The sequence below is a fragment of the Nuphar pumila genome, chromosome 6, assembly GCF_984573655.1.
Source record: "Nuphar pumila chromosome 6, dmNupPumi1.hap1.1, whole genome shotgun sequence".
NCBI lineage: Eukaryota > Viridiplantae > Streptophyta > Magnoliopsida > Nymphaeales > Nymphaeaceae > Nuphar > Nuphar pumila.
Genome location: NC_143254.1, coordinates 11,190,764 through 11,334,942, shown reverse-complemented (window position 1 = coordinate 11,334,942; position 144,179 = coordinate 11,190,764). Strand labels below are relative to the sequence as shown.

The following is a 144,179-nucleotide window of genomic DNA, read 5'->3' as shown; positions in this document are numbered from 1 at the left end:
AGAATTGATTTCAATATTTGCAAAAATAGAATCACCACATAAGGTAATTTTTGAGAAGCTAAAAACAAAATTCTCAAAAGTTGACATGTGACAAAATCAAGGAGTTACCTCGAAGATCCATTTGGACCTAAATGGGTCTCAAGAAAATTGGATCTTCTAGGGTATTGTATCTCGAATCGGGTCTGAAGAGTTGGATTCACATCTAACTCTCTGATCATTTGGCTGCTCTACATCACTTACCTATTAAGGCGAGAGCTTTCTTTGTCCACATGTATTGGACAAAATATATATAATCTAATATCTTGAGCCAAGTTTAATTGGGTTTGTCAAGCTTATCTGAGTCAGATTGCATGTTTAAGCTTTGCTTGTTTATGCGTACCTAGCTTAAGCCTTTGTTCAAGCTTGCTTGTAATATCAAAAAATTTCAGAGGCCTTGTTCTGCAAAAAATCAATAAAGCAAAACATTTTCTAAATTTTTTGAGTTTATCAAAAAAGATAAACCATTTTTCTGCAATTTTTAGAAAAGCAAAAGCCTTTAAAAAAAAAATGAAAACAGAAACCTCAAAAGAAAATTTTCTGTGTTAAACAAAAAGATACAACTCTCTTTCTGTAATTTCAAAAAAGATCAGTAGTCGCTCCATAATTATCCAACAAACTATATATTTATATGAAATTTCCTGAGTTTAATAGAAAAAAAGGAATCACTTTTTTGTATTTTCAGAAAAGTCGGTATGCTATTTTTTGTTTTTCAGAAAAACCAACCCTTTTCCCAAATTAACTGGAATTTTTAGGTTTAAACTATTTTTTTTATGTAAAAAGGGCTTATGTGTTAAAACAAGAGGAGAACCCGATTAGGGTTTCCCTTTTTCATTTTTTTTCTTTTGTTATGAGAAAGAGGGGAACCCATCGGAGCAGCGCTGGAGAGGCGTTAGGTTTTTTGGCGCCCAATATTCCGGCAAGGAACAACCACCTCCTTCGGCATGTTTGGCGATGCCCCAACTCCGGTAAGGTTAAGGCCTTGTTTCACTTCTTCTTCTTCCCTTTTGTCTATTTTTTTTATGTTTGTTTGTCTGCCGCTGTAGGCAAAAATCAGGCGACCGGTCTGGCGACAACACGCCGCACTTGACAGTCACCGCACGACCTCAGAAAATGAGATCTTTGTCGGCAAGGGTTTGAAGGCTGGAGATAATTCAGCCTTTGATCGAAAAAAAGGGTGAGCAATTCTGGGCCTCCTTTCTTTTTTCTTTTTTCTTTTTTTTGGCACTATGACCACCGAGAAATCGGGTGGTCCGACGCATAAAGAGAGAGGGTCAGAATGATCGGACCACCACCAGCGTCTAATCACCACCGGTGGTGATTTTCGTTTTCTCTAGCCAAAAAAATCAAAAACCAGAAGAGGGTCGAACCCTCTTCCTATTTTTTTATTTTACGCAAATAAAAAATGCTTAGTTTGCCAATTTGTCTAAATCAAAAAAAATAAACTGACCTCCTATTTTGATTTTTGATTTTTTATTTTTTTATGCACCTTTTTTTGGCAATGAGTCGCTGCCGTCATCGACGTTCGATTTATGCATCGACATGCCCACACGCAAGGCTGCTTTCGACACTGTCAGGGATCTATCAAACCCGCTCTTATACCAATTTAAGGACCTTTATGCATGGATGCAAAATTGTAGCTAGGGTGAAGATGTCACTGTTACGCTCAAAATTGTCAGGGGGGTCCACACTCTCAACCATTTCCCAGTTTGAATGCCTTTAGTAACTGTAAACATCATTTTTCTGTGAATGCTTGTATGATTCCTTGTTATTAATTCATCGTAGCATTTTCATTGCATTTATAGTTGTGAAGAGTTCAAGTTTTGGGGACACACCCCTGAGAAAAATCCCTTCATCCTCAAGAGACAAGTCTTTTGCATTTGATCATTGTGATTATTAGAATGGCCCCTAAGAGCCACCTTATGATCACATGGCCTTACACTTATCGGGGGGAATAAACGGTGCATCAAAAGAGCATCTAGAGAGGTCTAGTGAAAAATGCAGTGAAGTGCTCTCTTGATAGGCTAAAGGCAAGATATACTGGCTTTTTCCTCATCCCCATGCTATCAAGGTAGATCTCTCTCTCTCTCTATGAAATAATTGTCATAAAAGATTGACCTTAGAAAGCCATGTTTAAATCAGGCTTTGTCGATACCTCGCATTCATGTCTGATAAAAGTATATAGAATTTGTCTTTAGATAGGATCATGATGGTGGGGGTTTAAGCATAACATGTAATGGTAATCGAGAAAAAGTAAACCAAGACTTGAATAAACTGCTAATGCTTTACTGAGTTAATAAAGACAAATTTACTCTGATTTTATTTCACGTTAAAAACTCTAAAATCACTAATATCCTTTTGCCTTAGTATTCCAGCTCCTAATCAGGTGTTACAACTGCTTTGATTCAACTGCATGGATATATAATTATCAGTTTAACTGCATTGCTTGACCAAGAAGCTGGACTGGAGATCAGATTGTGATGCGATTCTAATAGTGTGAATCAACTAATTCTTCTGTAATCTAAAGTCTAAATCCAATAATATGGATGAATTGGCGAATTAGATTAGCTCATAATCCAATTTTCTAAACCATTATTTAACTGAGTTGTCTCTCCTACTTGCTATGAGCGGGATAGCCATTGTGGTGTTCCTAGAAGTTCTAAGTTTCAAAATTTCTAGGCTAAAGCTTGCAGGCTTCAATATTTTGTGACATAATTTGTGACTGACAAAAACTGAAGTATTTGTTGGGCTTTTGTTCTTTTCACTTGAGAGGAATGACCTAAATGCAAAGCACGACATACATGTTCCATATGTTTCAAAGTAAGACCCATATCCACATGCTTACACAGTTATAAATTTGATGGTGGTCCATGTTCTTTTAAGATGGATGGTTAGTCTATAAATGTGTTACAATTTGATAGATCGATTTTTGGTACATCCCTCTAGATCATCTTTTTATTAGAGAACATTTTTATCTCACACATAGACGGTTGGTTTCCTAATGATAATGTATTGTGTTCCAAATAATCCATTTAATATGCAGTTTGGAATATGACTATTATCTATGCAATACAACGTTTTCCAATGAGAAGCTTGTCTGTTTAAATGGAGATTTCTTAAAACTTCTATACATATTTAGAGTAAAATATCTTGCCTGCATGTAAGGAAAATTTTCCTAGGATTTTCTGCTTAGGTTTGTGTTTGGATTTAGAGAATTCAGTAGAGATGGAATTCGTTTTTACTAAATTCATATTTGTGGCTGGACAATGGGAAGATTCACTTGACTTTTGTGGAACTGGATTCCGATTCAACTAGATTCCTTGAATCCAAACACACCCTCATGCTTATCAGGTAAGTTCAAACAATTTTGCTTGGCTTGGGCTGCCAAGTAACTAACAACTTGGTTGTGCCGTTTTCAAATCCCAAGTGAAGTGAAATCTGCTTAGTCATGTCAAGCAGCCCTCGAATCTACCAAACTCATCTATGATAGTGAACATAATTTTAGTGCATTTCATCATTATCATCATATAATGCTTCCTAAATGCAAAAACTCTTGCAGATAAAGAAACATGTCCTTGAACTTTCAAGGACAATTGTAGGGTTGATATTGTCATTTAATGATGTGGAGTTTAGAGAAGAATGCACCTCACTTCTTGGAATCCAACCTTACGATGTCGGTAGGGAAGGCAAAGTGGAGTCATGCATTAGGGAGAAGATCATCAGCATCATAGAGATTAACAATAGAATGTAACACCTTGATCCAGGTTCGGTTGGTATTACTTCTCAGAGGGAAAGTACACATAGTTCACATAGAGAAAATATGACTAATTTTTTTTCTTTAATAGACTCAAATTCTTTAAGGTTCATTATTCATAACATACAAAAATAAAGATTACATGAATATTCAATGACAATAAATAAAACTAACAAATATCTCTATCGCATAATCGAAGTAGCTGATCATGTCCTGCCTTCGCTCGTGTACTTGTAACCTACAATTATAATTATTCAGGTAGGTAAGTTTATAACTTAGTAAGAAATATTTATAAGCAATAAATGCTTTTAAGTTACAACTATAGTGGGCATTAAGCCCTTAAGTTGAGTTTAGTTTTTGACACACTATATAAGATTTGTATATTTTAAAATTTTATTTTAACTCTCTTAATCTAATACTCACTCACAACAGACTATAACATTAGGTCGGCTATATCGATTATAGTCGTCTATGACCATAGCAACCCATATAGAACACCTCAATTCTACATTGTTGACTAGATTATGAACCATATGCTCTTAATGATTTTTGGATCACTAAGCAATGCTATAAAACAACAAGGAGGACTCCACCGATAGCTAGCTGGGAGGTCAAGCTCAAACTTGGCATGTGGTTCATGCTACATCCTAACCATAAATGGCTTTTAACCATTCATGGTTGTCTAAAGTCTCAAATATTATGTGAATATAAAATCTTAAATCATATTTTAAGTTCATTATCTTGAACCTTACTCTAAAGCTCATATTTCACTCATTCTTTCACGAGTGCCATCGTAAAATAATCGCGACAAGTTTCATTTTCAATCTCAAAATCGTATTAGGGTTCACACTTTTTATTATACTAAGTATGCAACGAGGTAGAGTCTCTATATCATTAAATCAATGGTGCCTCACTTTTCATGGTGGTTGCACTATGGCCGCGAACCAGATAACCTTTTTCACAGATTGCTACTTTCGAGATTTAAGAGGTTAAGCATGTTTATCTCAATTTGAATTCAACAATAAGACAAAACTCATGAGACTCAAGGTTAATCACAATCTCATCATAATGCATATTATTCAAAGATTATTATAACATAGATATATTATTAAAAGACAATATTTCTTTCTAATATGCATGACATATCCCAATTGGCATGTGCATACAATCATCTCATTGTAATCAACTCATGCATGGTCATTCTATGCATATCATGTTCACATTCAAAAGTTATATTTCTAAACATGTTAATATACAACAACTAATGCTAACATGCAACACAATACAATTTATTCACAACTAAGATTACTTATAATTAATGTCATTTACCTTGAATGTGAATGATGCACTCTGATCGCAATTGAGTCTCAAATGACTCTAACAATATAATATGTTCATCATACAAGCATGTTCATATTAATATACATACATTATTTATATTTTAAAATTTTACCAAAATACCCCTCACAAGGTGATCTGCCATACCTTGATTTTTTTGCCTCCAGTTTGGTCAGGATCATAGGACAAAAAGACTGCTCTCTACGATATGAATCCAACACATGAAGTTATGCATGTTTTACCTCATTAGATATTTGGTACATTTAAGGGTATTTGGTCATTTCAACTTTGTGATATAACCTGACTTATCGTAGGTCAAAACATGTTCAGTTTGAGTTTAGAATACTAGGTTTATTGAACCTAGTCCTAACCCAACTGGGTTTGGGTTCAAACTCAATTGAATTGTCAAAAATCCATAATGGATTCGCTTACTAAAAGGTGTGGATCCATATTCAGTTTGGTGTAACCAGACTGGATGCAATTGTTTCAACTGGGTTCAGTTCTGTCTTAGTCAGAGATATACTAGACTAGTTCAGCTATGTCCCAGTCATGAACAAACTGAACTGGATCAACCTAGATCCATACTAAATTACAAGTTGAATTCAGATCCAGTTCTGATACCGATCTAGACCCAGTTTATTGTTGATCTAAAACTGATCCATTCAGCTATGGGTTGGACCTAGAACCAACTATATATTGGATCCAAAATTGATCTGATTAATCTCAAATTGAAACAAGATCTAGTTTTGATATGGATCCAAGACTAATCCATCTAGCTTCATACTAGATCCAGACTCAATTTTGTTTGGATCTGGTTCAACTTGGATCAGTCCATGTCAACTGAAACTAGACCCAGACTAGGTCTGGTCCAGTTCAATCCAGACCCAAAAGAGAACCGAGACCCTATCAGACCCAACTCGGTTCGGTTGATCAAGTCAGGTTTGAGGCTCATTGATCAGACTCTGTATAGACTGACCCGAACCGAGTCGGTATTGGTCAGACCCGACCCGGTCTGGGTTCACACCTCGACCAGTTTAGTTTGACTGAGTCAGTCTGACTCAGTTTGGTCAGTCGAGACTCCTTTTTTTTGTTGCACCCAGACCGACCCAAGACCTGGTAGACCCGACTCAGTCTGGTTTGCACCCCAAACCGAGTCGATTCTACTGAAATCTTGGTTGGGATTAAAGTGGAAGGAATACAACCCCTTCTAGAGTTCCACCTCCCACCACAGAGGTTGTCGACTCTCTCTCTCTCTCTCTCTATATATATATATATATATATATATATATATATATATATATATATATATATATATATATATATATATATAACAATGCTAGCAGCCATGGATGCCATTTTTTTTTGTTTCTTCAATATGTCAGCAGCCATGGCTGCCGACTTTCTAAAAAAATAAACAAACAGGGGGGAAAGGACGTACCTACCAATAGTGGCTCCTCTCGATGGCATGTTCCTACGACTCCCTCATTGTCACTCTCAATGTATCTCTCTCTCTCATGGGCAGAGAAACTCATCGCGAGAGCTCTTTATAGAGCTCTCACGGTGGGTGAAAATAAGCTTCAGCCTCCCACCCGATGATCATGAGCGGCAAGGTTTATCCTCACTCCCTTCCCACGATGAGTGGAGGAGACGGTTGAGAAACCGTCTTCCCCATTCATTCAGGGTTCCTCTTCTTCTTCTTCTTCTTTTTTTTACTCACCTGTCCCACTTGAATTCTTCGGGTGAGTTTTACATAGAAAGCCAAAGAAGAGAGGTAGGAAGCAAATCTCCTATTTGATGTAAACTAAAAGCATGGAGATTATGAAGCTGGTTGTCTCTATGAGAAAGACCATGATGATGCCAACTCTGAATGAACCAAAAAGTTTGGCAATCAAGTATGTTCCAAGGAAGGATGTTTCTTTAAATAGAGATTGAAATTAAGACATGGATCACACGATACATTACTGATTCTAAGTCTCTGTAAGCGTACATATTTGCTTCTCTCAGGCCAGCCGACCAGGTTTTCAAGCCTAGGTTTCGCTGGGAGTAGAACCCACTCTTTTTTGGGCTTGAGCTCGATTGACCTAATTGATGGGATATCTTGGTACGGGTTTGGGTTGGATATCCAGACTTAAGTTCAATCAATCGGATTTCATAAAATATTTTACATCTAAATACTTATTTGATTTTATATGCCGATCTGATTGGATGCTTATATTATTATAAAGAAGGTTTTCAATCCTTTTTCAAGCAGAAGAGGTATGAAAGTGCCCAATGGACTGTTAAAAAATCCACATTAAACCTTATAAGCTTTGCCCCCAAGGGGTTTGGTGCAGTGAGAAAGCACAAGTCCACTAAGAGACAATACAAAAGCCAACAAAAGAGCAACACAAGAAAATAATAAAAAATATATCTTTATTGATTAAATACTTAAACAAAAAGCATAAACAAATAGGGAAAACACCCCCATTTATACACATAAAAAAGAAAGATAGTGAGGCTCCACATAGAGACATTGGGGAGCCTCAACGTCTCTATAGTCAATTGACCATAAAGCCCCCAAAAGCTTATTGAATCTACAAAGATATAAAAAGTAAAATAAATAAAAAAACAATTGTTTTTAAAACAGTTATTTATTACGTATGTGAATGGTATAAAGCTGAATATATATATATATATATATATATATATATATATATATATATATATATATATATATATATATATATATATATATATATATATTAACACCCTCCCTAAAACTTGTCTAGATTCAAATTTCATGGGCATCACCCCTCATACAAGCTTGGCTGGTGATGGGGTAAGCTCACAGAGTTTTCCGCTGTCAGTACAGCGATAGTAAGTATAGCAGGTGTTTGTTCACAAAAACAGTTTTTCTGTAAAAATATTAAAAAAAAACTTGTGCTTTGGTTTTTAAATGTTACTGGACTGAACATACTCTTGTTTTTTATATTTATATGAAGAATCCACACTTAGCATCAGAGATCTAGCTGCGCTGGCTATACCTGCCCTGCTTATGGTCATTTAAAACTCCGTAATATGAAGTGTATGTTAGTCAATATTAAATACCAAATGCATGGATGAGCCAAAATTTGTAAGATGAGATCAAAACTAAATTGCAGGCGGGTTGGCGGGTCGGGTAAACAGGTTGGCGTGTCGGGTTTGGGTAAACGGGTTGACCCGACCGCCTAACCCATTTATTAAATGGGTTGGCGGGTTGGCATACCCCTAACATGAACCCGACCCGTTTAATAAATGGGTTAGGTGGGTCAACCCGTTTATTAAACAGGTTAGTTTAAGCCAAACCCGAACCCGCCTAAGAGGCGGATTGGGTCATGTTTTGCCACCCCTAGCTAGAATACTAGGCTTCTGAAGTTTTTTTGCCATTTTTTTTTTTAATTTGACCATAGAGACGTGTTCTTCATGCTTGATTTTATAGGAATAGACTATTAGATAGTCCAATTCCGAAATGTGAAGGGTTCTTGTAAGGTTTAAAAATCAGTGGTCTACAATTTTTGTAAATATTCAAACTGAAAAATTCATATTTTTCATTAAAAAACAAAAAACATGATTCAATTGTCAATTGATTTTTACATCAAATTGACCAGGTTCAGATATGTAAAGAAATTGCACAAATACTTATTTGGACCATCAATCATCAGCTTCTACACAGGCATTGAACCAAATGGACGACATCCTTCGAATTTTGTTCCATCTGAAACGCTTGTACGTCATCTTGAAGAGACCGATTCTTTGACATTTCTAGAGAAGGTGATATACGATACATACAAAGGAGAGATCTGGAAGTTATTTCAATAGTTTGAATATGTTTGACATTTCTTACTTTCACACATGTTCTTAGAAGTCATCTCCATGATTAATTGACATACTTATTTGAACGTGAAAATATCAGGTGCATGCTATATGATGGCACAAATATTTGTCCATTAAGCACCTGATCACCCTCAATCTTGGGGACAGGGCCTGTCAGTTGCGTGACTCAAGGCCTGATGGAGGGCAATCAGGTGCTTAATGCACAAATATTTCTGCAATCATATTGCACCCAACCCCTGTTCTCTTTGTAGACAGTATCTTCCTTTGTTCTGTATTTAGAGAGAGAGAGAGAAAGAGAGAGAGAGAGTAAAAATTATAACCTCAAAAATTTTCACAATACTGTAAGATGAGGTTTATTATAAATAGAGAGGTTGTGGAAAGAAAGGAGTTAGGTGAAGATGAAATATCGATCACATATTTATCACACCAACATATATGAAAATTACACTCTTGGAGAGATCAAGCAGCTGAAGGTGCAGGGATGAAGTTAATTGCAGGTTTAGGTATGTCAGCCATGAGGGCAGGCCTGGACAACTTCTCTCCATCTGGGATTGAATCTTCTCCCTTGAAGTCAAGAGACTCGTCATTGTAGATATCCCACCACTTTTTCACTAGCATTTTGATGTCTTTCCTGTCCATGTTGGCTTCTTTGCCTGTATATCTCCAAGGCTTGGAGCCCTACACTCAGAAAAATAACCCAAAAAATAACAAAATCAATAATTGTGTTTGGAGGGTCAATAGAAAAAAGAGAATAATTATACAAAATTGAATAAATAAAAAAATACATAAATATACTTACAGCAGCACAATAGTGAACCACTTTAACTTTGTCAAGCTCAACATTCTCTTGGTGGCGCCATAGCATGGCTAGAACCAAGTTGTAAACTAGAGGGATGGGCTTGTACGTGTGTTGGAAGAACATGTTCAAGAAGTCCTATTCAATCAAAAAAAGATAAATTAGATGGTTATCATTTTGATAATAAAGAGGATTATATATATATATATATATATATATATATATATATATATATATATATATATATATATATATATATATATATATATATATATATATACCACTTTTCCTGTATGAGTAGGTGGCAGCTGCTTACCACATTCTTTACCTACCAGCAGGGGCTTTTTTCACTTTTTTCTCAAGTTTAACTATGAAAATGATTTTATACAAAACCCACTCTTACACGCAACTAGGTTTTATAAGGTTTAAAATTTGACGATTTAAATTTTTTATAAATATTCAAAGTTTAAAAATCATATTTTTATCAAAAAATATGATCTGAGCATCCATTTTTTAAAACATTCGTCATCATGCCGAACACACCTGCAGGATCAGATTTGCGAAAAATGACCTGAATAGACATGTTTGCTTGCAGTAAGCTGACACCAGAAAAGTGAGCTGAAAACTAGGGATGGCAATGGAATGGGGGTGGGGGTGGGGACGGAGGACAAGGTCTTCACCCCCCCGCCCCCATCTCAAAATCCGAACCTTCATCCCCGCCTCCATCCTCGTTTCATGTCTTCCATCCTAGGTACAAACGAGGCGTGGCGGGGCCCGTTTTCCCTCTGTTTATTATCATCCCTTAGAAGGATTGAGGGCCCGTTTTCCCTCTGTCTATTATCAGACTTTTAAAGGGTGGGGTGGGGGGGCAGGGATCGGAACGGGGATGGGGCAGGGAGGTGTCTATTATCAGACTTTTAAAGGGTGGGGTTGGGTGTGGGGGCAGGGATCGGAACGGGGATGGGGCAGGGAGGAGAAAGCATAAGTCCATCCCCGCACGGGGATGGACTTTAACCTTTATCCCGCCTCCATCCTCGTTTCATGCCCTTCATCCCTCTGTCCAAACGAGGCAAGGCGGGGGTGGAGCCCCGTTTTCCCCTGGTCCACTGCCATCCCTACTGAAAACACGTTTGCTTGCAGTAAGCTGATGCCTGGCGGTAAGCCTTTAGGACTATATATATATATATATATATATATATATATATATATATATATATATATATATATATATATATATATATATAGTTGAAGGTGCACCAAAATGAAGAGAGAGCAGCTATAATACCTGCTCGGCAAAAGGGGTAGGAGGTGTGATTTGGAGGGTCTCAATGAGGTTGTCGTAGGTGAGCCTGCTTGGCTCGAAGACAAACATGCCAGCATTGAAGTAGAGGGCCGGGGTTTTGCCCATCTTAGCAGGCCACTTCACCTTGTCTGGGCACTGTTGGCAATACCCAATCGAGAATTGGGGTGAATGACTCCACGTCTTCTCGCAGAAGCAGTCCATCACAGCATAGAAGTAACCATCTAGTAAATCAAACAGATGATCAATGTTCTCGTACACTTGGATGTCTGCGTCCAAGTACACCATCTTGCTGTATTCCTCAAACTGCACCCTTAGTCACACAAAGACCTGCATCAAAATATTGTTGTGGGTTCCTTCATATATATATATATATATATAATTGATAGTTGCTCGCACGTTAGGTACGAAGTGAATGTGTTAAATGGGGTTTTAAGTTTTTTTTTTAATTTTTAACCATACTGATGTGATAGATGTGACATATGTAATTGATATGTACTTGATTTTATATGTTATATGGACCAGCTCTTGAAGCGTTCCTTTTAGATACATGGGTGGGATTTTATAAGGTAAAAAAAATCAACGGTTTAAAATCTTTGCCAAATATTATTTTTTTCATAAAAAAAACATGAACCAGGTATGGATTCCTCGTAAATCGATCATGCCAAACTGCAAAAAAAAATAATTGAAAGGCAGAAAAACCCATTTAGCATTTATGATTTAGTACATGTGAGCAGCTACCAATTTTTCTCTATATATATAGTCACTAGAATATGAGCACTAATGGGTGAACCACAAATTTTATGAATTGTTTGTTCTTTTTGAATCTAACCCAACATGCTTGGTTTTATAAGAGCCCCCTCTTGAAGCATTCAATTTTGATGCATAAAGGCTTTAAAATCAATAGCTCATAATCTTTCATAAATATTCAAAATAAATCCAACGGTTGATTCTTAGAAAATTCACCATGCCACGCACATCCACATGGTTGGGTTTGAAAATAAAAAAAGTCTTGAAAATGGCCAAATTTTTAGTTCTCATATTTCAGCGTAATCTAATGACTATATATATATATATATATATATATATATATATATGATAAACATTTTTACATTCATGTGGAATTGACATGAACATTTATAATGGTTATGACTATCACTTGATGCTTATGATGATGATGACATGCTAAGCAGCAAAAGTTGCAGCAACCACCTCCCAAATACGGAGCTTAGAGTAGTTGATCACATAGTAGGGCATGGCGAACTGGACGTGGTTTTCCGGGGGGTATATGGGTTCGATCTGGCGAACAATACAACCTTGTGACTCGAGAAGCTTACGATGATCCTCGGGCACGTCGGGCAACACGGCGACCACCAATGGGTAGGCGGTCTTCACCTTGCGCAACCCCTTTGCCAACCCGACGATCCCTTTGACATAATCACCATTTCCGGCGAGGAATGTGACGTAGGCTCGCTTGGAGTAGCCAGTGTTGAGCGTGGCATCCTTGCCGGTGCCACTGAAGACGTCGCCGGGCACTCCTGGTGTCATGATTCAGCTCGCCGGCGAGTGGTTTATGAGCTTTGGTGACAGGAAAACTAAGATTGAGGATTGATTGGAAGTAGAATGGCAAACTTCTTGTGAAGAAAAAACTTTGCTCACTTAGTCCTGAGCTGGGTGAGGGAACCCCCAACCCCCTTAAATAGACACCAAATGAGACATAAATTCATCCCAAATGACACCAAATGAGACCACAAAAAAAAATCGAGTGACTGTCCATTCATGAAACCATATCTCCAAATACACTGAATAGACTCTGCGCCTTTCCAGAGTCGTTGATATCCTGGATGAACGGCATCTAAGGTTTTCAAAATGAACGGTTTGAAAAAATAGTTTACACATGGTATTTTGGATGCCGTTCATCGCAAATGAGACATAAATTCATTCCAAATGACACCAAATTCAATTCGTATCACTGAGGATATTGGTTCATGAAAAATATCTAAAATACATCGAATGTAGAGACCCAAGGGGTGCGGCGTAGTTGGATGGGGCTTACACACGAGCAGTCTAGGTTCAAATCTCATGGGCGCAAGGTATGGGAGTTTTACACTGACGTGGACAGAGATCGTAGTTCGGCAGGTTCAGCTAGCGCGATTTCTTCAAGTAAAAAAATTACAATTGAATGGATTTTATGCCTTCTAGATGGGTCTCATATTCTTTTTTTCAAAGCCGTTGATGCCTTAGATGGACGGCATCTAAGGCTTTCAAAATGAATGGCTGAAAATATAGTTCCTCCATCGTATATTTGGGTCGCCGTTCATCGCATAGATAATTAACAGCATCAGTCACTCGAAAAGGAAAAGCCCATTGAATTGACAGCGTGGAAGAACGCGGAAGCTTCTTGAGTGATGTGGCGACTTACGTGCCTCATTCTCAAGTGCGAGAGTGCGATGGACGGTGGAAGATTCATCTATCTCAAAGTGTATTCACAAGTTGCAGATCAACACGTACCGCCTGAGCCACGTGGCTTTTCTGAAGAGAGAGGAAAAGGTCTGGACGGCTCTCCTGAGATTGTTCCACGTGTCAGTCGGCAGATGTTCTGATTCAAATTTCACTTAGAAACAAATACTGAGGTATTAAAAAACGAGCAATTGAAAGACTAAACTACCCCCATTCTTTTATAACAATACGTATCGTATGTGCTGAGGTTTTATAATGTTTGCTATCTTCGTGGGTTCTAAACCCTCTATTGAAAAACTCATAATTCGCCGAACTTAAAAAAAAAAAACTCATAATTCTTCTTTTTTTTTCGCACATCTGACCTATCATGCGATCTAATTTCTGATTCAATAGAATCTTACCCATAGATTATGTTTTTCTAATATATAAGACAGTCTTTCTGGTGAAAAGATCAACTTATAATAAATTGAGTTTTAACATCTAAAGTCATATTTTTATACCTATAAATGATTCAAAGATCAATTCTTACTATTTTATCATGGAGTTGCTTGTTTAAGTTGAACAACAGTCAGAGCGTGGGCTTGATCAATTGTTCCATCATGATTCATCAACATTTGAAGTAGGATAGTAGTTGGAAAACTAAGATGGGTATTAGTGCTGTAGTGCGCTATAAGGGTAAATTAGTCATTGCGCAACTTTGTTTTATCTCACTGCATACGAGTTCCGCGAACCTTCTAGCCGTGTAATAAAAAATCGGGCTTTCTACGGTCTTCTTTGGCACGATATTTAAGACAAGATGGACTGTTCAGATTGCCCCCAAAGATACTTTAGAAATAAATCTAAACCGTCCACATGGCATGTCACGTCATAAGTTGCATATCCGGTAAAAATAGAAGAACCTGGAAGAGAGTCCAAACGGGCTGGTGCTCTTGCGAATGTGCACCGCAATACCGCACACTTGCACCAGCGTGACAGCTTTAGCAGTAGAGCTTAGGCTACATGAGCATGTATGGCATGTACCCTGCTTACATAACTTAGGTTTGATAGTGATTTTTGTGACTAGTTGTTGAGTTTGACAAACAAGCCTTTGGGGATGGATCCAACCACGTTCAAGTTTGCCCACAAGAGCTCTGCTCATCCGGTAAGGACGACTTGTGTCAATGTCATGAAGTTAACAATTACAAGTTCAAAACCCATGGGTGTCCCTTCTCCCAAGGTCAAACCTAGGTGAACTATGTGGGTAGAAAGGACATCAAGGGTTTTACCAATCAAAGGACAGCCAATATGTGTTCGGTGATGAGGAGGTTTTTTCCTTGAATTATTCTGAAAAAAAAAATCATGTTTTTAAGTTTCCAAGAGCCCATAGGAGTTGTCAGGCAAAAACTTTGTTTCACAACGAAAGGTCATTCTCAATTGGGTTTTCATTTTTCCAAAAGCTAAGGACCTTTTAAAACCAAGTCACGGACTTTACAAAATGGCGTTCAACCTTTCTCCTATAGCCCTCTGCATACTTTGCTGTCTTGAGCCTCTTTTGATCCAATAAGTCGAGTTTGGTGAGCCGTTCTTCTTGTTTGGACTTCGAGGAGTAAGTCCAATGTTGCAACTATTTTAAAGGTAAGCAGTTGCACGGAGGGAGGACAACCTCCACTCTGTACACCAACTTAACGGTGTGGCATTGGTTGTGGTATGGATCATCGTCTGATATGCTCATAATGTATAGTGCAATTTTTTATGTCAATCGTGGCCAATTTCGATTGTCCACTTCATATGGATGTTTTGTTAGTAGCGTTAACTTGACCGTTTCCTTGAGGATAGTAGGGATCGAAAAAGTGTTGACAAATAAGAAACTTTCTATAAATGTTTTATTTTTAAACGTGTTTTTGTAAAAAAATGGATCTTTTTGAATTCCAAAATGATACACATGCTGCGAGGATATACCTATGACCATTTAAAGTTATAGGGTTTATAGGTCATATGGCATCAAATGTCCACATGAAAAAGGCTATAGAGATGCAATGTTGAATAAATGGGATCCCATGAATTTGACAATCTAGGCATAGCCTAACATAGGTGAGATAATCTAGGCATCACCTTAAATTGGGTTGGAATGTGATTTTGTAACTAGTTATTGAATTTGACAAACAATCCCTTAGGGATGGATCCAACCATGTTTAAGTTTGACCATAAGAGCTTTGCTCATCGGGTAAGGACGACTTGTGAATGTCATCAAGTTGATGGGACGTTACAAGTTTGAAACCCATGGGTGGCATCCCTTCTCACAAGGTCAAAGCTAGGTGAATTCCCTATGGGTAGAAAGGACTTCAACGGTTTTACCAATCAAAGGACAACCAATGTGTGTTCGGTGATGAGGAGGTTTTTTTCTTGAATTATTCTGAAAAAAAAAATCATCAGATAGGAGTTGTCAGGCAAGGCTTGTTTTACAACGAAAGGTCATTCTCAATTGGGTTTTCATTTTCCCAAAAGATGAGGAAGAACATGTTGAATCTCTTTTAAAACTAAGTCATGAACATTGAAAGATCTCTCGATTATGGACTTGACGAAATGTCGTTCAACTGTTCTACTATAGCCTTTTGCATGCTCTGCTGCAATGAGCCTCCCTTGATCCAGCAAGTTGATTTCAACGAGCCCTTCTTGTTGGACTTCGTGGAGTAGCTCTAAATTTACAACTATTCTAAAGGAAAGCAGTTGCAAGTAGGGTGGACAACCTCAACTCTGTACACCAACTTAATGGTGTGGCATTGGTTGGGGGTATGGATCATCGTCTGACATGCCCATAATGCATAGTGCAATTTTTCATGTCAATCACAACCAATCTCGAACGTCCACTTAATAATATGAATGGATGTTTTGTTAGTGGCCTTAACTTGACCATTCCAAGGGAATAGTAGGGATTGGAAAAGTGTTTGGAAATACCAAACTTTCTACAAACTTTTGCAACTTTCTTATTTTTTAGATGTGTCATTGTAAAAAACTAGATCTTTTGGAATTCCAAAATGACACAAGATTTTTTTACAAATGAATGATGCAACTTGCTAGCCTTGCATTTTAGACAACGAGACAACTTCTACTTACACAAGATTTCATATGACATCAAATGTCCACACGCAACAAGGCTATAGAGACTGAATGCAATGCTGATGAAGGTGCATAAATGGGATCCCATGAATTTGACAATCTAGACATCGCCTAACATAGGTGTGATAATCTGACTCTATGGTTTGATGCTAGTATTCTGCTCGAAGGATCCAATTTGCCATTGCGGGAGATCCAACATAATCCCCACAGATTCTATCATGGTACTCTTTTATCAGGGAAATCATTCTTAATTCTTGTTTTGTTCTTTAAGGATAAGTTTGCTAGGTGATCGGCTAGTGCTTGCCCCTTTATTGATTTTTGCGAAACATATTTCATATTGAATTCCATAAGCAACACACCTGCTATTGGGCTATCTTTCTAGTTATGATTGGCTTCCCAAAAAAGTATTTAATTGGATCCAAATGAAATATGGTTTTTACTTGGCATTTCAATATATAATGCCTAAGCAAGCTTTGGAGTCGCCTAACCCAATGCTAGGCATGTTCTCTTCAATTTGGTATACCTTCTTTTATAGTCAACAAATGTATTTTTTATGTAATAAATTGCTTGTTCCATCTTATCTTCCTCATATTGGGCAAGTAAGCCTCTCAAAGCAACTTCATTCTTGAGAGGTGTAACAACGAAGGTTGATGGCTCCAATCTTGATAGGATCTCAATATATTTTTTGTTCACCATGAATCATGAGTTTTCCTGACTCTAGACCAAAGACATACTTTTGTGAGTTCATTATGTTTAGGAAGACAACCAAAAACCTTAATAATGAATTTTGGATTATTGTATTTAGTTTTAGACAACTAAAATATCATCTACATAGACTTCGATACAATCATGAATTTGATCATGAAAAATAAGTTATGGCTCTATGATATGTTGTATTTTTAAGGCCAAAAGACATAATGGTGTAGCAAAAAGTTTCCTAAGGTGTTGTGAAAGTAATTTTGGGTTGGTCTAAAGTAACCAACTTGATTTGGTCTAAAAGAAAACATTTCATATTCAGTGGTGTTATCTATAGGTGGCAATTGTGTTGGGTTGGCGGATCAACATACCTCAACATGAACCCGACCCGTTTATTAAATGGGTCGGTTGTGGCAAACATGAACCCGGCCCATTTATTAAACGGGTAACCCGACACGACACGGTTAACCCGTTTAATAAATGGGTCGGGTCGGGTTCGGCCAAGTGGGTTTAAATACCTATTAAGCACCTTATCCAGATAAATAAAAACCCAGTTTCCCGATCCGCTTATCTCGCATCCCAATTTGTCTCTTTTCCCGCAATTTTGAAAACTTGACTCAGTGGGTGTCAATAGTAATACCACTCATGGAAGTTGCTAGAAGCAATCGAACCCACAGGGGGTGATACAACGTCACGGCAAGAGAGGGCAGCCAATGAAACCAAGCCACCTGGGATCATTGACGAATGGGATCACACCGTTTCTGCTGGGAAGAAAGAAACTGTCGGATAAAAAATGTGGCATCGCGATCCGGTTTCTGGACCGTCGGATCTTCCACGGTGGTACGCCTTTAACACTTCAACACCCCCACCCATCTCACACGTCGAAGCTGCAGGTCCCATTTTAAGCAGCCTCGTGGAGTGGCACCGCGTGACCTCTCGATCGCTCCAAATCTCACCATGTGATTACCTCTGAAGAAGCGGCAACAATGAAGTGGAGGGTTCCCGTCACCCTGTTTCTGCTCTTGCTCCTCTCTCCCCTTCCCGATCAAGGTGCATTTTTCGTCCTTTGTTTCTCTTGTGTTTGATTTTAGTTGGATCTAGCTATTGGATGGACGGGATCTCGTGAGGGATTCACTTTGGTTTTCCGAGTTGATCTTTTTTTTTTTTGCTTTTGTGGCTCCCGATTAAACAGGTAAACGGGTTGGCAGGCGGGTTGGCACACCCCTAACACGAACCCGACCCGTTTAATAAACGGGTTAGGTGGGTCGACTCGTTTACGACACAAAACTGCTTAAACCAAACCCGAACCCGGCTAAGAAGCGGGTTGGCGGGTAGTGTCAGATTTTGCCACCCCTATCTACAAGGATATCTATGTTGGGTAAGCAAAAGTCGTCCGTCTCTAAAATTGATGCAAAGTCTAATTTTGACACTGAATTGTAGAACTACAGTCACAGGTAGATTATTCATGACCCGAGAGACCGAAGCAAAAAAAAAATCTAGCTCAATGGACCTAAGAACCTTGATTTTGTAGAGAATGCCCTCAAGAGCTTTGTCATGTTTTGAAGAATATTTGACTAGGTCTAGAATCGAGATGTGAGCAAAAGTTTTAGACAACTGCTTCTCAATGTCATAACCCTTTCTTTTGGTCTTCAACCGAACCTTACTTGGTGAATTTAAATAGGGTGGAGGAGGAACCCTCTTGTAAAGGTTTTCTGGATGGTAGATTATCCTAGACCTGATTACATGCCCTACCCTTTTAGGCTTTGATCAGACTTATGGGCTGCCATTGGAAGGATTTTGGCAATTGGATTTTGGGGATTGTTTAGCGATGAACCCTTGGTGATTTTTCCAGTGTTTTGGTCTAGGTAAATAACATTGATTCTGGACTTAGACCCTTCTTTAGGTTTCTTAGTGGGTCTAGACCCAACTTTGATGATATGGACTTGGGTTCATTTGGGAATAATTTTTGCTTGGTCCTCTGGGTCAAAAAGGACTCTTGGGATGATTCTAATGTTGTTGGGATAGACATTTTGGCTTGAAGAGGCCTCTTCCTTTTGAAACCACCTCTTTATCTGAGTCTAGCCTTTCCACTTTATTGATGATTGGCTAGGTAATTTGAACCTTTCTTTATGATGGTGGTGGCTCAAATAAAGGTTAAAAATCACATATATATATATATATATATATATATATATATATATATATATATATATATATAGGGTAACTAGAATATGTAAACGAGTATGCAATGATATTTTCATAGGTTTTTTTTTCTAAAATGTTATAGTACGGATGCAATCTAGATGCTTGGTTTTATAGAAACAGACTCTTGAATCATGATGTATAAAAATGATCTTTTAAGGCTTGAAAATCAATAACTCAGAACTTTCATAAATATTCAAGCATACAAAATCATATTTCTTGATCCGATTACGATGATCCAATAGTTGATTTCAAGCAAATGTACTATGCTGATCTGATGGGTTAGATTTGCAAAAAAAACTTATGAAAATCTTGGTTCATACTATTTTACATATTTTTTTGGTTTACATATTTCAGTTTTCCTATATATATATATATATATATATATATATATATATATATATATATATATATATATATATATATATATATATATAATGAGAGACTTGTCCAGTCAAAACAAGGTCTAAAAACAACTAATGATGAAAATTCATTGTTTAAAACATATTTTTACTAAATGAATTATAAACATAAAATATATATTATTTGGTCGATGAAACACTCAATAGTTGAGATCCCGAAAAAGTCATCTCATCATTATTGGTTGTAGATTTTATACAGGACTTTTTCTCTTGATGCTTCCATGAAGCCAAGAGAAGTGGAGCCTGGAATGCATATGCATTAATCCAATGAAGCTTGAGACTTTTATCCATCATCCATAATTACATTTCGACGCACCTTTACTTTTTTAGCCAAGCTCACTTACAAAAACAAAAATTAAAGTTGAAAACAATAGAATTTAAACCCTAATCCTACTAAACCAAGCTCAAACTAGCACATTTTACAAAATAAATAATAGTTTTAAACTTACAAGCAAAAGGATTTGAACTCTAAACTTATTGCTTGCAGGCCAAACACTTCAATCATCTTCAATCTATGATATAAAATATATGTAAAATATATTTATTATTAATAACAAAGGAGCAGATCTCAGACGAACATTGGTTGGTCGAGCTTATTTCATGAGTTTGAACGAGATCTTCACGAGCTAATCATGAGCGAAGCCACGAGCGGCTCATCTAGTTTCCCAGCCCTAGTCCTAACCTCACTTGAGGTGCTGGGGAGTGTTATATTGAGGTCAGTTCTAACCTTCTACCATTCTTCAAAAAGTGGGAAATCACATCTCCACACTAACAGCCGAAGCACTTAGAATTGCACCAAGTGGACTGTACTTCACAGTCCAAAAATATTCTAAAATTTTTCCAAAATTCAATATATCATGATTATCATGTATATATCAGCAAAATACTGGGAAAGAGGCTTTTATTATTTTATTTGGCTTTTTACACATTTTCTAATTTTTACTTTTCATATTTCTGAAATATGCAAATATAATAGTTTTTGCCAAGATTATTACACAGAATATGATAAGTATAAAAATGTTGAAATTTTTCTGGTGTGGCTGACAATTTCGGTTGTAAACTTTTGTCACTATGCTCCAAATCTAATTGGCTCGAGCTGCAGGAACTTCTGCTAAAATGATTAATGAACCAGAATCACAATGCCTTGTGTGCTACCTTCAGGTGCTGGAAAATTCATTGATTCTCGATGGCCTGGAATTACCTAGGCAGCACAGCAATTCTCATCTGATTCCACTCCCTGAGGGTTTTTGTGGTCTTGCAAGGTCAGGTAGGCCTCGAAACATGCATGAGTTTATTTAAATTTGTTTTTTGAAAAGCAAGCTAGGGATAGGAAGAACCCCACCAGTTACTATTCAATGTACCACTGGGTTTTGAACCTGCAACGTCCCACCACAAGGAGACGTGCACTGACAGTTCCTACCAACCACATGGAGCTCGGTTGGTGGCCCAAACATGCATGAGTATTGGATATAGGTAGTAATGCTGGAACCAGGTTGCTCGACCAGATCGGATTCTGGGCCCAGCATTGGTGCATATCCAAGTTCGTTCAATTTGAACCCTGAGAGTGTGGGCAACGTAGGAATGGCTCAACTAACAGGGGCTCCGCTATGAGCCGCTAGTGCAGGTCACCTTGGGACGTCGGCCTAACCTTAGTTTGCCTTTTAAAAAAAAATCTAAAATTAACTATTGTGACCTGCATCCTAACTAATTAACCACTGAACCACTGTAGGCAAGTGCTACGCCCTCAGGAGCATCAATCTCATAATTAGGTACTTTAGGAACTTCTAACTTGTCCCACCAGATCCAACTCCTCTGTCAGCGCACTTAAAGGTTGTGCTCAGGTCATACTTGGTTCCATACAACGTCAGCCCAATGACCAGTGGACTTGTTGCAGGGCAATTCTCCTCGAACGTGCTGCACAATAATATGAAAATTCACTATGAATTATCATCTCTCATAGACTGAGCTTGTTGAGCACCATTGGGTGAAAAATATATTGAATGTAGAAACAAGTGATACACGTTAAACTATTATTAGTAACGTGTGGTGGGTGGTAGCATGTGATGTGATGTGATGGACAATGGTATCGCCATTGGTACAACAATGTGTGGCCATGGATGCCTTTGGAGATTTTGTTAAGTAACTCTACTCAAATAAGATATCTCACATGTAGCATTTAGAATACACGGGTGCATATGGGTTTTGGCTAATTTTCTCATGAATCACATTACATGTTCTCAATGAAGATAGACAATTGGGCGAGTGAATGCCTAGGCATCAATGAGTGATTTAAATAGCATTGCTTACTATGATGTATAACTATCAACTGGCAGCAAGACTTGGAGTCGGAAACCACCTTCCCTCATCCATTGAAATACTTGCAGATCTTCTGAGTAACGCTTTTAGGAGATCTCGTTGTAGCCTTGGAGGTGCGGCATTATTGTTGAATTTGGGTTGTTAGTTTGGAGGAACGTGAGCGTTGTTCCTCCACGAAACTTGAACAATGAATGCTTTTGTACATTCATTGATGAGTACTTTTGTCACGGACCAATTTTTCTCAATGGGCCAGTGTGGCGCGACGGTTCTTCCTTACCGTCGCAAGCCTACTTGTCAGCTCACTTGTCAGTCGTGGAAGCTTATAATCAGAGTGCAAGAGAGCAAGAGAGAATAGAGAGATAAGAATTGTAATCACAAGAAGCAATCACAACGAGGGTGAACAAAAGAAAGCTCAATGCATTTAATTCATTCATATTTTTTGCCTGAGGGCTATTACAGTTCAAGCATACGGGCTGCTCCTTCGGGGTATTGATTCACCTAAACCAGGCACCTTACATTAGACTCAACAAAAGCAAAACAAACTCTAAGCACAACCTTACAATGTAAGTCTCAAGGGAACATACTCTCCCCTTCAAATCATGTGTCGTCCTCGGCACCATCTGTTTCATGGTAAGCCCTGACTTCAGCTGGGTAGCGGTTGTTCATTTAGAATGCAGGCTCCCACGTTGGTTCTGTTGGTTCCTTCCACTGCACTATATATTTCTTCGCTTCGCCCAAGTAGTTGACCTTGTAACAAAGGATCTTACTGGGGCACTTCTCGGCCTGTTGTGTTGTCGGGGCCCTCTGCATGATGGGAGCGCGTTGTGGCACGCCGCGTTCTGGATCTCCATCGTCTGGATGAAACTGCTTAAGGTTGCACACGTGAAACAATGGGTGCACCTTAAAGTCTGGAGGCAACTCCAGCTTATACGCCAGCTTGCCCACCTTCTTTGTGATGGTAAAGGGTTCTTTATACTTTCTAAGCAATCTGCGGTGTCATCTGCAGAAGATACCTGTGCGTCCAGGATATAACTTCACCAACACTTGGTCTCCAACTTGAAACCCAGCGAGCCGACGATGCTTGTCCGCCCACTTCTTCATTCTCTTTGCTGCCTTGTGTAAGAATGCATTTGCCAACTCATTTTTCTCGTGTCAGTCACGAACAAACTGATAGGCGAAGGATGACCATTCCTTTTCTTGTGTGGCAAGAGTGTGCGGGGTTAGTGGTTGTTGCCCCGTGGCTATCTCAAACGGATTGTGGCCTAAAGATTCGCTCTTCTGCAAGTTGTAACAAAATTGTGCCACATCAAGAAGCTTCACCCAATTTTTCTAATTGGCACTAACAAAGTGCCTAAGGTACTGCTCAAGTATCCCGTCAATGCACTCTGTCTGCGGATGAAAGCTTATTGAAAACAATAAATCAAAGCCAAGTAGTCAAAATACTTTACGTTAGAACTTGCCCGTGAAGTAAGCATCGTGATCACTCACAATGCTCTTTGGTATGCCCTAGTGCTTCACCACATACTTTACGAACAACTCTGCACTCTTCTCTACAGGGCACTCCTTAGAAGCTAGGATGAAGGTGACATACTTTGAGAAACGATCCACTATAACCAAAATAGAACTGAGGTCCTCTACCTTTGGAAGACTAACAATGAAGTCCATGAAAATGCTATCCCAATGACGTTCTGGAATTGGCAGATGCTCAAGGAAACCGGCAACCTTCTTGTTTGTCTCCTTATCTTGCTGGCAGATGAGGCATGTCCGCACATATTTCTCAACATCGTCCCTCATCTGCGGCCAATAGTAGCCGCGCTCAAGGAGTACTAAGGTCCGCTCCTGACCAGGATGGTCAGCTTATAGTGTATCATGGAACTCCTTAAGCAGTTCTCGACGGAGGCTTCCCTACTGCGACACGAAGATGCGTCCTCCTTTTGTCATTCGACCTTGTGAAAAATAGATTTCAGAAAAGAGATTTCAAGCCTAGAGGCACTTTCTTAAGATCACTATCTTTAGAACTTCAATCGCCCCACTTCAAGAATTCCGAAGATGCGAAAAAAGGTTTTGTTACGACTAAGTTTCTAGGATACAACTAAGCTTGAACCTCAATAGAGTCACTGCTTCGCAAGAACAGATGACCTCTCCCACACATGAACTCTGCAAGCCAAACTGAGAAGAAAGAAAAGAGAAAACTGGAGAGTCAGAAATTCTAATTCTTCAAAAGACGAAAAAGGAAGAGATTTATAGACTTGTGAGAAAGGCCAAAACGTTTTGAGATAAATGAAATTAATGGCCATAATTCAGACAGTTTGAAAATAGGATGAAAAGGTCCTTGAACGGTCACCCACCTTTGACTGTGTCAATCAAAGGCCTTCAAAACCGTCCAACAATCACAATGTAACATAAACTCAATATAAATGTTATTAAAACCTTTCAAACGGCCAAATATCTCAAAACTGAAAATCCAAAACGGACATTCACACCTCGCACTGTTGTGAGCGTGCGAAGTGCGCCATCAAAACGCCACATTGCACCTCAAGCGCCCTTGCGCGCACGTGCCCGCAATCCACCTAAAAACTCAAGGCTTACCAAAGTAAAGAATAGATAACAAACTCTCTATTTAAACCTCTTGAAAAACTTTTCTCTCTTAGATATGGGACTAAACTTTTTCAAAACACTTTTGGTAGTAAACAAAATCATTAATATTTTAAAACATTCCTAATAGTATGCTCCTAAATGTTTGCATTGAATGACTCATTCTAAGAAATTTGATCGATAAAGTTTTTTTTTATTTAAATCCAAACAACCAAACTTGCCGTGAGAAATAGCAAAGGTCTGACGGAAGCAATTTAGCTGTTGAGAACTCATTAACAATGATATATATATATATATATATATATATATATATATATATATATATATATATATATATATATATATATATATATATATATATATATATATATATATATATGCTCATTCAATCTTTTATATGTGAGAGAGAGAGAGACCTATCAGCAGTACAAGGTCGGTGCCCCTTGTCCAGGGGCAATTCACCACTGTGATACCGACTATTGCATAATGAAACTTTTTCTCAGTTAAGTGCTTTCTCAATCAATATATGAAGCAGCATTTAATTATGAATAGCTTGTAGCTTGTGCTAGAAGATTAGACCCACACCTTATTTCACATCAAAGATTTTCTTCATTTTGTTTATATATACTTTTTTCGATTAATTGCACGAAACATCAAGAAGAGGGGTCACACTGTAAGGGTGCGCTAGTCTATGCGTGCATGGGACAAACATAAAAATGAAGAAAATGATTGATGGGGTCATCTCCTTTTTCATTTTGAGCCAAAAAGGACTAGCATGTGCACAGAGAAGATGTCTTCCATTTATTTATCTAGGATTCAGAAATTGATTTTTTTTCTAATGTAAATCAAATTATTCAAATCAAAATTTAGTATACAAATTGTTAAAATGACGTTTGCATGAAAATCTAGTTTTAGAATATCATTTTATAATTTTTCATTACTCTCGCTCTCTCTCTCCCTCCACCATCATCTTTAAAGAGAATCTATCATCTTCATATCAATATTGTCATAGATCAATCATCATTAACCCATGATAGTCATCTAGTCTTCATTAATATGAACAGTGATAATACAACTATATAATTGGCGTCATTATATAATGATCAAACATCATCAACTTGAGTACACCATTATCATTATCATAATCATCACCTTCTTTTTCACTGTCTTGATGATCGTGATGACCACATTCAATATTATCATTGTCATTATCCTCACAATCATCATCTGTCAACATCATATTTATCACCGCTACATCAAACCAGCATCACCAACATGATCATGGTTTTTAGCAATCATCATGACCATGACTCGGAGAGGTTTTCAATTATACCCAGCAGATGCTTCTTATGCGCTGCAGCTAAAGAATCCACTATTCACCTTTTTTGGGACTGCCCAGTTCTAAAATTCCTATACTCTGAAGCATGGGCTGATCTTCATCTCCTTGGATGGCAATTGCTACACCAAGAGTTCTCTTGAAAGCCGAAGAGTTAAACAGCCTTGGCGACAAATGGAAATTTGTATGAAGATGCTGGATTCTTATTCTTTGGTGCTTTATTTGGCTCCAAAGAAACAACAGAATATTCAAAGATTCATATACTCCAATTCATGTCCTTCAGCAGAAAATAAAAGGACAGTTAAGGGAGCAATTACACCTAAAACGGCCAGGACTAGATTTGAAGTGTGTGGGTGTTAAGCGTGTTGGAACAATGTAGACTTCTAACTATGTTCTTTTTAAGACTATTCATCTCCTCTATTCTGTAATTCACTTTCCTACAGGTGACGCCTCGTTACCTGTAAAATTCTGATTTAATGAATTATCTTTCCCTTCAAAAATGAAAAAGACTCCTACGAGGCTATGACCACTACACGACTAATATAAATCTTATTATGAAACAGCACCATGCACATTGCCACTATCATCATCAACTATGATAACAAGAAAACCCTCATAGCTAGGGACCGAGTCACGTAATGGATCTGTCCCCAATGCCTTATCATCATCAACTTATGATTAACACAAAGAAACCACGATTATCATCATCATCATCATCATCATCATCATCAAATCCTTTTATACTCCCCTCACTTTTTAGCGTTCGTTTGTCAATAGTTAGGGCATAGGGCAGAACGAGGCAAGGAAGATTTAGCACAATAGAGCTACCAATTTTCTGGCCATCCCATGACTAAAAACTTGCTGCAAAAACTGCAAATAGCTCCTACCTCATTTTTGGGTAATTTTTTATGTACCGCCCCAAATTTCAAACTTGTAAACCTTTTCAGAAAAACAAGCAAGAGACTAGAAACATCTCTTTCCTTCAAAGTTTATTCATGAAATCAGCGAAAGATTTTTCTTTTGTTAAATCAGAAGGCAAGCTGACAACTTTGGGCACGTTAGCTAAAAGAACCAAAACTCAAAAAATTCGGGTATCCTAAGAAAAATTTGATACAAACCCATAGCGTCCAGGACGCGAGCTAAGAGCAGGAAGAAGAAGTCTTGAAGTCATCTTGCAATCGCGTCATCGCCCGTAGTGTACCTAATCATCACCTGTACCCATAGAATGAGTTAGTTTCGCGAAAAAACTAGTAGGTGCACAAGAGAGACTACAAGAAACTGAATTAAGTACATTTAATTCAGTATGTTAAGCAGTTTAAAACAGATATGCAGTTAAACAGGTAAGCAGTGCACGACAGGTAAACAGTGCAAATGCGTAAGTAGTACAATCGAGTAAGTAAGCAGTGCAAATAGCAAAACGTAGCAAGACAATTCATTTGATCGTAGGTTGTGAACCACCACGCAACTAGCTTATTCTTGTTCCTAGAACGAGGACTCTGCACTTAATCATTATCAGGACATCGTTTGTCGCTCTCACTATTTCTAACAAACTCTTTGTCCTGAACAACCTTAAACTATTTCCATATCTCAAGGTCTTACGCGGTCACCTGTCACCGGTTATGACTCACTAAGGCGTCATACTTTCTCAGAAAAGCCCACCCTTCCGTAGAAGGTTCAAAACATGATCACTATCTCAAATCGCTAACGACCTGATTCTCACATCTGAGTCATGCATGTAATAATGCTAAAACAGAAAGCCGAAAGTATGAATTCATAGTTGGCTATCACACACAATCTCAGAAGATCATCACAGCTCACCATAACTTTTTATGGTAAGCAAAAACACAAGATCCACGTCGGATCGCTCGGTCCAGGAGATATACGACCTGACAAGGAATTACCACCCTAGAGGGTATACCTGGTCTTGGAGCATACACTTCCTCACAGAAGTTCACCGTCTTCGCGGCTATCCGCTCATGGACAGTGTACATCCTCACAGAGATTTTACCGCTCTAGCCGGATTACCCGATCTGGAAATGTGCAACCTCACAAGAAATTTCTGCCCTAGATGGTATACCTGGTCTTGGACCATACACTTCCTCACAGGGGTTCACCGTCTTTGCGGCGACCCATTCGCGGACAGTGTACATCCTCACAGATATTTTACCACTCTAGCCGGGTCCTCTGGTCTTGATCATACACACCCTCGCAGATAATCCTTTGGAGATCAGGTCCTCAACATATACCATACTCAGTGATACACACATATATACAATTGACCGCTCTTGGGGTCAGTAGCCACAATATGGGCACAAGCATGTATATCAGCATTATGCATCGTATCACTTCACATAGTAAAACAAAACACATGATCACTCATTACTCCAATAAGGTTCCATGAACCCTGAACATATTATTGCATACTTCCAACATTTCATATCACGTGGCATATCAATCACATCATACGGAAGCATATAATACTACACATCGTGTTATTGCCATGAGGAACATTGCAATCCTCAAATAGGACTTCAAAGCATGCGTAACGACACATGAGAACACACAGATATGACAATCCAGTTGATTCTATAGGTGAAGAGTAACTAACTCTGTCTGACAGCCAAACATAACAACTGAATAAGACAAGCACTCATAACAATACTCGTAAAATATACAATTACCATCAAATAGCTCAGTCCATCAACAAGTAATTAAATTAATCATAAGGCATAAACCATTACATCATAAGTCATTCATAAGCAATCATATGGCAGCAGTTATATCACAATATGTAAGCAGCTTATAAGACAAGTGGCCACATCAATCCTAGTTGCCACCAGTTCGTAGATTACGAGCTGTATGCAATCACATCAATCATAAGATATGCAAGCCAACAAGTGTTACGCTACAATAAACACCAAACAGTTCGACCAAGGGATAAAGCAAGTCACATGCTAATATGTTAGGCCATTCTGTAGCTAAAATCACCAAGTCTTTCCTGCCTGCACCAGAGAAACAAGGTGTTGTGCTATCAGATCTTATTGCGTCCCTTCGCGTATGCGACTCAATAATGTGCCCTCCAAATGCACTTTAAAAAAGCTCCGCGTGCGTAGCTGCCAGTTCAGCCTTGCAGCTCAGGGCATCCGCAACAACATTGGTCTTTCCAACCTTGTACTCCAAGGCAAAGTCGAACTCAGTCAAAAACATTTTCCACTGAGCTTGTTTAGGCGTCAACTTCTTCTGTGTCTGAAAGTAGCTCGTTGTCACATTGTCCGTCTTGACGACGAACTCGGCACCTAGAAGGTAGTGCTGCTAGGTCCTGAGGCAATACACTATGGCGGTCATCTCACGTTCATGCACCGTGTAATGCCTCTCTGCATCCTTCAGCTTTCAACTCTCATATGTAATCGGATGACCCTCCTGCATAATAACTCTGCCAATGGCAAAGTCTAAGGCGTTTGTGTGGATCTCAAAGGGTTTTGAGTGATCAGGCAGTCGCAACACTGACTCCCTCACTAAGGCTTTCTTCAAGCCATCAAAAGCATCTTGGCATGCTCCTATCCAGAGCCATACCTGATTCTTCTTTAATAAATTTGTAAGGGGCGCAACAATGAGAGAATAACCTTCGATGAAATGCCAATAATAATTTATCAAATTAAGGAATGATCACAATTTTGGCACTTTACTTGGCGAAACTCATTCCAGGATGACCCTTATCTTCTGCTCATCCATACGCAGCACACCACACCCCACAACATAGTCAAGGAAGCTTATCTCCTCCTGCCCAAAGATACACTTCTCTCGTTTGACACAAAGGTCATTCTCCTTCATCACCTGAAACACTGTTCACAAGTACCCGACATGTTTCTCCATATTGCTGTTATAGATCACGATATCATCCAGGTAGACTACCACGAACTTATCTAAGTAAGGGTAGAAGATCTGATTCATTAAAGTCGTGAACGTGGTTGGAGCATTTGTCAACCTGAATGGCATTACTAAGAATTCGTAAGCACCATAATGAGTAACACAAGTTGTCTTCAGCTCATCACCTTCAGTAATCCTCACCTGCCAGTAACCCGATCACAGATCTAACTTGGAAAAGATACAGGCACTGCCTAGCTGATCGAATAAGTCTGCTATCAATGGCAATGGGTGTTTGTTCTTCACCATGACCTTGTTCAAAGAACGATAATCCATACATAACCATTTGGAGCTGTCATGTTTCATCTGAAAAAGAACTGGGGCGCCAAATATGCCTTTCGATGGACGATCGATGTCTGCGTCCAATATCTCATCTAACTGCTTGTATAGCTCCTTCAACTCAGCTGGCCCCATACAGTATGAAACCATTGCGGGAGACTTCGCTCCTGAGATTAACTCAATCTTATGGTCGACCTCACGTTTTGGTGGAAGATGCGTTGACAATTTCAGAGGCATCACCCCCCAAAACTCCTCCAATAGTAGGGCTAGGGTCGGCGACACTGCTGCTTCTACCTTCTCTTCTTCTGTACGCACAACAACTAAGAATGTCTGCTCCTCATGCTTGACACCATTTTTCAGCTGCATCGTCGATAACACTGAAGACTTGTCGTTTTGCGTAAGATATTGCACTGTGTGGGACATGTTTGGCCTCATAATTGTCAACGTGTTAAACTTTGGCAACATCATAACATTCTGGCTTCGCAAAAACTCCATACCCATAATCATCTTGAAATCGTCTAGGGGCACCACAGAGAAGTTGGCTTTACCGGCCCAACTCTCAACTTGGATATCCACATCTCTTCCACATCTCTTGCTTTACCAAGGATGGGCTTGGTTTCAGAGTTTACTGTTTTGATGGTCCTCTGCTTTGGCCCGGGCTTCAAGCCTAACCGCTTTGCCTCTTCCCGCGAGACAAAGTTGTGTGTGGCCCTGGAGTCTACCATATCTGAAGTAGACTTTTCATTCGTAATGACTTCGAGATACATCAGTTCTTTACTAACCTGCATGTTCTCAACTGCGCAACTTCTAGCTACGTTGATCGACCGCATGACTCCCAACCGCGGTTGCATGGTCTCAGTGTCACTGCATTCAGTATCACTGCATTCTTTCTGCGTTGCATTGGCTTGCTTGTCGTCCTTTACGAGGCGCTTGAGACATTGTCTGATGATATGCCTATCGCCATAGAACCAGCATGTCACAACTGTACCCTTGTTGTTGTTGTTGTTGTTATGCTTTATATAGTTATGTTTCTTGTCGAATTGATAGCGTATTGACGCCTTACCTTTGTTGTCGCATCGCTCATCCTTATTTTCTTTATGGTCAGGCTTCTTCCCGACTTTGGTTGATGGGGTGAAAGGCTTGCGCTAGATGTCAACTAAGTGCTCGGCCGCCACATATGCATCTTCTAAAATACAGGGGTTGCTCCTTTCCACTTCAGATTGTGCCCATGACTGAAGTCCCACAATGAACCAGTTGAGCTTATCCTCTTCTGGCATGTTAGACAACTCCAGCATAAGCTTCTGGAACGTTCTGACATAGTCTTGTAACGAACCAGTATGTTTAAGCTCACGAACCATCTGGTACGCCTGCCTCTGCGCATTCCTCAGCATAAACTAGTTGCACAACTCTATTTTGAAGTTGTCAAAGGTGTTTATCACGCATTGACCCCTCTTCATGTCGTTGCGCTTTCGCCTCCACCAAGCGATAGCATCCTCATCCAATAATGTTGTTGCTGCCTTAATTCAGAGATCTTCAAGCGTCACATTTTGAATATCCAAGTAGTCTTCTACTTGGAACAAAAAGTTCTCAATGGCCTTGTTGTCTCGAGAACCATTGAACTTTGCGGGTCTTGACACATCAATCCTTGATGGGCTCTCACCATTTTTTCCATTTAAGGTCACTGGCCGCTGCAATATACGGTTTTTCAATTGAAGCTCCCCTACTTCAATCTGCAAGTCAACCACTGTTGTCATCAACGAAGTGATTTGCCCCATCTGTAAGTTCACCTGCTCTTGCAGGCTCGCCACCATATCATTCAGTCTACTGAATCATTCAATTGTGTATGAAATCGCTTTCTCATGTGAAATCGCATCTTCCACCAGCTTGTTGACAGTTGCAGCCATCTCTTCTTAGCCCCAAGGTGAACTTATCTCCTCAGCTTCGGCAACTGCCTTGCCCTTAGTGTTGCGCAGATTTTGATAAGGTGCCACGATGTCTTGCTCACAAATCGCACATTGTCGGTGTGTCTGTCGACACCGACTCTGGAGTCCCTTCCCCATCATGAGAAAGGATTCTGGTACCACTTGTCACTGGCCAATTTCCTTCAATAGGCCAGTGCAGCGCGACAGTCCTTCCTTACCGTCGCAAGCCTATTTGTCAATCGCGGAAGCTTATAATCAGAGTGCAAGAGAGCAAGAAAGAATAGAGGGAGAAGCATTGCAATCACAAGAAGCAATCACAACGAGGGTGAATAAAAGAAAGCTCAACACATTTAATTCATTCACAATTTTTGTCTGAGGGCTATTACAGTTCAAGCATACGAGCTGCCTCTTTGGAGTATTGATTCACCTGAACTGGGCAGCTTACATCAGACTCAACAAAAGCAAAACATACTCTAAGCACAACTTTACAATGTAAATCGCAAGGGAACAACTTTAGTGTTGTGTATAAGAAAGATGTGTGGAGCCATGACTTGGACTAGGTCATTGCATATGAGGTGGTGCGTGAGGTCGAACATTAGTTTAAGTAACTGTGTATGGGGTGGTATGCAAGGTCAATGATTGATTTGGCAAACATAAAAGAGTTTGTGCAAGACCTAGGGTTGTTAGGCAGGCCAGATTGGTTGTTTAACATTGCATGGGCTCATAGAAATTTTTTGTTTGTGACAACTGGTATCAGAGCGAAATGATTCATGGTGACATTGCAAATGGTTAAGTGGGACATGACACGCCTCTAAGGAAAAATAAAGCACAGTGGCACATAAGTTGTGTGTCTAAAGCATGGTAGATCGAGCGTAGAAGTGAGTTGTTAGCAGAGTGGTATGAGACATTTTGTCGATGGTAAGCAAATGTGTCAGGCTATTACTCATATGACTAAGGGACACGAGTAAGCCAGTGTGTGTTGGAGTTGGCACTACGACACCATGTTACAAAGAGTACGTGTAAGATTGATTCCTACCAGTTTGTGTGTCAACTCGCAATTGAAGTATGGTATTGCTTTATGCACAATGTAGAGTGCATAATTAGTTATTTAGCTGAAAGGATTTGTACCTTTGGGTGTGAGAGACTCAATCAGACTTATATTTTATCTTTCAAGTATCCAAGCGGGATGATGGAAGCGTGAAGCAAAAACGTCTATGAATAGGATGATGAAGTTGTGGGTTTGAGGAGTGCCCACCTCTCGAGCAAGATGCTCTTTGTTATAGTTTGTTGTGTTTTTGATAATTATTTCTTATTTGGATTGTGTGAGTAGTAAAATGTCATCGTTCTCAGCTCATCAGTTTGGTTCTTATAGGAACGTGTTTGCTAGCTCTAAAAGAGAGTTGCAACATGATGGCTCAATGAGAGAGTTACAATACTAGGCCAAGAGTTGCCCCTGTTGGATGAGTGATCGAAAGATCACTACAAGGTAGTATGTGCATGGACATCCCCCATTTTGAAGATCAGTATGGTCGTAGACCATTAAAAACTGCAGTTTGGTGGCATGTATTTGTAGTCTATTTTCTCTGCAAGATATCAAGGATCACGTTGGGCAAAAAGTGCCTTTGGATAGCCTTAAGGTTCAGGGCATAAGCATGAGAAATCGATAGACTGTTGTCGAAGTGACTTGAGGTGCGTCATAAAATGGGACGCAACATGTTGAAAATTACAACAATGACGGATTGAAGCCCAAGAATGATGGTTGTGCGCAAGAAGAGTGTATGTGCGAAGAGAGCTCCAACATAAAAATGGATGAACTTGAGAGTTACAAGTTGAGAAAGATGAGGTGAAGTGAAACCAAAGATAAGTATGAAGGAAAATTTATAATTAAAAGGGAAGACCTTGTTCTTACCTACACCAACTTGGATGAGGATGTCAAAGGGTTAGGTGGGAGATGCGGCAAACACAATGTTGAGCACAATTGAGTGAAAAATACATCGAATGTAAGAACGAGCAATATGCATTGAGCTATCGGTGATATGCGATGGTAGCATGTCATGAAATGGACAATGGTATCATCATTGGTACGACGATGTGTGGCAGCACTGACATGAAGCATGGAGCCATCGGACCATAGGATAGATGTCTTTGAAAATTTACTTAAGTATCTCTCTACTCAGATAAGATATCCCACACGTAGTGTTTGGTACATACGAGAGTGCGAGTAGGTTAGAACTAATTCTTGCAATAATCACATTAGGTATTTTTAACCATATATAGTGACAATAAGCTAGGCGAGTGAACACCTAGGTGTCGATGAGTAATTTAGGTAGATGTATAACTATCAACCGGATGCAAGGTCGAGAGTCAAAAATAACTTCCCTCATCCGTTGAGATACCTGCAAATCTTTTAAGTGACGCTTTCAAGAGATCGCATCATGACCTTAGGTGCGCAGCGTTGCTGTTGAATTTGGGTTGCAGCTACGCATGGGATGATGGGCAGGGCCAATGATTGATTCAGCAAACGTAAAAAGAGTTTGTGTGAGGCCTATGGCTGTTAGGCTGGTGGTGTCGCATGAGCTCACAGAAAATTTTTGCCCGTGACAATCACAATTCATTTTTTTCTTGTAAATGAAGATGTAATCCTATTGTCTGAAAGAGGACACAAGACTTGTAAAGTTATCCCCACGTGGTTGGGACAAGGATCATAAAATGACCACCATTTCTTGCCACAAACAGACCAATTTCACCATCCCAATGATGTGATTGCCACTGTTTTTTTTATGGAGAAGATAAATAGTGATTTATTCACATGGATATTTCTTCTATGGAGCACCCAGGTGCAAGGAGATTCAAATTACCAGCAATATGTTGTGTGATCCAAAGAAATTACAGATCTGCTTCTGCAATTTCATTTATATTGAATCTTACCATCAGTCCTAGTTTCAGAAGAGCTGATATATAGTCATGATTCAATTCAAGAGAGCCACAACAAAACATGACTAGCACCATCTATGTGAGTGGAAGGATGAAAAAGGTGTTTTGGCAACTTGTTTAAGAAGTGACCATCGTAGACCAGTTCAAGGCGAAGGTTACCCTCTCAGTAGTTTCTTGCCAGGAATTTGGACTTGAAGGGAGACTAGAAAGAAAGGCTACGACGAATTTGAAATGATATTTTCAGGTAGAGACTACTACGTGCGGTTGAAGGCTTTTGATGATTATGACTCTTGAGAGAATCCTCTCTACTGCACTTGGGACTCTGGTAATTCAGTGCAGCCAATGGTCACATGAATCACGATCAGAATTGAACTTGTCTTAATTTGGGCCACGATCTGAACCAGCGCCTACGATTTTCACGCACACACAAGCAAGGATATATTCAATAAAGAGCAAGATTTTCATATTATGCAACAGATAAGGTGCTAATTATGTGTAGTAATAAAAGGTGGCAGATCAACTGTAGTGCCAAGAAGAGCAGTCAAACTTGCACAATATGATACATGCAGAGAACAGCTGGCAGAATTAATAAGCGACCTGCCTTATCACATGAGATCACAAGTGATACTATTGGATATCACCCTGGGTTTTTGCCAAGATTTCTAAGCAGCAACTTTCTCCAGCTCCTCTGTTTCGTTGCCCGACTTCGCCCGCTTTGCCTCATAGTCTTTAACGGCTGCTTTGATTGCATCCTCTGCAAGCATGCTGCAATGAAGCTTCACAGGTGGAAGAGACAGATGTTTTGCAATTTCACTGCACCATAAAAATATTCCATTAAGAGTGAACAAAAAGGTCAACATGGTCTGAGGGAACTTTAACAACAAAAGCAGAGTGAATTGTATTGCAACGATCTCCATATAAGTAATCTGAGTTCTTTGAAAACGTGATCAATGATTATCATCATCATTTGGCATCAAATTCATCTCAAACTTAATCATCTCTATGCATCCACAACTACACTAGTCGCATGAAAATTTTCACTTCATGCAAACATTGAAAATTGAAACAAATTAGCCAGCCTGAAAGCACAATCAAACCAAGTCTGCAGTGTGCATGCGATGACAGTAACCAATATAATGATCAATTACACACATCAAAAATGAGGAAAGGTTCTGACATATATTTAATTCTGCATGGACTCCATAAAATATGTCCTACAAGATGCTATGCTACAGCAGCAAACCAGGAGGTCCAATCTTGAAATAACTGCATGATTATCCTGGAATCATGGAAAATTCAAGCAATGAAAATCATGTTTTTTTTTCTTTCTTCCAGACTCCTTTTTAGCTACGGCTTTCTTCAAAAATTTTGCCACAGAGACGGTTGTCATGTCTCCTCTAGTTGTGAAACTTCATGACTGACCAAGCACACTTAGAACAAAGCTCAATGGAGTCCCAGGGACTCGGCTATCCCAATTCCCACACCACTGCTGACATAACCAATATGGGTTCTGCCAAATAGACTTTGAAAATCAATAACGTTCAAAACATGAGATCATCACAGTGCCATTCAGGCAAATGTTCATCAAGAAAGAAAAACCCATCATGCATTGCAGATGATCACATCAACAGCAAATCGATATACTCCCATCAAATTTGCAGTAGAAAGCTTCCTGTTCAAAGCTGAAGTGAATGTTTACATAATAAACCTGACATACCAAGAACTCAAAGATGGTTTAGAAAGAGTAATTCCAGGAAGTAGCAACAACCAACATACATATACCACACCCCCATATTGATCTTTGAAAGATCCCAGCAACAAAGACATTCTATCACATCTAATACCATGACTCGTTACTTTAAAGAGGTTTGAGCCACTGCCAAAGAGAGATTTAGGAATTCTGAAAGTAACAAGAATCAATTAAGTGACAACATTTACTTGTATAAATCAACCACAAAGACTGTTTGACAGAGCAACTCAAACCCTCAAAATTTAACATCAGGCAAATGTTCAAGAGCATAATAACCCTAAGAATGTCAAGTCGCGTCCCCCCACAGACATCAAATTCCCCACATATTGAATCTTTTGGACAAAAAGAACACAATTTTGGCATCTTGGACAATCATATATTTTAGGCAAAAACTCCAAACAAACCCAATGATGAGTCCCTTTGCTTTCATTCACTTATGAAGGACAACAACAGGGTGCTAGGTATAACAGATTTGTCAGTTCTCATACAAACCTAAAAATCAAGATCTCCTCCACATGCATGGAAAGGGAAGCTGGAAGATCAAATGTTCAGATGCTCAAAGTAAAATCTCTAAAGAGCTGATTTCATTTTCCTCTCCCTTTATCAGTAACTGGAACAGAAACCAGTGTATAAGGTGCCAATAGACTTTCAGATCTGTATGATCCTGTAACTTCTTGATAAAAAAACATATGAGGTTGGACATTTTTCATAAGCACTTTCTTGCAAACACACAAGCGTGCAGAGTTGTGAACGTCACAGATCCAAAGACCTAAAATAAGGTAGACAAAACAAAAATGAGAAGACCAAGAGCATTTGTGAGACCGTGGACATGAAAACAATGAACTCTAATCAGGCTTCCACCAAGCATTCTCTTTTACAAATTTCACCTCACTATTTCCCTTCCCTATGTTAGGCAGACACCAACATGGTACTGAACACGCCATAGAGGCAATTAGACACACTTGGTAGAGCATAGGAGTACTGTTAAATCAAGACACAGGAACATGGATGCACACAATCTGCATGTATCTACAAAATTTAACATGTAAGGAATAAAGCATGTATGCCATTTTAGAAGTGTAACGATCAATAAGGGGAGAACATAACCATGGGGATTTTCTTAAAAAGGAAAATCTTCTAAAGAAACTACAAAGAAGTATCTACTAAAGATTGACATCACTCATCACAAGAGACATTCATCTACATAATAAAGAATCGATCGATCATACAATTGCATCAATGAAGTTATCAACAGTTCTTCTTGAGTCTACCAATAAGTTGGCCTGTGCTCAAAATTGTGCTGGCATGCCTATCCTTGTGTCTGAACAAGTTTGATTTTGCTCAAGAATAGCTGTCATGCCCAGCGTCCTTGTTAGTGTCACATTTTATCAACAAAGGATGTGAAGTCAAGTGACATAATCTTTCTATCCCTTACTTTTCAAAAGTAATAGAAGTTGACTTCCCAAGTATGGACATATCAGAAGTAAAAAATGCATCACCACATCAATTTTTTATGTTAACGCAGGACGAATAGAAAAAATTAACCGGCAGAATTTCAAAGTCAACATCTGGATACATTCCAGCGGCCAGGTGTTCTGTAAGTTTGAATTGCTATTTCGTTGAAACTAGACCACCTGAAAGAGGCTTTATATTTGAAAGATACTGAAATTACTCTTCAGAACTTTAAACTGATGACCACAAGAAAGGAATAACCATGTCGTAAACTGATGCCACTGACACACAACCTGTTGTTGTTGTGTGTGTGCGTTGTTCCATGAATTCGGTGAACACAGTAATTGGAAACCCTACTTAGCAATACAAACAACAGTATCCCAGACGAATCATACATGGAGATACTTGTATGAATTCATGATTAAAGATTGACTTCTAGAAGCCTAGCCACCTCTTCAATTAAAAATGTTCCAATCACTCAAAAATGCATTCAAATTCAAAGAAGGGAAACTTACGCGTTTTTTATGGATAATGCTTCCTCCATCTGCTTCCCTTTTACCCATTCGGTAGCTGAAATTTTTCCAAACATAAAAAAAAGGTCAGCTCTAAAGCCATTAGGACTCAATTTGTTTTACATTTTCCTTTTTCCTTTTTTTAAGGAAACATGCAACAATTTGACCCCTACCGCAGGGCATTAAAAATACATGACACTTCATACAAAACAAGTATAAAACTAGAAGTCAAACAAATAATGCTCCAACACAACCACCGAAAAACAAAGAAATTTAGAAAGAGACAAACGAGTCGCCAGCCATCACCAAGACAGCTGTTTCAATCCATTAAACAAAAAAATTTAGAGAGAAGGGAATCACAAGACACCCTCCAATTCTAAGCACAAACACAATACAAAAGGCAGAACTAAAAATACCATATGAATTTCGAGAAAAACATATCCAAAATGAAGGAGAAAAGAATGAGATCCCAGACATGAGAGAGTATTCCAGAGGGATAAAGAAAATAAAATCCGTAAACAAATTAAGAACCTTTTTTATCTAAATTAAAGATCGATAGAATTCAGAAAGTAATCAATGATAGAGAGACTCAAAGAAATCGTATAAAAACATGAAGCAAGCCCTAATTAACATTGAACAATCTTGCGGTGAAAACATATTCAACTGATAAAACCACAGAAAGACAGCCAATTTCAAGATTAACGAAGAAGAAAAGGGCGGGAAAGAAAAAGAAATCGCAGGAATAGACGGAGAACAAGAGGGATTCGGAACGAACCGAGGGAGGACGAGGCGATGGCGGAGCCGCAGCCGAACGTCTTGAAGCAGGCATCGACGATCTTGCCAGACTGCTCGTCGACCCTGATCTGGAGCTTCATGACGTCGCCACAGGCGGGAGCGCCGACGAGGCCAGTGCCGACGGCGGGGTCATTCTTGTCGAAGGAGCCGACGTTCCGGGGGTTGTTGTAGTGGTCGACCACCCTCTCGTGGTACAGCCTCGCCGGGACGGGCCCCAGAAAGGGAACCCCTCTCCCTCCTCCCGCTAACCCTAGCGCCCTCCTCGCTCCGAAACCTAACATCCTCTCTCTCTCTCTCTCTCTGCGAGTCGGCGAGACGGAAATGTAAAAGGTCTAGAGACTCGCCAGAAACTGGGAGAGGAAGACGAGGCGGCTCGAGAGAGTGGCATACGTGCCACCCTTCGCGAATCAAATAGTGACACGTGTATCACAAAGAGCCGGATGATATTTTGGGATCCATCTCGTAAATCGAGTCAGACGTACAACACTGGATCCAAATTATAAACAGTGGATCCGTTTAGTTATTCGGATCGTACTCATATATATCACACAAACTCTTCCAAGGAGCCTGTTTGCATAGTGAACGGATTTGGTATTTGGATACTATTTGTATCAATGTAACGGTCAATGTTGTCAGAATCGGTATTAAGCATGAATTGACTTACAAAACGATTTGGACCGGAACTGAATCGAACAGAATTAGCGAGTTGATACATCAATAAAATATTAAAATCATATAAAAATTATATTAAACTTTTTTTAAAATATTAAAAATAAGTCAAATCAGCTCGTTGCACATCAACTTTGGACCTATATGACACGAATAAACCAATTCGCACCAATGCTGACAACAATGGTCAGGTCCACCACCCATAATTGTTTTTTTTTTTCTTTTTAAGACAAGTTGAGGTTTGGCGAATCCACACCCGCACAATAACTGCCCCCATGTGTCCTGAGCCTTAAGCTTGACACAAGACCCGCTTACCACATGGGATATCTCCTCGTGGTCACCCGTAATTGGGTATGGAGTAAATGGAAATCATAACAAATAATGCTAATTATGAGATTTAATCATAAATGTACAAAATAAAGATGGCATCTATTAATGAAATGGTCTTTGGGAAGGATGGATTGTTACCCTATACGATACTATTATTTATTAATAAATGTAAAAAATTGTTTAAAATTGATTTTTTAAATATTATTTTAATAAATAGTTTTAACACATCACATTATGATTGACACGAAATATTTTTTAATTATTTTTGAGTCAATTGAGAAGGATTCAATTGATAATCGATATCAGCCAATTAAACTGAATTGTTGGCCAAACCATTCAGGGGCCGGTACCGATACTGACAACATTGGTCTCTAGTACAAATTCAAGATGGCCCAACTGGCTAGGAAAAAAAAAAGATGCAACTAACTCCTTTATACATGTTCGCCGGCCATTGCTTGATGATATAGCTCAATTGATAGAGCTTTATTATTGCAATTGGGTCGTTGCAATTATGAGGCATGGTGATCTTATTGGAATTGGGGGTATCAAGGAAACCGGGGTATTTTCAACTTAGACCATATTCATGATTTATTCATGTACTACAACAAATAAAATTTGCAAGGTGCAAATTCTTCATTTTTGAACTAAAAAATTGTTACAATTTAATCTATAACAATTATCACATTAAACCCATAAATGCCTTTTTGGGACCTTCCAAAAGATAAAGACCCAAAACCTCTTTGTTTAGTTGATTAGGTTGATAGATTAGGGGTAAGGTTTGGAAAGCCCTTAAAAAAGGTAGGGTCTCTGCTTTCAACGATTAGACAGGCTTCTAATTACGTATATAAATAATAAGACCTTCGAATGGGGTTGGCATTCATTTTTTTATGAACAACTTTTCGACTTTCAAAGTAGTTGGAAAGGGAACCATCAAGCGGAAGCTCATCAAAAAACTCGCTCCTACAACTTCGCTCACAATAGGAAATATGAAAGTTACTTATATAGTTGTCAAACTTGGCACCAAAACATAAAGATAACTTATAGAATAGAGAGAAGGGCACTTCCACATCTTCTTGCTACCTTAGAAGTAAAGTTCTTCCTTTCCTTGGCTTACTGTCTTTCCTAGTAGCCCAATGCTAGAAGGTTGGAAGGAGAAGTGTTATAAGCTTTGGATGAAAGCCCTAGTAAATGGACCAAGGATCTATCACGATTGGAAGGAAGGAGTGTTGTCTCGGTGGCCATCAGCGAACGAGATGTGAATCTTTCTTTTGGTTTTCCCTTTCCTCATTATGGAAGAAGAATGAAAGGGTGTGAAGCGAGCGGGTTGTTCTCCTTTGTCAATGCTACTAAAGACCTATAGGTTCACCTACTTGACTTATGAAATAGAAGAAAGGTGGAAGGTACCTCGCTCATTAGTCCATATGATTTGTTTTTTTTTTCACATATAGGTTCCTCTGACTATCAACCTAAGAAGAGGTCCAAGTAAGCTAAGCGCGTATGGCATTGGAGACAGACGCTCATCCTCAAAGCACTCACAAAGCGAAGCATTAGGGTGTTATTGAAATGGTTCAAAGCTTTCCAAAAGGACTTTCCCTTCTCTATGGGGGTCCTTCTCAGCCATGGATGAAGAACTCCTCTTTGGGGAAAAGCTTGATCATAGTTGTTCCTTTTGCTCCTAGTTTAGGACCCAAGTCATTTGCCTTTCAACGTAGTAGGTAGTAGCCCACTCACTATCGGATAGCCCTTGTTATGGTATATTGTTCCTCAGAAGGTTTCAGAGTTTTCTTTCTTTCTCTTTCTCCCTTGTAGTCATCAATCAATAAATGAGAAGTGAAGCAAGGGAAACGGGTCCTGTATGTGGATAAAATGAGACAATACAAGCAAAGCAAAAGTTTCAATTTCCATCTTGGAGCAAGTTGAAGTTGCAGGGTTCCAGTTTCTTATGGTGGGACGTTGTTCCACCTAAACCTGTACTTAAGGTTAGTTGTATCGCTAGATCCGTTGGTAGGTTGTTTTGTTCAATTAGGTTTGATTAGGATTCCTCCATTGTTTCCTTTATTAACAATTCAACTGCATGGTGGAAGGACTAAGCCAGTAAGGCTATGGTATACACAGGTGCCACCCACAATTTCGTTTCGCAAGAGGAGATGCGCTGGAAGCCCTTTGTCTGTAACTCACTAGAGACTTAGGAAATAAAGAGAAGAAGTGTACGAACGAGATACCCAGTGAATTTTTATTTCAACCTCCACTTAAGGGTGAACCCCTCTTTTTCTTTGACAACTTAGTTGGGCCTATTCCTCCTATTTTGCAAGGAATGTTGGGAATCAATCAATGAGCAATTTTAGCTTATCCTCAAAGCACTCACAAAGCAAAGCGTAGTATGCTCCCTTTAATTATTTTATTCTAGACATGGCGGAAAGAGAAAATCCCAATTCATTTCATTCATTAGGTTGTGATCATTACCTTTGAATATGGGAAAGTGAGATCTCATCGTGGTATCTCGTTCACAGAAAGGGATCTTTTTTCTTCCTGCTTGTCTTGGGCGACAAGGACATATCACAAAAACTACTTTCAAAAACTCTAAAGTGAACTAGCAATGTTTTTTTCTATATTAGCTACTGGAACCATAAGCTGCACTATACTATACTTAGTTATGGCAGTGGGGTGGGGCGGGGGACAAGGTCTCCACCCCCGCCCCACCTCAAGATTAGAACCTCCATCCCTGCCTCCATCCCCGCACGGGGATGGATTTTAACCTCCACCCCCGCCTTCATCCCTGTTTCATGTCCTCCATCCCCGGTTCAAATGGGGATGAGGCGGGGCTGGGCTATTGTGGAGAAAAGTGACGGGGACGGGGATGAGGCAGGGATCATGGCGGGGACAGAGCAGGGCAGGGAAAAGTGTATGTCCATCCCCGCCTCCATCCCCGAACGGGGATGGATTTTAACCTTCGTCCCCACCTCCGTCCCTGTTTTGTACCCTTCATCCCCGGTCCAAATGGGGCGAGGCGGGGCAGGGCCCCTTTCCCCCGGTCCACTGCCATCCCTAACTATACATGACTTGGCCAAAGAAGGTGATAGTCCTCTAGATTCTTTCAAGTTGTCCAACTGTCCAAGCCAGTACCTTGACCTTCCTTTTCATAATCTTCTGCAACTAGGACTCACCCAGGGTGGGGTTGCAATGAGCAGAGCCAAAGCAGCAGCAACGGCTAACCGGTTACTAAGCAAGGGAATGTGTGATTGGCTTTGTGTGCTTTCCATTTTTAGGTATAGTGTTGTTAGCAATAGAGGAGTGGATAGAGAAGATTGAGACCCAATGGTTAGAGACGGAGTTTACCCCATAGAGGTTGTAGGAACAAGGGCGGGGGCAATGATGGAGATACTCGCACAACATCTATCCATAGATCAGCACTCGCCTTTCTATAGTTAGATATAAAATTCTTCAACGAGCAACCTAGTGCACCGAGCTAAAGCGCTCACTCAGTTTGACTCAATATGTAGTTTCTATCGGTCAGTCGGTCGAGTCCTTACTCTACAATAACATTCAGTGATCCTAGCTGATCGACCTCAGCGACCGGTTATAGGTAGGTGGTCTCCTTCATGTCGTAAGCTTTGCATCTTCGAACCGCTAGTAGTGGAGAGAAAAAAACCTCTAAAGCGATATGCGAATAAAATGTCCCCAAAAAGGTTCTCTAAGGCCTTTGCATCCCTTGTGATGCAGTTCTCCCAGAATTCTCACACCGCACTACGGCTACAATCGTTGTGCACACAAGCACTAGGCTATTCGGAGCACACAGGCACTCGCAGTGACTTAGCGCACACAGGCGCAGAAAGAGCTCTCACACACAGGGGCAGTTATCTCTTGTGTGCATAGGAGCTTATCAGTTTTGGTGCACGCAGGCGCTTGTCTAAGTATTGTGCATGCAAGAGAAGGTCTCCATCGCACACTAGCATCAATGTGATAGCGCACACAGGTGTGTGCACTGAAGCACGCTCAAGCGCGGTAGTGTTTCATGCTAGCAGGCGCAGGCGCATGTGGTATGGTGCACTCTGACGCTACTGATTGTAGCGCTAGCTGACTTGCATTTATAGGCACCATAGCGAACATGCTTGCTGCAGTGATAGATGGCCTTGGCAGAAAGAGAGCGCTCTGATCCTGCGTGCACACGAGCAAACAACAGTATGCATATAAAGGTTTAAGATATTGTCGGTTGATCTTGCACTTATCTTGATGCAATTGATCGACGCGGTGAGTTGATGGCTCAATAGTCATCAGAGGCTAGATATCTGCGGACTGGAGTTCACTCTTGTCGATTGGCTGCAAAGGCTCCTCGCACAGGCATGCATGCGGTAGTGGAATTGCAGCTGCAAGTCAAACAAGTGTTATGATCTAAGTGATTATATCTAGTGCATCAGTGTGCTCGCACTCATCTGAAAGAGCATGAAAGATGATCATGGGCAAGTTTGCTCATAGATGTGTCTGTCATTATGCACAGTTTGAGCTTGTGCTGCATTCAGCTATAAGGCTGAGATCTGTTGCAGTAAGATGATTCGGTAGTGTGAAGTGTCCGACTGAGTTGAATCGAAATCCAATTACCGAAAGTCTCCTCACAGATCATTGAATCTACAAGCTAATGACTTCGGAAAGTGTAGAAGAAGTGGAAGAGAGAGAATGAAGTGAAGTGAATTCTCTCACCTAGTTCACGGATGAACTAGAGAAAGCCAATCCTCAAATTGAGGCCTTTCTCCAAGTCGCCAAAAAGGAAAATCGAATTTTATTTCTCAAATTCCAAATCTTCCATAATGATCCATTTTTACAAATCTTGCACTATTTATAGTGTTGTCTTTCCCATTTAAGCCAAGGCTTGGACAGCCCATGAATCAAGCCCTGTTGTGGATGAACTTATTCTTTCTGCTGAAACCACGCTATTCCTATCCCATATCGGTGTTGACCACCCTGTTCCACACTTAGGCGCAATCGGCTGGCCGAATGCCTCTACTATGTGCCCATGTTGATCATGCGGTTGCTCCCCTGCACTCATCCTGACTCTGTTGTGATTCTCTGCTGTTCATATCCATTGGACTCGCCTACCTCGGTAGCTGGGTTTTCACTCGGGTCTGCATCAATCACTCCCTCTTGAAAATTTCCTAGTCCTCTCGGAAGAAATCCGCAAAACTTCTTATGGATATTGAAATCTTACTCTCAAGTAGTTGTGGCTTCTCCCTCATTGTCACAGTCAATTAGATGTCTCTTAACTCGTTTATTACATTTCTGCTCCTTTCGAGTTCTTAAAACTCTAGTGGGTTGCCTTGTGACTGTTGTCGTGTTTTCTTCACTAAGGATCGGTTCATGGTAAGCCTTTAGTCGAGATACATGGAAAACCAAATGCACATATACTCCTTGAGGTAACTTTAACCTATAGGCAACCTCCCCAATTCGTGCGATTATTTGATAAGGACCAAATTATCTTGGAGTAAGTTTTGTGATGGGAGCCTTACTAAAAGAAAATTGTCCATGTGTGATACGTTTTAGTCAAACCCAATCTCCAACTTGAAACTTTGTATCCTTTCTTTGCTTATAGATTTGTCTCATTCGAGTTTGGGCACGCTTGATGTTTTGCTTTAGAATTCTTAATATTGCATCTCTTTTTCTCAATTGATTTTCAATTGTAGGGGATTTTGCTTATCCATCTTTATAAAAGAGAGATTGAGGAGGTGTACAACTATACAAGGCCTCATAAGGTGTCATTTTTGTAGAAGAATGGAATGAAGTATTATAACACCACTCAGCCCAAGGAAAAAACTCGACCCATGCCTCTTGCTTTTCACTCATGAAGCATCTCAAGTAGGTCTCAAGTGCTCGATTGACTACCTCGGTTTGCCCATCAGTTTATGCATGGCTAGCCATGCTATAACACATCTTAGTGTTCATTAGCGTGAAGTACTCCTTCCAAAATTTGTTAAGAAAGATTGGATCTCTATCGCATATGATAGTCTTCGGCATATCATACAACGTTGACACATTTTGCAAGAATGATTGTGCCACTAATTGAACCGAATATGTGCTAGGCAATGCGATGAAGTGAGCAAACTTTGTGAGTCTATCCACCACTACAAATATGACTTCTTTCTTTCTAAATGAAATTCAAACTTATATCGGTCCAATCTTGTGAGGGAATAGACAAGAGATGGAGTAATCCGGGAGGTCGAATTCTCTCATACTTGTTTGTTTGACAAACTTGGCATTCTCACATATAATTCCTTATGTCTTTCTTCATTCCGGGCCAATATAACTCAAATTTGATTCTTTTGCATGTTTTGTGCACACCTTCATGCCCTCCCTCTCTCGAATTATGGAAGTGTTCCAAAACATCTTTGAGAAGAGGAGAGTCATTAGGCAACACAAACTTACCTTTGAAATATAACTTGTCTCTCTTCATCGAGTAAGAGGGATGACTATTAGAGTCTTCTAACAACTTTTTGATGATCTTTTGAATTTCCTCACTCTCAACTTGATCTTGGCTCAATCGATCCCCAAATGTGCAAGTGACTTTGGAAATGACTAAGAGAGAGTCATTTTCCATCTTTCGAGATAAGGCATCGGCTACCACATTTTCAACCCCCTTTTTATACTTGATTTCAAAATATCCCATGAGCTTCGTCAACCACTTTTGTTGAAGGGGAGTTGAAACCATTTGTTGCAATATATATTTGAGACTTTGATGATCCATTTGAATAAGGAAATATCTTCCGAGTAAGCATGGTCTCCACTTCTCTAAAGTCAACACAATGACGAGAAGTTTTTTCTCATAAGTAGAAAGGGTTATGCTCTTTCCCGAAAGAGCTTTGCTCTTTCCCGAAAGAGATTTACTTAGGTAAGCTAATGGATGTTACTCTTGCATTAGGACAGCTCATATCCCAATGTTACAAGCATCAGTCTCTAAGACAAAGATTTTGTCAAATTGGGCAAACCAAGAACCAACCCCATGAATTCTTTTTCAATAATGAAGTAAGTGGTTGGACAATAATTTCATAATGTCGAATAAACCGACGATAATACCCCATAAGACTTAAGAAACCTCGCAATGCTTTGATTGTGCACAGAGTAGACCAACTTGTCATAGCCTTTATTTTTTCCAGATTGGCACTCACATCATGGCTTCCCACTATATGGTCCAAAGCTATATTTGTTTTGCTTAGCAAAGAGAGTATGTTCTTTTAGCACATTCAACACAATTTGCACATGCTTGAGGTGATCTTCCCAATTATAACTATAGACCAAGATGTCATCGAAGAATACCAACATGAACTTTCTCAACATAGGTCTAAAGGTGTCATTTATAGTCCTTTAGAAAGTGGTCGGGGCATTGGTCAAACCAAATGGCATAACGAAGAATTCATATTGACTGTCATGAGTGCGAAAAGTGGTCTTAGCTATGTCCTCCTTAGCCATTCGAATTTGGTGATATCCGGCTCTCAAATCAAGCTTAGAAAAATACTTTGTGCCAAACAACTCATCCAATAACTCATCAATTACAGATATTGAATGTTTATCTCTGAATGCCTCCTTGTTCAATACCCTATAATCAATACAAAACCATCAGGTATTATCTTTCTTGTGCACAAGAAGAACCGGCAAAGAATAAGCACTTGAACCTAGTCGAATGATGTCACTTACAAGCATCTCTTGAACTAATTTTTTAATTTCACTCTTTTATGCAGAAGCATACCGATATGGCCTCACACTAACCAGTCTTTGCCCCGAAAGAAGAAAAATGTGATGGTCTTGTGTGCGTGAAGGAGGTAACCCTTTGGGATCTCCAAATATATCCCCATAAGACTCAAGTTAATCACCCATGTCCGGCGAAATGGGGTCTTCTAACTTAGACTCCTCTTTTGGCGCAATACGTTGTGCCACACATAGAGAAGCTATATGAGTAGCTCAAAAAATTTTGATAGTCTCTTGCCCATCAATCACCTCACTATCTTGCATGGAGTTGGCTCTTAGAACCATCGGTCGACCCGCTTTAACAAATGACATATTCATATTTGTGAAGTTCCAAGTGACACTTCCCAAAGATCGGAGCCAACACATTCCCAAGACGATGTAGGCACCATGCATAGGTAGCATAAACAAGTCAAGTTTGAAATGCAGTCCTTGGTGATTGATCTCCACATCCGTGCATAATTTCTCACATTTGAGATGACTTTCATCTCCAACCATGACATCAAACTTTGGATGTTCATGTAGGTAAAACTTGAACTTAGACACAATCCTTTCTCACAAAGTTGTGGGTAGACAGTGTCTATTAAAACCTCTCCTTTCTTGCCAAAGACTCGCATGAAATTAAGAGTGAATTTACTTTCCAAAGCATAGCATTGGCCAATTGATAATTGAATTGCTTCAATTTTCTCTTGGTCCAACTCATCCATGGTCTCTATTTCTTCTTACTCATAGTCATCTTTCATTGTCTATTACTATTAAACACTTTAGAGTTTTGCATTTGTAACCTAACATCTAATTTCTTTTACAATTGAAACATAATCTTTTTTTTTGCAAATGTGCACATCAACTGGACTCTCCTACCTTGGTAGCTGGGTTTTCACTCGGGTCCACATCACTTGTGCCAGTGAACACTTAAGTTCTGGCACTTTGATAAAAGGCATCTTTTTGTGACCTACTTCTTTCTTTATTTATTTAATATAGTGACACCTCATCCATAGAGCTTGCAAGACCTCCATAAAGCCCTTGATGTCCTTTCTAAAGCCTTCCACCTCGACCTTCTTTGTGAGCCCCTCCATCATTGATAGGGCTGCTCCGTTCCCCCACCCACTTCTTTATTGACCTAGCCCGCCAGCGATAAGGAAGGTAGAGGTGGCCACAAGAAGAAGAGAAAAAAACCCTTCTAGGGACGGAAACCCTCAATCGCTTCTTCATCCAAGTTGTCAGAACTTTGATGCATCATCCATGAAAGGTTGGTATGGCATCATCCACAGCGCTCATGTAAGGTCATATTCATTAAGGTGAGAAGGTCTTCAAAAGCGGCTTCACCGTCACTATAAATGGAATAAGTGCTATAAAAGTATTGTTAATCGCGCCCACTTTAGAAGAAGATTACTATATCTAATATGAACGGTCGCTCATGTAAGTTATAATCTTTGTCTTGTCTGCCCTCCTTGTGTAAGGTTTGTCCGTTTCCAGGATGCCTTGAAGTGAGGATTCCCTTTGGCTCTCGTTGAAGAAAGCAACTAGGGGGTTTGGAACTCCAGATAAATGGGTTTGTGAAAAGTTGTCATACTTTAGGGTGCATTTGCAAACCACAGAAACTGAGAGGGCTTCTATGGAAAAGCATGAAGTTCATGTCTTTGTGCATGCCCTATCACAACAACAGAAATGTAGATACCTCTTTTCTTGCAGAAAGATTATGGGTTCTAATTCTCAGTAGAAGGATCTTTATTTAACATTTCTCATTAGATAAGAGAAGCTTAAAAATTCTCAAAAATGGGATCTGTTCGACATACATGTACCAGGGATTCTTACTTCAGCAAAGTGTACCCCTTTCCCAACTTTCTCTTTGTTGACTAATACGTTTCTCTTTGTTGTATTATGGGAAAAAGTAGTAATTTTCTCTTTGTTGTATTACAGGAGAAAGTAGGCATGTTTGCAAGTCCTGGTATTCTTGGATTCTGTGATTGTAGATCACAATCATTGTTTTTGTCACAAGGTTGACACAATTACAACTTCTACTTTCTCACCTGTGACCAAAGCAAACATTACTTTTCTCATTGTTGCTCAAAAGAAAGTTGACTAATCCGCTGCTTCTCTGTTGCATTATGGGAAAAAGTAGGTCTCACATTTGTTTTGAACGAATTTTCCTTATTGGCATAATTTCTTCTGGTAATGAAATAACCCAGGCGTGATGTATAAGGATCTATTTGGTCTGTCGTGGTTCTCGAGTGTTTTGATACTTTCTGTTGTTTAGGAGTATTGGTGTTGCTAAAACATTGCATTGGGAATGGAGTTGGCAGCCCCCACACCACATTTTAACACCATTCACAAAAAAAAAAAAATCGTTTTGGCAACTCCATCCTCAACACAATATTTTGGCAACACATGGAAATGGCATTTCCATCTCAATGCAAGACCCTCAAACAGAGCCTAAAAAATGTTGCCTTTTTTTGCGAGGGTTATTTCGTTGGAATTTTGAGCCATTTTCTTTGGAGATAGTGGTGCAGGATCCGGACAAAGGGGATGTTTCTGCATTTTTTTCTGCAAACACTTTTCTGTGACACACAAACAAGCCCTTAGGTATAAACTAGCATCCGACACCTGCCACGACATTTGTACATCTACTTCTTTCTTCGATAGATGGGCAGAACTTCATTTGGTATTGAATTTATCGTTTCTATTGGTGCAAATCCAATTGTCTTGATTTGAATTTGGGATGAGAAGTTATTCCTTTGAGACTCCAACAGCACATTTGCTTACCAGAAGAGGCATATTTGCATTCTTCTCTGCAGATCAAGCATTGAACCAGCACCATGGATAAGCCATTGTGGAGGGGTTCACCTTCCATGGCAAGTCAAAAAGCTGTTTCATGAGCGCATGAAAAGCACCACTTTTCGATACAAGCAAATGCCTCATTAGGCTCTACTATATGTGGTTTGCTATGCTTAACAGCCTTAATAAAGCACTTTTATTATGTTCAATAAGCTCATCTTAAATGCAATATTGTGTGTGTTCATGGTTTTTAGTCTGGATGTGGCCCAGAGCTCACTTACAAGACCTAGTTGAGATGATTAATATTTGTAAAACTTTTTATTTTTAACCTTTAAAATTAAGCAAAAAATTGAGTAAAATTCAAGTTAAATTCAGGCAAAACTTGGATGCAAAAATCAGGTAAGTATATTGTTAGACGTGTCTTGTAATTCTAAAAACATTGGTATTTCATTTTTCTGAAATTGAATTACGGTTGGCCCAAAAATTGTATTTTTCAAAAATGACCTGCCTCGATTTTTACTTTTTTTAGATTGAATCAAATCGGAGATCTGATCTGTTTGATCCAAGTTGATATGGATATGGACCTAATCTAGGACCCATATTAACTAGGATATGGTTCATGTTAAGATCCATATGAATTTTGGATATAGATTTGGATCTTGAATCTAAATCTAGATCTGAAATCCAAGTATAACTAATTTAAAACTTTAAAATTAAATTAAACATTAAATTGAGTAGAATCCTACTATGAGAGGACTTCCAAAGGGGGGGTGACACCCTCTGAAATATTTTTAAAATAAATTATTTAATAATTAAATAAATTTAATAATTAAATAAATTTAAAATTTATTTATTTATTAGATAAGGTAGAGTTCTACATGAAGTAGAACTCAAACCAAATGGGTTTTCTAGAGGGGGCATCACCCTCTACATAAACCTCTAATTAAATAATAAAAATAAATTAATAAAAAATAAAGGATAGTGGTTAGAGAGGTAGGTAGAACTCTACCCTCTATGAGAGAGGGACCTCTAGAGGGGGCGTCATCCTCTAGAGGAGTCCTCTAGATAAGAGGAGGTAAAATAAAAAAAAAGATTAAGCAAAAAAAATTTAAAATCTAGAAACTAGATAAAAAGGGGGTTGGATTCCCCCTCTCTCTAGAATCATTATTCTAGAGAGAAGAATCATTATTCTAGAGAGAGGGAGGGAGCCCAACTCATGGGAGAGAGAAAAAAGAAAGAAGGAAAAAAAAGAAAAAAAAAGAGAGGAAGGAAGAAGAAGAAAAGAGAAAATCCACCTCCCGTGTCAAACATCCATCATTTTTTCGGTCTCTTTTCACTTCCAAATTAAGGTACAGGTTTCTCTCTAAGCCATACAGGAAGAAAAGGGTGTAAATCGGATTTGATGTATACATATTAAAAGAGAAAGGAAAATTGAGAATTTAATACAATATATATATATATGTGTGTGTGTGTGTGTGTGTGTGTGATGTTGATTTCTTAGTGATAGTCGATTTTCCTGTGTGTGTACAAATCTGAAAATACATGTAAACATATTTTCAGATTTGTTGATACTTATGATTTTATGTTCACATGAGAAAAAGTAAAGGAAGCATGATTATAGATTTTTCGATATTTTGTTCATGCTCATGAGAATATGTATGTAATATATAGTTAGCGAGTGTATTTGTGCTGAATATATATATATATATATATATATATATATATATATATATATATATATATATATATATATATATATATATGTGTGTGTGTGTGTGTGTGTGTGTGTGTGGTGCCTTGTAGATTTTTTAGTCCGGTTTGTATTGGTTGACAGTTATGAAACTCGTTTTTTTTTTTACTGATAATCTGATTTGATATACTTTACCATGGACTGCTATTGAACTTATTTTATTTTTTGGCCGACTGTCATTAAAATTGATGGAGATGTAAATCATAGGATAAAGGTTGGGTGGATGAAATGGAAAAGTGCAACTGGATTGCTATGCGATCGTAGAATGCCATTGCGGTTGAAGGAAAAGTTTTATAGGACGACTATTAGACCCGCTTTACTATATGGTACGGAATGTTGGGCTGCCAAGAGACATCATATTCAAAAAATGAGTGTAGCTGAGATGCGGATGCTTAGATGGATGTGTGGAAACACTATAAAAGATAAGATTCGGAACGAGGAGATACGTAAGAAGGTAGGTGTTGCACCCATTGAAAATAAGATGCGAGAGAATCGTTTACGGTGGTTTGGACATATTCGGCGAAGGCCTAATGATGCTCCCGTTAGAAGGTTGGAGAAATGGGAAAATATATTAGTTAAAAGAGGTCGGGGTAGGCCTAGGAAGACTTGGATGGAGATGATAGGAAAGGATATGAATGCTTTGAACCTCACCGATGACATGGCATTGGATAGAAATGATTGGAGGAAAAGGATTATGTGGAAGACCCAAAATGAATTTCTTTTTTGGTTCATATCGCTGACCCCAATTGTTTTGGGATGAAGGCGTTGTTGTTGTTGTTGTCATTAAAATTGTGTCATGCCATTATGCTGACCAGATTTGAATCATGTGATAGATGTAAACATGTTTGGATGTCATGCATATCAAAACTATTATTAAACTTATTTTATTTTCTGACTAATTGTCGTTAAATCAGTTTCGTGCTATTATGCTGACCAGATTTGAATCATGTGATAGATATAAATATGTTTGGATGTTATGCATATCAAATTGTTATTGAACTTTATTTTCTGACCGACTGTCATTAATATATGTGGCTGTCATCAGTTTGATTTCACTTTATAAAACTATGTTTTGACACTACTATATAGACCATGAATTTTGTATTCTCAAAACCAACCTTATGATGGATGTTAGCACGTTGAGTGTATAATACCTTGATGCTGATATGTCACTAATCATCAATTCGTTTTGGTGGTGTTTGATGATTAACTTCATAATTGTATTGATGCAAAGCTGGTTTTGATGTTATGCATATCAAAACTGTTTTGTTGTTATGCACATCAAAACTGTTGGTTTTTTTATGTTGTTGAACATGTTATCTGCACGTAGTTTCTGTTTGGTGAGCTATTGTGGGCAGCAGTGTTGCACCTTTGTGCACCCACAATACGTTGTTCACAGCACGTTGTTGTGTGTATTCTGCAACATGCTGCTGCTCGGCAACAGCATGCTGCTGTGCACTTTTGGCAGCACAGCATGCTACTGCCAGCATGTTCTTGCTTGTTTTAGCACAGCGGTGACATGCGGCTAACAACATGTCATTTTGCAATTGCAGGATGATATATATATATATATATATATATATATAAGTTTTGACCACTCTTTGCGGGTGTACAAGTTGTCCTAATTTGTGCATTGTTTGTGTACATGCAATCTGATCGAATTTGACATTGATTGCACATGTGTATTCCAATCAAATTTGTCCAATGGTAAAGTTTTATGCAGTCTGATCAGATTTTCATGGTTTGTGGCACATGGATTTTAATCAGATTGGCAGTGTTGGTATGTTATTTTTTTGAACAATGTAGCTATATTCGGATTTGAATCATATGGATTGTAGGGTGCTATATACATGTTTTGGATTTAATTGTGCATGTTATGCATTCAATTTTTATGTTGCAAATGTGCATATCATACACATAAAAATTCTGAATTTATTTTAATGTTTGCATAAATATGATCATGCAAATGTTTGAGAGTTCAGGCATGAATTGGATCATGATAATATGCCTTGCAAGCATCAGTTCGCATGCGTATGCAAATTGGTTTTATATGCATTCTTGTTGTGTGATTGAATGTGCATTGTGGACATGTTTTGAAACGAGTGTGTTGCATGTTCACTGAGATTTTTTAAAAGATGCATAAATCAAATTGAGATGCTTTTGTGGTCAGATGTGAACCACTACAAGCCATGTAAGCCAAGAGCATGCGTTGCTTCGATGTTGTTGACTTAAATTTATACATTGCAAAATTCGTTTCTGAAAATTATTGGTTTTTTAAAATTAATTGTATTGTTAAAAATGTTTTGGGTTAGGGCCCGAGTTGAGTTTTACATGTGAATTTGCAAAAAGGTTCTTGTGTAAAGAACTTAAAATTTTTAAAAATGGTAAAAGAGACCAAACAGTTTAATTAATTTCTTCCTTAATGTCCCTTTCACAGTGTGGAAATCTTAGATAGCGGTCATGAGAGATCGTGAGGATACTAAAACTCCGTGTGTGATTATGTCTTTAAGCCCGATGTGGTAAGTGGTTTACCTTTTGGCCATGATTTTAAGAAGATTTCAGTCACTTTGCCTGAGAGTGGTATTGTTGACATAGCTATAGTTATTGGTATACCAAGAAAGTGGTGTCAATAGTTAAGGATTTTCATTGATGTCTCTGCATTAGATGAGGATTCTTAATATGTCGATGGAAAGTTAAGAACCCTGATATTGATCGAGAAACAAGTGTGGAACGCAGTAATAAAATATAAATTATGTGTTAAGCTACAACTAAAAACCTAACTTGGACTTCGATAATATTGTGCCTATTTTGAGTATCTATGGGCTTAAGAAAAAGTGAAAACTAAAATTATATGCATTTAATAGGGACATGCATACAAAAACAACTTTGATAATAACTTAATAAGTTATTCATGCATGTGCATTTAATCATGCATCTTTACTGTTTTACAGTAACTCATGCATTCATGCTTATTTTGTTTCACATGATATTTGTTATTGCATGATACTTGCTTTAAATGCTTCAATGGTAAGTTGATATTGTAAATTGTGGTTAGATTTCTCTAAAATTATGCATGAATTTGGTTTATGATATTTTCTTTCTATTTAAATTTTTAGAGAAATTCATACAAATGACTTTGGTTCTTACCCCGTCTTTCAAAACTATTTTTCAGGACCGGGAGCTTAGTGATTGGGGTAACTTGCTATATGAAGCATGCGAGTTTTGTGTGGCATGTTCTGGGTTCTTGACAAAGTGGCTCCTTATGATAGACTATTTTATTATTTATGTTTATATAACACTTATTTCATTGATTAATAAAGTTGATTATTTCTTTGTTGATTCAATGAACTATCGCTTGTGGTTTGATATATGTCAAATCTGTGAGACCTCAGATCCTTGGGTTTTGTTTTTACAATTGTTTAAAAAAAAATTACTTTTTACGATGATAAGTTGGGGTCGTTACATTACAAGACCAAACAAACTATTTTCTCAGCATAACCATAATGAAAAGCGAACAACTTTGTTCCTATACCATTTATAGCCTGAAGGACTAACCTGAATGTCAACAATTCAGGAAGCTTGGTTGGGGCCAACTAGATCCATGGCCTCGAATTAATTTGACTTGATATTCATGCAGGCATTCTCATTTTCATAATGTTAAGTGGAGACAAACTAATGGTATGTTATGTAATAAAAGAGTACCTCTACTATTGAAATAACATTTTTACAAGGTTATAAGACCAGCACAGTTATATGAAGTCAAATGTTGGGTAACTAAGAATTGACTAAGATAAAATGTATGTTGTAGGGATGGGCATGCTAAGATGGATGTTTGGGGTTACAAGAAAGGATTAAACTAGACATTTATATATTACAATGTATTTAAAAGTCAAACTAATAAAAGAAAAAAAAAAGTGAATATTGTTTAAGATGGTTTGGATATGTTGCATGAAGATTTCTCAAAGGCTCCTGTGAGAAAGGTTGACATAGTACAGGAACTACGAAAAAAGGAAGACTATTGAAGACTTAGTAGGAAGTTGTTGGAGATGACATGAAGGATCGTAAAGAAACCAAAGTTGTAGCTCTAGATAGACAGGAAGCGAAAAATGGACTCGCAAAGCCAACCCCATGAAGTTGGAATAGGGCTTGATGATGATGATGATTCATGTTGACATTCTCATGCTGAGATTTGTATGGCATGTTTGGACCATCTCTAGGCCCTTTCAACCAATGCTGAAGAGAGTGTTTGAAGCAGCCAGGAGAGTTTGGTCCAAGAGAAATCTAAATCAAAATTGGACCTGAAACAACACTAAGCAGGAAAGATGAAGAGCACTTGGAACACGCAGACAGACAAATATAAGGTGTACCTTTCTATCAAACACAAGCAAACCAATTTGCCTATTCCATCATGTATGGCCCTTTTCCTGTGCCAGCACTTTAGTTTGGATACCCAGTGTACTTGTTTCACCCGAATTGTGGGAGGAAGGCTCATCTGAAACAAGACTTGCTTGAAGTGGTGAGGTGGTGAGGCATGCGTTTTTCATATGAAAACCATGTGTTTGAACAAAAACGGGGTTGCACTCCCCCTCACAGTGTGTGTTTCATACAAATCGCCTTTCCTGTGGGTTTGTGCGTGTAACTCCCTCCGGCGAAGTTGCCGGAGGGGATAAGTATAAACACAAAACAAAAAAAGGAAACAACGGTTTTCTCAAAAGGAAAACCGTGTTTCCAAAGGGGGTGAGGATAAACCTCACCCCCTAAAATCCGCGAGGGTGAGGCTTATCCTCACTAGCCCTCACACAGCCTCCCTCCACCGCACCTCAACGAGCAACAGAGGGAGAGAAAGAGAGAGGGCGACAGAGAGGGTGAGAGAGAAGAGGCAGCTTACCGACGATGGCGATGATGACGACGGCGGCAAGGTGAGAACCCTCCTCTTCTTCTCCTTCTTTACCTTCCTTCTTTTCTTTTTGGTGAGTGAGGGCTGGCAGCCATGGCTGCCGGCGATTTACAGAGAACAGAAAAAAAAAGATATAGGGAGAGTGCGGGAAAGAGAGAGAGAGAGAGGGTCGACCCGACTGCCAACGCTATCGGCCAATCCCTCTGTCATGGTCGGCCAGTGTTGGCGGTCGGCCCGTGCTCAGAAGGGAGAGCAGGGGAGAGGGTCGACCCGGTGGTCGCCCCCTCTCTACAACTGAAAAGGGCTTTGCCCTATCGGTTCCCTTTTAGCAAGGCCCAGTCGATCTGGGTGCGACCCAGACCGAATCGGGTCAGTTTGGGTCGCGCCCAAACCAAGTCGCATTAAAAAAAATGAGTCAGTCTCGGTGTGACCCATACTAAACCGGGTCGGTCTGGGTCGCACCCAGACCGAGATAGATCGAGTTTGAAAAAAAAATGGGGTCTGGTTCAACCTGGGTGCAACCTAGATTGAACTGGGTCGGTCTGGGTCGCACCCAGGCCGAGACAACCTTGTTAAAAAAAACTTTGGTTGAGCCGGTTCAGATCAAACTGGTTCTGATGGAACCGGTTCAAGTGGAATCAATTCAGACCGAATCGGGTCTAAGCTGAACCGGTTTGGATAAACCCGAGTCAGGCCAAACTGGTTTGATCTAACTAGATCTGGGTTTTCAGTTTAGATTCAGTTTGATCTAGACTTGTTCTGGATTCAGACTGAATGTTTTGGATCTGATTGGATCATTCCTAAATCTATATACGAACTGGGTCTAGATCAGACTATTCTGGATCCAGTCAGACAGTTTTGGATCCAGATAGAGTGTATGGATATAGTCAGACTATTTTGGATCCAATCAAGATATCCTGGATCCAGTCAGACTATTCTAGATCGAGTCAAAATATTCTGGATTCAGTCAGACCATTCTGGATCCAGTCAGACTGTTCTGGATCCAGATGAGTAATGGATCTGAATCCAAGCAGACAGGGTTGGATCCAGATCAGAAATTGATCTGGATCGGATCGTAAGATAGTCTCAAATTATACTAAAATCTAAAATGACCATAATACCCTTTTGGGTACCCGAGATTCATTTTGGTAAAATAGACATAACTTTGCACCCCGAACCCAGAATTAAGTGAGGTTTGGTGCGTTTGACTCGTATCAAAGAGAGGAACCTACTTGTCTTTTAGTTATGGTTAAATTAGTGATACAAAAATCAAGGTTTCATGAGTCAATTCAGGAAGAGAGGTGTTTTGGTAATTCTGTAAGTGGTTTTATGCATTAATGCAAGTATGTCTGTGTAATGACCAGAGCACACTATTAGAGCTACTTGAGACTCGATTACGGTGAAAGCACAGTGTTTGCACTTGAGATAAGAGATATTATGAGTAATTTTAGAATTAAATAAACATTTTACGTTTTATGTTATTGTAATGTTATAAATGAATATGATTAGCATGATAATTTGTGAGTGAAATCATGACATGCCTAAAATTTTCATGCTTGACATCATGAGTTGAATTTATATACATGTGTGTTGTGATATGCATGTTAGTTGTGGTTTGTCATGCATGTTAGATAGAAATTAGATTTATGAATGCATGTCTATGTGGTTATTAATATCACGCATTGTGATGAAATTATGTTTAGATTAGAGTATCTTTTTATTCTATTCATGTTGTATCAATGGATATTTTGAGATTAGTATGCAGACCCCTTAAATCCCGAAAGTAACGACCTGTGGTAAGGGCTACCTGGTTCGCGGCCAGAGTGCAACCACCATGGAGAGTGAGTCAACGGTGATTTAACGATGTAGAGACACTATATCATTGTGTGCTTAGTGAGAGATGTGTGTGAATCCTAAGGTCATCATGAGATTTAAGAATGAGATTCGTTGTGATCCGTTCACGACATCACTCGTGAGGGAACGAGTGAATCATGAGTTTGAGAATGTGGTTCAATGTGTTGAATTTAGTCATGACTTAGGATTACACTCGCATTGAGTTTAAGACTCTAGAGAACCATGGATGGTTGATAACCATCATGGTTAGGATGTAGCATGAACCATACCGAGATTGAGAACTTGACCTCCTGACTAGCTACCGGTGGGGTCCCCGTGGTGGTTCACTACATTGCCTAGTGGTCCGAGGACCATTGGAGGTGTATGGTTCATTGTCTGACCAACATGTAAAATTGAAGTGTTCTACGGGATTGCTACGCCCATAGACGGTTATGACCGGTATAGCCGACCTAGTGATAGTTGTTTTGAGAGAGTGTTGAGAGAGTGAATGGGGGTAATTAAAATATACCAACTTGTGTGGTGTGGCGAAAACTAAACTAAGACTAGGGGCTTAGAGCTCACTACAGTTGTAAGTTTAAATGTTTATTTGCTTATAATTATTTTTTACTAGGTTGTAAACTCACCCCTAATGTTTAATTACAACTGTAGGTTTCAGGCATATTAACACAAACAGAATGTGAACAACTTCTTTGTCATCAATAGAGTACTTGATAGATTTCATTTCCTTGTCATTGAATAAAGATGTAATTGCTTTTCTTTTGTTATGAATGATGAACATTGTAAGGAAAAAGTTGATTATGAAAATAAATAAATAAAATTGGCCACATTTTCTATATCTAAATTTTGAACTTTTTCTCTTTAAAAAGTAATATCAACCGAACTCAGACTCCCGAGGTCCCAGATCGGAGTGTTATAAATGGTATCAGAGACAGGTTCACACAAAGAAGTCCGTCATTTATAACAAATTCAATGACATAGAATATGATTTAAATCTATGCTCGATAAGAACATGTTAGTAATTAGATTGTTTATTATTAGAAAATAGCTAGCGAGCGCAACAATCACGAAGACCCTAGAGCACAAAAACATTCGGAGCCACCTATCGTAGGAAGAAAAGAGTTTGTCGTTGCAATGACGATGGTGATTAGAGTCATGACAAGCATGGCTAAAATTGTTAGAGATCTTACACCACGACTCCTGCTGATTTACATCATCACTAAGAAAAGAGATACATACCAACATAACTACATCGACACTACTTACGGACAATAGTCACAGCCCTACGGATGAGGGATTTACCAATCCCGCCATCAGAGAGCTCGGTCAGTACGTGACCGGATGACGAGGGATTGGATGGCGACTCAAGGAGTCGCAAGGAGAGCATCCCTATCACAAATTTTATGTATCGAGGAGGGACTCATATGACTAGTGCAAAGAAACAACATATGTCCCAAGCCATCTAGGCGGCTGCCATGAGTGCAGCCAGTCGAGGAGTTTTAAATCTGACTAAAGAGTTTCTTGCTGAAGAAACTAGGAGAGAAATAATTTAGGTCGTAGACACAGTATGACTTGCTGTATAAGCGAATAGAAGCAGCTCGAGACTAGTTCAGGCACGAGCAACATCAAAATATTCATGGGAGGAAGGCAAAGATGAAGATCCCACTATTGATCCTGCCTCACCTACCTACCCTCTCACTTTATTCTTATATAATATGGGTATCCTCCATATGCCTGAGGATCTCACGATTGATCCTACTTTACTCCTATACGACTTGAATGCTCTTCCTATGACCCACCCTTAGCAAATGCGAATTAGTTTAAGGAGAGAACCAAGTTGTGGATTAATCAAAGAGTAACATAACGATGTATTTAGGAATACTTAGCTTTATTTAGTTTAGTTCAATTATTCTTTGTCTTGCTTTGTTTTCTTCTTGTTTTCTTAGTAATATTTTATTTATGTGTAGTCGAGTAATTAATAAAATAAAATAAGATATTTTGAGTAAATGAGTATCGTAATCGTTAACATGTGATAGAATTTTATACGAGTATAAATGAATCAAATAATGATAAGCCTATTACATGATAATTTTTAATGTAGCACATGAGTTGTTTGACTCTATAGCTACACATAGTTTCACTAGCTCAACTTTTGAGAAACAGTTGCATGTTGCACCTTCACGATTAAGTGTTTCTTACTTAATAAAAACGTTTGTAGGCGAGTTCACTGTGGTGGACACAATATATAATGATTGTATAGTGAAAATAGAAAATTGTGAGTTGCCTATGAACTTACTGCAACTCGATTTTAAGGACATAGACATCATTCTTGGCATGGATTGGTTGTCGGACCATCATGCCACCATTGATTATAGAAAGAAGATTATCAACTTTCAAAATCCCCAGACTCTAACTTTCTCATATCAGACTGTTAGAAAACTACCGAAACCAACGATCATATCTTGTCTAAAGGCCAATAAATATATTCAAAAGAGATGCATGGGATCTTTGGCCTACATGAAGACTGAAGAGATAGAAGACCTCACTATATCAGACGTGTACATAGTTCAGAAATATGCTGATATTTTTCTGGAAGACCTTTCAGGTCTCCCTCCCAATAGAAAGATTGAGTTCCAAATTGATCTAGTTCTGAGAACAACGCCCATTTCGAAGGCTCCCTATCGGATGAGACCCACGGAACTTAAGGAACTTAAGGAGCAACTGCAAGAGTTACTAGAGAAAGATTTTATTTGACCATCAGTATCTCTTTGGGGTGCTCCAATTTTGTTTGTTAAGAAGAAGGATGGATCACTGCGAATGTGCATAGATTATCGACAGATGAACGTAGTGACCATCAAGAATAAATATCCATTGTCACGGATTGATGATTTGTTCGATCAACTTCAAAGAGCTGCATGTTTTTCGAAGTTAAATCTAAGATCGAGTTATCATCAGTTGAAAATTAAGAAAGATGATATGGCCATTGTGAATTCTTGGCCTTGCATTTTGGTCTGACCAATGCACCAGCAACCTTCATTGATATGATGAATAGAGTTTTCAGATCATATTTGGATAAGTTTGTGGTAGTATTTGTTGATGACATCCTCATATATTCTACCACGAGAGAGCAGCACGAAGAACACCTAGGGATAGTCTTACAGACACTTAGAGAACATCAACTCTATGTTAAATTCTCTAAGTATGCCTTTTGGTTGGAACAAATGTCATTTCTTGGACATTGTTTTTAAAGACGAAATTATGGTAGACCCTGCGAAGATTGAAGCAGTCACCAATTGAACTAGACCCAAAAATCCTACCGAGATTCATAGTTTCTTGGGATTGGCTGGATACTATCGGCGATTCGTAGAAGAGTTTTCCCTATTAGCAGCTCCAATGACAAAGCTCACTAAGGACATAAAGTTCGAGTGAAATGACAAGTGTGAGCAGAGTTTTCAGGAGATAAAGAAGTGTTTGACCACTGCACCAGTGTTGGTCTTACCTTCTGGATCCAAAAGATTCACTATTTATAGCGATGTCTCTCATAAGGGATTGGGTTGCGTGCTAATGCAACATGGTAAAGTGATAGCTTATGCATCTCACCAACTCAAAACGTATGAAGTCAATTATCTGACGCATGACTTAGAACTTGCAACAGTCATTTTCACCCTCAAGATATGAAGACACTACTTATATGGTGAACAATTTGAGTTTTTTACCGATCATCAAAGCCTCAAATATTTATTTTTGCAAAGAGACTTGAACTTGAGACAGAGAAGATGGCTGAAATTTTTAAAATATTATGATTTTGAGCTGAAGTATCATCCGGATAAAGCGAATGTAGTCATTGATGCTCTTAGCAGCAAATCAGGAGTATTAGCCAGACTTGCAGATTGGGAATTATTTTCCTCAGTTGCATATCAGAAAGCAGGAGTTCAGTGTTTACTAGGGCAATTATTATTCGTGTAAACCACATTGAGGTTCGAATTATGGGATCAAATTAAGGAAAAGCAACCCTTAGATCCTGAGTTAGCCCAAGTGAGGCAGAAGATTTCTAAAAGTGAGGAGTCAGACTTCAAAGTTGATGATCAAGGACTTCTTAAATTTTGTAATAGAGTGTGCATTCCAAAGGATAATAAGCTTAGACATCAGTTATTAGATGAGGCACATCACTCTAGATATGCCATCCACCCTGACTGCACCAAAATGTATCAGGACTTGAAATATTCATTTTTGTGGAGCGGTATGAAGAGAGACATTGATGAATTTGTAAGCAAGTGTCTGGTGTGCCAGCAAGTGAAGATTGAGCACCAACGACCCAGTGGATTGCTGCAACCACTCTCTATACCTGAATGGAAATGGACAAATATCACGATGGACTTTGTCTCAGGACTTCCAAAAACCAAGAATGGGATGGACTCAGTATGGGTGATTGTAGATAAGCTAACTAAGTCAGTTCATTTTTTGGCTTGTAAGACAACTCACTTTTGTGACTAGTTGGCTCAGTTATTCATCAAAGATATCGCCAGACTCCATGGAGTACCGAATTCGATTGTTTCGAATAGAGACTCAAAGTTCACATCGCGATTCTGACAAAGTTTCAGGAAGTTATGAAGACGCAATTAAAAATGAGTATGGCCTTCACCCCCAGTCTGACGGACAATCAGAATGAATCATTCAGACCCTGGAAGACATGCTATGGGCATGTACCTTAGAGTATAGTGACTCATAGAAGGATATTCTACCTTTGATGGAATTTGCCTACAATAATAGCTTTCAAGCAAGTATAAGCATGGCTCCATTTGAGGCATTGTATGGTCGACAATATCAAACACCATTATGTTGGGATGAGGTCGGAGAAAGAAGATTGTTGAAGCCGAATTTGGTGCAGCGGATCACAGACCAAGTGAGATTTATTCAAGAATGTCTTCTAGCAGCGCAAAGTCGTCAGAAAAGTTATGTAAACCAAAGACGCCACGAGTTAGAATTTGAGCAAGGTGATCATGTATTTTTGAAGATATATCCTTTTAAGGAAGTAATGCATTTTAGTCAAAGGGGAAAATTGAATCCAAGATATATTAGACCCTTAGAGATACTCGCAAGAGTTGATCAGACAGCATACAGACTGACTTTACCACCTTCCTTGTCTCGAATCCACAACGTGTTTCACGTATCTATGTTGTGAAAGTATGTGGTTAATCCTTCCTATATACTGGATTCTGTTGAGTCAGTACTGGAGATAAAAGATGACTTAAGCTTGAGTGAGAAGCCTATAGAGATTCTGGATTCAACAGTTCAAAAACTAAGAAACAAAGAGCTATCACTCGTATTGGTTAGATGAAATCATCACAGCAATAAGGAGGCTACATGGGAGTGTGAAGCGGACATCCGCGAGCAATTTTTATAATTATTTCTAGGTAAGATTCAGAACAAATCTTCTTTTAAGAGAGGTAGAATTGTAACTCCTTCCGGCGAAGTCGTCGGAGGGGATAAGTATAAAACAAAAAATAAAAAAAAAACAACGATTTTCTCAAAAGAAAAACTGTGTTTCCAAAGGGGTGAGGATAAACCTCACCCCCCAAAATCCACGAGGGTGAGGCTTATCCTCACGCAACCTCCCTCCACCGTACCCCAACGAGCAGCAGAGGAAGAGACAGAGAGAGGGCGACAGAGAGGGTGAGAGAGAAGAGGTGTCTTACCGACGATGATGACAGTGGCGGCAAGGTGAGAACCCTCCTCTTCTTCTCCTTCTTCACCTTCTTTTCTTTTCGGTGAGTGAGGGCCGACAGCCATGGCTGCAGACGATTTACAGAGAACAGAAAAAAAAAAGATACAGGGAGAGTGCGGGAAAGAGAGAGAGAGAGGGTCGACCAGACTGCCAACGCCGCCAATCGATCCCTCTGTCACGATCGGCCGATGTTGGCGGTCGGCCCGTGCTCAGAAGAGAGAGTAGGGGAGAGGGTCTCTCCCTCTCTACAACCAAAAAGAGCTTTGCCCTTTCGGTTCCCTTTTAGCAAGGCCTAGTCGGTCTGGGTCGTGCCCAGACCAAGTCGCATTAAAAAAAAATGAGTGACAACCTTGTTTAAAAAAAAAAGAACTTTGGTTGAACCGGTTCAGATCAAACTAATTCTGATGGAGCCGGTTCAAGTGGAATCGGTTCAGACCGAATCGAGTTTGAGCTGAACCGGTTTGGATAAACCTGAGTCAAGCCGAACTGATTTGATCTAACTAAATCTGGGTTCTTAGTTTGAATCCAGTTTGATCTGGACTTGTTCTGGATTTATACTGAATGTTCTGGATCTGATTGGTTCAGTCCTGAATTCATATCAGAACTGGGTCTAGATCAGACTATTTTGGATCCAGTCAGACTGTTCTAGATCCAATCAGAGTGTATGTATTCAGTCAAACTATTCTGGATCCAGTCAAGATGTCATGAATCCAGTCAGACTATTCTGAATCCAGTTAGAATATTCTGGATCCAGTTAGACTGTTCTGGATCCAGATGAGTAATGAATCTGAATCCAAGCAGACAGGGTTAGATCAAGATCAGAAATGGATCCAAATCAGATCGTAAGATAGTCTCAAATTGTATCAAAATTCAAAATAACCATAATACCCTTTTGAGTACCCGAGATCCATTTTAGTAAAATGGACATAACTTTCCCAAACTCGGAATTGAGTGAGGTTTGATGTGTTGGACTCGTATCGAAGAGAGGAACCTACTTGTCTTTTAGTTCTGGTTAAATTAGTGATACAAAAATCAAAGTTTTATAAGTCAATTCAGGAGAGGTATTTTGGTAATTCTATAAGTGGTTTTGTGCATTAATGCAAGCATGTTTGTGTAATGACCAGATCACACTATTAAAGCAACTTGAGACTCGATTGCGGTGAAAGCACACTGTTTGCACTTAAGGTAAGAGATATTATAAGCAATTTTAAAAGTAAATAAATATTTTATGTTGTATGTTATTGTAATGTTATAAATGAATATGATTAGCATGATAATTTGTGAGTGAAATCATGACATGCCTAAAATTTTCATGCTTGACATCATGAGTTGAATTTATATACATGTGTGTTGTGATATGCATGTTAGTTGTGGTTTGTCATGCATGTTAGAAAGAGATTAGATTTGTGAACGGATGTCTATGTGGTTATTAATATCATGCATTGTGATGACATTATATTTAGATTAGTCTCTTTTTATTTTATTCATGTTATATGAATGGATATTTTGAGATTAAAATACTCACCTTTTAAATCCTGAAAGTGGCGACCTGTGGTAAGGGCTACCTGGTTCGCGGCAGGAGTGCAGTCACCATGGAGAGTGAGTCAATTGTGATTTAACGATGTAGAGACTCTACATCATTGTGTGCTTAGTGAGAGATGTGTGTGAGTCCTAAGGTCATCATGAAATTTAAGAATGAGATTCGTTGTAATCCGTTCACGACATCACTCATGAGGAAACGAGTGAATTATGAGTTTGAGAATTTAGTCACGACATCACTCATGAGATTAAAATACTCACCTTTTAAATCCTGAAAGTGGCAACCTGTGGTAAGGGCTACCTGATTCGCGGCAAGAGTGCAGTCACCATGGAGAGTGAGTCAATTGTGATTTAACGATGTAGAGACTCTACATCATTGTGTGCTTAGTGAGAGATGTGTGTGAGTCCTAAGGTCATCATGAAATTTAAGAATGAGATTCGTTGTAATTCGTTCACGACATCACTCATGAGGAAACGAGTGAATTATGAGTTTGAGAATGTGGTTCAATGTGTTGAGATTTCATTTTTTTGTCATTGAATAAAGATGTAATTGCTTTTCTTTTGTTATTAATGATGAACATTGTAAGGAAAAAGTTGATTATAAAAATAAAATAAAAAATTAGCCACGTTTTCTCTGCCTAAACTTTAAACTTTTTCTCTTTGAAAAGTAATATCAACTGAACTCGAACTCCCGAGGTCCCAGATCGGGGTGTTACATTGCATTACAAACGGACCCCAAAGCAAAACTACAAATGGAATAGGAGGCATCCCAGCCATTCATCTTGAACTTTGTTGTGTCCAACATGAGTAGTGAGAAAGTGGTGATTGGCAGGGTGTGTAGGAGACATGATCCACTTGACGGTCCTTTGTGTGTGTGTGTGTGTGTGTGTGTGTGTGTGTGTGTGTGTGACGCAATATACTTGATGTGTGTTTCTTAAGGTGTACACTTTACAAGATGCAAACAAAATCAGATATAACCAAAATATAGAAGAATGCAACGTTGTGTTCGGTTAGCAAGTTCGCACAATGTTTCCATGTAAATGTTGCAGTTGAAACATGCAAATGTTGTTAATCAACAAGTGGTGAGGCTTGGGTTCTTATGAGATAGCTGGATGCTTAGGTTGCACCATCATCAGCATGGGGTCTTGGGTTCAAATCACACGGGTTATACTTAAGCTTACCTTGCAAAAAAAGAAAAAAAATGTGGGGTTGAAGATGGCATAAATAAGCGAAGCAATGACCACCATTCCATTAGTCTTATTCCTCCCTTATATTCTCAATGTTTCTGTCACTGATCAGGTCTTGTTTGAGAGAGAGAGAGGCTTTACAAGCTGGGAGACCTACCCACAAATTGCTATGGTAGCTTTGGAAACCTTGAAAAATCTGGGCGCCTGCGTTGCATGTATGCAGACCTTCCCTCATTTGCCTCATCTGTACCATAGAATATCAAGGTAGCATCGCCAGCTAGACCCTGTTACACAGCTGAATTAGCAACAAACATCTAGACAAAGGATACTGTTCCTGACGCTGACAGCAAGGAATACAATTGACTGGACTACTCAAAAAAAAAATTGGGTGGTGCTGGGGGGGGGGGGGGTTATTACATGGGAAAATCAGTGCCAGGTCGGGAGACTTGCCATGCCCAATGACATGAAGCACCGAAGCCACCCCCCCTCACCAGAGAGTATGCTTGTTTAGCTTTGTGGCAAGGGACGTACACCCACTCACCCAGGTACGAACCTGCAACGTCCTTCAGCTTGAACATCTCAAGCCAGCCCATCTAGCCAGTCATGCAGACTGACTGCTCAAGTTTAAGAAAGAAAATGGAGAAAGAAAAAAAAAATGTTGTGCACAAGCAACGTTGATGTCATATCTTGGATCGAAATCAAATGTCACGAAACGGTATCCCATAAATCGAGTGCAAAGAATAATAATGGAACTAACAACAAAGGATTCATAAGTAATACCTGCAAGCCAGCATGGCCATCATCTACAGCATTAAGAGCAGCTTTACAAACCCGAATAGCCGTAGGACTATTTCTTAGGATCTCGCGGCACCATCTCAATGTTTCTTGTTCTAACTTTTCCAGCTGTTGAAGGAAATACAATATTACTTTTATCAAACAAGATATATTTAGAAATCAACGAGAGTTAAGAGATGGGAGGGAGGGGGAAATGTGAAATTGCTATCAGTGCACAATGGCATTTGATGGTGATCCATCCATCCTTGTTTTCAAGGGTGACGCACCAACCATGCTAAAGGTGCAACATCAGGCATCACAACCAAGCAGATCAAGAATATAGCAGCTGTTCAATTAGAGCATATACCAAACAGAAAAACTTAACTAAGTTCAAAGTTGGTCATCCAGAATTCAAACTGCAATCGCAATATCAATGACGATGATCCTATGTAAACAAACAAAATATGTGAGCACTCACAGGCACCACAACATTGACAAGTCCCATTTTCTCCGCTTCTACAGCATTGTAAAACCGAGATAAAAACCACATTTCACGTGCTCTTTTAGGACCAACCTGAACAAAAAATCAGCCAAATTATGAGACTCAAAAGATCAGCATGCATATGCAATAATGGCTAATAAGGCGCCTGACATAGATTGAACAAAATCCTGTGTGCACTGCAGATATTAAATAATGTATGAACATTGAACCAAGATTTTAGTGAATCATTCCACCAATTTTGAAGGGCATGAGAAAAGAGCAATATAAACAAAGATTCTTGCTTGCTAGCATTGGAAAATGAATTTCCTCTCCAGCTTCCTTTTCTAATCCACAAACACTGATGGATTATTTCCGGTTTGATATTTAACAAGGGAAACCCCGGTTCAGGTGGTGCGGCCCAGAAGAGAATACCGGACGGCCATATGGGCCACCCCAAGTGGTTAAAAGTAAAACCCCTTGACTGCCCCCTCACCCACCAGGTAGCCTGCTGCTTTGGACTTGCAGCAAGGGACACACACCTGGAGTATCGAACTCTACATCCTTCTGCTTGAATGCCTTAAACGGACCCACCTAGACATGTGTGGAGTCCTTGTGGTCTGATGGATGGATTATTTTCTATTACAGGAGTTGAAAGAAAAGTTAAGTACGAAATCACAATAACACAAGAAAATGGCAGAAAATAAATGCTGACCTATGTCACATGGGTGCGGGTGCGGGTGCAATTGCGGGTGCGGGGATTCGGCACTTCCAAAAAACCCGGGTGCAGGGGTGCGGCAGGGGCAAAAATGTAAAATATATATAAGGGGGGTCTGGGGGTTCCCCCCGGTGCGCCCCCCCAAGAATTTTTTTTTAAATTCCGCAGCCCATTTCATAGGGCAAAAAAAATTTAAAAATCAAAAAAATGGACCGAAATGACCCTGGGTGCGGTCAACGCACCCAGGGTCTGGTTGACCGCACCCGAGTCGAGTCGCGTCGACGCGGATGCAGCACCCTGCTAGCCGAATCCCTGTGACATAGATGCTAACAGATTGATTATATGATTCCAACAAGCAAATAGACTATGACAATGACAGAAATGTTTGAAATGATGAATTTTGTGTCATCTTGCTTGGTGGTAGATAATCATGACATGGTTGAAAATAAATGATTACTACATTAAAAAAGGAGATAATTTTCACGTAACATTAATAGTTTAAGACAGCCGATAAAGAAATCCCCTGTTCCTTCAAAAGACGAGCAATTAATTTAACTACCAATCACATATCCAAACTAAACATATTCAGTCAAGCAAAAAAGTCATTTTGGATTTGTTCAAGTGTTATTTCTTTGCTGAACGGCAAATAAATAACACAAGGTATTCCAAGGTTGATAATTTAAAAATTCATTTCTTGTATTGAAAAAACCAACATGGTTTTAGGAATAACCTTCTTAAGTCCTGCCTTGAATCTTTATTGAAGCAAGACACTTGTTTGCATAAAAAGAATATAATGATTACAACTAGAAATGGCACTAGCCCACTGTAACAATAGAAGTAGAGCCCTTCATAAGACCCAAAATAACTTGTAAATAGTTGAAATGGCCACACAGCAAAACAATACAGTAATCAATTTCATAAATTCCTACCAAACGAGACATGATGCTGCATCCATACCCAGCATCAAAACTTCCAACCTGAAACATTAGCAAAATTAGTTGTAATGAAAATTGCAAAATAGAAAGTCATCATCGATTCACAATAAACACAGTAGTATTCATAAAGAAGTATTTCATGCTAATGCTTTCACCTCTAAAAAAAAGTAGAGCATAGAGTAGTCTAGATGGATAAAAATGTGGAAGAAAATAGCATGTAAAATAAGTAGCTTGAAAAAAAATCACTATAGCCTCACACAAGAACAGGAGAAAAAGGTAATTTAATTAAAGCAGCTGAGAGAAATTTCCTTTTTTCTTTTAAAATAGACGAGTTGCCGACTTTCCAAAACTTTTTCTTGCTTTTAGATATTAATAGTGAAAGTTCCACACCATTTGTGTGAATAAACTCCACAACAAACTAACCAACTAGAAGATAGTGAGCTCATTGATGTCCATGAACATGTAAGGAATAAACACTTGATTTTAAACGTATAATTCCTTCATGAGAAACAGAATTTGCAGCGACTGTACAGAGTACTGTAATTTTGAGAAACAGAAGTTGCAGTGACTCTACAGAGTACTCTTTCATATTTTTCTTTTGAGAACTGGACTTCTGACGCATTGTCATCATATCAAACTTTTCATGTCAACTGCATTTTCAACACAGGTTGACCTATTTAGTATCCAATTTATGTTTTCTGAACTAAATTACCTTTATCCAACAGAATGAAAACAAAATCGATTCCATGTATGCAATACTTTTTTTTGGGTATGCACAAAGTTGCCAGATCCTTTGGCAAAAAGGCTGTGGCTATCACTATTCAGCCATCAAATTCACTCACATGATGTGTAATGAAATCTCAAATAAACATACACTCACAATGCTACTAAGAGCATACAAGAAAGTGCTCAAGCACAAGGCCACAAAGACAAAACACTAGCCACCAATCGACAAATACAAGGCCACTAGGGCACACTCACAAGGCACACAAAAGAGCACAAACAATATAAAAATAATAATATTTTATTCACTGTAAAATGTTTAAGAAAAGCATACTAGATATATGGGAGAGATCCCATATATATAGAGAATAGAGGGAGCAAGAGTAGTCGAGATCCCATATATATAGAGAATAGAGGGAGCAAGAGTAGTCAAACGACTAGTTTGACTAGCCGTTGGACTAGACTAACACTAGTTGGGCTAATCCCAATGGCTACATGATGACGGTCCACCTCTATATGCTTTGCTCGTTCATAGGTGTAGTTGTTGGCAACGTAGATAACACTTTTGTTGTCGCAACACATGTTCAAAGGATTGGAGATGACAACTCAGATATCTTTGAAAAGGCTTCTCAACCAAATAATCTTTATAGTTGTCATTGTCATGACACGGTATTCAGCTTCCATTGAAGATAATGGGACATATTGCTTCTTGCACCTCCAAGATATTAAAGAGTCCCCTACAAACACACAAAATCTAGTAATTGAAACTATCATTAGGATTTTCTCTCCAGTTTGCATCAGCATAAACAATTAATTTCAAAGAAAACGAGGATAAGAAAAGCCCTTTAGTTATAGAATTTTTGATATATTTGATTATCCTCAAAACAACACTCATATGCACCGTTGTTGGTGCATGTTGAAACCCACTTGCTGAATGAACAACATGAACAACATGAACTATGTTCGACCTTGTAATTGACAAGTAGGTTAGAGACCCGATCAGTTGTCGATATGGCATTGGATCTGTAATGAGATATTGCGGAAATATAAAGAGTGCATACAAGCACATACAACAATGAATAAAAGAGAAAATATCACAAGTCCACGAAGGGACAATACAAGCACAAGCCTTTAAGAAGGCAACAATATACAAAGCCTCTTATTGAAAAGAGAGAGGAGCTCTCCAAGATAAAAATACACAAGGGGATCACCCCTATTTATACAAGAGAAGGAGGAGGAAAAAGGAGGGCCAAAGGGCCTCAAAAGGAGAGCCAAAAGGGGGCTCCCATAGAGTCGTTGGGAGCCCCCAACGGTCACATTTGTGACCGTTGGGGGCTCCAACGACTTCTATGTTGGAGCCCCTTTTGGTCCTCAAAAATAATAAAAAGAAAAATAATAAAATAAATAATAAAAATTACATTTGATCAAAAAAGGAAAAAATAGTTGTTTTCTAAAACAACTGTGAAATTACAAAAATACCCCTATCGGGTATTGATGTAATAAACAGAATATATATATATATATATAATAGGTACATTTTAACACCCCCCCTCAAACTTTACGGGGGAAGGACGGAAAGTTTGCCGAGAAGAAACATGAACCGAGGAGCTGGAAGAGCTTTGGTGAAGAAGTCTGCCAACTGATATTCTAAAGTGACATATGGTAGAATAATAGTTCCTCGTAAAAATTCGTCACGAACATAGTGGCAATCCATTTCGATATGCTTCGTACGTTCATGAAAAGTATGATTGCTTGCGATATAGATGGCACTCTTATTGTCGCAACACAGCTTGGAGGCTTCAGTAATATCAACTCCCATATCTTTAAGCAAACTGCGAAGCCATACAAGTTCCATTGTTGTGGTTGCCATTGCCCGGTACTCAGCTTCAGTGGATGAGAGTGAAACTTTCTGCTGCTTCTTGCATCGCCAGGCAATCAATGAGTCCCCTAAAAAGACACAAAAACCAGTAGTTGAGACTCGATCATTGGGATTACCTCCCCAATCTGCATCAGTATAAGCAAGAAGATTCAAAGGGGAAGAGGAGGATAGAAATAGCCCTTTATTGATGGTATTCCGAATGTAGCGAATGATTCGGAGAACCGCACTCATATGCACGGTTGTAGAAGCATGCTGAAATTGACTGACTGAGTGAACCGCATGAGTGATATCTGGTCTGGTGATGGTTAAATATGTAAGAGACCCAATGAGTTGTCGGTACGGTGTAGGATCTTCCAGAAGAACCCCATCTTCTAACCGTAACTTGGCATTAATAACTTCGGGAGTCTCTACCTTCTTATCATCCGAAATCCCAGACTTAGAACATATATCTGCAGCAAGCTTCATCTGTGACAAAATATATCCTCTAGGAGAATATGCAACCTCAATTCCAAGAAAATATCTGAGAAAACCTAAATCAGACATATCAAAATTATCTTTTAACATATTTTTAACATTAATAATACTACTTTGATCATTTCCAGTGATAATCATATGATCAACATAAAGCAACAAAATTACGATACTAGAACCTGCATTTTTAACAAAAAGAGCAGTGTCAGTATAACAAGAATGAAATCCTAATTTTATCATGATATCACTAAAACGATCATACCAAGCCTTAGGAGCTTGTTTAAGACCATATAATGCCTTTAAAAGCCGAAGTGTTTGACCTTGCTTAATATTTATTCCGGGTGGTGGATCCATATAAACTTCTTCACTTAAACTTCCATTTAAAAAAGCATTTTTTACGTCAAGTTGATAAATAGGCCATTTTTTGGTTGATGCGACAGCTATTAAGGTTCTGACACTTGTCATACGAGCTACGGGGGCAAATGTTTCTTCGTAATCAATACCATATTCTTGGGAGTATCCCTTAGCAACCAATCTTGCTTTATATCGTTCCAACGAGCCATCGCTTTTAGTTTTAACTTTGAAGACCCAGCGACAACCAATAGATTTTTTGTGTGAGGGTAGATCAACTACTTCCCAAGTATTGGCCTTTTTTAAAGCATTTAGTTCAACTTGCATTGCTTCAACCCAATGAGGTATAGATTTAGCTTGATTATAGTGGGTTGGTTCAAAATAAGAGTGTAGAGTTATCAAACATGCCCGATAGTTGGGAGTTAAAGAGTCATAGGAGACAAACCTATTTGGGGGTATTGATATTCTAGAAGAATGCCTAACTTGTGGTTCCTCAATGGATTCGGAAATTTGAGAGTATTTTTCGAGGGCACTAATAGGTTTTTCTTGATTTCTTCTTGAGTAAACATTTATATTGGCATTGCTATCATGAACATTTGTATTGGCATTATTATCATTTGAGAGTGTTATGTCAAGAGGGGATACCTCGTGAGTGTCATCTATGTTTTCAAGAGAATCTTCTTGTATGTCATCAATAAGATCATATAAGAATACATAATCAATTTCATTTGTCTCTTCTATTTTATCAAAACCGTTTTCGTCTTCGAGAAATGTTACATCTTTTGAAACATATAGTTTATCATTCTTAAAATCATAACATCTATACCCTTTTTGATTTTCACCATATCCAAAAAATACACATTCAATTGCTTTGGGAGATAACTTATCCCTTTTATGTAGTAGGACAAAACATTTGCAACCAAAAATACGAAGTCGATTAAAATCGGGTGAAAACTTAAAAGAGTTTCTCATAGGGAGAAGCATTTTTTAACTTAGAAGAGGGCATTCTATTGATTAGATAGGTTGAGGTAAGAACGGCTTCCGCCCAAAAATTTTTTGGAATATTTCTAGACACAAGCAATGTTCTAGCGGTTTCTATAATGTGCCTATGTTTCCTTTCCGCTAGGCCATTTTGTTGAGGAGTCCTAGGACATGACTTTTGATGACAAATGCCATTTTGGCTTAAATAGTTTTGGAATTCGTGAGATAAGTATTCACCACCGGAATCGGATCTTAAAATAGATATGTTACTTTGAAATTGATTTTGAACCTTTTTATGAAAATCTTTAAAGAAAGTAAATACTTCCGACTTATGACTAAGGAAATAAATCCAAACATACCGAGTAAAGTCATCAACAAACGTAACATAATATGAATAACCCCCTTTAGACATAACCGGAGAAGGACCCCAAACATCCGAATGCACCAATTCAAAAGGCCTTGATGAGAAAAAAGATCTAGTTGGAAAAGGAATAGACTTCATTTTTCCAAAAATGCAATCTTTGCAATTAATTTCTTTTTCCTTACAAAATTTGTTTCCAAAAGGAAAGAGATACATTTTGGAATAACTTGGATGACCAAGTCTTTTATGCCAAGTTTCCATATTTTTTTCTTGGACATAAGAACAAAAAAAGTTTGTAGGGAGATCAAGATGGTCCATATAATAGAGGTCTCCCTTTCTATGGCCTTGCCCAATCCGCTTCCCGGACCGGAGATCCTGCACAAAGCAACCATTAGATGAGAAAGATATTTCACATCCATGGTCGGCAATTTGAGAAACCGAAAAAAGGTTTAAATTTAATTTGGGAACAACTCTTACTTTTGGAACACAAAAATTTTGAGAATCTTTAAAAGAGCCAATACTTGAAATTTTCAAAAAAGTTCCATCGGCCGTTGAGACACAAGAGTCCTTTGAATTGATGCAAACATCACTAAGTGCATTCTCATGAGGGGTCATATGAAAAGAAGCTCCGGAATCAAGGATCCAAGAATACGTACCGGGTGATGATGTCGAAGCAATGGCCGCACCCGATGTGGAGGAAGAAACTTTAAGCATTTGTTGGAGAGCCATAGATATTTGTCCAAGAGTTTCTTTAATGTCATTGTTTTTGCCTTCATCTTCTTTGGAGGTGGTTTCTTCAAGAGAGGCTACTTTAGGCTTGAAGGCTCCCATAAGCTTTGGACAAACGGGTCTAATGTGACCCGGCTCATTGCAATAATGACAAACAATCATTTTTCTTCCTCCATTGTAGTTCCCTTGTTTTCCAAAATGAGGAGGCTTATAGGTTCTAACATTGTTACCCGGTTTGGATACGGCAAGGACTTCATCAACATGCTTACTCATGCCAAGCCTTGTCTCCTCTTGAGTGATTTCGGCAATAGCATCCTCAATAGGAGGAAAAATAGATCTATGGAGAAGTGAGGATCTCACTTGCTCAAATTCGGGGCGTAGCCCAAAAAGAAATTGAAACAATCGCTCTTGTTCCATTTGTTTTTGTCTTAAATCAACATCTTCCATAGAAACCCACTTTGGCTCTAAAAGAGCCAATTCATCCCATAGTGGGTTAAGGGCACTATAGTAGTCTTGAATGCTAGAATCACCTTGCTTGGTGGTTCTAACTTTTTCTTGCAAGAAGTATGCTCTTGCAAGATCCTTTTGGGTATACATACCCCTCATAAAGGACCAAGCCTTATTGGCTCGACGAAATTTAGCTATATTAGCACATACCTTAAGCTCCACATTGTTCATAAACCACGCAAGGATTTTTGCGTGATTGCTTTCCCAATCTTCTACTTCCTTTTGATGATTTTCAATGGCCTTGAGACGAGCATCTCCCTCAAGAGCTTTTTCTTGATCTTCTTCCATTTTTGTGAGCATAAGCTTCGGTTCCGGAACGGTCCCCATGACATAACCCCAAAGCTTCTTTCCTTTGAGATTATTCTCCATTGCCGATGCCCACATCATATAGTTCTTTCCATTGAGTTTGAAAGAAAGATCAATCTTTGTCTCCATGATGTTGCCAAGAAGTGAGAAGATGTCCACCAAAATAAGAGATACACTAACCACACCTTTCCTTCAAGAATCGAGTGGCTCTGATACCATGTAATGAGATATTGCGGAAATATAAAGAGTGCATACAAGCACATACAACAATGAATAAAAGAGAAAATATCACAAGTCCACGAAGGGACAATACAAGCACAAGCCTTTAAGAAGGCAACAATATACAAAGCCTCTTATTGAAAAGAGAGAGGAGCTCTCCAAGATAAAAATACACAAGGGGATCACCCCTATTTATACAAGAGAAGGAGGAGGAAAAAGGAGGGCCAAAGGGCCTCAAAAGGAGAGCCAAAAGGGGGCTCCCATAGAGTCGTTGGGAGCCCCCAACGGTCACATTTGTGACCGTTGGGGGCTCCAACGACTTCTATGTTGGAGCCCCTTTTGGTCCTCAAAAATAATAAAAAGAAAAATAAAAAAATAAATAATAAAAATTACATTTGATCAAAAAAGGAAAAAATAGTTGTTTTCTAAAACAACTGTGAAATTACAAAAATACCCCTATCGGGTATTGATGTAATAAACAGAATATATATATATATATATATATATGTATATATATATATATATATAATAGGTACATTTTAACAGGATCTTCAAGAAGGATTACATCATTTAGTGTGAATTTTACATTGACAACTTTTGACGTATCTACTTTCTTGTCATCGAAAATTCTTGATTTTGATATAATATCATCAGACAGTTTTATTTGAGATAAAATATATTTTCTTAGTAAGTCACTTTTATACCTAAAAAATATTTCAAATAACCAAGGTCAAAAATATCAAAATGTTTTTCAAGAATAATTTTAATTTCTTCAACTCCCTTTTCGTCACTTCCAATAGTAATCATATCATCCACATACAATAGAAGAATGACAATGTTAGAACATGTAGAGCAGTATCTGAAATAACAAGAGCTATAACCTAAATTCAACATAACCTTGCTAAATCTATTGTACCAAGCTTTAAGGGCTTTTCTTAAGCCTATATAAAACTTTTTCCAATAAGAAAACTTTTACCTTCTCGATCTCAAGACCGTAAGAAGGATTCATGTACACTTCCCCATTTAGATCTCTGTTTAAAAATGCATTTTTAACATCTAGTTGGTAGACAAGTCATTTCCTAATGGATGCTAAAGAAATAAGTCCTTACACTAGTAATACGTGCTACGGGTGCAAATGTTTCTTCATAGTCAATATTATACTCTTGAGAGTAACCCTTAGCTACTAATCTAACCTTATATCTTTTTAAAGATCCATTTCTATTAGTCTTAACCAAGGTTGCCAGACTAAGAGGCGAAAGCGGAAAACGATACAGGAAGCGGAAGCAAGAAGCGATGCATTTTAAAATGTATAGGAAGTGGGAAACGAGGAATAAAAAAAGAAATATAATAATTGAATGTGAATCATAATGAAACAAAAATAAAAACTAAAATAAAAGTGACTAATATTAAATTTCATGATTTTTTAGTGTAAAAATTAATTTTTTAACAAAATCTAAAATTGATGATTACCAATTTAGGGAAAGTACATGGAAGTGAGTGAGAAGAGTGAGAGAAAACACATAAAAAACATGAAAAGTTGAGTAAGAGAACATATAAGATGAATAAATGAAGTGTGTGGAAAGCATACGAGCAGCGTGGGAGAATCGAGGTTCTCATCAAGTTTCGGAAGCGAGGAGTATCGCGCTTTCGAAGCAAGTTTCTGGGAAGCGAGCTTCCCACCTATCTAATAAGCTTCTGATAACTCTGGTCTTAACCTTAAAGACCCACTGACATCCTATAATCCTTTTTTTATAGGTAGTGATTGTATCTCCCAACTTTTAACTTTTTCTAAGGCTTCAAATTCTAGGTTCATGGCATCTCTTAAAATGTATTTTGTATAATATATGTATATATATATTGTTGAATATGTATATATATACTTTTGTATATGTAAACTGAAATACCCATCAGGGGTATTTCAGTCATTTCACCTTTGTAATAGGTGTTAGTCCACTAGGAACTGATGACTTGTGTTTTCTTATTTTTAATTTTATTTTTAATATTGTAACAGCATATAGCTGTTAGAGCTGGTCCAACTAGTTGTTGGACCTGTAAGGAAATGAGTTTCACCGAAGTTGTTCACTAAATCATCAAAAGTGGACACTCAAAAGAGTTCAATCAAAATATCAAAATGAACACACAAAAAACCATAAATAAGTTCACTTGCAAACACCCACAAAGGAGGACAAGAACAAAAGATAAAACATAAATATTTTTATTGATCTCAACACATGCAAGAAACATACATTTGTAGTGGGGCTTGGCCCCATATTTATACACAAGTGAAGGAGGCCATAGGGAATCGTTGGGACCCCAACGGCTCCCTATGTTGACTAGTTCAAATGCAACCAAAAAAATATGTATATATATATATATATAAATATATATATATATATGTACATTTATATTTTTTAACACCCCTTCAAACGTACGGTTGGATAATCGAAAGTTTGTCCAAGAAAAAGTGAAATCTAAGAACAGCGAGAGTTTGGTGAAGAAATCCGATAATTAATATTCTCTAATAACATAGGGAAGATCAATAGTGTCGTGTAAGAATTCCTCTCGTAGATAGTGACAATTCATCTCAATGTGTTTGGTTCATTCTTAGAAGGTCCGGTTGTTGGCAATATAGCATAGTCGTGATGCTCATTTACTCTGAACACCCATGTCAACCAGCAATTTCTTTAGCCAGACAACTTCTACAGTGGTTATAATCATGGCTCTGTATTTTGCTTCAGTTGATAAGAGAGGTTTTTTGTTGCTTCTTGCACATCTAAGAAATCAAAGATTCACCTAAAAATATACAAAAACTAGTGGTTAAGTGTCAGTTATTTGGATCGGTCATTTTAAAGTGTGTTTTGAGAAGCATTTTAATATGTTTAACTCCCTGCTTATCACTGCCAGTGATAATCATATCGTCCAAGTAGAGGAGAAGGATAATAATATCTGCATTAGAAATCTTAAAAAATAAAGTTGTGTCAGTCAGAAGATTGAAATCCAATATCAAGCATAACTTGACTAAACATGTCATATCAAGCCTTTGGTGCTTGTTTAAGACCATACAGGGCCTTGTCTAAGCGAAAAGCTTTTTTTTTAGGGATAACTATGTCAAGCGGTGTTTCTATATAAACTTTTTCAGCCAAGCGTCCATTGAGAAAAATATTTTTAACATTCATTTGATATATAGGTTATTTTTTCACAAAGGCAAGAGCTATTAAGGTCTTAACTGTGGTCATTCTAGCAACTGGAGCAAAGGTTTTCTCATAATTTATTTCATACTCTTGAGAATATCCCTTGGCAACTAATTTAACTTTGTACCTTTCAAGAGTTCCATCACTCTTGGTTTTAACCTTATACACCCATCGACAACCTATAGGCTTCTTTCCTGTGGGAATGTCATGAACAGTTCAAGTATTCGCTTTTTCTAAGGCATCTAATTTCACTCTCATGGCTTCTATCCACTCAGGATGTTCGTTTGCTTCTGCATAGTTAGAAGGTTATATATAGGGATGTATTAATACAATGTAGGCTTGATACTTAGGTGAAAATGACTCATAGGACACAAATTTTTCAGAGATTTTTTATACTCTAGATGACCTTTTGGTTTTTATCTCTCTTTATTTTTCATTATTGGTATATTTTTCAAGAACACATGGATGTTCTAAATTAGCACGCTTGGAATATTGTATACAATCTTAATCTTTATGAGATTTTTCTTCACTTATCACATCACTTTTAACTTCTTGGTCTTCATCAATATCACAATCACCAATCTTTGGAATTAAATCCAACAGAAAAGAATACTCATTTATTTTCTTAGTTTTCTCATTTTTCAAAAAAACTTTTTTTTCTAAAAATAATACATTCCTTAAAACATATAGCCTTTTAGTTTTAAAGTTAAAACATTTATAGCCTTTTTTATTATTTGCATATCCTAAAAAAATACAAGAAATAGCATGAGGAGAGAGTTTGTCATTTTTGTCAGTAAAAACAAAACACTTACATCCAAAAACCCTAAACCTAGAGTAATCTGGGATTTGTTTAAAAAGTTTTTCAATAGGAGATACGCTTTTTAAGGAAGAAGATGGCATTATGTTAATAAGATAAACTGCAGTAAATGTGGCTTCAGCCCAAAAATCTTTAGGTACTTGGTTTATAATAAGTAAAGTCTTTGTTGTTTTTATAATATGCCTATGCTTCCTTTCGGCTAAACCATTTTATTGAGGGGTATAAGGACAAGATTTTTAATGTATTATACCGTATAGGTCTAGGTAATTTTTAAAATCTTTTGATAAAAACTCTCTCCCTAAATCAGTGTAAAAGATGAAAATATCATTCTTGAATTGACTTTTGACTAAATTATAAAATATTTAAAAATGTGAGAAAACTTCAAACTTATGTTTAAGGAATAAGTCCAAGTGTGTCTCGTAAAATCATCCACAAAAATTACATAATACATAAAAGCACCCTTTGATATAACAGGTGTAAGTCCCCACACATCCAAATGTATTAACTCAAGTGGTCGAGAAGAAATAAAGGTTCTTTCTTGAAATTCATTTTACCAAGAATACAATTTTCACATGTAAAATTTTCAAAATTACAAAAAACTTTTATCTTTGGAAAAAACTGAATCTTGAATATATTAAGATGGCCAAGTCTCTTATGCCATAGATCCAAATCTGATTTTTGAACACTGCAACAAATGTATTTTTGGGTATTTCCGAAAAATCCATGTAGTACAAGCCTCCTTCTATATGGCCTTCCCTAATCAGCTTTCCTGACTGGCGATCTTGCACTTGACAACCACGAGATAAGAAAACATTATATTCATGCTCAAATAATTGAGAAACAAATAAAAGATTTAAGTTTAGTTTATGAATATATCTAATTTTTGGAATACAAAATCTTTTTGAGTTTTGAGAAATGTTTTCAAAATTTCATATTCCTTTTATCTCAAGAGATGTTCCATTGGCAGTGAAAACATTTGACCCACTTAAGTTATGGCATTCGGATAACATATCACTATTTGGTATCATATAAAAAGAAGCACTTGAGCCAAGAAGCCAAAGAGATCTATTGGGATCGAAGAGACCGCAACTCTAGTGGATGAGGATCCAGTAGATGAGGATGCTCCTTTGAGTAGAGGTTAAAGAGCCTCCACTAATTATGTTAAGGACATGTTTTCAATAGATGGTTCACTTGACTCTTGTGGAGGTCCAACAGAGGCAACCTTATTCTTATAAGGTTTCTTCAATTTATGACAATATATTTTTATATGTCCAGGTTCACGACAATAGTGGCAAATATCTTTTTTCTTTCATACTCATTGCCATGCTTCTCATCATTTTGCCTTCCATATTGTGCGGGTTTGTAGGTACAAACATAGTTTCTCAGTCTAGATACGGCTAGAACTAAGTCATGATCACTCTTAGAGATTCACTTTTTAAGTCTATTTTTCTCCATACTTAATTCTTCTATAGTGTCTTCTATCGAAGGGACTTTCCCTTGATGAAGATGAGCAAATTTGGTGGATTTAAACTCCGATCTCAATCCATTAATAAATTAGTAAAAGTGCTTTGCATCTATTTGATTTTGACAGAGTTCTATGTCTTCCGGACAATGTCACTTTGGTTCAAGAAAAGTCAACTCTTCTCATAGTTCGAACAAACTATTATAGTATTCTCTAATGCTTTTACCCTGTTGAACCATATTTTGTATCTTATCTTATAAGATGCACACATGTGCAATATCTTTAAGAGAATACTTTCTCTTAAGATAATCTCATGCATTATTTACATGTTCGAATTTAGCAAGACTTGAACACTTCTTAATGTCGACGCTATTAATGAGCCAAGACATAATCTTGGCATGTCGCATTCTCCATTTCTTTCACTTTTTCTCATAAGTGGTCATTGACTTATTTTTCTCAACCTCCATAAGAAGTACCCATTTCTCACCTTCTACTTTGGTAAGGATTAGTTTTGATTCCGGATCGGTCTCATCCACTAATCCCCACAACCCTTTTCCCCATGTAAGGTGATTCATAATTTAAGCCCATATTACATAGTTTGAATCATTGAGCTTAATGGGTTTTATAGTGATATTTTCATTGCCATCCATTTTTACAATGGTAAGACAAAAATAAAAGAATAGAGAAAGAAGAGAGAAAAGAATGAGAGTAAAGGTGAAAGTCACGAGCACTCTACCACCAAGCAAATGCTACCAATTACGAGCACTTCAAATAGAAATTGCTAGAGAGCTTCAACACTTTCAAATTTGAAGTGGCACGCTTCTCAATGTACCAAAAACAAATTCAGCTTGATCATCAAGCTCTTATACTATGTAAGGAAATGAGTTCTTCTGAAGATGTTCACTAAATCACCAAAAGTGGATACTCAAAAGAGTTCCACCAAAATATCAAAATGAACACACAAAAAACCACAAATAGGTTCACTTCCAAACACCCACAAAGGGGGACAAGAACAAAAGATAAAAAAATAAATATTTTTATTGATCTCAACACATGCAAGAAGCATACATTTGTATTGGGGCTTGGCCCCATATTTATACACAAGTAAAGGAGACCATAGGGAGTCGTTGGGACCCCAACGGTTCCCTATGTTGACTAGTCAACATGTGTTGACTAGTTCAAATGCAACCAAGAAAAAAGAAAAAAACCTAACGAGAATATTCCTAGTTACATTACATATATATATATATATATATATATATATATATATATATATATATGTGTGTGTGTGTGTGTGTACATTTATATATACATTTTTAACAAGACCATCCCCAACAACTATAAATCTAGCCGTTGGTGTAATATCTCGCAAATTTTTGCCTAATTATAAAATTTAATAAATGTAATTTTTATTAAATAAATATATTTTTATTATTTAAATTAATATAATATATATATATTAGTGGCTGACATTAAATGGATCCTAATATGGATCTTGGACCCTTTAGGCCAAGATCCATTTGTAGTTGGATAGATAAGCTTTTAAAAAATTATTATAATATTAATAAGATAATATATATATATATATATATTATATATATCTTAGAGTTTTATTTCAGATGGACTTTTATTTCCTTATGAAAATAAAAGGCCTATTTTGATAAGGATGTCCCTCTCTAAGAGGAATCCTTTTCATGTTATAAGTTGAGAGTAAGCCCTCTCTCTCAACATCGGTTTTGAGAAAGAGAGAGAGTAGCAGGTTAGAGAAAGAAAAAAAAAGGTTGCAGCTTCAACGTGTTCTTACTCCTTTTCTTCACAAAATAGTAGAGGTACGGGTTTCTCTTTTAGTCTGTTAGATAAGAAGATCGGCATAGGTTGAATCAACCTAGGTTTAAGGGATTAGAAATAAACCAAAACCGATTTTAATAAAAGGGTTTCTTTTTTGTACAACAGGCTAGGCCAACTAAATCTGTATTTGGATTTTGTTTTGATACCCTGACCCGATTATGTGTATGGGGTTGGTAATTGCTGAATCTGTTATGTGGGTGATTTTTGTTTTAGCATAAACAAATTTACGGATGTTGTTGAAAAGAAACATATAATCAGTGTTCATGCTGGATTTGTAAAGCCTTAAAGAAATCGGTTTTCTTTGTTCTCATATGGGTTTCAAAACCATGAAAAAAGAAAAACTACATGGCTTTAAATTTCACGTTGGGTCAGAAGTATGTTTTTCTTATAGTATCCATATGGAGGTTCACGTCATTAAGCATGTGTTTAGTTTCTTTTTATTAACTATGCATGTTTTGATCTATCAAGCTTTGAATTCTTGACTGTTTTGACCCATGCTCATGTTGGATTTTGAATTCAATACAACTGCTATGATAGATGTTCGGAAACCTGTATGGCTTTGGGTTCACACACAGATTTGATATATTCTGTGAACATGTATGCTGTACAGATCTGGTAGATTCTGTGAACATGTATGTTTTACAGATCTGATACATTCTATGAACATGTATGCTGTTTGTTTGTTTTTATTTGTGCAGAGGTGCAGTTTGTCTGTAAAACCCCATTTAAAAAAAAAATAATATCGGTTTGGACCCGGGCCGGGTCGGGTCCGGACCCGACCCGGGCCCCTTTTTATTTTAGGGTTTTAAGTAACCCGACGCAGGGTCCCGAGCGCCGCACCCCCCCCCCCCCTCTTCTTCCCCTTCATTTTCGGGTTGATTGGGGAAACCCACCGAGGTTTCCCCTTTCATCTTTCCCCCCGAGCTCTTTATGAGGAGTGCTGGAGGGCGAGGGGAGGCACGCCTCCCCTCTCGAGCTTCCTCCCCCGCGCCGGTCTCCTTCCCTGCTGCGCCCGCCGCCGACGCCGGGAACCACCACCCCCCAGGTACGCCGTTCTTCTCTTCTCCTCCCTCTTTTCTTCCTCACCCCCCTCCTTGTCACCTCGCCGGGAGGCCGGCAGGCTCACAGCCGCTGCCGCAGGCCTCCCACTGCCTCCCTGTGCCATCGGAGCCCCGATAGGTGGCTTACGCAGCCCCTGTCGTCCCCTTCTCTCGCTGGGGATCGCTGGAGTGCCGGCAGGGGACCTGAGGCCCCTGCGACCCCCCTCCCTGTCACCTCGCCGGGAGGCCGGCAGGTGGCTCACAGCCACTGCCGCGACCTCCCACCGCCTCTCTGTGTCGCCAGGGCCCCGACAGGTGGCCTACGCGGCCCATGTCGTCCCCGTCTCCCTCTGCGATTCGCCGGAGTGCCGGCAGGGGACCGGTGGCCCCTGCGGCACCCCTTTTTGCTGCCACCTCGTGGCTTTCGGCAGGGGCTGGCCCCCTGCCGTCTGGTGTTGTCGGCAGGGGTGGCCCCTTGCCGACCTGTGTTGTCGGCAGGGGCTCAGCCCCAGCCACATCGTGCTGTCGGCAGGGGTTGGCCCCTGCCGACCTGTGCTTTCGGCAGGGGCAGGGGGCCCTGCCGTCTGGTGCTGTCGGCAGGGGCTCAGCCCCTGCCACTTCGTGCTGACGGCAGGGGTTGGCCCCTGCCGACCTGTGCTTTCGGTAGGGGGCTGGCCCCCTGCCATCCATGTGCTTCTGGCAGGGGTTGGCCCCCTGCCATCCTTATGCTTTCGGCAGGGGCTGGCCCCCTGCCATCCATTGCTTCCGGCAGGGGCTGGCCCCCTACCATCCATTGCTTCCGGCAGGGGCTCAGCCCCTGCCACTGTGTGCCGTTGGCAGGGGCTCAGCCCCTGCCACTTGGTGGCTATCGGCAGGGGTTGGCCCCCTGCCGCTATGTTTAGGCAGGGGCTTGTTCCCCCGCCGCTTGTCTGTTTTCGGCCAGCAGGGGCACACCTCTGCTGCCTCTCTTTTCCTATAGGCAGGTTTGTCTTTCTTTTGCTCCGCATGATAATTAACGTAGCACTGTTGCAGACCTCGCATCGGACCCCTCGCTCTGGCTCCGCGGCCCGAGCCTCGTATCATCTACACGCGTAGACGCACGCAGCTGCACGACATCCCGAGGTAGGGGAAAGTCGCATGAATAGTGTGTATGAACAAAATGAAATAAGACTTCTGAGATAGAATAATTATTCTGCATATTTGCGACTCTGAAGAAATATTTGTTGATCCATGTTTTACTCTTTGTGATTCTTTTATTTCATAATATAAATCCTCTAGGTAGACTCATTCTAGAAAGAATCAAGTAGTTTACTTGTCATGCCTGTTTACGTGTACGAGTGCTTAACTCATAATTGTCTATTATGCATGCTTATTCCTTTGAAACTGCATACTTGAGATAGACTTTGTGAAGAGATTCAAAACCACTGCAATTGTCATTATAACCGAACCTTAAGGCAGGTACAATATGAATTTTATGTAAGATCATGAAGGGTATTGAAGGGTGAAATCTATACTTTACCGAATTTAATAATATCGGCCTCTACAAGCCAATTGCTCAGAAAAGCAAAACATGTCATGTAGGAAACAAAAGAATCATAAACCATTATGTTGCCCTCTCATCGTAGTTGTACCCTAGGAAGGTACAATCGTACTTTTGGACAAGTACGTCCCATGTGGGTTACGATGGTGGGATGATGAGGTGGTGGCAACCTCGATGAATGCTATTAGCAAAATGCTGAGATCACATAAAATGGTGACCATTTCGCCTTCACAGGCAAGATGCTCGAGTGGGTCTAATGGACCAGAGCATGTAGGATGGGACGGCGGTTAAGAAACCCCCGTCGTACCCATCCGATCTTCACGGTTCATCAAGGGAGAGGATGGATGGTACAAAAACTCCGATGGACAGGTTGTTAACAACCACCCCACGAGCAAAAGACTCGGTTTTCCCCAGTCATCGGAGTTAGGGGAATTGGGATTACCATAAATTATCCTAGGTGGTAACTCCCAGGCACTTCTGCAGAAGTTGGATGCATCCATGGGCCACGAATGCCTTTGGGGATTTACTCTCTTGGTCACTGACCGTCCCCTTAGGAGCGGACTCAGTCAGCCATCCGGGTTAATGAAAACACCTGACATAATAAACCCCCGGATCGGTCTCGGCTGTTTCTACGTTTCGCGTCTGTGCGTACCCACAGGCCAGTTAATATCAGAACTTAAAGAATATATTCAGGAATAGATATAGATGACTGAGACTTACACTGCTTCTCTTTGCACTTATTACATTTGCTAGAATAGACTACAACTGCTTTAATTGCTTAAATATCATAACTGCTTATCTTATGAATGTCCTGTTTTATTTTTATTCTACTTATCTGTTCGTGCACCTACTGGTTTGTTATGAAGCTGACCCATTTCATGGGCAGGTGAGGAGTAGGACTTCACTGGCGGCCGATGGCGTGGTGCAACGTGGATCAAGATTCATTTTCTTTCTGCTGGCGGCTTGGCTCTGGGATTTTTTGGAGTTTTTTCTTAGATTTATTGAACTTTGGAATAAAAGGCTCATTTTGTAATAAACTGCAGATTTTAATCGATTGCCTTATTTCTTAAATTTCTTTAAGATGTTGTACATGTGAATGATGGTTTTTCAGCTAACGTACCCAGGATTGTTGACTTGTGCTCATTTCTAAATGTCTTCCGCTGTTGTTTTTAAATATTAAACTTTAAATCTTTGAAAGGTTTTTTTTCGATAAGGTTTTCGAAATCACAAGTCGAAATTTTGGGGCGTTACATTGTCTTTTTACTGCGCTTATGTGTTGTCCCTACATGTCTGAATATGCTGTATGTTGGGCTTTCACGTGTAACAGTCCGTATCTATGCTGACTTTAAGTTTATGAGATCTGATCTGAAACAAAAATCTCATGATCAGTCTGCTGATGGTTGTTTGGACCGAGTCCCGGATCTATCCCAAACCCAGATCATGCAGGATTTGTGCTGAAAATAAAAATCAGTGGAATCAGTTGTTTTTGCTAGTTTGGATCAGATTTCTGGACCGAACCCAAAAATCTGATTTGTCTCAATTTCCTGTTATTATTATTATTATTATTATTATTATTATTATTATTATATGTTTGCTGAATATAAAATTTCATTACATGTTTAGGATAGAACTTATACCTACTAAAAATTTGATCATGGTGCATGCACATGCTGATTTCTTTTGTCATGTCATGTCAACCTCTTCCTTTTGGGGCCGTTTTCAGGGTTGAACAGGGACAGATTTATGATATTAAAACTCGCATACGCGAGGAGGGCAGAAGGTCGAAGCATTTCTACCAGCTGACCAAACTTTGATATATATATATATGTGTGTGTGTGTGTGTGTGTGTGTGTGTGTGTGTGTTCTAACCCAGTTCAGCTTAAAGTATAAATCTAAATTTTTGTTTCTTTGTGTCATAAAAAGTTTGGATTTTATGCTAATGTGATAAATCTGATGTGCTTGATAAAGTTTGCATTCGTTCACTAGCCATGAATATGCTTTTGTGTCATATCTTGTTCACTGTGAATACTAAATGTGTTCGTTTATGAATGATTGTTGTTCACCAAAAATTTGCAATGTTATTATATTAAATTATGTAATGATCATATGTAAGAACCACAGCTGGGCCGTAGGAGGCCAGGAGCAAGTATTGCTTGTACAGTAGTAGTTGTAAATGCATTGCAAAATTATGTTGCATTGCTTTTGAATTAAATACACTATTGAATCTGATAGGGCAAGGGCCCGAAATTGTTATTGCATATTGATTTGCATAATTGTTCTTGTGTAAAGAACCCTTCATTGTTTAAGAATAGTAAAAGAGACCAAACTGGGTAATATTTTTTTTTCTTGATGGCTCTATGAAAGGATGGGAACCTTGGAAGGCGATCATGAGTGATTGTGAGGATACTAATCGTTGTATGCATTGTTTTTCCCAAAAACCCGATTTGTAGTTCGTGTTCCCTGACACAGTTGTAGGGAACTCCCGCCACTTTGCCTGGGGGGTGTTAAATTTAATTGCAGTTATTGGTATACCGAGAAAGTGGCATCAATGAATGTTAATTTCATTATCATCCCGACATCAAGTGATGATTTCTAATGTTCTGATTGATGGTGATGATTCCTAACATTGGTCGAGAAACATGTGTAGAACTCAGTACATAAAATACAAATTGTGTATTAAGATATCACTCGGAATTGCCTTGAACCTCAAGAATTTAGCTCATTTTGAGTATCTGCGGGTTTTACATGAGTAAAAATTTAATTATGTGCATTAAGTAAGAACATGTATGCAAAAGCAATACTGATAATTAAAGTTAAAAAGTCATTCATGTATGTTGCTTTGATTCATACATTCTTAAATGTTTAATTTAGCATGAGATTATTGATTATTTTAATTGAACTGCTTATATTACAAGCTTGTTCTAAATATATGATATTTATAGAGCCTTCTTAAACTTATGTTCAGTTTTATTTATGTTAATTTTGTTACTATTAAATTTTGAGAGGGTCTCGTACGAAAACTTTGGTTCTTACCCGTTTTTAAAAATCTTTTTCAGGTACTGAGGCACAGTGACGGAGGGACCAGCTGGTTGGAGGGAGTGAGGGTTATGATACGGTGACTCAGATTACCAGCTGGCTGGGAGCGAGGGTTATGATACGGTGACTCGGATTCTGACTGGGTTGGGAAGCTTTTGTTTTGAGGAAACATGTGAACCCTAAATGGGGAATTATTTATTAAATTCAATTCAATACAAATTCATGATTTGATTTGTTCTATGTTTTGAATAATGGTTGGGTTGTGTATATTAAATCTGTAATGTGCCTCAAATCCCTGGGATATTTTCTACAATGTTTTAAAATTTATTTATTTATAAAAAAAACCTGCATTTTTTTAGGGTCAATTTGAGGTCATTACAGTTGGGGCTAGCCCAATAGCTAGTTGGGTCAACCCCTTATAACTTGGAGTGCTTATTTAAAGGCACACCCTCCCATGTATAAAAAAACAATTTTTGTTATAATGTTCCAAATGTTAATTTAGCTATATGGCATCAAAGATTGGGACATCCTAATTTGTCAAAATTATCTCATGAACCCCATTTAAGCAAATTTTGTAATAAAAATTTTATTGTAAGGATCGTATTATTGGTAAAATGAAAGTTTTTTCTTTCAAAAAAGATCCTTCTTTTCATCTAAACCATTTAAATTAGTGCACTCGGATGTATGGGGACCTTCTCCTATGTTATCTAAAGGTGGTTTCTCTTATTATGTAATATTTGTCGATGACTATACAAGATAGTCATGGATATGCTTCCTTAGGCACAAAAATGAGGTTTTTGAGAACTTTAAAAAATACCATAATTTTATCAAAAACCAAATTGAGACCAAAATTTTTATCTTCCGCTCCGACTCTGGGGGAGAATTTATGTCAAATTATTTCAAAACTTATTTTGAAAATAATGGAATTATTCATCAAAGATCATGTATTTATACTCCTCAACAAAACGGATTAGCTGAGAGAAAACACAGGCACATAATTGAAACTACTATAACTCTTTTAATTGCAAAAGATGTTCCAAAACATTTTTGGGATGAAGCATGTTTGACGGTCATATATCTCATTAATCGACTTCCGTCATCTAAGCTTCAAAACATTTCTCCTTATGAAAAACTTTTTAAAATTTCTCCCAATTATCTTAGATTAAAACCTTTTGGATGCAAGGGATTTGTTCTCACCGACAAAAATGATAAACTCGCTCCCAAAGCCATACTGTGTGTTTTTTTTTTATATGGAGAAACTCACAAAGGGTTTAGAAGTTTTGATTTAAAAATTGACAAACTATATATCCAGGAATGTTCTCTTTTTGGAAAATGAAAGTTTTTTCAAAATGTGCCTGAGAAAGACTTTGAGTATTCCTTTATGCTTGAATTATTGCCTCAAAATAAGGGCGATTCTTCATATGAGAATGGTAGAGATGAAGAGACTCAATCAAAGGATGGTGAAAACATTGAAACTGGAGGACCTAGCATAATTCCATATAAAAGATGTGATAATGATAGTCAACCAAATGCCTTACAAAGGTACTCTACCTTAGAAATCAACAAACTGAAAGAGTCAAAAGATCAGATAGGACTTCTAGACCCCCTGATAGATTTGTCTCATATGAATCCTTTTCACCTCAATATAGGGTTTGTTTAGCTAAAATTTTGGCCTATTTTTAACCTATCACATATAAACAAGCAAAAGAATATCCCGAATAGGTAAAAGCTATGAATGAAGAATTAGGAGCCCTTAAAAAATCTATGACTTGGGAAGTATCTGATTTGCCTAAAGGTAAGAAAACTATAGATTGTAGATGGGTGTATAAAGTCAAAACTAAGAGTGATGAGACCCTAAAAAGAAACAAGGTCAGGTTAGTTGTCAAAGGGTATGCACAGGAATACGAGATAGACTAGACATTTGCACTAGTAGCTATGATGACTTTAGTCAGGACTCTTATTGGTGTTGCTATTAAAAGTTTGCCTATATACTAAATGGATGTAAAAAATGCATTTTTAGATAGAGATTTAAAAGAAGAAATCCATATGGATTTACGTCCTAGATATGAAGTCTCCTCTGGTAAGGTACTTTGATTGAGAAAAGCTCTTTATGATTTAAAACAAGCACCCAAAGTCTGGTATGATCGCTTTAGTTTTGTTATGTTAAAGCAATCTTGTTATACTGACACTGCTATGTTTACTAAAAAATCTAATGCAGTTACAGGTGAAGATAAACAGGGAGTAAAATATCTTAAATGTGTCCTTAAAAAATATTTTAAAATAACTGATCTTGGATTTCTTAGATTTTTTTTTTTGAATTGAGGTTGCTTACTCTCGTAGAGGATACTTGATTTCTCAAACCAAGTTTGCTAATGATATTATTGATAGGTCAGGTATTACTGATGGAAAAAGGGTGGATATACCTAAAGTTATCAATGCCAAGATGAAGATTGATTATGAGACAACTCTGGATGATCCTACTTCATATCGCCAAATGATTTGTGCCCTGACTTATTTAAGTATTACTAGGCCTGATATTGCACATGTAGTTCATACTGCTAACCAATTCCAACATTCTCCCACCACAGTTTACACGAGTACTGTGATGAGAATTGTTAAACATTTACAATCCTCTATCTCTAGAGATCTTTTGTTATCCTCCTCTTCCTCTCTTGAGTTGATTGCTTATTTGACTCAAATTAGGGAGGAGATCCAAATGATCAATGCTCAACTACTGGTTTTTGTGTTTTTTTAAGTGATTCTCAGGTGTCGTAGAAGTGCAAAAAGCAACATAAAGACATGAGTGTCCATCTTCAGACACCTTCCAAACTGTGTTGTGATAACAAGAGTGCAATATACATAGTTAGCAACCATACATTTCATGAAAGGACTAAGAATATCAAAATGGATTATCACTATGTGCGTGAAGAATTTATGAGGCATACCATCACCCTACCTTATGTTACTTTTGAGTATCAACTAGCAGACTTCTTTACCAAGGTGCTTTCGTCACCTCGATTTTATTTTATCACACTGTAAGTTTGAGGAGGGTGTTAAAATGTATTTTGTATAGTATATAAATATATATATATATATAGATTATTGAATATGTATAGATATATATACTTTTGTACATGTAAACTAAAATACCCATCAAGGGTATTTCAGTCATTTTACCTTTGTAATAGGTATCAATCCACTAAGGACTGACGACTTTTGTGTTTTCTTATTTTTTATTTTATTTTTAATATTGTAATAACATATAGTAGTTGGAGCTGGTCCAACTAGCTGTTGGACTAGCCCCAATGGCTATAAATCTAGCCGTTGGGGCTGGCCCAAGACCTAGTTGGGCCAGCCCTTTATGCCTTGGAGAGCCTATTTAAAGGCACTCCATCACTTGTATATTTCTATGCTTGATGCCAAGCATATTTGAATAAAAGCCTTATTAGTTTTATGTATTCTTACTCTCTTTTGAGAGATTATTTGTTGGCCCTTAGTGGCTCTTTGTATTTGGCTCATTAGAGGCTTTTGTACTTGTGAGTGTGCACCTTTGTACCCACTAGTGGCATTGTATTTGTGCACTTGTTGTTTCATTACCGCAAGTCTTTGGCTTCATTGTAGGAAGAGGGTTCATGTAAGGAATTAATGAACACAAGACAAACTCTATACTTAGGTGCAAACGACTCATAGAATACAAATCTATTGAGAGGCTTAGAAATACGATTGGACTTCCTAACACTTGGTTCTTCAGGGGTTTAGTTTTGAGTAAATCTATCAAGTGCACATGGAAGATCTTTAACCGTTCTTAAAGAATAATGTTGCATATCATGAGTCACTACATCAGCATTTAAAGAATCATTAGAGCTATCAACATGCATAATCTCATCATTAACATGCTGAATCTCTAAGTCATAATCATCATTAGGTTTATCATTCTTTGGCAATAAATCAAATAAGAAGGAATTATCGATGTCATCCTTAAGCTTATCCATACAAAAACCATTTTCATTTTCAATAAGTCACATTCCTTGAAACATATAATTTGCTATTTTTCAAATCATAGCATCTATATCTTTTTTTATTTTCCGCATAACCAAGAAACACACATTTTATGGCCTTAGGAGAAAGCTGATCTTTTTTTTAAAAAAGAATAAAGCATTTACATCCAAAAACTCTTAGTCTACTCAAATCGGGAGTGGTTTGATAGAGTTTTCAATTAGAGAAATGTTTTATAAAGAAGACAAAGGTATTTTATTTATAAGATACACTGCAGTAAGTGCTAGACAGGGCAGATATCAGGCATTTGTATTTGTATTTAAGCTTGGATCCGGATCCAAACTACCTTTGTGCAATATGTCCAGCATTTATTGGACATACTTGTAAATACTTGTAACTTATTAGGGTTACTTGTAAAAGACCATGTATTAGGTTTTGTTTTATATATTAAAAAGAAGAGATCATGATTTTTCCATTACGGAAAAACGTGATTAGTTGCAGCCTCATTCTCTTTCCTCTTTGCAGTTTCCTTGTAATAACCCAAAATTTTGAGTAATTTTATACATATTGGGTCCAAGATCCATTACCGGATCCAAAAGAATATATAATCAAAGATTTGGGTAAATGGGGTTTGGATCCATATTGGAGCCAATCAAATCCAATTTATGGATCCATTACCCGAATTCAGGTGGATCCATGTGGATCTGTCAAATGGCTGCCAACTCGGATCCACATTAAAGTGGATCTATAGGCTATTACTGACCCCGACCCGACCGCGTCTTAAAAGATTTAAAGACGAAGAATCGTGCCTAGGGCACGATTCTTGCCCAATACAGGAAGAATGGGGGAGGGCTACAGAGAGGCTGCAACCCATTATCTTCGCCATTCTCGGAGAGGGAGGGGGCCTTCGCTCGATTCAAGGGGAGAAGAGGACCTCGCCCTTCGACAGATCCCCTTTCACCTCTCATTGTTCTCTCGTCTCCCTCTGCTCTCATCTCTCTCTTCCTCTCGTTCGTTTTCGAGCACGCCGGAGGAAGCCCAGACCACTTGCTATCGTCGCCACCGACATCCTCCTTCTTGCAGCAGCGCCGACCATCTCCTGCCGCCAGCAACCATTCTTCTGCCAAGATAGGTAGGATTCTGGCTTTTCTTGATAGCTATGGATTGAATTAGTCTGTGGTTGGGTCGGTCAAGGGGGAACCCGATTCCTTTCACCTGCCGAGCCTTTTAATATGTTCTTCATTACATTTTTGCTTGACAGAAACCCAACGCTGTGGGTTGGGATTTCTTGTAGGGGAGACGATAGAGTTTGGGGGTTTCCTATTTTGGGGTTACGGTATGGATAACAATCGATTTGGGGGTTTATATCAACCCTAGTCCGACAACCCCAAATATACGATTTGGGGGTTTCGGATTTTTGTTTTATAGAGGGGATTTGCATACGGTCATCAAGGGATTTCGAGTGTTACTTCGATCTTGCTGTCATGTGTTTCGGTTTGAACTGTGCCAACAACGAATGATGAAATCTGTGTATGTGTCTTAGTTGATTTTCGTATTTGAAATTTTTGTTTAGAGGGTATTAGTATGATTTCGGCAGACACTGAGTACGAATGTGGATTTTGTTCATTTTTTTCAGAGTTTTCCCTTGCTTTGTAAACCTAATGTTCTATAGTTGGACATATGAGTTATTGGGTGTGCTTTTCTCTTGATGGGATCTTGGTAGTTTGGTGGAAATTATCACTCTATGTAGTTTGAAGCTTGAATAATGAGAGTTCACCGTAGTGGTCCTCACTTTTATGCCTGAAACTGTCTCAAAGGTTCTTTGGGAACTTATGCTGACATATTATCTTTGGAATAAATAAACCGATTGGATGGTGTTTTATATCCTTTTCTAGTTTTTGGTACATGTATGAATCGACATGGATGACTTCATTGTTTTGGTTTAAATTTATCATTAGAGGGTATAATGTGATTGGATGACACTTTCTCATTTATTGTTTTCTTGTCTGTCTGTATGGATTACTTCAGATAATGTGATCATATAGGCTTTCTTGATCCGATTTGTTGTCTTGATCATATTTATTGTCTTGATCAGATTTGTTTTGTGATTATATGGGTTTTCTTGATCCGATTTGTTCCCTGGATCATATTTATATTCTTGAGCAGATTGGTTTTTCTTGATTCCTGCATTGGATTCTATATCATCTACAAAGTTGTGTCTTGGTTCTGTTTTGGGCACCTGATTTCATGTGGAAAAATATATAAGTAAACCATGTCTTAGCATTGTGTGCTTTACTGATTGAGTAACCGAATTTTTCTATTGTTATCTGGTAAACATAATAGGTTTGATGTTACTTCTGAATCTTCTAAACTGTGCCTGAAATGCTATGTGTCTCATGCTTTATTTAGTAATTAGCATGTCTACCTGACTGCAAGATTGCGGTACAGATGAGTCACTTCACTCTTAGATTTGTCTTACAGGATTCAGACCAGTTCACATCCACTGTAGGGCTTGTCATATGCTGAATAGATAACCTGTTTAGCATATCTTATTCTGACTAATGTACCATGTTATATTTTGATTAGACATTGTTAACAATATTCACCACATTGATTTCATTGCAATAATATTATTTGTTTTCACAGCACGGCTAGTATTGCACAGTAATGATCTATTTAAAATAACATGGATTGATTTCATTGTAGCAAGTGAGGGAGGGTTTCACTTGATTACAGCAGCCTTACTATGGGTTTTGCATAAGGTTGTATCAGTTGGTTTGGCTCTGTGCGGTATGATAGTGACAACAAAGTACTTGGGTTATATTTTTCCTGAAAGTGGCTAGCTAGAAATGCTGTGATGGGGTTAGATGTAATACCATGTATGGTACTCTGTGTTGGGTTCATACGTATGCACATGCCGCTAGCTTGTGCTATAGAAATGTTCCTGATATCTAGATACCCATGATCTATATACTTATTATAATGATTCTTGATTTCTTATGAAGCTGCATGCATTCCATATTTCCAAATGTCAAGTTAGTTGCCTGTTATGATGTATATGCCTTATTGTTTCAAATGCATGATAAGCCGTACATTCGGAAGATTAGTTGCAAAGTTTTAATGCTCAAATGCCTATTTAGTTGCATATTCGCTGCAAATGTTCTAATATTCAATGATAGTTTCCAATTCTTATGATAAACTCTCTATCTCTTTTCGTAGAAAAGGAGTGTGACATATCAAGGAGATGTTGTGTATTGACACTATTTGTTGCATATATTTAGATTATGGGAATTGTTTTTCTTTGGTTTATTATGAATTGAAAATATATAATTTGAACTGCTGGTATGCAACCTGGGTTGAGGAATGGGCTATGTCACATGGGTGCGGGTGCGGGTGCGGGTGCGGGTGCAGGTGCGACACGGGTGCGGCGCAATTTCAAAAAATTTGGTCACGGGGACTCGGCTATATATATATTAAAAAAAAATAAAAAATAAAAAAATATATATATATAAGACTCGGTCAAAGTTGTGCCCATTAGGGGACAGGTGATGAGTTGTGAAGGCATTCTGTACACTTTCTTCATACAGGAATAATTCACTTTTGGGCACTTTCTTCATACACTGTAATAATTCACTTTCTTCATACAGGAAAAAACCACAAAAACTTGAGTTGTGCCCATTCTGTACTTAAAACTTGAAAGTGTACAGGTTTTTTAGTTGTGATGGGTTTTTTTCCTTACAGCTGTAGCCCAGAAAATTTAAAAAAAAAAATTCAAAAAAAAAAATTTCCAAAAAATGGACCAAAATGACCCTGGGTGCGTTGACCACACCCAGGGTCGGGTTGACCGAGTCCGAGCCGCACCCGTGTCGGTGCGTGTCGACGCGGGTGCGGCGACCTTGGAGCCGAGTCCGTGTGACATAGGGAATGGGGTTGTTATATTGGTTTCACATATATGATGGTGTATTTAGTGATATATGGATATGTGTTTTGCCTAAGAGGGCAATATATGAATGGGTTACCCGACGTGGGTACTTGAGTTATTGGCTTATGTGCTATGTTAATAAGAGTGATGAAAACTTAATTGTAATTATTGTGTGTTTGACTGGTTTAAAAGCACCGAAGCACTCTGAGTGGGATTAAGAAATCAATGTGGAAAAAGTATATGGATGGTTTATATACCTTGGTAAAGTGACAAAGGTTGGGATCTATTGCTATGGTAGTAGGAGAAAGTTGGGAAATACCCTGAACTTCGAAATAGTAATTAAACAATGAAACCAGTTTTTGAGGCTTACCTTTGAGAGGGTAGGTGGTACAAAACTTCGAGGACTTGTGTTGTGTTCGAGCGTGAAGCGGCTCGTTGGTCCCCGTCCTCGGAGTTAGGGACAAGGACTACATATCTGTCCTAGGTGGTAGTTCCATATTTTCTGCAGAAGTTAGGGATGCATCCTGTTTTTGAATTGAGCCCTTGGGAGATTCTCTCGGCTATTGATCGCTCTCTTGGGGATTCAGTCTCCGTTAGAATGTTCGGGTTAATAAAATACCTGGAATAATATACCCTCGAACGTTCTCTTCTGAAATGGTCACCTCTGTCTGTGTGTACCCACGGGGTAAGATAATTTAAACACAATTTTAGAGCAGTTAGGTATCACAATGAGTGGAAATACTGGAGATGTGTGTTTATGTTCTTTAACATGCTTTATATTCTGAGATTGTGATGATATAAAATTATGAAATGTGTAGATACGAGTTAGTTAAACAATTATCTGAGAGTTGTACATGTTAATGCTATGATTGTTGCAATACACATCTCACTTATTAATGTTACACTCTGTTATTATTATGATTGTTGCATACCATACCTCTCTTGCTTATTAATGTTACACATTATGCTTTACCTGCTCAGTTATGGTTGTTGTATAACTGTTTACATATTCATGTATATGAATGTTGGCTTCTGTTGCATAAACTGCTTACTTGTTTAGACATATATTGAGAATTACCTTTGACACCCACATCACATGCTAGATTCATGACATACTTGCATTAAAAGTTACATTTTTCCTACTTAGACGTGGTAGTCTAATTCCTATAATTTTTACCATTTTCAGGTAAACGAGTAGACTTATGAGCGGTTGCAGGATGAGGCATTAGATCGAGATTGTTGATTTACAGTTTCAGTGATTCCTTGGGTTTATGGTAATTTAAATGTTTATATCATAATGAAATGAAATACCTGTGTTGAGTTCTCTCTCAAATATAATGTTTCAAAATGTTTAACCCTATGTTGGTTCTTCTTTCCGCTGAAAAAAAAATCACATAAATTTGTGTTAAAAAATTTTGGAGCGTGACAGTTGGTATCAGAGTCATGGGAACACTAAATCAAGATCACGGTCGTGCCACTCCCTGCAAGCGCTCTGTGAGTATAATTTGTTTTGTTGTTATTAGTCATGTTACTTATTCTTTTTATTGTGTTGCTCATATTGGTATATAGGGGAATTCACATCTAAAACTGATTAGTTTAACCTACTAGGTGAATGATGTGTCACGCTTGCATAGTTTTATTATAGATGATTGTGTTATGATTGTCTGAAGAAATCTATCATACTTGTGTAGCATCATTGATGTGTGTATCACGAATATCCAACTAAATTTCTTAGTAGACAGGTGTATGTTTCACGTCGAAATAATCGAATGAGATATAATGTCAGAATTATCATTAGTATACATAAAATGAAGGAATGACCTGAAAGTCTTATATGCATGTATGAATTTTATTGAGATTGACTTTTAGTTCCAAAACTTCTCTTAGAAACTCATTGGGTGTTGTCGTGATTCCAATATGTTGGGATATATGTTAGGAGCTCATACACATACATGCATTTTAGTCAATACGAATTACTTTAGACCACGATCTCTACATGAATCCTATAATGGGATTTCGAGGACGAAATTCTTTTTTTAGGGAGGAATGATGTAATAACCCAAAATTTAGAGTAATTTTATGCATATTGGGTCCAAGATCCATTACCGGATCCAAAAGAATATATAATCAAAGATTTGGGTAAATGGGGTTTGGATCCATATTGGAGCCAATCAGATCCAATTTATGGATCCATTACCCGAATTCTGGTGGATCCATGTGGATCTGTCAAATGGCTGCCAACTCAGATCCACATTAGAGTGGATCCATAGGCTATTACTGACTTGGACCCGACCGCGTCTTAAAAGATTTAAAGATAAAGAATCGTGCCTAGGGCACGATTCTGGCCCAATACAGGAAGAATAGGGGAGGGCTACAGAGAGGCTGCAACCAATTTTCTCTGCCATTCTCGGAGAGGGAGGGGGCCTTCGCTCGATTTAAGGGGAGAAGAGGACCTTGCCCTTCGGTAGATCCCCTTTCACCTCTTATTGTTCTCTCGTCTCCCTCTGCTCTCATCTCTCTCTTCATCACGTTCGTTTTCGAGCACGCCGGAGGAAGCCCAGACCACTTGCTGCCGTCACCACCGGCATCCTCCTCCTTGCAGCAGCGCCGACCATCTCCTGCCGCCAGCAACCATTCTTCTGCCAAGAGAGGTAGGATTCTGGCTTTTCTTGATGGCTATGGATTGAATTAGTCTGTGGTTGAGTCAGTCAAGGGGGAACCCGATTCCTTTCACCTGCTGAGCCTTTTAATATGTTCTTCATTACATTCTTGCTTGACAGAAACCCAACGTTGTGGGTTGGGATTTCTTGTAGGGGAGACGATAGAGTTTGGGGGTTTCCTATTTTGGGGTTACGGTATGGATAACAATCGATTTGGGGGTTTATATCAACCCTAGTCCGACAACCCCAAATATACGATTTGGGGGTTTCGGATTTTTGTTTTATAGAGGGGATTTGCATACGGTCATCAAGGGATTTCGAGTGTTACTTCGATCTTGATGTCATGTGTTTCGGTTTGAACTGTGCCAACAACGAATGATGAAATCTGTGTATGTGTCTTAGTTGATTTTCGTATTTGAAATTTCTGTTTAGAGGGTATTAGTATGATTTCGGCAGACACTGAGTATGAATGTGGATTTTGTTCATCTTTTTCTGGGTTTTCCCTTGCTTTGTAAACCTAATGTTCTATAGTTGGACAGATGAGTTATTGGGTGTGCTTTCTCTAGATGGGATCTTGGTAGTTTGGTGGAAATTATCACTCTATGTAGTTTGAAGCTTGAATAATGAGAGTTCACCGTAGTGGTCCCCACTTTTATGCCTGAAACTGTCTCAAAGGTTCTTTGGGAACTTATGCTGGCATATTATCTTTGGAGTAAATAAACCGATTGGATGGTGTTTTATATCCTTTTCTAGTTTTTGGTACATGTATGAATCGACATGGATGACTTCATTGTTTTGGTTTAAATTTATCATTAGAGGGTATAATGTGATTGGATGACACTTTCTCATTTATTGTTTTCTTGTCTGTCTGTATGGATTACTTCAGATAATGTGATCATATAGGCTTTCTTGATCCGATTTGTTGTCTTGATCATATTTATTGTCTTGATCAGATTTGTTTTGTGATTATATGGGTTTTCTTGATCCGATTTGTTCCCTGAATCATATTTATATTCTTGAGCAGATTGGTTTTTCTTGATTCCTGCATTGGATTCTATATCATCTACAAAGTTGTGTCTTGGTTCTGTTTTGGGCACCTGATTTCATGTGGAAAAATATATAAGTAAACCATGTCTTGTGTGCTTTACTGATTGAGTAACCAAATTTTTCTATTGTTATCTGGTAAACATAATAGGTTTGATGTTACTTCTGAATCTTCTAAATTGTGCCTGAAACGCTATGTCTCTCATGCTTTATTTAGTAATTAGCATGTCTGCCTGACTGCAAGATTGTGGTACAGATGAGTCACTTCACTCTTAGATTTGTCTTACAGGATTCAGACCAGTTCACATCCACTGTAGGGCTTGTCATATGCTGAATAGATAACCTGTTTAGCATATCTTATTTTGACTAATGTACCATGTTATATTTTGATTAGACATTGTTAACAATATTCACCACATTGATTTCATTGCAATAATATGATTTGTTTTCACAGCACGGTTAGTATTGCACTATTATGACTGGTTTTCACAGTAATGATCCATTTAAAATAACATGGATTGATTTCATTGTAGCAAGTGAGGGAGGGTTTCACTTGATTACAGCAGCCTTACTATGGGTTTTGTATAAGGTTGTATCAGTTGGTTTGGCTCTGTGCAGTATGATAGTGACAACAAAGTACTTGGGTTATATTTTTCCTGAAAGTGGCTAGCTGGAAATGCTATGATGGGGTTTGATGTAATACCATGTATGGTACTCTGTGTTGGGTTCATACGTATGCACATGCCGCTAGCTTGTGCTATAGAAATGTTCCTGATATGTAGATACCCATGATCTATATACTTATTATAATGATTCTTAATTTCTTATGAAGCTGCATGCATTCCATATTTCCAAATGTCAAGTTAGTTGACTGTTATGATGTATATGCCTTATTGTTTCAAATGCATGATAAGCCGTACATTCGGAAGATTAGTTGCAAAGTTTTAATGCTCAAATGCCTATTTAGTTGCATATTCGCTTCTGCCTGTTAAGCTGCAAATGTTCTAATATTCAATGATAGTTTTCAATTCTTATGATAAACTCTCTATCTCTTTTTGTAGAAAAGGAGTGTGACATATCAAGGAGATGTTGTGTATTGACACTATTTGTTGCATATATTTAGATTATGGGAATTGTTTTTCTTTGGTTCATTATGAATTAAAAATATATAATTTGAACTGCTTGTATGCAACCTGTTACCTGGGTTGAGGAATGGGGTTGTTATATTGGTTTCACACATATGATGGTGTATTTAGTGATATATGGATATGTGTTTTGCCTAAGAGGGCAATATATGAATGGGTTACTCGACATGGGTACTTGAGTTATTGGCTTGCGTGCTATGTTAATAAGAATGATGAAAACTTAATTGTAATTATTGTGTGCTTGACTGGTTTAAAAGCACTGGAGCACTCTGAGTGGGATTAAGAAATCAATGTGGAAAAAGTATATGGATGGTTTATATACCTTGGTAAAGTGACAAAGGTTGGGATCTATTGCTATGGTAGTAGGAGAAAGTTGGGAAATACCCTGAACTTCGGAATAGTAATTAAACAATGAAACCAGTTTTTGAGGCTTACCTTTGAGAGGGTAGGTGGTACAAAACTTCGAGGACTTGTGTTGTGTTCGAGCGTGAAGCGGCTCGTTGGTCCCCGTCCTCGGAGTTAGGGACAAGGACTACATATGTGTCCTAGGTGGTAGTTCCATATTTTCTGCAGAAGTTAGGGATGCATTCTGTTTTTGAGTTGAGCCCTTGGGAGATTCTCTCGGTTATTGATCGCTCTCTTGGGGATTCAGTCTCCGTTAGAATGTTCGGGTTAATAAAATACCTAGAATAATATACCCTCGAACGTTCTCTTCTGAAATGGTCACCTCTGTCCGTGTGTACCCACGGGGTAAGATAATTTAAACACAATTTTAAAGCAGTTAGGTATCACAATGAGTGGAAATACTGGAGATAGGTGTTTATGTTCTTTAACATGCTTTATATTCTGAACTTGTGATGATATAAAATTATGAAATGTGTAGATACGAGTTAGTTAAACAATTATCTGAGAGTTGTACATGTTAATGCTATGATTGTTGCAATACACATCTCACTTATTAATGTTACACTCTGTTATTATTATGATTGTTGCATATCATACCTCTCTTGCTTATTAATGTTACACATTATGCTTTACCTGCTCAGTTATGGTTGTTGTATAACTATTTACATACTCATGTATATGAATGTTGGTTTCTGTTGCATAAACTGCTTACTTGTTTAGACATATATTGAGAATTACCTTTGACACCCACATCACATGCTAGATTCATGACATACTTGCATTAAAAGTTACAGTTTTCCTACTTAGACGTGGTAGTCTAATTCCTATAATTTTTACCATTTTCAGGTAAACGAGTAGACTTATGAGCGGTTGCAGGATGAGACATTGGATCGAGATTGTTGATTTACTGTTTCAGTGATTCCTTGGGTTTATGGTAATTTAAATGTTTATATCATAATGAAATGAAATACCTGTGTTGAGTTCTCTCTCAAATGTAATGTTTCAAAATGTTTAACCCTATGTTGGTTTTTCTTTCCGCTGGAAAAAAAAATTCACATAAATTTGGGTTAAAAAATTTTGGGGCATTACATTCCTGATTATTGATTTTGGAGAAAACTTACATGGTATCAGAGCAAGTCTGATCCGAAGGCTGAAAGTTTTTCCCAGCAGGTGTGTCTCTAAGAGATTTTATTCCCTTTTCTATCTCCTCTCTAATCTTCTACTGTTTTGCGTTTTTTCATTCTGCACCTCATCTTTAATATTCTGTTTTCTATTTCTTCTTCTCTAGATTCTCGTTCTTATTAATCTTTTCATTCAAATCTGATACACAAATTAGATCTGACATCTGACATCTTTCCATTCAGATCTGATACACAGATCAGATCAGACGTCTGACTAGTATTTTTCGGCCATCTGGTTTGCGTCAAATCAGGTTCAGATCTTCCTCTTTTCCTGAAACTGATTTGGGTTTGCGTCAAATCAGTTTCACGACAACCCTTTTTATTCCCAAATCAGTTTCACGACTTTTTGGTATCAGATTTGCGTCAAACTGATTTGGGTCGAGTTCTTTTTTACCCAAACCAGTTTCACGATATTCCTTTTCAGTTTTGGATCAAACTCATTCTCGTTGTTCACCGGATCTGTGTGACAGATCTGACACCTCATGGTATTTCCCAGATCTGTGCATTAAATCTGACGGTTGGTTAGAATCAGTCTGCAATCTCGGTTTCACCTGTTACTCTTCGTATTCATTACTGATGTGTGCAATCTCACATATAAAAAAAATAAAAAATCTTCATATTTGTCACTTCTTTGATGCAATCAAATTAGATCTGTGTATCAGATCTGACTTTTCACATTCACATTGAATACTCGAGCTTTCTCCTTAAAAAAAAGGGAGACGAGTCTTATTTGTTGCATCTTGATCTGTGACAATTTTACATACTGATTGCACACGCCAAAAAAAAAATTAAGTCATGGATTCTTCTTCTCATTCATTTCTCTCATCTAATTTCCTTGGCCAACTCAATTCTGAAAAACTTACCAATTCCAATTTTTTGATCTGGAAAAGACAAATTCTTCCATTCATTAAAAGCCAAGGTCTCTCTGGACATCTAAATGGATCAATTTCAGCTCCTCCAGAATTTATCATACAAGAAACTAAGGATGGAAATGAGACTGGTTTTATACAACAAATTCCAAATCCCCAATACGAGATTTGGATGAAGCGTGATCAAGCTGCAATTGCTTTTATTATTTCTACAATCTCTCAAGAAGTATTGGTGGGAATTCCAGACGAGTGCTCAGCAAAGGAATTGTGGGACAGGCTGGTAAAGACATACTCTCAGATATCAGAGGCTAGAATTTCTTTTCTTCAGCGTGAATTTCAACTCCTGACTAAGGGCTTCATGTCCGTCATGGAGTACTTGAACAAGGTTAAGAGCATTATTGATCAACTAGCCGTTGTAGGGTATGAAGTAACAGATAAAGGCAAAGTCAGGCAAACCTTGAATGGCTTGGGACCGGAATTTCATGTCCTTTCGACTTCACTGCTATGTCTACCCGACTTACCATCATTTGAGGACTTGCAAGCAAAAGTACTTCAATATGAGATGACTTTGAAGGGGATGTCACATGAGACTGGTGGACAGGTTCTTGCTACTGGCATTTCTTTTGGTCAGGAACGTGGGGATAGTAACTTTGGAGGGGGCAGAGAATGAGGACGAGGTACTCCAGGGGGGCATGGGTTACTTCCTACTCTGAATGTTACACCTATTTATAATGTGAAAAATGTACCCACATGTTATCTCTGCAACAAGCGAGGTCACATCAAAGCCAATTTTTGGCACAATCCACAGAACAAAGGAAAGTGCCAAAAGGGTGAGAGCTCGTCAGGACGAAAAGAGAATTCTTCAAAGTTTGGTAGAGATGTGAAAAAGCTTCTCTTGGCCACGTTGTCTGAACTTGATTTGAAGTGCGATGATAAAGGAGTATGGTATATTGATTCAGGGGAAGCTACTCATGTCACAGGTAATGCGGGTAAATTTTCTACTTTAACCCCCTATTTTGGAAAAAGTAACATCGTCACTGGAGATGGATCACACCATCCCATCACTCACATTGAAAATGTTTTTATTCCCTTGTCTAAATCCCCACTTCAGCTTTCTAATGTCCTTCATGCCCTAGATATTAAGAAAAATATAGTTTCTGTTTCTAAGCTTGTTGATCATACCAATTCTTCCGTTGAATTTACTCCGTCTTTTGTTTATGTCAAGGATCTACAAACGAAGGAGACGTTCGCTAGAGGGGAACGCCGGAGAAATATATGTATTCCAAGAGGATCCTTCTACTTGTTTCCGACCTACCTTGAAGTCTCCTCAGTCTATGACGTCAAAGAGTATTCGTGTGTTTAGTTTGCAATCTTCAAATAAATGTAATAAGCATGATTTTTGGCATTCTCGTCTTGGTCATTGTGGTCGAGTCTTTGTTGAACGACTGATATCTAATGGGCTTATTCCTGAATCTAGCTTGATTCCTAGATCAGATGATAAAATGTTTCAAATGTCAACTGTGTAAGAGTCATGTTCTTTTTCATTCAATAAATGAGAGAGCTTCAAGGCCTTTTGAAATCATTTGTTCTGATGTGTGGGGACCGGCCCCTGATTCCTCTAATTATGGCAGCAAATATTATGTTATTTTTATCAATAAATTCTCTCGTTTCACCTGGATATACTTCGTGAAGAATAAATCGGAAGTCTTCTCTATTTTTCGTTGTTTTCATGCGTTTATTAAAACTCATTTTTCTTGTAATATTTTACATTTCCAATGTGATGGTGGGGGGAATACTCCTCTAGGGAATTTATCAATTACCTCCAAGATAGTGGAATAAATCGTAGAGTATCTTGCCCGCATACACCTCAACAGAATGGAGTTGCAGAACGGAAACACTGTTACATTGTGGAGAGCGCTATGAGCATGATGCACGGAAGTCGTGTTCCCATATGATTATGGATAGAGGCTTTTCATTCTGTTGTTCACATTATTAATCGCCTACCCATGAAGATTTTAGAAAATAAATCACCTTATTTCGTTTTATTTGGGAAGCATCCTAATTATGATGAACTAAAAAATTTTGGCTGCATGTGTTATGTTCATATTGACTCTTCTCTGCGAAATAAGTTTTAGGCTAAGGCATCAAAGTGCAGATTTGTTGGATATGCAGATCACCATAAAGGGTACAGATGTTATGATCCTGACAGCAGGCGAATCAAGATATCTAGAAATGTAGTTTTTGATGAAAATGATTTTAGAATGGTTGACAAACCTTTTCAACTTGATTTGACGAACAAATAAGATGCCTAATGAGTGGAGGAAGAGTACTTTGGTGCCTTTATATAAGAATAAGGGTGATATACAAGATTGCACAAACTATCGTGGTATAAAACTCATGAGTCATACTATGAAACTTTGGGAGAAGGTGATTGAGTCTAGGTTGAGGAAGGTTGTCATGATATCGGAGAATCAATTTGGTTTTATGCCTGGAAGATCAACTATGGAAGCTATACATCTTCTTAGACAACTTATTGAAAGATATAGAAAGAGGAACAAAGATTTGCATATGGTTTTTATTGATTTAGAGAAGGCATATGATAGAGTACCTAGGGACGTTCTCTGGTGGACAATGATGAAGAAAGGTGTTTCTCTCAAGTACATTAGTATAATTAAAGATATGTATGAAGGAGTAGTAACCAATGTCCGCACTTGTGGAGGGGTGACAACCAATTTTCCGATAACGGTTGGGTTACATCAAGGATCTGCTTTAAGCCCTTTCCTATTTGCGATAGTGATTGATGAGCTTACGAGATCAATTCAAGAAAATGTACCGTGGTGTATGTTGTTTGTTGATGATATTGTTTTGATTGATGAGTCTAGAGTTGGGGTTAATGCTAAGTTAGAATTATGGAGACAGACATTGGAAGCTAGAGGTTTTAAGTTGAGTAAGAGTAAGACGGAATATATGGAATGTCGGTTTAGTAAGCAACGAAGTAGTGATGGGAGTGTAGTGAAGCTTGGTGAGCAAGAAATACCAGTGAATGATTATTTCAAATATTTGGGATCCATCATTCAAAAGTATGGAGAAATTGATGGAGATGTAAATAATAGGATAAAGGTTGGGTGGATGAAATGGAAAAGTGCAACTGGAGTGATGTGTGATCGTAGAATGCCATTGCGGTTGAAGGGAAAGTTTTATAGGACGACTATTAGACCCGCTTTACTATATGGTACGGAATCTTGGGCTGCCAAGAGACATCATATTCAAAAAATGAGTGTAGCTGAGATGCGGATGCTTAGATGGATGTGTGGAAATACAATAAAAGATAAGATTCGAAACGAGGAGATACGTAAGAAGATAGGTGTTGCACCCATTGAAAATAAGATGCGAGAGAATCGTTTACGGTGGTTTGGACATATTCGGCGAAGGCCTAATGATGCTCCAGTTAGAAGGTTGGAGAAATGGGAAAATATATTAGTTGAAAGAGGTCGGGGTAGGCCTAGGAAGACTTGGATGGAGATGATAGGAAAGGATATGAATGCTTTGAACCTCACCGAGGACATGGCATTGGATAGAAATGATTAGAGGAAAAGGATTCATGTGGAAGACCCAAAATGAATTTCTTTTTTGGTTCATATCGCTGACCCCAATTGTTTTGGGATGAAGGCGTAGTTGTTGTTGTTGTTGTTGTAGAACATGTTTCTGCCCAAACCAATGTGAATGTGCTTTTCTATGATCCATGACTCAGTGCAGAGCTTTTTCCTGAAACAAGCAATGAGTGCTCTTCCTCCTGTGCTCAAGGGATATCCTGTCAAAATGAAAACAGTAGAATACAGGAACTGGAAATAGACAATCCTCTAGAGATTAATAAGTTTGTAGGGCAAGTTTATAGGAGAAGAGAAAGGTCCCTTTTGACCCCGAATGATATTGAACAAGAAACTCTTACGTCTTATTCGCCCAATGACACCACTTCTCCAGTTTCTAATACAGTGGCACTCCCGATCAGATGATCAAAAAGAGCCTGGCATCCTATTGAAAGGTGGGTTAGTTATGAGAATTTCACCATAGATTTTCAGTTATTTTTGTCACAGATTGAGAAAGAGACCGAGCCTAGACATTTTCATCAAGCTATTAACTCAAAAAAATGGATTCAAGCCATGAATAAAGAGATGGAAGCTTTGTACCAATGTCAAACATGGACAGTTGTTCCTCAACCTTCAGATAAGAATGTTGCTAGGTCGCGATGGGTTTACAATATCAAATACAAACTGGATGGGAGTGTTGAGTGATACAAAGCTCGTCTCGTAACAAAGGGATTCACCTAAGAATTTGGACAGGATTATGATGAAACCTTTAGTCCAGTCGTGAAAATGGGCACAATTCGCATTGTTCTTTCATTGGCTGTAGATTATGGTTGGAGAATAAGCCAGCTAAATGTGAAGAATGCTTTTCTTCATGGGGATTTGAAGGAAGAAGTATACATGGAACAACCGCCAGGATATACAGAAGAAGATTCAAAGGAGTATGTCTGCAGATTAAATCGAGCACTCTATGGCCTGAAACAAGCATCTCGATCTTGGTTTGAGAGTTTCTCACTAGAAATTCAAAGACATGGTTTTTATCGATCGCAATTGGATCATTCTCTTTTTATTCATCGAGTTAAGGAGTTTACTACCTTCTTATTGATATATGTAGATGATATAATTATTATCGGAAGTAGTAAGAACCATGTTCAAGAGACTAAAGATCTTCTGAGCCAAAGATTCAAAATGAAGGACCTTGGAAATCTTCGGTACTTTCTTGGAGTAGAGGTGGATAATCAAGAAAATAAGCTTACTTTGACCCAACATAAGTACACCCTGGATCTGTTAGAAAAGGCTGGAATGAAGGACTGTAAACCTCTTGCTACTCCTAGTGTGCTTAACCGAAAATTAAGTACGCAAGACGGAGACTTGTATCATGATCCCACCAAATATCAGAGTTTAGTGGAGATGCTTCAATATCTCACATTTACCAGGCCTGATATCACATGATCATTCAATCAAGTTTCTCAATTCATGCATGAGCCAAGAACGGGATACATGGATGCAGTAAAAAGGATACTGAGATACTTGAAGAGTATTGTTGGAGATGAACTTTTGTACACTAAAAGCATATCCATAAGTACTGCTCATGACATCATTGCTTATTCAGATGCAGACTGGGCCGAAGATCCTGATGATCGAAAGTCAGTTTCAGGATACAGGGTTTTCATTTATGCCAATCTTGTTTCCTGGAGTAGTAGAAAATAGAAGGCAGTGGCTAGATCTAGCACGGAAGCCGAATACAGGGTGATGAATGCTGCTACTGCAGAAGTAACATGGACTAGACATTTATTAACAGAGTTAAAGGAGCCGATCGCTAGTTGCTTTCTCCTTTGTGACAACCAAAGTGCTATTCAAATATCTCTTAATCCTATTCATCACAGCAAGACCAAACACATTGAGATTGATTAGCATTTTATCAGGCAGAAGATTGAGGAAAAAGAGATTAAGCCTCATTATGTTAGAACAGAAGACCAAGTGGCTGATTTGTTCACTAAGGGACTCACAAAGTGTCATTTTTGGTTCCTAAAGAGCAAGTTGTCCATGATTCAAAATCATGCACAACTTGAAGGGGACTGTTACACTGGGCAGATATCGGGCATTTGTATTTGTATTTAAGTTTGGATCCGGATCCAAACTACTTTTATGTAACAGTAAGTACATTTCGGCAACACCTTTGGAAATAAGTAAAGTTCTTATGGTTTCAATGATGTGATTATATTTTCTTTCGACCAAACCATTTTGTTATGTAGCTTTTGGACAAGATCTTTGATAAGTAGTTCCATTTTCTTTCAAATAATTTTTTAAATCATTGGACAAATACTCTCCTCCCGAATCCAATCAAAAAATAATAACATTGGTTTCAAATTGATTTTTCACAAGCTTATAAAATTCTTTAAAACATGAGAACACTTCGGATTTAATCCTAAGAAAGTAAATCCAAGCATATCGAGTATAAACATCAATAAACAACATAATAAGAAAAACATCATTTTGATATAACAAGAGTCAATCACATACATCCAAATGCATAAGTTCAAACAGTTTTTGAGAGACAAAGGCTCTTAAGCCAAAAGGAATGGATTTCATTTTCACAAGAACACAATCATTACACACAAATTCTTTTTCAATACAATAATCCTTCAAAAAAGGAAAGAGAGACAATTTAGATACATTCAGATGGCCCAATCTTGTGTGCCATAAATCAATCTTTTTCCTTTACAAAATTACAAAAAAGGGTTATTTGGGAATTTGAAGATAGTTCATGTAGTAGAGATCTCCCCTCTTATGGCCTTCCCCATTCAGTTTTCGTAATTGGAGATCCTACACCCAACATTTTTTAGATAAAGAGACCTCATACCCATGATCTAAGATTTGTGAAACGGAAAACAAGTTTAAGTTAAGTTTGGAAAAAACTCTAACTTTTAGAACTTGAAATTCTTTTCAAATATTTTTCAAAGTCTTAATGCTTTTAATTTCTAAAGTGGTACCATCCGCGGTTGAAACACAAGAGTTATAAGGAGAGATAGTGCACTAAGATAAAAGAGACTCTAAAGGTGTCATATGAAAGGAAATACCGAAATCAAGCATCCAAGAGCACATACCGGGAGGAGAAGATGTTGACACTGTGGCTCCGAAAGTATTTGTAGAAGACGACTTAAGGAATTGTTGAAGATCCTCCGCAAGTTGGTTGATGGAGATATCCTTACGATCTTTTTTGTTTGTCTTATCGCCCTTCTTAGATGAATCTTCAGTGGTGGTCCTCTTGTTCTTGAGTTTAGAATATTACGGTTTGATATACCCCGGTTCATTGCAAAAATGACATATAATTCTTCTTCCTCCACCATTGTTGTTTCTTCCAAAGTGAGGAGGTTTATATGTTATAATGTTGTTGTCGAGCATTGATAGGGCAAGAACTTTCTCTCCCTCTTTGGACATACAAATTTGAATTTTCGCTTGGTACACCTCGGCTAAAGCTTCGTCAAGAGAACTAGCAATAGGCTTATGTAATATTGAGGACCTAACTTGTACAAATTTGGGTCTTAGCATGAAAAGAAAAGTTAAAAGAGTATTCTCTCTCTAATTGCTTTTACTTTATTTCAATGGTCGGACCTTCCCACTTAGGTTCCCATAAAGGGGAAAAAGTTTCATGGTAACCCTCACAGTCTTGTCTCCTTGTCTCGTAATCTGAATCGCAATCTTAAGTTTCATGTTATTTAGGAACCAAGACCACATTTGGGTATTTTTGGCTTCCTAATGCTCCATCTTGACATGATATTCTTTAAGGGCCTTTTTCGTTCATTATCACCAAGCGTTTTAATTTGATCACCATCTTTCTTTGTGAGTATGAATTGTGGCATACAAGTAGTGTCACTCACATACCCCCAAAGCTTCTTGCCTTTGAGATGATTCTCCATGGTAGCAGCCCGCATAAGATAGTTGGAATCGTTGAGCTTGAATGAAATCACCATCACGGGTTCCTTCTCGATCATCTTTGGAGGAGAAACCTTTAACCAATACTTGAAAAAGTCTTCTTCTTTATCTTATCGCAACCACAAGTCTCAAACAAGTGCAATAGGATCACAAGAGCCTATGGCTTTGATACCATGTAATGAAATCTCAAATAAAAATACACTCACAATGCTACTAAGAGCATAAAAGAAAGTGCTCAAGCACAAGGCCACAAAGGCAAAACACCAGTCACCAATGGGAAAATACAAGGCCACTAGGGCACACTCACAATAGCTCACAATGGCACACAAAAGAGCACAAACAATATAAAAAATTAATATTTTATTCACTATAAAATGCTTAAGAAAAGCATACTAAATATGGGCGAGATCCCATATAGAGAGAGAATAGAGGGAGCAATAGGGCTATCCCAACTAGCCGTTGGGCTAGTCTCGACGGCTAGAACAAATTCAAAAAAAAAGTACAAGAATGCCCCTAATGGGCATGACTTATTACAAATACAATTAAAAATAAAATACATAGGAAACCTAAGAATATATATACATATATATATATATATATATATTAATATGTATATACATTATGTATATTGTTGAGATTAAGAGGTTTTAAGTTTTAAGTTTATTTGATATTGTTGAGAATAGGTGGTTTTAAGTTAAGTCTTTTTATATTAGAGGCCATTTGAAAATATGTTTTCATGATGGGCTAAGATGTAATTATTCTTTTTAGCCTCTCTCTATTTAACATAAAGAGAAGCCCTAATAATTAAGTGAAGTGTTTTTCTCTGTGCAGCCGTCTCTCCCTCTCACTCACTCTCTCTTCTATCTTTCCCTCTATCTCTCTCTCTCTACCTAGGGTTGGGTGCGTCTTTCAACATGGTATCAGAGCGGGTCTCCCTTCTAGGATGACGCTGCTGCTGAGGTTGCTCAAGGATGATGTTGGTAGTGAAGTGTGAAGCAGGAGTGGTGGCGTTGGATCGTGATCAACCTGCAACTTGTGTATCGTGATCTGTTTGTGACCGTGACTATGTTGTGCTGAGGCTGCTGCTCGTGAACCAGTGATATGAAGTTGTGGCTTGGTATCATTGGGTATGTAAACCAAGATTGCAGTCGCCTCTTGGAGTCGATTTGGTAAGTCTGTGTTCAGTTTTGGGTGGTTATAAACTTCCTATTACGGTTGTGGGTTTCAAGCTGCGTGTCGCAAGCTGCGTGTCGCAGCCCTTTTCTTAAATCAGATCTGATCAGCGCCACATAAACCTTGTTGTGATTCCCTGCCGTGATTCTTGCTGAGTTTATCTCTGTCGTGTTGTCGAGTTCTTTATTGTCGTGGTTTCTGTGATTATATGGCTGGGAGTATCGTGGTTCCTGCATTGTATTGTTGCCGAGTGCGTTGAAGTTCTATGTTTCTGCGTGCTTATACTATAGTTGGGTGTGAATCTGAGTGCTGAGTTCGTCTCAGATATTATTTTGTTGTTCGAGTTCAGAAGATGAATATTAGCTGGCGTGATTCCCTGCTGTGTCGTGATTTGTTTGGCTAGAAAGTGTGTGCTGTGAAAGCAGCATGTTAATTTATTACAGAAATATCTTTGGAACGTGTGTGCTGTGAAAGCAGCATGTTACTTTTTTTTTGGCAGCAGGCGTGATTCCCTGCAGTGTGGGAAAATATTTTGTTTGTGGGAATTTTTTTTTGTCGAGGGATTCTGTGTTGAGTACTGCTACTGGTTGTCTTAGTGGCTGATGCATGGTGATAACACACGCTATTCCCTATGTCGCTTGAAGCCTGTCCAGATTTTATCTCTGGTATGAAAACTGTGTAGTCGCGGAAATCTGATGTGTGATAGTCTGAAAATCAAACACATCTTTATCGTGTTGGATGTGTGATCTTGATTTGCAACCTATAGCCATCCGCGGCTGAGGTGGAAGGTGCTGGTCGAGTTTCTTTAAAAAAAATTTAAGTTTGGATCTGAATAGTCGCAGGTCGTGTTTCTCATATTTCAGTGGTGAAGTCAAAACTTGATACAGTCATGTTCGTCTCACTCTCTCTCTCTTCTATCTTTCCCTCTATCTCTATCTCTACCTAGGGTTGGGTGCGTCTTTCAACATGGTATCAGAGCGGGTCTCCCTTCTAGGATGACGCTGCTGCTGAGGTTGCTCAAGGATGATGTTGGTAGTGAAGTGTGAAGCAGGAGTGGTGGCGCTGGATCGTGATCAACCTGCAACCTGTGTATCGTGATCTGTTTGTGACCGTGACTATGTTGTGCTGAGGCTGCTGCTCGTGAACCAGTGATATGAAGTTGTGGCTTGGTATCATTGGGTATGTAAACCAAGATTGCAGTCGCCTCTTGGAGTCGATTTGGTAAGTCTGTGTTCAGTTTTGGGTGGTTATAAACTTCCTATTACGGTTGTGGGTTTCAAGCTGCGTGTCGCAGCCCTTTTCTTAAATCAGATCTGATCAGCGCCACATAAACCTTGTTGTGATTCCCTGCCGTGATTCTTGCTGAGTTTATCTCTGCCGTGTTGCCGAGTTCTTTATTGTCGTGGTTTCTGTGATTATATGGCTGGGAGTATCGTGGTTCCTGCACTGTATTGTTGCCGAGTGCGTTGAAGTTCTATGTTTCTGCGTGTTTATACTATAGTTGGGTGTGAATCTGAGTGTTGAGTTCGTCTCAGATTCTATTTTGTTGTTCGAGTTCAGAAGATGAATATTAGCTGGCGTGATTCCCTGCTGTGTCGTGATTTGTTTGGCTGGAAAGTGTGTGCTGTGAAAGCAGCATGTTAATTTATTACAGAAATATCTTTGGAACGTGTGTGCTGTCAAAGCAGCATGTTAATTTTTTTTTGGCAGCAGGCGTGATTCCCTGCAGTGTGGGAAAATATTTTGTTTGTGGGAATTTTTTTTTGTCGAGGGATTTTGTGTTGAGTACTGCTACTGGTTGTCTTAGTGGCTGATGCATGGTGATAACACACGCTATTCCCTATGTCGCTTGAAGCCTGTCCAGATTTTATCTCTGGTATGAAAACTGTGTAGTTGCGAAAATCTGATGTGTGATAGTCTGAAAATCAAACACATCTTTATCGTGTTGGATGTGTGATCTTGATTTGCAACCTATAGCCATCCGCGGTTGAGGTGGAAGGTGTTGGTCGAGTTTCTTTAAAAAAAAATTAAGTTTGGATCTGAATAGTCGCAGGTCGTGTTTCTCAGATTTCAGTGGTGAAGTCAAAACTTGATACAGTCGTGTTCGTAGTTGATTGTGGGTGTGCGCGTGTGGTTGCTTCTTCATTTTGTGAATCCAGCCAATTAGTTTATATTATGACTCAAGTGGTTAAATCAGATGCAGATTCCTCCAATGATTGTGTAACTCTTAGCAGGGCCGAATATGACAAGCTCCTTGCTTTACGATCATCCACTTCGAAGTCTTCTGTTGCGGAGGTTGTGTGCTCGGCAGGTGATGGCCTATCTAGTCAAGGTGATAGGTGGATCATTGATTCTGGAGCCTTTGGTCACTTGTGCGGAAATTCGAGTAATTTTCTGAGTTTAAAACCTGTGACTGGTCAAAAAGGAGTATGTCTTGCTGATGGTAGTTCTTCCCCAATTGTAGGGCAAGGAAGCATGTCTATTACCCCTACTCTTCAATTGTCGCATGTTCTTCATGCTCCTTCGTTTCCACAGAATTTACTATCCGTCAGTCGAATGACAAAAGATTTGAATTGTAGAGTGATTTTTGATCCTATGGGGTGCACCTTTCAGGACTTGCTGATGGGGAGAAAGATTGGTGGCGGCTATGAGGAAGTTGGTTTGTATTACCTACACCAACCAGAAGTTTCGGCCTATTCTGCTGGTACATCATCCTCAAGTCCTCTATTGTGGCATCATCGTTTGGGTCACCTTCCAGTGACAAAACTTCGTCGTGTCATTCCCCATATACCTCCCTCAGTTTCTTTTCAGTGTGAAACATGTCAATTGGGAAAACATTGTCGAAGCTCTTTCCCTTCTAGTCAGAGTCCGTCAAGTCAAGGATTGTTTGATCTTCTTCATGTCGATGTGTGGGGTCCGAGTAGAATTCCGAATAGGTCTCAGTGTCGTTATTATCTAGTTATTGTTGATGACTTCTCAAGGTTATCGTGGGTGTTCCTGTTAAAAGATCGGTCTCAAGGTCCTGTCATTCTTAAATCTTTAATTGCCGAGATAAAAACTCAATTTGATGTATGTGTTAAAATTGTTCGCACTGATAATGCTCTTGAGTACAAATCCAAAGACTTACTTCAATTCTATTCTGGTAATGGGATTCAACCTCAATTTACATGCCCCCATACCTCCCAGCAAAATGGGGTGACTGAGAGGAAACATAGACAAATCCTTAATGTTGCTCGGTGCCTTATGATTCAATCCAATATGCATGCTTCATACTGGGGCGATGCGGTTCTGACAGCTAGTTTTCTGATAAATCGCATGCCGTCAAGCTCTGTAGAAGACCAGATCCCTATTCAAATTCTCCATCCAGAGGCTCCTCTCTTCCCTATCCCCCCTAAAGTTTTTGGATGTGTGTGTTTTGTGCATAAGCTGGGTCTGGATCGAGATAAACTTGTTGCTCAATCTATTAAATGTGTTTTCCTTGGGTATCCTAAGAACCAAAAAGGATACCGTTGCTACGACCCTATATCTCATAAAGAGTATGTTAGTGCGGACGTTACCTTCTTTGAGTCTATTCCTTATTTTTCAAGCTCTACTCCCAGACTACAGGAGAGCCTTGGTGATATCCTTCCTCTGCCGATTCCTCCCTTTCCGTTAGAGTCGCCTCCTCCTCAGTCCTTGGTTCCAGTGTCGGGTGTGTCTCGCTTCTGAAACCCTCCCATAGTATACACGCACAGGGTGCCTCCTACCTCCATGCCGCCATCACCTCCTACTCCTCAGGTAAGTATTTTTGAGCAAACTGTTGCCCCTACATCTGATGCTGATCTTCCCATTGCTCTGCGCAAGGGAAAGAGACAGTGCACTCTTTACCCCATCACGCAATTTGTATCAGAAGCTAATCTTGGGGCATCTATGAAGAATTTTATTTATGCTCTGTCTGCTTCGTCTGTTCCGCTTCATCACAGTCAAGCTCTAGTCGATTCCAACTGGAGGCAGGCTATGCGTGATAAGATGGATGCCCTATGGTCTCGAGGCACCTGGAACTTGGTTGATCCTCCCGCAGATGCAGATATTGTAGGCTGCAAATGGGTATATAGCATTAAATATAACTCGGATGGGTCGATTGAACGGTACAAAGCCCGGTTGGTTACAAAAGGCTACACTCAGACTTACGGTGTAACGCCCCAAAATTTCGACTTGTGATTTCGAAAACCTTATCGAAAAACCTTTCAAAGATTTAAAGTTTTAATATTTAAAAACGACAGCGGAAGACATTTAGAAAGGAACACAAGTCAACAATCCTGGGTACGTTAGCTGAAAAACAATCATCCACATGTACAACAACTTAAAAGAATTTAAGTAATAAGGCAATAGATTAAAAATTTGCAATTTATTACAAAATGAGCATTTTATTCCAAAGTTCAATAAATCTAAGAAAACTCCAAAAAGACCCAGAGCCAAGCCGCTAGCAGAAAGAAAATGAATCTTGATCCATGTTGCACCACGCCATCGGCCGCCAGTGAAGTCCTACTGCTCACCTGCCCATGAAATGGGTCAGTTTCATAACAAACTAGTAGGTGCACGAACAGATTAGTAGAATGAAAATAAAATAGGACATTCATGAGATAAGCAGTTATGATATTTAAGCAATTAAAGCAATTGTAGTCTATTCTAATAAATGTAATAAGTGCAAAGAGTTGTTAGTTGAAGCAGTGTAAGTCTCAGTCATCTACAACTATTCATGAATATATTCTTTAAGTTCTGATATTAACTGGCCTGTGGGTACGCACAGACGCGAAACGTAGAAACAACCGAGACCGATCCGGGGGTTTATTATGTCAGGTGATTTCATTAACCCGGATGGCTGACTGAGTCCGCTCCCAAGGGGACGGTCAGTGACCAAGAGAGTAAATCCCCAAAGGTGTTCGTGGCCCATGGATGCATCCAACTTCTGCAGAAGTGCCTGGGAGTTACCACCTAGGATAATTTATGGTAATCCCAATTCCCCTAACTCCGATGACTGGGAAAACCGAGTCTTTTGCCCGTGGGGTGGTTGTTAACAACCTGTCTATCGGAGTCTTTGTACCATCCATCCTCTCCCTTGATGAACCGTAAAGATCGGATAGGTACGACGGGGGTTTATTAACCGCCGCCCCATCCTACATGCTCTGGTCCATTAGACCCACTCGAGCATCTTGCCTGTGAAGGCGAATGGTCACCATTTATGTTGTAACAACCACAAATTTTATACTAAAACTTAAGAATTATGTGGATTTGGGCCTAGGATCCGTTATTGGATCCAAAAGAAAAATGTGCATATTTGAGTATTTTAGTAATACTATATAAATAAATAAGTAATAATAAATTTTTTTTTTAAAACCACTGTTGGACCCAAGTGGATCCAACTCCTGGATCCACTGCTATCCACGCGACCCGGATCCAAACCGCAATCGGATCCGGCATCGCAGGTCGTGGTACGGACCCGGACCCGACCCACACCCTGTTAAATAAAAAGAGGGGTTAAAAAGGGGGCAACCCGATATGGGTTGCCCGATAAAAAAAAATTGAGAGGGGAAACCCTCTCCCCTGAGATATCGGGTGTTAGGGTTCAGCCGAACCCTAACACATAAGGAGATGGGAGGTGGGGGAGCACACCGCAGCCGCCGAGAGGAGGAGCTCCTTCCTTTTCGGGTGGCCACCCTCCTACAAAAAGGGGACCCCGAACCTCTCTCTCTCAATCCCATTCTCTTTTCTCTCTCTCTCGCCATCCCATTCTCTCTCTCTCACTCTCTTCTCTCTCTAACCCTCGGATTCCCCTCCCCCGAGCTCGGGCCTGCTGTTTGAAGCCGTGTCAGGAGACGCAACCGACCTCCTCTCGTAGCTGCCGCAACAACTTCACCGGAAAATGGTAGGGTTTCTCTAATTTTTCTTCAGGTCGATCATGGATTGGGTGGGGTGTGGGTTGTCCAAAACCCAAATGGGTCGACTTGCAAGGGGAGGGAAAATCTCAAATGTTGGGGTTGTCTGTCACCCCAAACCGAAAACCCCAAATTTTTAATTTGGGGGTTTCGGATTTCTGATTTAGGGATCGAGCATGTGTGTGGGGGGTTTCAGATTATTATGAAAAACAAAAAAATAATAAAATAGATAAAAATAAAGAGGGGATTGTCCGTGTTTCACAGTTTCGTAAAGAGATGACTTTAGAAGTAGCAGTGGATAAACCCAAATTTGGAGGGGTTTCTTCCAGGCTTGTGATGATGCAGGCTGATTTTTTTAAGTAATGTTGTAATACAAGTTAGGCTTATGAAAATCTTGTTTAACAGATCATATTTTTCTTATTCTGAAACACATATCATGCTTGTGTTGATTTATGCTGGCCGATTGGTACAACTGTTGCTTTGTGATTATAAGTTGTCCATGTTAATTCTGACCACCCACTTGATATTCTGGTTATTGCTCAATGTTGATGGTTTAGTCTGTAAAGCTATGTTGAACCATCATAGTTTATGATTGTCTGAGGTTGATTACTGAACTTAGCATAGTTTATAATCAGCATATGTTGATTAAATTATTATGTAAACCTATGTTAAACATAACATAATTTATGTTGACCTATGTCACAGGGATTCGGCTAGCAGGATGCCGCACCCGCGTCGACGCGACTCGACGCGGGTGCGTGTGCGGGTGCGGCACCGGGTGCGGTCAACCCTATCCTGGGTGCGTTGACAGCACCCAGGATCATTTAAGTCCATTCTTGTTTTGGATTTTTTTTTTTTTAAAAAAAAATTGCCCAAATGGGCTGCGAGATTTTTTAAAAAAAAAGTAATACTGACAGAGCAGTTGTCTGTCAGCTGCTGCTGCTGACAGCAGCTGTCAGCTGACAGACTGACCCCCTTTTTTATATAAATATATATATATATATATATATATATATATTACATTTTTGCCCCTGCCGCACCCCCGCACCCGGGTTTTTTGGAAGTGCCGAATCCCCGCACCCGCACCCGCACCCGCACCCGCACCCATGTGACATAGATGTTGACTGATGCTAATGGTTTCATCCTGTAAAATATAGCATGTTTATGCTGGCCGATTGGTACAGCTGTTGCTTTGTGATTATAAGTTTTCCATGATTAATTCTGATCACCCACTTGATATTCTGGTTATTGCTCAATGTTGATGGTTTAGTCTGTAAAGCTATGTTGAACCATCATAGTTTATGATTGTCTGAGGTTGATTACTTTATTCTGTAAAGTTATGTTGAACTTAGCATAGTTTATAATCAGCCTATGTTGATTAAATTATTATGTAAACCTATGTTAAACATAACATAATTTATGTTGACTGATGCTAATGGTTTCATCCTGTAAAATATAGCATGCTTATGATAACTCTAACTTGTCTAGGTAAATTCTTGTTAGCCTATTTTTGTCTATGTATTATGTTGGGAGATATGGCATGCTTATGATAACTCATGTTAACTATTGAAGATACTGGTAGTTACCAGGTTTGTTGGAAATTTTCATAGTGAGACCCTACATGATAATAAATTATGCTGAGCATACATAGAAGCTGTTACATATTAGATGTTGATTCAACACATAACTTGGTGTACGCTGCAATCTTTAGACATGTGCCTTGCCTAATGGGCAAGACAGATTGGACTACCCGATACGGGTTAAGTACCTAATGAAGGTGTGTGGTCTGGTTCAAGTATATTGGTAAGGAAATTAAATAATAACTTGTGTGCTTGACTGGTTTAAAGGCACCGGAGCACTGTGTGTGGGTTATGCAATTAAAATGACAAATGACTGAGACTGTTCTATACACCTGGGTAGAATGACTAAGGTTGAGAATCCTACTACTATGATAGTAGAAAGAAGTTGGGGAAATGCCCCATACTTCGGGAAATTAACTAAATGAAAAGATTAACCCATTCAGATTCGGGCTTACCTTGGAGAGGGTAAGTGGTACAAAACTCTGGGGACATGTGTTTGGTTTCGAGCGTAAAGCGACTCGTTGGTCCCAGTCCTCAGAGTCGGGGGACCCGGACTACCAATTGTGTCCTAGGCGGTAGTTTCATGTTCTTCTGCAGAAGTTAGGGATGCATTCTGTTTTGGTTTTGGCCTTTGGGAGTTTCTCTCGGTCACTGGCCGCTCCCTTGGGATTTCAGTCACAGTTAGAATGTTCGGGTTAATAAAACAACCTTGAATAATATACCCCCCGAACGTTCTCTTCTGTGATGGTTGCCTTGGCCCGTGTGTACCCGCGGGATAAGAAAAGATAAACATTAACTAGAACAGTTAGGTATCACTGTGTTGGAGTCATTAAAGAGACAATTGCTTACTCTTTCATCATGCTTTATATTCGGTGCTTATGATGAAACGACATCCTAAACTGTGTATATATTAGTTAATTGAATTCATATTATGGATGTTATTCATGTTAGTGTAAGTTCTGCTTTAATTGCTTAATACCTTGCTTAATTGTTGTAGTTGTATAGAATGCTTTTTGTGCTTAAGTATAACTGTTACATAATCTACTTTTTTATTCAGATATATGTCTATTATTGCTATTGCATCGAATTCCTTATGTGTATATGTTTAGACTGAAATTCAAACACGACACCCACATCACACTTGACACATGATCTACTTGCAAGAATAATTACAGTTTTCCTACTTAGACGTGGTAGTCTAATTCCTATAATTTCTATTATTTTCAGGCACAGAGTAGTTCTATGAGCGATGCGGGATAAGGCGCTGACCAAGACTGATTTATTTGTTCCCTGGCGATCCTACTTTCTTTCTAATTGGAAATTTTAGTTTGAAACTCTGATGTTGGATTCTAATATTATTGAAATAAAAATAAATGGTGTGGTTTGCTTTTACCTTCCTGTATCATTCTGAAATACCTAACCCTGGAATATATTGGTTGTTTCCGCTTAAAAAAAAAATTCCTTCAAAAAATCTGGGTTTAAATTTTCGGGGCGTTACATATGTGATCTCAGCATTGTGCTAATTGCACTCATCGAGGTTGCTACAACCTCATCATCCCACCATCGTAACCCACATGAGACGTACTTGTCCAAAAGTACGATCGTACCTTCCTAGAGGTACAACTACGATAATGTTTTATGATTCCTTTGGTTCCTACATGACATGTTTTGCTTTTCTGAGCAATTGGCCTCTGGAGGCCGATATTATCACATCAAAATCAATAAAGTGTAGATTTCACACTTCAATACACTCCATGATCTTACATAAAATTCATACTGTACCTGCCTTAAGGTTCGATTACAATAGCAATTGCAGTGGTTTTGAGTCTATTCACAAAGTCTACCTTAAGTATGCAGTTTCAAAGGAATAAGCATGCAGAATAGACAATTATGAGTTAAGTAATCCTACACGTAAACAGGCATGCCAATTAAACTACTTGATTCTTTCTAGAATGAGTCTACCCAAAGAATTTACATTATGCAATTTCAAAAGAATCACAAAGAGTAAAACTTTGACCAACCAATACTTCTTCAGATACGCAAGTATGCAAAATAACTATTCTATCTCAGAAGTCTTATTTTATTTTGTTCATACATACTATTCGTGCGACTTTCCCCTACCTCGGGATGTCGTGCAGCTGCGTGCGTCTATGCGTGTCGATGATACGAGGCTCGGGCCGCGGAGCCAAAGCGGGGGTCCGATGCGAGGTCTGCAACAGTGCTACGTCAATTATTATGCGGAGAAAATAGAAAAACAAGCCTGCCTATAGGAAAAGAGAGAGGCAGCAGGGGTGTGCCCCTGCCAGCCGAAATCAGAAAAATGACAAGGGGCGAGCCCTTGCCTGCAGACAACCGCGGGGTGACAGGGGCTGAGCCACCTGTCAAAAACACCGAGGCGGCAGGGGGGGGGGGGTCAGCCCCTGCCGAACACAACGAAGCGGCAGGGGCTGAGCCCCTACCGACAAAGACAAAGTGGCAGGGGCTGAGCCCCTGCCGGCAACATCCAAGTGGCAGGGGCTGAGCCCCTGCCAACAGCATCCAAGTGGCAGGGGCCAGCAGCATTAAAGTGGCAGGGGTTGAGCCCCTACCGGCAACATTAAAGTGGCAGGGGCTGAGCCCCTGCCAGCAACCTTAAAGTGGCAGGGGCTGAGCCCCTGCCAGCAACATTAAGTGGCAGGGGCTGAGCCCCTGCCAGAAACGTCAGAGTGGCAGGGCCTCGGCCCCCTGCATGGTGAATAAGAAATGGCAGGGGTCTTGGCCCCTGCCTGGCACAAAAAGAATGGTAAGGGCCTTGGCCCTTACCTGACGAGAATGGGGAAATGGCAGGGGCCCCAACCCCTGCCTATCGAAAATGGGGAATGGCAGGGGCCCCAGCCCCTGCCTGATGAATTAAGGGACGACAGGGGCCTCGGCCCCTGCCAGAAGCACCTACAAATGGCAGGGGCCTCGACCCCTGCCTGGCAAAATCACGGAGCCGCAGGGGGGGGTTGTCCGGCCCCCTGCGTGTCGAGGATCAAAAGCAACAGGGGTATTCCCTGCCCTCCCAGAGGCCAAGAGGTGGCAGGGGCGAGCCCCTACCGCCGGGAAATAGAAAACGGCAGGGGCCTTGCCCCTGCCTACCGGAGATCGTGAGGCGGCAGGGGCTAACCCCTGCCAGAGAGAGAGTGTTCGGGACGGGGGTGACAGGGGCAGCCGACCTCCTGTCGGATTCCCTATCACCCCCAGAGGTGAGGGAGTGTCGTAGGGACCATTGGTCCCCTGCCGGCACTCCGGCGCACCCCAAGAGGGAAGAGGGGACGACAGGGGCCTTGCAGGCCACCTGTCGGCCCTCCGATGATTACCGGAGAGGCGGAAGGGGCGGCAGGGGCCGTGCGCCGCCTGCCGACCTCCCGGCGAGGTGACAGAGAGGGGGGGTGAGGAAGAGAAGAGGGAGGAGAAGAGAAGAGGGAGGGTGGCGTACCTGGGAGGCGATGGCCGGCGTCGGCAGCGGGGCGCAGTGACGGCAGGTCGGCACGAGGAGGAGGAAGCTCGAGAGGGGAGGCGTGCCTTCCCTCGCCCTCCTGCAATGCTCTTAAAGAGCTCGGGGGGTGCGATGAAAGGGAAAACCTCGGTGGGTTTCCCCAATCTACCCGAAAATGAAGGGGGAGAAGAGGGGGGGGGGGTTGCGGCGCCTGAAAACTCGGGTTTTTAAAACCCTAATAAAAAAAGGGGCCCGGGTCGGGTCCGGACCCGACCCGGGTCCAAATTTTTTTTTTTTTTAAATGGGGTTTTACATACGGGGTTGACTTTTTAGAAACTTTCTCCCCAGTTGCTCGTCTTGGCACTATTCGTCTCGTTCTTTCTGTTGTTGTGCACCATGGATGACCCTTATTTCAGTTGGATGTCAAGAATGCCTTTTTGTATAGGGATTTGCATGAAACTGTCTACATGCAACAACCCCCAGGCTTCGAGGTTCAGGGGGAGTGTCAGAAGGTGTGTAAGCTAAAGAAGGCCATTTATGGCCTGAAGCAGAGTCCGCGGGCATGGTTTCACAAATTATTTGAGGTAATGTCGAGCTTTGGATTTGTCAGGTCAGCTTCAGATCATTCCTTGTTTATCACGAAAACCAGTAAAGGAATTGTTGTTATGGTGGTATATGTCGATGACATCATATTAACAGGGAGCAGTGCCCAAGATATTTCTGCAACAAAAGATCATCTTCAGAAGCACTTTGTTACTAAAGATCTTGGTCACCTTCGATATTTTCTGGGTATCGAGGTTGCAAGAAACAGAGAGGGCTTAGTGCTGTCTCAAAGAAAGTATGTGTTGGACCTATTAAAAGAGACTGGAATGCTGGGAGCTAAGCCAGCTAATATTCCAATGGATCCCAAAACTCACATGTTCGATGAGAAGTCTGACTATGTGGATAGTGCCAGTTTTAGATCCTTGGTGGGTAAGTTGCTATATGTAACTGTTACTAGACCTGACATTTCATTAGTCGTGAGTAAAATCAGTCAGTTCATGGACAAACCTACAAAAGTTCACTGGGATGCAGCTATGATGGTTCTTTGGTATTTAAAGTCATCTCCTGGTAAAGGTTTGTTGTTTAAACGAAATCCATCTTTGGATGTGGTTGCTTACACTGACGCAGATTACGCAGGATCTGTCGAAGATAGGAAGTCAACATCTGGATTTTGTGTGTTTGTGGGAGGAAATCTTGTTACCTGGAGGAGTAAGAAACAAACCGTTGTAGCCAGGTCGAGTGCTGAATCTGAATATCGAGCAATGGCCCAGACCAGGGTTACCGGAAGCGCCTAGCTAAAAGGGGAAGCGCGCTTCCCCAAAGCGCACTTCGGAAGCGCGGAACGTCGCGCTTTCGAAGCGTGGGGAGAAGCGTCCCCCTTTTTTGGGAAGCGCGTCCCCCTTTTTTGGGAAGCGTGCTTCCCTTTAATGGGGGACGTGTTTCCCTTTAATGGGGGACGCGCTTCCCTTTAATGGGAAGCGCGCTTCCCCCTCGCTTCCCCTATTTTTTTTTCAATTTATTTGTATTTTTTATTTTTTATTTTTATTTTTTTCGCTTCCCCCTCGCTTCCGAGACGCTTCCTAGGTCGCTTCCGAGACGCTTCCTAGGTCGCTTCCGAGACACTTCCCGAATCGCTCCTAAGTGGTCCCACGCTTCCCCGCTTCCTAAAATTTTGAAAGTGCCTCGCTTCCCGCTCCCGCTTCCCGTATCGCTTCCCGCACCCGCTTCCTCAACTGGCAACCATGGCCCAGACTGCAGCTGAGATTATTTGGGTAAAATCAGTCTTGACCGAGCTTCAGGAGAAAGTACCCCTGCCTATGTTGATGATGTGTGACAATCGGGCTGCTACATATATTGCCAACAACCCAGTGTTTCATGAAAGGACTAAACATATTGAAGTTGATTGTCACTATGTTCGTGACCTAGTTCAAGCTGGGTTTATCTGCACCGATCATGTATCTTCCGAAGATCAAGTAGCGGATGTTTTTACCAAAGCCCTGGCGAGACCAAATTTCTCAAAATGTTATGACAAGCTGAGCATGATTGATATCTATGCTCCAGCTTGAAGGGGAGTGTTGAGATTAAGAGGTTTTAAGTTTTAAGTTTATTTGATATTGTTGAGAATAGGTGGTTTTAAGTTAAGTCTTTTTATATTAGAGGCCATTTGAAAATATGTTTTCATGATGGGCTAAGACGTAATTATTCTTTTTAGCGTCTCTCTATTTAACATAGAGAGAAGCCCTAATAATTAAGTGAAGTGTTTTTCTCTGTGCAGCCGTCTCTCCCTCTCACTCTCTCTCTCTTCTATCTTTCCCTCTATCTCTCTCTCTCTACCTAGGGTTGGGTGCGTCTTTCAACATATATATTGTTGATATGTATATACATTATGTATATATTGTTGATATATATATATATATATATATATATATATATCAACAATATATACATAATGTATATACATATCAACAATATATACATAATGTATATACATATTAATATATAATAACTATACAAGTTAACATGATGTGCCTCCATGTCAATGCATTAGTTTCTATTTTCCTTTAAATAAATTTCATTAATTCTATTGAATGAAAAACAGAGTAATTCCATGTCTACGGTGTGTTTGTTTGGCACACAAAGGCTTTAAACAAGATCCTTTCACATCCACATTCAAACTTACACAAATATGCTTCAAAAGCATGGAGTCTTCAATCATTTCTTTCTTTAGTTGTCTTATTTTATCATTTCATTTTACCTATGGCTTTTGCATTTTGTTTTAGAAGTTGTTAAGCAACACCATAAGTGATAAAAGAACATAAGGGAATACCTTTGGTCCAGTTTGGCCAAAAATCGCATTGTCAGATGCAATTGTTAGATCGCAAACCATGTGTAAGACATGGCCACCTCCAACAGCATAGCCTGCAACCTACAATTACAAAAGAGAACACATCCTCATCAGACAATATTGCAAATAAATAGATAAGAAAATCAGCATAAACGAAAATTGATAAGATGCATACCATTGCAATGACAGGCTTGGGAAGACGACGAATCTGTACCTGAACAGTGGGAGGCAATGAAATATTTAAGAAATGTCTCTGCCATGAACGTGAGCTGGATGCTAGAAAATATTGACTATTTCCAACAGAATCATGTCTCTTTTTTGGCCATTTTAAAGTCAGTAAGCAAAGAAAAACCAATAACAGTTTAGCAATATTGTAAGGCACATTCACTCCAAATACTTCAACATTAATATTTTGAAAACTGTAAGATTTTGTCTCCAGGAGTATCGTTGATGCAGAAGAAGGGAGAGACGGTGAGAGAGGAGGGGACGGCTGCAATAGAAGATTCAATCCCACTTACTGGGGATCGTACCCTATATTCAACATATATATGTACTACAAACAAACTGGATCGGGTCTGGATATTACATAACATTACATATGTTCCAGACCCGAATACAAATACAAAGTATTACACAGATTCATGTTTCCGGGTCCAGGTCCAAACCCGTAACCCGAATAAACCAGTCTCAATACCCTCCCTCAAGTTGTGCATGGTCGTGCACCATGGACAACTTGCTTTTCAAGAACCAAAATCGTATGCTGGTAAGGCCTTTAGTGAACAAATCTGCTACTTGATCCGTCGTTCGAACGTAGGTTGGTTCAACTTCTCTTTCTTCTACCTTTTGCCGAATAAAATGCTGATCAATCTCTATATGTTTTGTACGGCTATGATGAATGGGATTGAAAGTAAGCTGGATAGCACTCTGATTATCACATAGGAGAGTAGTGGGTAGAATAGTTTTTCCTATTTCCATCAAAAGATGTCTTAGCCAGGTAACCTCTGTTGTGGTTGCTGCCATAGATCGATACTCTGCCTCAGTACTAGATCGTGCAACTGCATGTTGCTTCTTGCTACTCCATGCTACTAAGTTCCCATCGATAAAAACACAATACCCAAAAACTGACCTTCTGTCATCCGGATCTCCAGCCCAATCAGCATCTGCATATACAACTAGTTGATGTTGCTCCCCTTTGGTCTTAGCTTGATGATAGATTAAGCCATCCCCAAGAGTACCCTTTAAATATCAAAGGATTCTCTTGACAACATTCATATGCTTTGTGTGTGGATCATGCATAAACTGTGAGACTTGATTCACTGCATATACAATGTATGGTCTTGTGAAAGTGAGATATTGAAGCATACCCACAAGGCTGTGATATTGTCAGGGTTCTCCATATACCTCCCCATCCTAAGCATTGAGCTTATGATTCAACACACTGGGAGTGGATAGGGGCTTGCAATCCTTCATGCCTGCCTTATCTAATAAATCTAGGGTATATTTGTGTTGAGTTAGTGAAAGAGAACTATCCTGTCGATCTACCTCAACCCCTAAGAAATAACGCAGAATCCCCAAATCTTTCATTTTAAACTTTCGACTTAGGAGAGCTTTTGTAACTTCTATATGTTCATCAGAGTTCCCAGTAATGATAATATCATCCACATAGATGAGAAGTAATGTACTGACCTGACGATCCAGAAAAATAAATAGAGAATGATCGAGGTGAGACCGAATGAACCCATGCCATTGAACTTTAACAGAGAAGCTATCAAACCAAGAACGGGAGGCCTCCTTTAGCCCATAGATGGCTCTTCGTAATTTACAGACATGGGTGTTGGGGCTGTGTTCTGCATAACCGGGGGGCTGCTCCATATACACTTCTTCTTTCAGACTACCATGCAAAATTGCATTTTTGACATCAAGCTGACTGAGAGTCCATCCATACTGGACCAACAAAGATAAAATTAATCGAATGGTTCTCATTTTAATAACAGAACTAAAGGTCTCATCATAGTCTTGTCTGTATTCTTGAGTGAAGCCTTTGGCTACAAGTCTCGCTTTGTAGCGTTCAATGGATCCATCAGGTTTATACTTGATCTTATAGACCCATTTAGAACCTACAACATTTTTGTCTGAGGGCCTAGGAACAATTTACCAAGTTCCACATTCATGCAAAGCTTCCATCTTCTCATTCATAGCCTCAACCCACTTAGTTGACATGTATGCCTGCGCGAAACTGATGGGTTCATCCTGCTTTTTAATCTGTGAAACGAATAACTGTAGATCCGTAGAGAAGTTGTTATAACTGACCCATCGCTCAATAGGATTTCGGATTCTTCCCGTTCTCCTGGGTTGCACATCGATGTGTTGAGCACTATTCTTGTGGCGTCGGTGACTACTTGGAATTTTGCGGCATCTGAAGTAGGCATGACAGAAACCTGCATATTTCTCAGCCCTTTCGGCTGAGGCTCTACATTGGTCTCACTCCATTCAACGGGTGGTGTATGGCATGAGGTGACATCATGTGTCCTTATTGTGTCCAGCTGGTTAAGTAACTCAGCGGCAAGCCATGGCTGATACCACTCGACATCCCTGTTGTGTCCATCTATATTCCCCGAGTTCTCAACAGTGTTTTCATCAAACACAATATTTCGTGAGACTCTAATGCGATGAGTGGTGGAGTCATAGCATTGATACCCTTTGTATTAATCAGCATATCCAACAAACTTGCACCTGCATGCCTTGTCCTGGAACTTGTCACGTTGAGACGCTATCAATATGAACATAACATATGCAACCAAACACTCATAATTCATTGTAATCAGGCTGAACCTTGAAAAGTGCGAAATAAGGAGATTGATTCTCTAGCAATCTCATGGGTAGACGATTTATGATATACACAGCAAAATGGAAGGCTTCCGTCCATAAACTCATGGGAATGTGAGTGTCATTGTAACGCCCCAAAATCGTGGACTTGAAACCTTATATGAAAAAGGTTGAAAGCTTTGAAATCAATCATTTATCAGAGTTTAAAACAGAAGTTCAGCGGAAGATCAGGTTCAACACAACAAGTCCCTAGACCTTGGGCGCATTACAACCAAAAGCAGATTCCACCTCACAAACCGATTTGCAGTTCAAGTATATATTTTATTGAAATGAAAAAGAAGAACCATGTTTTGATAATACAGTTTTAGAAATCCAGAGTTTAAATCAAAAGAGATGCTTTCAAGAAACTCCATACCCCATCTATCACAAGTATTCCCCAGGAGCGCAACGTCAGGAAAGGGCCTTGCCTTGAATGCATCGCGTCATCGTGTCATCGCAAGCTGTCTCAACCTGTCCAGCACCTGCCCATGAAATGGGTCAGTCTCACAACAGACTAGTAGGAGTGCAAAGGACAAGAAAGAACAAAAACTGCAATAAGTAAGATAAATGCTAGCTCAAGCAGGAACAAGCAAGACTAGCAGATCTAACCAAATATGTTGTAGAGTAAGCAAAGCTCTAGTAAAAGAGCTACACACAAGAGCATGAAGGATCAGAGTGCTAAACAAACAACTATAGCAATCCCACCTATATAATAGGTGAAGAGTAACTAACTCTATCCACCAGTCAAGCAAAGCAATTGAATAAGACGAGCATTCATAAGGATGCTCGCAAAACATACAAGTACCATTGGATGGCTCAGTCTATCGACAAGTAGCTACATTAATTGTAAGACACAAGCTATTGCATCACAAGGAATTCATAAGCTACACAGGATAAGCAATCAACTAGTATGAGAAGCTAGTTATTACTAAGCAAGGAACTGCGTAAGCAGTTTAACCAACAAGGGTAACGCCTCGACAGGCGTACCTAGCTCAACAAGTAGCATACCGAACTACCGAGCTAACAAGCAAGCAAGCAATGCACGTCACAACATGCATATCTCATGATCATGTGTATAAGTTATATCTTGTCTCATTATTGAGCAGGTCGTTGTGGGTACGCACAAGGCAAAACGTAGAAACAACCGAGATCAATTCGGGGGTCCATTATGCTATGTATTTTATTATACCCCAAATGACTGACTGAGTCCGCTCCTAAGGGGACGGTCTGTGACCAAGAGAGTAAATCCCCAAAGGCAAATAAAGGCCCAATGGATGCGCATCTGTACTTCTGCAGAAGTGGCCCGAAGGATTTCCCCTAACCTCCGATGACTAGGGAAGGTCGGATCTTTGCCCGAGATTGTCATTAATGACTGTCCATCGAAGTTTTGTACCATTCATCCTCTCTCTTAATGAACCGTCCCGAATGAGCACGACGGAGGGTTTCTTAACCGCCGTCCCATTCTGCATGCTCTGGTCTTTCAACCTAATCGAGCATCTTGCCTGTGAAGGCGAATGATTATTATTTAGGTGAGTTATACGCGCCATTGCACGTTCGAGGCAATCACACACTTCTCATCCTACTCACCGCAGTACGCATCGTACCTATTTAAATGTATAATCACGATGAAAGGGGTCAATCCATAGTGAGGGCAGAAACATCACTCTTGTGATCTCAAACACATGTCATTGCATGTTCGAGGCAGACATAGACCTCTCATCCTACTCATCGTAGTACGCAACGTACATGTTCAAAAGTACAACCACAATGAGAGGGGTATGGATCTCTCGCAGAAAATCCCAACACTTCTGCTTTACAGAAGCCCACAGTGAACTCATTCAAGTTCCAACTGATCGTGCTTGGGTCCTTTAGACAATCGCAAGCAATTTGCCTATTAGGCGAAATCAACATAACAGGATTTAGCTTAAGGTGTCAATACACACTTAGAGGTTACTATAGACCTTTCGTCTTGCTCTTCGTAGTCCAAACATATCGTACGTAACTAAAGGTACAACTACAAGAGGAGGAACATGGATCCCTCGTAAGAGATCCAACAATACCTTCACGAAGGAAGGCGCTATAATCATGGTTGAACCAGAAAGCCTAGAAACTAGGTCTCGTATCAGAGGCGAGGTAACGTCGATCTAACGATGGCGCAAGTACCTCGCTAGGATCCCCGCCCTACTCGTGCACAGGCTCCTAAACAAGGTTATCTGAGTTGTATCAGATAGGCGAACTAAGGTTGTAACACACCTATCCCAAATACATCGATTTGGGAGATCCGACCGCTATCACTGCTTTATATAGCTAATACATCCTGAAAATAGGTTTGCACCTAAGACGATGTCTTTGAAGAACCGAAGTGCATAAGTGTGTGTCGTGACCTGTAAGACAAGTGAAACGATATACACTATACACTCGAAGTCGCACTCAGGGAGTGCAAGCTGACAAGGGGCAAACCCGTGTACAAACTAATACAAAGGCAAATCGAGGGGCAAGACTCGATGGGCGAAGCCGCACCGCGAGGGTAGAATGCTAAAGCTCCACACGAGGTATGAGATCATACCTCGATCATCGTAACGCACAAGCAGGCAACTACGCAAGCAACTCGTGAGGTATGAGATCCTATACTAATTACGCAAGTGTAAAGGACGACTCACGAGGCATGGGGTTGCACCTCGATTAACGATAAGCGTAAGCAAGTAAAGAAGCATACGACAGAGATCAGAATACATACACGAACAAAGCATATGCGCGAAGTGCGGCAACAAGGTAAAGACAAACACATACAAAAGCTAAGTGCAAGAGTAAGCACGACGGCACAAGAAAGTAAGGTACGAAGAGTAAAGCAGAAGCAAAGCCATGGCGCATAAAGCGCGGGGCAACAAGTAAATGCAAGGAAGTAAAGTGCAAGAACGTAAAGGAGGACCAGGATTACATCCTGGAGAACAAGGCAGACATAAGCAAGTAAATGACAGGGCGCAAAGCGCGGGGCAGCAGGAAAGTAAAGTGCGAGAAAGTAAAGAGGACAAGGATCACGAAACCACGTCCTTGAGTTAAAAGACAGGAAATGTAAAGACAGAAATGAAAAGCCTAGGCACATATAGCGCGGCGGCGACAGAAAGGAAAGTGCGAGAAAGTAAAAAGGACAAGGATCGCGAAACCGCGTCCTTGAAGGTAAAGACATACGTATATATTATACGTATACATATATCATCATCTTTTAGTTATATTCTTTATTTTAGCATTTATCAGTTCATTGTCCTTTCACGCAAGAATCCCCTACCTTAAGGGATTGCGGGTCCTCGTACGCATGCAGCGTAGGCAAACAAGAGCTCGAGCCACAGAGGGCGAGCTAGATCCACCGTTCAACCTGGAGAGCTTAGAACGTTAGTATATGCCGTAAAATAAACGAGAAGCAACAGGGCAGCAAGGCCTCCTGCCTGCAGAAGGCAGAGGCAGGAGCTCTGCATCCAGCAGACAAGGGTGCCAGAGGCAAGGGCCTCAGCCCTGCTTGGCAGCAACAGCAGAGGCAGGGAGCAGGAGCTCCCAATCTGCCCGCACAAAGAACGGCAGGGGAGGGAGCAGAGGCTCCCCCACCATACCTGCTGCAACAAGGAAGGGGGGAACACCCCCTGTCAAAGCACGAGACAGGGGCGCAGCCCCCTGTCGGCAGCAAGAACAAGGCAAGGGGGCAAAGCCCCTTGCCGGAGAACAAACACTGAGATGCAGGGGGTAAGCCCCTGCTCGAAAACAGGAAAGCAGGGGGGCTTCGCCCCCTATCGGCAAAACACAAGAGGCAGGGGGACAAAACCCCCTGCCGAAGAGCAACAGGCGAGCAGGGGGGCCCCACCCCTTGTCGAGAAAACAAACGCAGGGGGGAGCTCGCCCCCCTGCAGGCAAACACAAAAAGGGACAGGGGGAGAGGAACCCCCTGTCAACAGGACAAATGGCAGGGGGTCGAAGCCCCCTACCGGGACACAAATGCAGGGGGGAACTTCGCCCCCTGCAGGCAGGCACAAGGACAGGGGGATAGAGCCCCCTGCCGAGACAGAAAGAGACAGGAGGGGTTGGAGCCCCCTGCCGACTGACTCCCAAAAGGAAGGCAGAGGAGGTTAACCCCCTGCCGACAACAGGTGACGACAGGGGGCTCAGCCCCCCTGTCGATCAACCCTCAAAGGAAGGCAGGGGAGGTTAACCTCCTGCTGACAACACGTGACGACAGGGGGCTCAGCCCCCCTGTCGATCAACCCTAAAAGGAAGGCTGGGAGGTTAACCCCCTGGCGACAAAAGGTGACGACAGGGGGCTCAGCCCCCCTGTCGATCAACCCAAAACAAAAGAGGAGGAGAGGGGGGTTATACCTCGAACGACCACGGCAACGGGAGAAGTCGCTGGCGAGCGACTTCGAAACGCAAGCGCAGGCGAGAGCAGCAGCGGACGTCGACTGAGCTACCTCGACAAGGGAGGCGAGTTGCCGGCGACAGCACTCACCGACGACAGCGAAACGAGGGAGAGGAGTGACCGACAACTCCGGCGTCGGGGTCAACAGCGTCAGCCTCCCACGAAGGGGAGCCGAGAAAGAGGGGAGAAGCTGAGAGGAGGCAGTGGTGGCCGGCGACGAGTTGCCGACGTCGGCTCGAATAGGGGAAAGGCCGATGGTGGCGGTGTCGTTTGGCGGCAGAAGGGAGCAGTGGTGGTCGGCGGTTGAGTCGCCGGCGTCACGCGACACAGGAGACAGCAAGGGGGAGGCGAAGAGGTGGTTGAGGCTGCCGGAGGCTGCTGAGAGGATAACTGGGTCGCCGAAACTCAAAGGGGAGGCGGCCGGACGGAATCACTTGTCGGCGTCTCCGATCACCGGCGGCAGCATGAGGGACGGAGCGGAGCAGATGAGAGAGAAGGGGCGAGGGTTTTGAACCCTCGCCCGAGACGCCTGCGTCTTTTAAAAGACGCAGGTTCTCGAGGATTCGAGAACCCGGGTCCGGGTTAAGCTCGGGTCTGGTTCAGACCCGGATCCGGGCCCGACAAAGCGGCCCAGACCGCGACACGTGTCTGACACGTGCAGGGCATGTGTCTGACACGAGTCGGACACGATTTTTTTTTTCACGGGCTTTACAGTCATGCAACATGCTCAAGGCACTTTCCACAATGTGTCGATGTTTTCTTTCCGCCACACCATTTTGTTGTGGTGTATGTGGGCAAGATATACGACGACTTATTCCATTTTCTTGGAGAAAATCAGTAAATTCCTTTGATAAATACTCCCCCCCCCCCCCTCAATCACATTGGAAATATTGAATTTTGGACGAGAATTGATTACAGACTAGGGCGTAAAACGAGCGAAAGAGCTTGAACACCTCAGATTTATGTTTCATAAAATAAATCCAAGTGTATCTGGAATAACTATCAATGAAGATAACGTAATAGTGACTACTAGATAAGGAAGATTGTGGGGCAGGTCCCCAAACATCATAATAGACAATTTCAAATGGCGAGAACTAAAAGGAAGAACATGACTCTTACATAATTGACAGCTGGAACAAAGAGAAGTCTCAGACTCAACACTCAAACTAGACCGTGGAACAAGTCCACTTGACACAAGTTTCTCAATGAATGATTTATTACAATGACCCAAACGACGATGCCAAATCTTTGGCTTATTACACTAAGATAAACTAAAACAATCTTTGAAGGACAGTGGATGGTCTGACTGACTGGCCGATGAACTCGATAAAGCACCACGAACAGAAGAAGAAGAAGATTCCTTGAGGACATACATATTTCCTTGTCGTTCTCCTTCAATGAGCAGCTTCTTCGTGAGAAGATCCTTGGCACGTACAGAAGGAGTAAATTCGACGAAAGAATTAGTATCATCAACAAGTTTAGAGACAAAAACAATATTTTTGACAATAATGGGAGAATGATAAACATTAGATAAATTTAATGAAGAATTAAGAAGTGGAAGATCAACATTTCCAGTGTGAGATATAGAGTGAAGAGTATTATCTCCAGTTTTAATACGAAATTTTCCATGATAAGGAATGGGTTTCGAAATCTTACCGACATCACCTGTTACATGTGTCGCAGCCCCGGAATCAATGTACCAAGTTCCTTGTCCATTCTGCTTGAAGCTTATCTCTAAGAGAGCAGATATCAAAAGATTCTTCATATTATCCTTTTCATCGTCCTTCGAGTCTTCTCCTATTCTTCCTTTGTGGGAGGATCCTGCACCATTAAATTTGTTTTTGTTCTGTGGGTTGTGCCAGTAATTAGCTTTGATGTGCCCCCTTTTATTGCATTGAAAACATGTTGGTATATTCCTGGAGCTCTGGTTTTCTGAGAAAGAATTGAGTGACATATTGGGTGTGGGCAACAACCCACGGCCTCCTTGACTGTTCCTTCCTTGGCCGCGTCCACCTCGAAAGCCTCCACGTCCTCTTCTTGACATCATCCGTGTAACCAATACATCATGATTGCTTGAATTGATGGCCATCTCCTCTCCTCTAATGGTAATTTCTTACTGTAGTAACTTCGCGCGAAGATCTTCAAAACTTTGCAATGAAGGAAGACATAGAAGGGAAGTGACCAACATGTGATAATTGAAGCCAAGTCCATTCAATGCCTGTTGAACATTTTTTTTGTCAGGAATTTCACAACCCACCATGGCCAGTTGATCGGTGAGGATCTTGACTTTGTTCATGTACTCTGTAAATGACAAGTTCTCTTTCTTTAAGAGGTGGAATTCTCTTTTTAAATGTAGGATTCTGGCCTCTGAAATCTGTGAATATGTTTGCGCCAACCTCTGCCATAACTCCATTGTCGAGCATTCGTATACCTCTTGAGAAAGAGTAGATGTGATATAAGCAACGACCGCTTGATCTTTTCTCCTCCATGTCCCAAATTCTGGATTGCGAATCAATTTGTTGGAAACCTCCCCTTTATCGTCTCGCTCTTCCTACATCACAAACTCTGGAGGTGCATGAACGGTCCCGTCGATGTGTCCTGAGAGATCCAAACTTCTGATAAAAAGCAAAATTTGCCTCTTCCAGGTCAAGTAATTCGAATTGTTCAGTTTTTCAGAGATGAGTTGACCAAGAAAACTTGACGGTAGAGAAGGAGAATCCATGACGAAATAATATGTAGTAGGATGAATAAGGGAAAGCGTCAAGTACAAGAGCAGCAATACAAGGCAACAACCAGTACAGCAGTAATAGAAATTTCAACGTAGCAGAAATTCCAACAATCAAAGTTTTTTTTTTTTTTTTGAGATTAGTTAGTCGTAGATGATCGAATATTCCCAACTGTGCTGGTGCTGCCTAGTATTCAGCAAAGGGCAATCAAGATAGCAGTCTGATTAAAAAAAAATTTAAATCGAACGTGCTGCTAACGTCAATGTTGGTAACGAACAAAGAAACAGATCTTAACTGATGGAGCGTGAACAGATTACAGTCTGTTTCACGCGTGCTCAAACCGTGACAGAGAAAAGGACCAAAGATTGATTTATGATTAAATATATATCTATATTCTTGAGATGAATAATCAGATCTCGTGTTTGAGAAAGTAACGCAGATCTGGGAAAAACAATCAGATTTCGTATTTGATGAAATAATCAGGTCAGGTCTGAAAACAGAAATCGAAGTGGGAAATCTGGAAACAAAGGAACAGGCGATGACACAGATCTGAAATCGAAAACAGATCTGCGTATGGAATTAGGTATGAAAACAAAGAAGATGATGACACAGATCTGAAATCAAAAACAGATCTGAAAGATGGGATAAAGATGCAAACAGAAATCTATCTTGAAAAAAAAAATGATAAGAATGAGACTCACGATGAGAGACAATAGAAGAAGTTGGAATGAAGGGCAGAATCACGTTAACCTGGAGTTTGAAGACCGATCTCTCGAGACACGTTCTGGGATCAACTTCACGCCCTTGAATAGAGATCAGACGAAGCCCTGCTCTGATACCATGTAAGATTTTGTCTCCAGGAGTATCGTTGATGCAGAAGAAGGGAGAGACGGTGAGAGAGGAGGGGACGGCTGCAATAGAAGATTCAATCCCACTTACTGGGGATCGTACCCTATATTCAACATATATATGTACTACAAACTGGATCGGGTCTGGATATTACATAACATTACATCTGTTCCAGACCCGAATACAAACACAAAGTATTACACAAATTCATGTTTCCGGGTCCAGGTCCAAACCCGTAACCCAAATAAACCAGTCTCAATAAAAACAATTCAGCAGCATGATATTTTCCCTAATATGATTCTCCAAGCAGTTAATGTTGAATTTGATGAAGAGGAGGAACGTATGTGGCATAATGAGGGGGCATCCAATGGGATGACTAATTCTGGTACATATTTAAAAAAAATTATAAAAGCCTAGCAAACGCTAATAGCAGCCTTTCTGATAAACAATAGAATTCTACTGGAGATTGAGAGCTTAGCCATCATCAAAACAGTGTCATAAATGCAAAATATGTCACTCATAAACCTAAAGAATTTGAAAAGATCATCAACCTAAAGAATTTGAAAAGAAAAGAAAACAAATAGATAGGTACCCCAAATCTACTCGGTGAAACTGAGAGCCATCTCAGTTTTAAACAAGGTCAAACAACTAGGTTAGATTTCCTATAACTGCATAGTTCAGCACAAGTTGCTTAAGGTTCCAAAGCCAGACAGGAAATATCCAGCACAGTGAAGCCTAGGTATTGGTCTGAAACTGAACTTAACAAGAATCATGTAAGCACCATATCACATTAGTTCATGGCAAACACTAACATTCTAAGTTAAGAAGATTGGAAGGAGCCAAATCTGTAGCTACTGGACATAAATCTAGTATCATTGTCCCTGCACACAATGCAGACATTTGTCACAAGATGCTAGCAACATAACATGTCATTCTCTTCACTTCTCCAACAAGAGAACTTCGTACTTTCTTATCTGTCTCCAATACCCCAAGACAAATAGAATATCAAGCAACAACAGCTAGCTAACAGGTAACCTGCCATCTGATTATCAAACACGATGGGAATGTGAAGATCAAAATGCTACTAGGCTACTACCCCTTGGTCAGTGTGGAATATCATGGCACCATGTCACTTTAACAAGCATTTTTCTACTTTCTTTTAGCAAAGTTCTTCATCTTTTGGCTTTCACAGAGAGAGAGCGTTCATGGGCAGACCAGGTATGTATTCACAGCAGGACACCTGATTGGTTATATGGGAAAGAAGTCCGTAAGATGGTGCTCTCTTGGGCAGACCAGGTATGTGTTCACACTTCACAGTAGGACACCTACAAATTGTTTACATGGGAAAGAAGTCTGTATGTGTAAACTAAGCAAGTTTTACAAAGAAAATGAAAAGACATTAATTCAAGGAAACAAAACACTTGATAAATGTGACTAGTAGTAAGCCAGACTGATGAACTCATTGCATACATCAATCTAAAAATGAATAATTGCAGGAGTTAACAAATGATTTCTTACTGTAGATCCTTAAAAGGAACCCATGATAAGCTCACCTGCAGATCCAAGACATTAAGACGACCAAAATTATCTTTATCAGCATATCCATCTGACACTCTTAATGCCTGATCTCCACCGCTACAGAATGCCTTTGTACCCTGATCAAAGAAATTTCTAGAGCATAAAGAACAAAAGGCAAGATAAAATATGTGAATATGGTTACATCTTGCAACCGTAATCACAGTGCTTAATGTTCCTACTACATTTACCATTTACTCTCTCGACCCTTCTAAAGTAAAACTCTGCAGCAATTCACTACATTTGTGTCAGTGATCCCTTCATTTTTATATGACAAACACACTGACCTACAGGAAATAAGAAACAATGGATTTGCAACTCTCCACAAAATAAGCTAATAATGGTTATCTTTTTCACAGCATCACGTCTAGTCTGGTCTTGAAAACCACATGTCGGCATTACAAGCATATTTAGTGAATATAATCTTACTTAGCCCATTAATATGATGGAGAAATAGCACTAGATTTGATATTCTTGTGTCATTATGCAAAGAGTATTCCTTTTAATATTTTGCACTCCCCATGCCAAGTTAAGATAGCTCAATCAATTAAAGGCTGCTCTGCAAGCCCTTACCGTGTGAGAGCCCAGATAATGGCCACTTTATGGGATAACAAAAAGAAGAGAAAAAATAGGTAACTGAATTTATTTACACAAACAGCCACTGTACAAGCTTCCAACAGTTTCTAAGAAACATTAAAAACAATCATAATATCTTGGCTTGTATCCAAACTGGATCCATGCGTTTATGTACATAATTTTCTGATGAGAACATCAAAGAAAGTATTTCTCAAAATTTATTGCCTGCTATAGCAATGTAAGGCCCTGAAAGCCATGCAAGTCAGGATGTACAATGCAGCGTATTGTCAATTGCAGGACATTGAGTCATGTATATATCATACTATTGACTTGATTTTCAACAGTTTTTACCTTACATGGCTGTGGCATATGCTTCAGGTAAGGATTTTGTAATGCATACAAGTGTCTTAGTGTCAGTTTCACCTTTACATACAGCAAAGGGACAGCTACAATTAATATGCTACACACTACACTACATCATTAAAAGCAAATAAATCCCCCAGAACCAAAAAATGGTCATTATCAAGAAAGAATAAATCAAAATGAAAACATGTACACCAGGTGCAGAAAACAGTTCATAGATTTAATATTTCCAACAGGAAGTTTCAAAATAGTCCTAACCATATCAAAGTAGAATAGAGACATCTATATTTTACAGAATATGATAAACCTCAAGACTGGACTAAATTACAAACAGAGCTAAACCTCTGAATTGCTAACGTTAAAAAGAGAATATGAGGTGACTTGTGTCAGTACACGGACCATTGTGCATATACATATGTGCGTTAAGTATCCCATAATTTGTTTTGGTAGATACTGGAACAGGAAATTAGCAAAATACCTTCCCAGTTAAGATGATGACCCCGACAGTTATGTCATCTCTAGCATCATTAAAAGCATGTATTAGCTCCTTAATCGTCTGAGGCCTAAAAGCATTTCTCCTTTCTGGTCTGTTGATTGTGATCTTAGAAAATCCACAAAGAACAGTTAACTTATTAACAATCAAATCTAAGAAAACACATATAAAGTTGCTCATAATTGAACAAACAAAAACAATAATAATAATTTACCTATTTAAATACATGTTTTAAAAATCAAAGAAACCAACCCAATTAAAATCTTACATTCAACCAATAACAGAAAACACCACTTCAATCTATAATACTAGAAGATAATGCCAAAGAAAGTATTCCAATGGCCTAGCTCAAAGGCGTAAATGCATAATTTTCAACCATTCTGAATGGTTGGAATAGAAGGGTGGTTTGAAGTTCATTTTTACTAGTGTTACTTCAATGGTAATCTGGTGGAAGTGAATTGTGTATTCATGTATATGCTTTTGAATTATGTAGCACATCAAATTCTCTCTTATATGTCTTCCTGCAAACACCTCTCATTCTGAAAGCTTGGGATATAAGGGTGATTTAAAGTTCATTTCTACTAGTGTGACTTCCAAAGGTAAACTGGTCACAGTGAATTGTGTAGGTTAAAATATGGATCCTTAGTGTAGCACATCAAACTCTCCCGGCTAATTCGTCAAAAAGAGAAACTACAAAAAACACAAGGATGAGCAACCACTACTCGATGGAATGACAGAGAAAAATCATCATTAGAACCAAGGGCTAGCAGTTCCCAGTAAGCATGTCATTAACCCATTTCATATTTAATCCTGCCCAACTTCCTCCTTTACACAAAAATGAACAATAAGAATCCAAAGAACTCAAAATTGACTACTTTCTTTCATTTTTGGAATTAACATGTAGACAGCATCTAACATTCAAGAGCTCACCAACTGACTTAGGACTTGCAGCACGCTCAGGATTCAGCTCTGTTACAAGTCCTGAGAAAGAAAATTTCTTGCCAAAAACTTAGTAATCAATTGAATTCCATGAAGATTTGTCCTGGATTGAAAGCATAGTATTCAAGACTAGAACTTCAAAACTTGGTGGCCAAAGTCCTTGTTGAATCAGTCTGAATTGACCACGTCTTTGTCGATCTTTCCTAAAACAGTAGGAAGATCAACAAAGACCATCTAAAACAACAAAAACCAATCCCAACATAAATAAAACCAATCCCATCACAACCATGCGACAATCACCATACATTGGCATCCAATCACGTGACGACTCATAAATAAAACCCAAAAAAACAAGCGCATTAAACCAAAATGGCGATTCACCAAACTCAACCAAGAATCGTCTAAATCAATAAAACACCAACTCCCACCGTAACCACTCAAGTATAACCACCGAATTATTACCTTGGCAATGCCTTCTCCAACCGCTTTCTCATAGATGATATCAGTGAACTCCCGGTCATCTTTATCAAAGCAGACTCTCCAAACGGCGTCTCCCGCAGAAACCTCCCCATGAATTCTTCGATAACTGTCTTCTCCTTCTTTAGAAGCATGGGAGGGACGAACTTGAGGAAGAAGGGGAACCAGATGGTTGGTGATGGTCGAAATTCTAGCTAAGGCCTTCAGTTCGGTTTCGGGAGCACCTCCCATAGAGAGAGGATGAGGAAGGGAGTGCTGTTCAGCCACAAGACACCAAAATGGTAAGCCTATTTGTATGGTGTTCACATTAGAAACAGCATCGCTGCATGCAGGAACCTGTTTGATAGACACCTATCTTATCGTTCCATGGGATGGGGTCCAAATGAGCGCCACTTATGTAGAGCTCGTATCCGTGTGTCGGCAGCAGTTAGCACCGGAGTCCGGTGCAGTTGTAAAGACTTAATACCCTTTCTTGCCATTTTGGCCATGAAACAATGATTTTAGAAAACGATAAAAATGTTCGTTATTCAGAAAAGAAAGGATGATCTTAATTCTTTAAAGTTCAAACATTCTCTT

At 39.3% G+C, this 144,179-nt stretch overlaps 3 protein-coding genes across 3 annotated transcripts; all 3 read right to left on the bottom strand.

The window, feature by feature from the left end:
- Positions 1 to 9,308: 9,308 nt before the first annotated feature.
- Positions 9,309 to 12,744, bottom strand: LOC149833955 (galactinol synthase 1-like). Its single transcript, XM_090011131.1, has 4 exons — positions 12,289 to 12,744; positions 11,062 to 11,382; positions 9,780 to 9,914; positions 9,309 to 9,658 (listed from the first exon to the last, which is right to left on the bottom strand). Exons 1-4 carry the CDS (start codon positions 12,622 to 12,624, stop codon positions 9,440 to 9,442), a joined length of 1,011 nt encoding a protein of 336 aa, XP_089867257.1. The 5' UTR covers positions 12,625 to 12,744; the 3' UTR covers positions 9,309 to 9,439.
- A 22,959-nt stretch (positions 12,745 to 35,703) lies between these two features.
- On the bottom strand, positions 35,704 to 40,101 carry LOC149833954 (iron-sulfur cluster assembly protein 1-like). Its single transcript, XM_090011135.1, has 3 exons — positions 39,748 to 40,101; positions 38,976 to 39,030; positions 35,704 to 36,071 (listed from the first exon to the last, which is right to left on the bottom strand). The coding sequence occupies exons 1-3, from the start codon at positions 40,046 to 40,048 to the stop codon at positions 35,921 to 35,923; spliced, it is 507 nt and encodes a 168-aa protein (XP_089867261.1). The 5' UTR covers positions 40,049 to 40,101; the 3' UTR covers positions 35,704 to 35,920.
- Positions 40,102 to 68,255: 28,154 nt separating this feature from the next.
- On the bottom strand, positions 68,256 to 143,903 carry LOC149833953 (1,4-dihydroxy-2-naphthoyl-CoA synthase, peroxisomal-like). The gene is made up of 9 exons (XM_090011130.1): positions 143,589 to 143,903; positions 142,173 to 142,295; positions 140,734 to 140,835; positions 128,514 to 128,552; positions 128,321 to 128,419; positions 71,115 to 71,162; positions 69,468 to 69,563; positions 68,996 to 69,118; positions 68,256 to 68,499 (listed from the first exon to the last, which is right to left on the bottom strand). Exons 1-9 carry the CDS (start codon positions 143,832 to 143,834, stop codon positions 68,383 to 68,385), a joined length of 993 nt encoding a protein of 330 aa, XP_089867256.1. The 5' UTR covers positions 143,835 to 143,903; the 3' UTR covers positions 68,256 to 68,382.
- Between the last annotated feature and the right edge of the window lie 276 nt (positions 143,904 to 144,179).

Bases quoted from the DNA above. Each gene is read 5' to 3' on its own strand.
- LOC149833955 (XM_090011131.1), bottom strand. From the start codon at position 12,624: ATGACACCAGGAGTGCCCGGCGACGTCTTCAGTGGCACCGGCAAGGAT. The intron at 11,383-12,288 runs GTGGTTGCTGCA...CTAAGGGTGCAG, and splicing joins CTAAGCTCCGTATTTGGGAG to TTTGAGGAATACAGCAAGAT. The intron at 9,659-9,779 runs GTAAGTATATTT...TTCTGAGTGTAG, and splicing joins TGGTTCACTATTGTGCTGCT to GGCTCCAAGCCTTGGAGATA.
- LOC149833954 (XM_090011135.1), bottom strand. From the start codon at position 40,048: ATGTTAGGTTTCGGAGCGAGGAGGGCGCTAGGGTTAGCGGGAGGAGGG. The intron at 39,031-39,747 runs GTTCGTTCCGAA...GAAAAATTTCAG, and splicing joins CATCGCCTCGTCCTCCCTCG to CTACCGAATGGGTAAAAGGG. The intron at 36,072-38,975 runs GTAAGTTTCCCT...TTTATGGTGCAG, and splicing joins GCATTATCCATAAAAAACGC to TGAAATTGCAAAACATCTGT.
- LOC149833953 (XM_090011130.1), bottom strand. From the start codon at position 143,834: ATGGGAGGTGCTCCCGAAACCGAACTGAAGGCCTTAGCTAGAATTTCG. The intron at 142,296-143,588 runs GTAATAATTCGG...GGATTTTCTAAG, and splicing joins TTGGAGAAGGCATTGCCAAG to ATCACAATCAACAGACCAGA. The intron at 69,564-71,114 runs GTAGGAATTTAT...TTTTTTGTTCAG, and splicing joins GCAGCATCATGTCTCGTTTG to GTTGGTCCTAAAAGAGCACG.